We start from the raw sequence: 144,179 nt of genomic DNA, 5'->3' as shown, positions 1-144,179 counted from the left end.
CCGATAGCCGCATCAAGAGGCCAGTCAACATAGGCATTTAGCACCGGGCATCTGTCTAACAGGCCGTATGTGTGTGTGTGCCCACGGCAGTGTGTAATATAAGTGCCACAGTCCCATGAATGGGCATATGAATGGCAGATAGGCCAGGCCTCTATAATCACATTCGACATGTCTGCCCTTGAGAGCCACTGTTCGTCTGGCAGCAACCCTATAACCCCTAGCCTATACCCGTTTGTTTTTTTGTAACCAGATTAGTACAATGATAGCTCCACCTCACCTTCTATTGCTGTTAGGGGAGGCCTGTGCTATTTTTCCTACGCCTATGAGGTTCCTTCAGATCTGCAAATAGAAGGAGTAGGGGATAAGGCTATAGGATTTGAATAGGCTTTATACACTGTTGAATATTGACATACTGACTGCTGTGTAGTCTAGCTATAGCCCAAACCCCAGAAATGTCATTAAGCATAATGCTTAGAAGTTTGGAAATCAATGTGTTATTCATAATATCTATTAATGTTTAGTATTTAAGGTCACACTTCCCCCAAAACGGATGCAAATGGAATACAATTTGATCATTCAATGCAGCTTTAATATTTCAGCTATTTTTGCTGGCTTACTTTCCACACACAATGAAAACATCCCACTGGGCATAGATGTCAAGTCAACTTCTATTCCACGTTGGTTCAACGTAATTCCATTGAAAGTAAGTGGAAACAATGTTGATTCAACCAGTGTGGGTCCAGTGGGATAGCCTAGATAACAAAAATCATAACCATGTCAGGCTGTAAAAACAGGTAAAATATAGGCTAATCATTTCATAGGAACAACGAATATTTTCATAATAGTCGATAATGTATTTATTGCATTGGATTATTCTAGCCTCCAGCCTATGTTTGGCCCATGTATAGATCCCTGAATTCACTTCTCTCATGACTTTTAGAAATAGGCCAACAAAAGTTCAAAGACCTGAGTAGATATTTCTTCTGATGACGAAATCAAGACCTACGTGAAAATATGAGTGTTTCTCAATTTCTTAGAGGGTATCAAATGCATCCACACGGATGTGGGTGCAATGATGGAGTATGGAAAGGTCAAGCGAGCAGGCGAGGGGGGAACCCTGAAAAGATCCAACAATGCCCGTGTAATCAAATCTCACGCGCGAGGAAGCCGTGAGTAAATTACAAAATAAAACTGTCACCAAATAAAGTGACTTGTGTAACAAAGTCATTATTCTGAACTACTCATTGTTACACTTTGATTGCAGACATCCTAAACCTTGTCAATCAATCTTGACCATGATGGCGTTATCTACATGTTAAATCATTTTCAGGAAAACATGTGATACATGCTACAGCAGTATTGTCACGTGCAGAAGAAATCTGTGATGGACAGAAATCTGTGAGAGAAAGCGATCAGCCTCTGAAATGTCACTCGCTTGGGTCCAGTAAATTGCCCGAGGGCGTCAAGGATTGGACATGAAACAACTGACTGTTGGAGGCTGAAAATATATAATCTGTTCTCATCATATTGTTGGATATCTCCACAAATGACTCACACAGTGTGCTTCATCGCACGAATTATAGCCTAATTTCACTGCTTGTTTTTATCACGCATGGGATAATTTATTAATAGACTACTGTCTTGGCTGTGGCGTTTAATCACCTTAAAAAACAAGTCCCGCTGCGTTAATTGTGATAGGTGGAGGTGCATGACGTATAGTTACAGTAGAGACATATTTATTAATGCATCCATGGAAGGCGGAGTGTACTATTGGAACGCAACCTATGCGTCACTGCATGAGCGTTCAACGCCAGCTACCACATAGGCCCTGCGCTTAACGTGTACGCTATAATTTTCTTTCCAAATATGATTTGTACACTAATAGGATTTTTTATGAATTTAAAAAAAAAAATGTAGTTGCAATGTTAATCACGATTTAATAGCTAGATTGATTGTTTTAATGCCGCGTTATGTTCTGCTGCATTATTAGCAAGGCTATTTCAGAATTGACAAATAGGAAAAATTATATAATAATTATAGCAAATTGTCTATATTATTATTATTATTAGTGGTATTATTATGGTTGTTGTTATTATTGCTATTATTATTAATAATATTATTATTAGTAGGAGGCCTAGTAGTAAGCCTAGTAGTTGTATTTACATATGGACCTATAGCCTATAATAACAGGCTAGACCTTTTCCAAAAGCATCTTAATGCTAAGTTCATCATTAAAACCGTCGTAGGAGCATCGTTAAATCTCCGAGCTGTTTCCCAAAACCATTCTTATTAACGTTGCACTTGAAAACACTCGTAATCTAACGCCTGCCTCAGACGGCTCGCAGAACAGCTAAATGCGTCGTTAGATTATTTTTTTGCCCTACCGTGTCACTTTATACACAGAAGATCTCCGATAAACATAGAATTACATGGTTTCCCTGTGATCGCCGATAACTTCAGAACAAATTTGACTACAAAAACAAAGTTGCCAATTTCTTTGAAAATGATAGAAACAAGCGACCTATACAAATGCTTCAAATGAAAACCGTGATAACTGCATTAAAATATTAACAGTATTGAAATAGGGTACATTTAATGTTCAATCAATTGAGTTCTATTTTGCTACTTGTAAGCTACTGTCTGTTATTTGTCTCAATATAATTCATGATGTGTAGCCTAACATGTGCGCAATGATGTGCCAAATCAATGATTTAATGCATTTTTATTGGGTAAGCATTAGAATAAGCAGCCTCAATATTTGCAGCAGTATGTGGTATATCTCTCCAGGAGCCGATCTTTCGTCAGCATTGTGAAGTAATTATAATGTTTGGGGGAAATATTTTAATGGAGAAAGCTGATCTGAGAGCAGCGCTCCCTTTCTTTTGATCATATGATGCACTCCCCTTTCACAAAAGTGGTGACCCTTGTGACCTACATTTTTATCGCCCTATTACTCAACTTTCTTGCCTAGCTAAAATATTAGAATCCTTGACAATATCTTATCTAAGATCTTTCTTATCTATGAAACGTATTCTAAATGTACTTCAGTCGGGTTTTAGACCAGGTCATAGCACTATCTCTGCCGCATCCTTAGTTATAAATGAAGGGGTTAACTGTATGGATTAAAGGCAACATTGTGCTGCCCTCTTCATTGATCTGTGAAAGGCTTTTGATACTGTTGATCACTCACTGCTATTTCAGAGGCTTTCCTCAATTGGCCTAGACCAGGCTGCATGTAACTGGTTTAAAAATGACTTGACAGATAGAACTTAATGTGTATTTACTGATGGTGTTTAATAAGGTTTTCTGGACATAATGAAAGGTGCCCCACAAGGATCAATTTTGGGTCCTATACTCTTTACTGTTTACATTAACAATATTGACTTGTTAAAAATTGTAACCTGCACTTATATGCCGATGATACTGTTGTGTATGGTATTGCAGACTATTGTTGACCAGGCTCTTCCTGAACTACAGTCTGCCTTCGTTGCATTACAGAAAAACTTTATTGACCTGAAATTAGTGTTGAATGCAGGTAAAACTAAGTATATGTTGTTCTCTAGAGTGCATACAAAGAACTCTGATGATTTAAACATACAGTGCCTTCAGAAAGTATTCACACCTCTTGACTTTTTCCATATTTTGTTGTGTTACAAAGTGGGATTGAAATGGATTTCATTGTATGTTTTTGTAAACGATCTACACAAAATGCACTTGAATGTAAAAGTGGAAGAAACATTTGTAACACATAAAATAAAATAAAAAATCACTAATATATCTTGATTATATAAGTATTCAACGCCCTGAGTCAATACAGAATCACTGTTGGCAGCGATTACAGCTGTGTCTTTCTGGGTAATTCTCCTAGAGCTTCGCACACCTGTATTGTACAATATTTGCTCATTATTCTTTTGAAAATTATTTAATTAAGCTCTGTCAAGTCGGTTGTTGATCATTTTCAAGTCTTGCCATAGATTTTCAAGTCGATTTAAGTCAAAGCTGTAACTAGGACACTCAGGAACATTCAATATCGTATTGATAAGCCACCCCAGTGTATATTTGGCCATGTGTTTTAGGTTATGGTCTTGCTGAAAGGATAGGTTTGTGTCCCAGTGTCTGTTGGAAAGCAGACTGAACCAGGTTTTCTTCTAGGACAGAGTATTCAACTCTTACCCTACCATTTTCGGAGACTGCTGGTTTTCTGTTTGACCTGATAAATAATTGCACCCACCTGGTGTCATAAACAACTCCCTAGTCCTTGCCAATGACAAGCATACTCATAACATGATTTAGCCACCACCATACTTGAAAATATGAAAATAAGAGTGGTACTCAGTGATGTGTTGTGTTGGATTTGCCCCCAAAAATACTTTGTATTCAGGACATAAAGTTAATTTATTTTCCAAATTTATTGCAGTTTACTTTAGTGCCTTATTGCAAACAGCATGCATTTTTTAGTAATATTTTTATTCTATTCCTTCTTTTCATTCTGTCAATTAGGTTAGTGTTGTGGAGTAACTATGATGTTGTTAATCCATCCTCAGTTTTCTCCTATCACAGCCATTAAACTCTGTAGCTGATTTAAAGTCTTGGCCTCATGGTGAAATCCCTGAGTGGTTTCCTTCCTCTCCAGCAACTGAGTTAGGAAGGACTCCGGACGCCTGTATCTTTGTAGTGACTGGGTCTATTGATACACCAGCCAAAGTTTAATTAATAACTGCACCATGATCAAAGGAATATTCAATGTCTGCTTTATTTTTACCCATCTACCGATAGGTGCCCTTCTTTGCGAGGCATTGTAAAACCTCCCTGGTCTTTGTGGTTGAATCTGTGTTTGAAATTCACTGCTCGACTGAGCGACCTTACAGATAATTGTATGGGTGGGGTACAGAGATAAGGTAGTCATTCAAAAATCATGTTAAACACTGTTATTGCACACAGAGTGAGTCCATGCAACGCATTCTGTGACTTTACATTAAGGGGTATTTTTATTGTGTGTAGGTCAGTGACAAAAAATCTCAATTTGAACCATTTTAAATTCAGGCTGTAACACAACAAAATTTGGAAAAAGTAAATAGTTGTGAATACCTTCTGAAGGCCATGTATGTACTTTGATCGTGTCTCTGCTTAAATCTGTATTTTAAAAGCATAATGATTAGTTGTTTAAGAATTAAGAAACTGAGAATAACAATGGGCTTATTCTATAGAAATATGTCCTGCCTCTCACTAAATAGTAGAAAGCAGATTATTCAGTCGATGTTCCTATCGGTCCTAGACTATGGCGACATCATCTATGTGAACGCAGCTGACACTTCATTAAAGACGTTAGATGGTGTTTATCAGAGCGCACTGCAAGGGAGCGCACTTTTTCTTTCTGTTAGCATTTAGCATTTATATTTTGATGTGTGTATTTTCTGTAATTTCTGTAATTCGGGGCTCATCTGTAAAAGACACCTTGGTCTCAGTATGACTCCCTGACAAAATAAAGGTTAAATAAAATAAAAACGAATGTTTGGGGAAAACTCTTGAAAAGCTCATAAATAACGTTGCACCTGGTATGATCATCATAATGCTTAAGTTACATCACAACTGTGAATCGAGGCCCTGGTCTAGATGCCTGTATCACAGCAGGATACTATTCACAACTTGCTGGAATACGTTATAGATAAGCTTGAATACAGCTGGGCTTCATTGATCTGGCTTAAAACATGTAGCCAACATAAAAGTGTTTAGTAGAGATATAGCCTAGCCATACAATTATTTCAATGAGCCTACATCAACATATGATATAGGCCTACACGCCAAAAAAAAGAGGGTTCCTCAAGGGTTCTTTGGGAAGGATGATGGTTCTATGTGGAACCATACTGACCTAAAGAACCCTTTGAGCCCTTCGATGGTTCTTTGTAGTTCAAACAAGGGTTCTGTTGTGTTATGCTATTACATGTTATATATGACTATGGCTAGTGACGTGTCTTGTGAAAGACTCACGTATGGCCTTGTATCATTTGAGATCGGTTGACTAAGTCAGTAGTTCTCAATTCTCTCCTCAGGGACCCTGATTCAACTTAATAAACACAATAATAAAAACCTATGGAATTTTAACAAAATAATATGTATATTAAACTTCAAAGAAAGGTTGCATATAACACCAAAAAGGGATCCGCTATGGTTACAAGCCAAATAATCCTTACTTAGCACTACCATGTATTTGTTTTTAGTGTGTAGCAGCCCATAGTCTAAATGTGAAATCATGCTGGATGGTTAAACTGACACTTAATTTCTAAACAGTAGGCCTACTGCAAATATACCTCTGCGATAGATCAATATTTGTACACCATATTTGTACACCATTGCAGCAAGGCAGTGAGGAGGTGAAATATCTCCCATTGCGCATGGAGGATGGCCCTTTGTGCGTAAGTTATAGTGCAGAGGATTTGGCAAGGCTAAAGGGGATGATGTTGTCTCTCTGCCCGGAAGTATTATTAACCTGATATACTGCCTGCCTTCACAACAGCACACCGTTATAAAACATAGGGCATATCTACACTAGACTAACTTTTACGCACAGGCATAGCCAGTGCACGTGTCACCTTCCTATATCGAAAATTATGCTACAAGTAAAAAGGTTTAAAAAATAATGTATATATATATATATATATATATATATATATATATATATATATATATATATATAAGATACATTAGCCTATTGTAACTGTAAGCAAATTATCCTGCATTTTAGAAAAGGTAATTCGATCTGAACATTGTTCAACATATTTTGTTCATTCGTAGGCTACATTACGTGGTAACCAAATAGGCTATTCTACAGAAAAGGATAACATGTAATTCGATGAAGTGCTGATTAGTCGAAAGTGTGACAGCATTAAGTAATCCAATTCGACTCCTCCCCCGGCCATGCCCTCTAATTACCGCTGCTTCGCTCATGCTAAATCCTACACTGGACCGCATCATAGTCAAGGAGTGACAAAGAGAGAGAAAGTGGGGGGAGAAAGAGTGAGGGAGAGAGAGAGAGTTTGCATGTGTGTCAGTGTCCATAATTGATTACCTTCCAATCTACAATAACTTGTTAGTGGTGGTCAATTGCGGCTGCTTTTTGGGAATCACTGTCCACGGGATGGTTTCATGTTGTGGCTCGTGCGTCACCCCGTAACAGTAGACAGGAGAAGTGGGACTTTAACTGGACTCAAAGTCTCCCTACCCTGCGGCAAAGCGACCAACATGCGGTTGCAGAAGCACCTGTGATCGGATTTCCATTCTCCACATTTCCCACAACTTTTCATTTAGGCATACTTATTTTGAAGTATAACCAGAGCATAAACAAATCTCCGAAGTGTCACCTGATAAACTACTATGACCTCCAAAGATCCCATGGTTATGGAGGACCGAAGACGCAATGCGCTGGACCAGCTTCCGCCGCCGGCCAACTCCAACAAGCCCCTGACGCCATTCAGTATAGAGGACATCCTGAACAAGCCCTCGGTAAAGAGAAGTTATTCCAGCTGCGGGACCGCGCACCTGCTCTCCTCCAGCGAGAAGCTGTCCTCTTCAGGGCATAGCCTGTCCAGCCGGGCCCTTTACACCCAAACCTCCCCGCTCTGCGCTCTGGAGGAGCTCGCCAGTAAAACCTTCAAAGGGCTCGAAGTCAGTGTTCTTCAAGCGGCGGAAGGTAAGTCTGGACAGTCAGATCTTTGTTTGGCCGATTTAGTTATTATGTGCAAACTGTGTAGCCTAGTGTAATTCAGCTACAAATTCAACTAACGAAAAATATATGAATGTCAGGTGTGTGTGTGTGTGTGTGTGTGTGTGCCTGCAGTGGGTCTGGTCACACACATATGTCTTTCAGCATTTGAGTATTGAATAAAAGCACAGTGAAAAGCATGCTTTTAAAAGCATGTTTTTGCACAATGAGCCTTGCCAAAGAGCTTAAAACTGAGAGGGAACTTAGAAAAATATATATCCTGGATTTCTGCAAAATATGTGTATCGAATTGGTTATTCTTATGTGAACAAAATAGATTAAATGTGGCTAGTTCCACCATGAAAAAACGAATAATTAGCCTAAGCGTAAACATGGAGCAAAATAATACTCCACATAATAACGCAAACTAATTTAATATTTCGTTTAAGATTATTATTTTTATTAGGCCTATTGTATCACATGATTATTATCGTCTGTTATTACGATACGTTTAGACTATTGACAGTATTGGTGTTGTTGTTGGTGGTGGTGGTTTTAGAGGAGAAATACATGCATAGTTCTCTTATTATTTTAGCAGTTATTTCTCTAAGGTTTCTTGGAGCGACATTATGCCTGGTGATTCACCAAATGCCTATAGGATAACATCCCTATCCTCTATATATCCTCTCACAGGCCGAGACGGCACGACACTATTCGGTTCGCGGAATAACCCCAAAAAGCGCCGGAAGTCTCGTACGGCCTTCACCAACCACCAGATCTACGAGTTGGAAAAGCGCTTCCTTTACCAGAAGTACCTGAGTCCAGCTGACCGCGACCAGATAGCACAGCAGCTCGGCCTCACCAACGCGCAGGTCATCACCTGGTTCCAAAACCGGCGCGCCAAGCTCAAACGCGACCTGGAGGAGATGAAGGCGGACGTGGAGTCGGCCAAAGCCGTGGGAACCGTGTCGTTTGAGAAGATGGCCAAACTAGCCGAACTGGAGAAATGCGCAGCTAACGGGGCGCTGGGCCCTAACAGATCTGAGTCACCCTCGCTATCGAACCATGAGCGCAACACCTCGAACAAGCTCTTATTGTCCTCCCCTTCGTCGCCATATACAGACCATACTAGCAGCAAGGGCTGCTCCGAGGATGAGGAGATTGACGTGGATGACTGAGGATTTTACCATTGTATCTCCCTCTTACCACGACTAAAGTGCCATTTATGCACCACATCATGAGGCTTTTATGAAGAACACTTAGCATCGCATGGACTGTGTCTTATATGCAACAACAGATGCAGACAGTTATTGTATTCATCCATTCATTTAACCAACGTGGAATAGTTTAAAGAAAAGCAATATGTAATTTATCCACAAATGATCTGCCCCCACACACACACACACACACACAATCTTCCCGGTATGAGCTAATGCCACTAGCTAATAACGCAACCTATGAATCATTTCAATGCATGTTTTATTTTTGTTTAACTTAATTGTAATTTAAACGACTGTTGGTTTGAATATTACACAGAGGCATTCAGATTGAAAAACACACATCATATGCTAGGTGTTATAACTATATCGTAAGCCTACATATTTAAACAGTTTGATAACGATGGGAAGACATTTTCTAAGATAATAATCAAAGATAAATAATATTCCATCTGGTTGCTTGTAATATCAGTCACATTTTAATATATTTATAATGGTTTGCATACCTGTAAGTGCCTTTCAATGCCAGCACACCATTTTAAACATAATGTATAAAGTGTAATGTATTTCAAAATAAAACATTTCGTTTCTCACTATTCCTCATAGACCACTTATTTTAGTAGCATTTATGGAAACATAGCTAGACATAAAATTATTTTGGGACCTTAATTCCATATTTTTTTGCAATCAGCATTCTACAGGCCTATTATAATTATATATTTTATATTTTATTTGTGTTTTTACATAATATCAAATTGCTGCGCCTCAAGCCAAAGTATCGTTTCTCTTTCACATTGAAAGCACATTGAACACATTGAAAACCTGCCTTCTGACCCGGCGACGTGTGTTGTCATTTCCTCAATAGAATTTGTGAGAAACGCCAATCTGGAGGACATAAAAGAAGGCACAAAAACGTCGAGTTCTGGGCCAGCTTCTCCATGCTGTTCGTGCGTTTATCGCTCACTCTCGGCATAGAAGCGTGAAACTGGCGAACAAATGAGCACTGCTCCCCTGTGTGACAGCCACAATGGAGCATGGGCGGACTCCAGCCGCGCGCAATACGGAGACAAGCGTGACCCAACACACAGAAAAAGACACAAACGTTTGGAGGCCATATGGTTTCTGAATTTTCCTCACAATTTCCAGTCAATTTGATGGATTGATTTAACCCTCCGTTAGCTTAATTTTTGTTACAAAGGCAGTAATGCATACATAGCCCCTCTGCAACTGAGGGCATCTGTGCTCATTGCTGTCACTGTCGATGCTTTTTTGACTCGCGCGTTTTAAACAAGTCTATGCATCACAATTGAAGTATCTTATTCTGGAGAGGGGCTGGTCTGTGCTTTGTGTTTGTGTGTGGGGCTAGAAATAATATGTTTGGCTTTTTGGACGATAGATCTGTCAGCATTTTATCTTGTGGCCTGGGTGTTTTTCATGCTAAGTATAGCGGAGTCTCATAATGTTTAAACGGTGACATTTGTGCGATTGGTGGAGTGCTTTGATTTATCGTTTTGTGTTCTTCTGTTAGCTACCTCCTTTTTTTCTTTGTCTATGGCACTTTTAATGAAGCCGAGAGCGCAATAATATGACCCCAAGATGTTAATAATTTATTATGGAGTTCGATACTTTTTACAAAAGCACTAGTGTAAAACTCGACTTGGAAGATTGAGCATTGAAGATAATTCTTCAACAAATTTTACTCTAAAATACTATCTAGGCTACTATAGTATATTACTATAAATGTCTTGTTTTCAATTAGGCCTAGTTTAATTAAAATATATTGTAATTCAAGCCACATTCACATTACCATATTATATTATAGGCATACTAATAATAACCTATAATAATAACAACAGTAAGAATAACAACAATAGTGTTATTATAATTGTTATTATAATTATTATTAACATACAATTAATATATTCTTATCATCATTAGTTTATTATTAGTTTATTGCTACGGTTTATATTGTTGTTAGTATTTTTATTATTTTAATTTAACCTTTATTTAACTAGGCAAACCAGTTAAGAACAAATTCTTATTTAGACTGACGGCCTACCAAAAGGCAAAAGGCCTCCTGCGGGGACGGGGGCTGGGATTAAAAATAAAAATATAGGACAAAACACACATCATGACAAGAGAGACACCACAACACTACATAAAGAGAGACAACAACGTAGCACGATAGTAACACATGACAACACAGTATGGTAGCAACGCCACATGACAACCACATAACCACACTTTTTGATAATATTATAATAATTATAGTATAATTGTTTCTATTATTAAATGACGATTGTTGACATTAATTGGGCTGTGTTAATAAGCTCCCTCATTTGTTCCATTTGCAATAAGTATTGGTTGTAAAGTATGGAAATGAAAGCAGGCCGCCTTCCCTGCAAAACTGTTCTCTGCTCAAGATGATATCCCTCGGCAGAACAGGCTCGAGACTGCAAGCCTATGACTCGCGCACATGGTACTTTGGCCCAACAAGGAGGCTGATTTAAACTGCTAAAGCCCTGTGTTTGTTAATGTAAATGTCAGATTATTTTATTAATACCAAGTTATACAAAAACTATTTACTATCAATACATTCGTCAAAAAAATGTATTGGTGAATATGCTATTTTTGTGAATGAACCATTGCAGGCATACATTGCTGTGTGGACAAAGTTCCTTTCTTTACGTTATTAATATTGTATGCAGCTCTATTCATTTAACAGAGCAACATTTCAATTTTGATTGGCAGAGGTAGGTAAGAGGTCGAGGATTTGTTTTTGGGACTTCTTTTTCTGCATTTTGAGGTGCCATGCATATCCTAGAACAGTGAAGCGTCACCCCTTTTTGTAGAGAAGCCTACACTCTTAGAAAAAAGGGTCTGGATAGAACCAAAAAGGGTTCTATTGCTTGCTTCATATATGGCACCCCTTTCGTAGGGTTCTTTGATCAGAACCCCAGGGGTTCTACTTCACTGAACCAAAATTGGTTTCCTTATAGAACCCTTGGGCTCCATATTTCTATATAGAACCAATTTCGATTCTATATAGAACCTTAAGTGGTGCCATATATGAAGCAAGCACAGAACCCTTTTTGGTTCTATCCCGAACCTTTTTTTCTGAGTGTAGGCCCACTTTAGATATCTTGCTTCCACGTGGTTTCTTATGTGGATGTCTTTAATGCAGGGCCAAATAGTGACCAGTACAAAGTGTGCTATTCCAGTGCTGGTCTCAGTTCCTTATTGTATGAGGTGTTGTGGCGACGTGGCGAAGATAAGCACAATCCCCAATACTTCAATATGGTAATTAATCCACACATTGTAAATGTATTCCAGCTCAGGAGAGAGAAGAAAATCACTAGTTCAATCGGCCGGAAAATTGAAGTTTGATGCACGAGTCTCTGCTGAAACAATAGGGTCTGCGCCCCTCTCCTCCCCTCCACTACATCACCTCCTCACCTTACCCCCCCCCCCCCCTCTCTCTCTCTCTCTCTCTCTCTCTCTCTCTCTCTCTCCCTCTCGATAATTTGTAATTTGATTTGAAATAATCTTTGAAATGTATCCACAGTTATGTAGGGCTAAACAAAGCCCATTTTCCTTTTTCCTTTAGCTTTTTTGCGTGTCTCCTTTTTTAATTCACGTAGCCTATCATGCGGGCAGATGTCACTTTCGCTGATAGCAATGGTCTTTTTATTGTATTTTTCCTTTTTTATTGCGGTACGTAATTGTGAACATATTTCGTTTACATTAAAATCCTAGTTTGGATAATTGTAAGCCTAGTGGATAATGGAAATAATCTAAATTCTTGCTTTTCAATAAATTCTGGACAAAAGTCCTTTCAGTGGTTGAAATAGCTTTTCATCAGTGTAGGATCAAGTGGATAACATTATAAAGAAAGGAATAAGAAAAACATCATCGATTCTTGGCTCAATGGCATGTCACCCTATTATGATTTGATGTGAGAAATTAGCTAGATTAACCCGGGGGGAAGCTTGATTGATCACTAAAGAGGGTACATTTGAAAGTTTTTGTTATAACGTTCCTATAGAGCCCCTTAACACTTCAAACTTCAATTTTACGGGCTATTGAACTAAGCATGTCGCTGACAAAACGGAATATATGTATTAAATTACTTTAACCGGAGATTAATTACTATCCACTGAGAGAGTTATACGAGCCTTTTCGCCATGAATTTGCATATTAATCAAATTCTAGTTGATAATTCAAACGGAGAAATGGATTTAGGGGCATTGGGGCATATATCACAAAAATCGCTCCCTCGGATCTCTCTCTTTCTCTCCCTCCGGCTCGGCTCACTCTCCCTTAGCGCTGCTAAGCCGCTTGTCGAGTGTATTAAAATCAGAGATGCAGAACGAGCTCGCGTGGCTATTTGGTGAAAACAGAAATTGCCTGTCCACTTTTATGATGTGTTCATGCTGAGAAGGCAGATCTTAATGTGTGCTGTCAGAGTGCCCAGGATTTAAGAGGGGAAAGAGACTTTGTGTTTGTGTGTGTGTGTGTGTGTGTGTGTGTGTGTGTGTGTGTGTGTGTGTGTGTGTGTGTGTGTGTGTGTGTGTGTGTGTGTGTGTGTTACCACTAACGTAAGTAGCCTCTATAGCTTGAAATAACTAGCTATAGGCCAAACTTCTGTTTTCAACTTTGGAATGGAATGAAAGAAATGTCTACATTTAAGATATCTACTGTATTTAGTGTACGCGTTAGGGAAATACAATTGAAATGAAAGATTACAAAGAAAACAAAAAAATGTTAGAAATATAGGCTCCAGGAAAATTGGTAAAATAGCCTCCAGTGCAGCAAACTGGGTTGAAAATGGGAACAAAAACGGCCACATAGAGCTACATCACTTATCAAAGAGCCTCAACTACAGGCAAATCAACAGTATACCTACTCCCCAGCTTGCTTGCATTGTCCACATGGAACATAATCGAAAGAAAGCACTCTTATCTTATGGACAAAACCTAGCATGTCATGAATAATATGAACAATATTCATTAAACCTATTCAGATACATCTATTATTTTTAGTAGACGCTTATAAACAAAACTCAGCTCACCGGCAAATGTCCCTACCCCACATGCATTGGAATGGCTCCTACAGCACAGCTGCTGTCGGAGTTTACTCTAGGATTTTGGATTCAGAAGACATGAGGCAAATCTGTCTAAATCAATTTAGCATTGTCAGACAGTTCACATGCAGACAGGCGATCCAAAAGCTGGCTTTAGATCACGTCTCCTCGTGTGCAGACTACAGATCAACCAAACTCCTTACTGTAAGGAGATGGGTTATTAGAGTCAGAACAGCATTGGTTTGTTATTGACTTCAGTTCCACAGAAACAGCAGAGATGTGGGAAAAGCTCTGTTCATCAAGACACAAAGTCATTAGCTATGTTAGGAGGCCAAATTGCAGCTATATCACTGCATTAATTATAGAACCAACGGTGATGTCGATTTAATACACTCCCCTGCTCATCTTCACAAACAAGAGTATAAGTTATTGAATCAGGATAGATCATTATGTATGAACGCACATGACATTATATTTCCAATATTGAGTTCTTTGTTTTGACTCAGACATATGAGAGCTGTGGCCTGCTTGATAACCCAATGTGCACCAAATTTGTGCTGGTAAGTGTATCTGGGTAGCGTGTATGTGTAATAATAATTTGGTGGGTGCTATATTTGTCCTATTTCACATATGTACACGTGTGTATTAAAGGGGCAATATGCAGAAATCGCTCTCCCATTTCCTGGTTGTCCAAATTCAAATTGCTCGCCTAAAGCTGGTGTGCAAAACCGAAAGTAAACGATGCAAAAATGACACTTAAGAACGGGAAGCATAGAAATAGTGTACATAGAACAGATCTATGGCAGACCAAACCTGCCGAAATTAGAATTAAATGAATAAATGCACACATAAATAGATAAATACATAAATGGATGAATGAATGCACACATAGATAGGTAAATAAATATTTTAATATTTAATCCCACTTTCATTCATTTATATTATTTCTTCATTTATTTATTTCTGTATTTCTTCCTCCAATTTGATAATGAGGGGGTGTCAAGCAAATGTCTGTGGGTAGTATCTGGTCTATTGGTTGATCAATGCCACGACGCATTGCTCGATTGCATTTGCCTGGGCTGCGTTCAGTATAACAGAAAGGTGTTCAAAGTTTAAAGGCCATATTTCACATTAGCACCCCCCAAATAATAATGTGTAGCGCATATAGCTATGTTTCAATTTGAGATGTCACATTGTTTTGGAAATAGGAGATCAAATCTATCATATGCTGCTGTGCCACACGCACACCATAAAAACACACAAAAACAACAAATGGAACATTGTTCTTGCTTGATGTAGAAATAGGTGAACAGTTTTGGAACACTGAGCCATTGACTGCCTGCCTGCACCAGGTGGCTGTGTTGAGAGTGGGTTGCTTTCGACAATAAGGCACCGGACTACAGCCATATAGTTTTGAACCTAGAAGAAGACCAAGAGACGGGAGTAGGCAAAAATATTGACTGTGATGGGCAAGGCGAATGTCCAGTTGGCTAGAAAAACATAGTAAGCTAATGTTACTGAGTATCAAGCTAGCTAGCTGATCTACAACTGCTAAAATTGATGTGGCTAGCTGTGTTTTACAGGCAGACTCTCAGTTTTACACTTAGCTAGCTAGCTAGATAATGAACAAAACGGCAGTTATCATAAACCATTATTATCTAGCTAGCTATGGTAACTAAATATCTGTCAGATGTAAAGCAAGCAGGTTCCTGGCAGGTGTCAGAAGCAATGCATGTTATCTAGCACACGCTAGCTTGATCATTTATTAAGCAATCGAGTGGATACCTAATTAATAGGGTTGTCATTAAGTTAGGTACCTTGGCTAATTCTTGACATCATCCATCTTTGAAGCAGATTGGCTGCAAAATTAGGTCTCAACAATCACAGGCATCTAAGCTAGCAGCTAGCTAACTACCGTAAAATAAGGAGGCGCATGTTGTCATGATGGAATAAGTCACCTATGTGAAGCTAGCCACAATAAGGATTAGCCACAATAGTGGAATTCGCTGTTCACCTTAGCAATTGTTTGTGAGATGAGACGTGGTGCCATAATATAAATAGTATCTTAGCTAGCTATAAATGAACATGTTTTAATTATTTATTATTTTTAATTTAACTAGTCAAGTCAGTTAAGAACAATTTCTTATTTACAATTCCATGGCCCGGCCAAACCCCAACCCGGACGACGCTGAGCCAATTGTGCACCGCCCTATGGGACTCCCAATCATGGCTGGTTGTGATACATAGCTGTTATCACAAAATGGCATGTATACTTTCAGATCTATTGTTGCCATTTAAAGACATGAATGTAAAGTAGGCAAACTGATACATGAATCCTACAGTAAATACAGGTACCATTTTCTTTTGTTAATCTCTGAAGGTTTGTCATTTGATTTCTTGGAGCCTGGGGGAGATACCATACTACAAGGCAGGATATTTCTCTGCTTCCAGGTTGAAGCTTGCTACCAGCAAGAACATGGAGCACTCTGTGTCGGTAAGTCATATTATTATTTTCCTTTACATTGCATGATACTAGGGAGGAGGCCCTGGGCCAGTAGGAGGTCAAGGGTTGAGGGCTCTCTCTCTTTCTAGCACTCACTAATGCTATCTGTCTCTCTCCAGGTGCTAGAGACAGAATGGTCCTGGGACCTCCAGAGCCTTCTGTCCAACTACATGCGATCTCTCCAGAGCACAGGCAAGTAAGCTATAATCATAATAGTATACTTGATTCACAATGTAAACCTGCTTCACTATGGCAGTCTGCCTGTGTGACAACATATTGTAGCATATTATCCAGGGCCACTAGCTGGATTGGATTTACTGTACTCATGCTCTCTCCTCCCTGTAAAAGTCTTCCAGACATTTATCAAAGCTAACATGTGTCCATCCCCAGGTGAGTCTGCTGGGCCATGGAACACATAAAACACCTGCCACCCTGTTGTCAGCTATATGCTGACTGTTCCCTGAGGAAGGAGACAACTATCAAGGCTTTCAAAGACCACATATTTTGGGGATGGCTAAATGCAATAACGTTTTTTATAAACTCATTTAAATTGTATTGTTCGATTACAAAACAATAACTTTCATAGAATGTTTGTCATGTAGGTCTTCACACTAACTTTGACTAACTTCTGTGGTAACTTAAACACAAAGACAACACTTGGAGCATGTGTTTCAAAAGGTCTAAATTAAATGCATGTCCAGGGTGAATTAATGTTTATTAATGTATATCAGATACATCACACAGGTGTGTCAACTAAAATATATATATCCCAGACACGATTGAAGAATTGGACAAGTAGAAAAAGTTAAAATAAGTCAATGATTCTGTCCAGACCAGTTTGTATGAATTTGAGTGGTTATATACAGTGCCAGTCAAAAGTTGGGCCACACCTACTCATTCAAGAGTTTTTCTTTATTTTTACTATTTAGAATAATAGTGAAGACATCAAAACTATGAAATAACACATATGGAATCATGTAGTAACCAAAAAAGTATTAAGGGAAAGGGAAAGGGGGATACCTAGTCAGTTGTACAACTGAATACCTTCATCTGAAATAACTCTTCCACATTTAAATTAAACAAATCAAAATCTATTTTATATTTGAGATTCTTCAAAGTAGCCACCCTTTGCCTTGATGAAAGCTTTGCACACTCTTGGCATTCTCTCAACCAGCTTCAACTGGAATGCTTTTCCAACGGTCTCAAAGGAGTTCCCACATATGCTGAGCACTTGTTGGCTGCTTATCCTGCGGTCCAACTCATCCCAAACCATCTCTATTGGGTTGAGGTCAGTTGATTGTGGAGGCTAGGTCATCTGATGCAGCACTCCATCACTCTCCTTCTTGGTCAAATAGCCCTTACACAGCCTGAAGGTCTGTTGGGTCATTGTTCTGTTGAAAAACAAATGATAGTCCCACTAAGCGCAAACCAGATGGGATGGCGTGTTGCTGCAGAATGCTGTGGTAGTCATGCTGGTTAAGTGTGCCTTGAATTCTAAATAAATCACCAACAGTGTCACCAGCAAAGCACCCCCACACGATTACACCTCCTCCTCCATGCTTCACGGTGGGAACCACACATGCGGAAATCATCCATTCACCTACTCTGTGTCTCAAAAAGACACAGCAGTTGGAACCAAATATCTCAAATTTCAGACCAAAGGACAGATTTCCACCTGTCTAATGTCCATTGCTTGTGTTTCTTGGCCCAAGCAAGTCTCTTCGTATTATTGGTTTCCTTTAGTAGTGGTTTCTTTGCAGCAATTTGACCATGAAGGCCTGATTCACGCAGTCTCCTCTGAACAGTTGAGATGGAGATGTGACTGTTACTTGAACTCTGTGAAGCATTTATTTGGGCTGCAATTTCTGAGGCTGGTAACTCTAATTAACTTATCCTCTGCAGCAGAGGTACCTCTGGGTCTTCCTTTCCTGTGGCAGTCCTCATGAGAGCCAGTTTCATCGTAGCGCTTGATGGTTTTTGCGACTGCACTTGAAGAAACTTTAAAAGTTCTTGAATTTTTCTGAATTGACTGACCTTCATGTCTTAAAGTCATGATGGACTGTCATTTCTCTTTGCTTATTTGAGCTGTTCTTGTCATAATATGGACTTGGTCTACCTTGCCACAACACAACTGATTGGCTCAAATGCATTAAAAAGGAAATAAATTCCAAAAAGTTACTTTTAATAAGGCACCGCTTAATTGAAATGCATTCCAGGTGACTACATCATGAAGCTGATTGAGAGAATGCCAAGAGTGTGCAAAGCTGTCATCAAGGCAAAGGGTGGGTAATTTGAAGAATCTCAAATATAAAATATATTTTGATTTGTTTAACACTTTTTTGGTTACTACATGATTCTATATGTGTTATTTCATAGTTTTGATGTCTTCACTATTATTCTACAATGTAAAAATAAAGAAAAACTCTGCAATGAGTAGGTGTGTCCAAACTTTTGACTGGTACTGTACATGTCGACAGAATGGCTGTGAGACAGAGACTGTTGCTGTACTCCCAGGTTAGGCCCTTGCTTCCGGTACCACTGAAGAACACAGTCTTCAGTCAGGCAGCTTGAAGATGTGTCACTATTTAGGCCCATGTCATAGCATGCAGTGGCCTGATGGGGAGATGGCAATAAATGTATTATGTACCTTTCACCACCAAAGTCATGTTAGCATTTACTGCACATGTTGCTGAACAATTCAACCCTTTTGTTAGTGTCATTGATATATGGAAGTTCACATTCAATATTCAGTTCATAAGCATTGACTAATACCTCTAGGGCAGGGGTAGGCGACCCTGGTCTTTGTGTGCCGCAGGCACTTCATGTTTTTGATTTAATCAACCTGGAAGACCATGTGTGTTGAATTTAGCCAATCACTGAACTGATCAATTAGCTCAGTTGGTCACGGCTGCGTTCAGCACATAAAAACAATAGAACGTTCAATTGAACGGAAACAGTGCTTTACTGAACAACCAGTTGAAAAACATGGATGGGTTGGGTTGTGGGTTGAAAATGCAACTCTGCCCTTTAAATACGTCACTCATTGCTTCAAGCCACATTCCGGCACACCCTCCGAACGGAGCAAACATATCTCAAAGCCTGTTGAACATTTTGGGAAAACGTGGCGTTCAGTACAAACCGCTCCGTAATGTAGCAAACGTTAAAGCGAACTGAACACACCCCTGGTGTGGTGCAGTACCTGCGGCACTCCAGGAACAGGGTTGCCTACCCCTGCTCTAGGGTCCTGTGGTGAAGAGACTACTGTGCAAGGTATTGGGCAACAGCTTTCTTCCAGGGCCATATTCACAAAATGTCTCAGAGTAGTCATTTTGATCTAGGGTAACCTCCCCCTTGTCAATGTAATTGTACTCAGTGTGAAGTCAAAATTGATCCTAAAATCAATACTTCAAATCTGAGATTCTTTGTGAATATGGGCCCTGGCCTGTCAGCATGCTGGCCTGTTAGCAATGCCACTCCACCTGAAATGCAACAAAAACATGAATAATAATTTGCTTAGTCAGTCAGTAACTTAGCTAACTAGCTAATGAAACACTCATGTAAATGTGCACAAACCCCCTACTTAGCCATATTATATGAAAACAACACAGCCTATTTGCAGTAAAATTTGGAGGGGCATTTTTCTTGCTAACTTTAGCTCACAAATGCATACATCAATAAACAGGCAGGGGAACAATGCAATTTGACAATAAAAAAATAAAAAAAGTCAGTAACTAGGTAGTGTTTCAAATACAGCTACCAATTACAGTGCATTGGGAAAGTATTCAGACCCCTTGACTTTTTCCAATTTTTTTAATGTTACAACCTTTTCTAAAATTGATTAAATAAATAAAAAATCTTATCAATCTACACACTATACCCCATAATGATAAAGTGAAACCAGGATTTTAGAATTTTTGCAAGTGTATTAAAAAACAAAAAACAGAAATACCTTATTTACATAAGTATTCAGACCCTTTGCTATGAGACTCAAAATTGAGCTTAGGTGCATCCTGTTTCCATTGATCATCCTTGAGATGTTTCTACAACTTGATTGGAGTCCACCTGTAGTAAATTCAATCGTTTAGACATGATTTGGAAAGGCACACACCTGTCTATATAAAGAAAAGTATTTAACCTTTATTTAACTAGGCAAGTCAGTTAAGAACAAATTCTTATTTGTTCTTAACCTAATAATCCCCAGTTTACAATTGGCTCATTCATCCCCCTCCTCTCCCCTGTAACTATTCCCCAGGTCGTTGCTGTAAATGAGAACGTGTTCTCAGTCAACTTACCTGGTAAAATAATGGCTAAATAAATAAAATGACGGTCTACCCCGGCCAAACCTGGACGACGCTGAGCCAATTGTGCGCAATAAGGTCCCACAGTTGACAGTGCATGTCAGAGCAAAAACCAAGCCATGAGGTTGAAGGAATTGTTCGTGGAGCTCCAAGACAGGATTGTGTCGAGGCTGAGATCTGGGGAAGGGTACTAAAACATTTCTCCAGCATTGGAGTATGCCAAAAGGCACCTAAAGACTCTCAGACCATAAGAAACAAGATTCTCTGGTCTGATGAATCCAAGATTGAACTCTTTGGCCTGAATGCTGGCCTGAATGCCAAGCGTCACGTCTGGAGGAATCCTGGCACCATCCCTAAAGTGAAGCATGGTGGCCGCAACATCATGCTGTGGGGAAGTTTTTCAGCAGTAGGGACTGGGAGACCAGTCAGGATCATGGAAAAGATGAACGGAGCAAAGTACAGAGAGATCCTTGATGAAAACCTGCTCCAGAGTGCTCAGGACCTCAAACTGGGGCGAAGGTTCACCTTCCAACAGGACAACGACCCTAAGCACACAGCCAAGACAACGCAGGAGTGGCTTCAGGACAAGTCTCTTAATGTCCTTGAGTGACCCAGCCAGAGCACGGACTTGAACCCGATCTAACATCTCTGGAGAAACCTGAAAATAGCTGTGCGGCGATGCTCCCCATCCAACCTGACAGAGCTTGAGAGGATCTGTACAGTTGTATTCTGTGGGTGTCACTAAGTAGGCTGATACCCCCTTTCATGGACCCAAGATCCATAGGCAAGACTGTACCTTGCAATATGAATGTCCAATACGCTCAATAAACTGGCTGGTGGCGTGATTTCCTATAGTCAAAGTCCTGCAATATGGCTCATTTCACAGTGGTGTCAAAGTCCTGCAATATGGCTCATTTCACAGTGGTGTCAAAGTCCTGCAATAAGAGCTACTATGCTAATATTTGTGTATTTTCTTCCCAGTTATGTTCTGGGCTGATATCCCATTTCCTGGAACGAAGATCCATAGGTAAAGCTGTACATTGCAATATTAATGTTGAACATGCACATGACGCACAATAGGCTGAATAGTGATGTGATTTCCCACAGTAAAAGCCCTGCAATAAGAGCTACGACACTATTATTTGTGTATACTCTTCAGTTGTGAACATTTCATGGACCCAAGATCCAATAGGCAACGCTGTACAGTGCATACAGTACAGTGGTGGTCTGTGCCGTTTACGATGAGGGAGGACGATTTTTTTCTTCTGAGTATGGCCTTATTTCTATTACAGCAGCACATTGGATGATTGTCATTCATATTCCATTCACCCAGCTTAATGTAACAGCGATAGGTTTAGGCTACTACATGATAATCAAACTTTTCCGATAACCATAGCTAGGTTGCTACAACCTACAAATGAAAATTTGCAAGATACATGCACAGGTCAAGAGAAAAAATGTAGTAATCAAGGTGACAGACAAGTGACACATTCAATACCACCTTGCACATTCCTGCCTGCATCCAGCTGATCTAGGGTGTAATCATTAGTCCAACAGTTGCAAACAAGAGTTTCTATTTGACAAATTCAGGTATGTTCCGTTTCGTTTGCTTCCATTTAAGAAATGTTTTTCAACAGAATCAGCTAAATGAATACACCCTTGATCACCGCAAACACAGTTCACTTTCATAGCAGCCACATACAGTGCCTTTGGAAAGTAATCAGACCCCTTGACTTTTTCCACATTTTGTTAGGCTACAGCCTTATTCTAAAATTCATGAAAAAGTTTTTTACCCTCATCAATCTACATATAATAACCCATAATGAAAAGTAAAAAAAATTGCTAACTTATTTAAAATAAAAAACGGAAATATCACATTTACATAAGTATTCAGACCCTTTACTCAGTACTTTGTTGAAGCACCTTTGGCAGCTATTACAGCCTTGAGTCTTCTTGACTATGACACTACAAGCATGACACACCTGCATTTGGTGAGTTTCTCCCATTCTTCTGTGCAGATTCTCTTAAGCTCTGTCAGGTTGGATGGGGAGCGTTGCTGCACAGCTATTTTCAGGTCTCTCCAGAAATGTTCAATCGGGTTCAAGTCCGGGCTCTGGCTGGGCCACTCAAGGACAATCAGAGACTTGTCCTGAACTCCTGCGTTGTCTTGGCTGTGTGCTTAGGGTCATTGTCCTTTTCCCAAGTTTTAGGTCCTGAGCGTTCTGGAGCAGGTTTTCATCAAGGATCTCTCTACATTGCTCTGTTCATCTTTGCCTCGATCCTGAATAGTCTCCTAGTCCCTACCACAGAAAAACATCCCCACAGCATGATGCTGCCACCACCATGTTTCACCATAGGGATGGTGCCAGGATTCCTCCAGACATGATGCTTGGCATTCAGGGCAAAGAGTTCAATCTTGGTTTCATCAGACCAGAGAATCTTCTTTCTCCTAGTCTGAGAATCTTTAGGTGCCTTTTGGCTAACTCCAAGCGGTCTGTCATGTGCCTTTTACTGAGGAGTGGCTTCCGACTGGTCACTCTACCATAAAGGTCTGATCGGTGGAGTGCTGCAGAGATGGTTGTGCTTCTGGAAACTTCTCCCATCTCCACAGAGGAACTCTAAAGCTCTGTCAGAGTGACCATCGGGTTCTTGGTCAGCTCTCTGACCAAGACCCTTCTCCCCCGATTTCTCAGTTTGGCCAGGCGGCCAGCTCTAGGAAGAGACTTGGTGGCTCCAAATTTCTTCAATTTAAGAATGATGGAGGCCACTGTATTCTTTGGGACCTTCAACGCTGCAGAAATGCTTTGGTACCCTTCCCCAGATCTGTGCCTCGACACAATCCTGTCTCGGAGCTCTACGGACAATTCCTTCAACCTCATGGCTTGGTTTTTGCTCTGATATGCACTGTCAACTGTGGGACCTTATATAGACAGGTGTGTGCCTTTCCAAATCATGTCCAATCGATTGCATTTACCACAGGTGGACTCCAATCAAGTTGTAGAAACATCTCAAGGATGATCAATGTAAACAGGATGCACCTGAGCTCAATTTCGAGTGTCACAGCAAAGGGTCTGAATACTTATGTGTAGATTGCTGAGGATAGTTTTTTATTTAATCCATTTTAGGATAAGGCTGTAATGTAACAAATTGTGGTAAAAGTCAAGGGGTGTGAATACTTTCCGAAGGCACTGTACAAACAGCATGATCATTTGCTCGTTGTATAATTCCTTCTCGCATCTACACGCTCTCCTCTTCTCACCTTTTTCTGTCGATTGTGGACTTCAGTGCACAATACAACAGCTGTCTGTGACCAGGTGAAAAATCTTTCCAAGGGCCTCCCGAGTGGCACAGTGGTCAAAGGCACTGCATCGCATGAATAACTGTGCCACTAGAGATCCTGGTTTGTCGCAGCCGGCTGCAACCTGGAGGCCCATGGGGCGGTGCACAATTGGCTCAGCGTTAGGGGAGGGTTTGGCCGGCAGGGATGTTCTTGTCCCATCGCGCTCTAGCGACTCCTGTGGCAGGCCGGCGCAATGCACACTGACACGTTCACCAGGTGTACGGTGTTTCCGCCGATACATTGGTGTGGCTGGCTTCCGGGTTAAGCGGGCATTGTGTCAAGAAGCAGTGCGCCTTGGTTGGGTTGTGTTTCGGAGGACGCACAGCTCTCAACCTTCGCCTCTCCCGAGTCCGTACGGGAATTGCAGCGATGGGACAAGACTGTAACTACCAATTGGATACCACGAAAAAGGGGTACAAAAAAAAACATTCCAAGCCAATACCTTCATATCTTAACTGCTAACCGCTACGCACAGCCTACATCATTGTCACCATATTAGCTAACACGTCATAGTCAACATAGCTAGCTACTAGAAGTAACTCATTAATAAACCCGCTATAATCATGCAGTGCAGCGTACAGCAAGCAGTTTAGCAGTTACACAGGTGGCAATAAATTCATAAAACGAAAAGCTTACCTTGACTTGGAAAAGTTCCAGTGTTGGATAGCCATAGCCAGCCAGCTGACATTGTGACAAACGTACATTTTAGAGACACACTTTCATACACCCATACACGCACTTATGAAGTTTCACTTTCACTCACACATGGAGCACAAAGAAGAATGAACATTGAGAGAGAATTGACATTTATGAAAGAAAAGAAGAAAAAGAAGAAGAAATGAATGGAATTTATTAAGATAATAATTGAAGGTTAAATCTGTTAAATGTCAAATGTTGAAAGAATGGGGCAACATACAGTGGGAGATATTGAAGGGTGATTAAACTAATGCAGTGAAAGCATTAAGAATGTTATAATGTTGGTTGCTTTAAATTACGATGCATGTAGACTATGTTTGTTTGATTTAAAGGACAGGGCTTTATGGCCTGTAGGAGGTTGATAACATGTTATAATGATGAAATGGTATAATGTTGAAGTGTTTAAAATGTTGGATGTTTAGGATGTAAGGGGAGTAATAAATTAGGTTAGAGTGGGATTATAATTGAGTGGAGTAGGGAATGTTAATGTTTAAAAATGAAAGTTTAAGAATTAATGGATTAAAAGTAAATGATAATGGAGTGTACTAAGGGTGCTAGCTTGCATTGGAAATCCCCTGATCAGAGCGGCCAGGAGGAGGCATACTGTCAAGGCGGGCATCCCGTGAAAGCGAACATCTTGCCTAGGCGAGGAAAGGTGGGAGTTAGGGGGGCTGATAAAGCACCTTTTGAGTGATGTCCGAATTAGATGTTAACCACTGAATGCATCATGGGGGGTTAGCAGAAAGGAAGATGGAGGGTATAAAGGAGGCATGATTTTGGATAGTGTACTCTCTTTGAGCTTGCTAGAAGAACCTGTTGACTGCTGGAAGAATATTTTTGCTAAAATGCATTTAGATTTTTTCTATACTTTTTTTAATCCTAAAAGTGTTAAAGTAAAGTTCTAGGAGGAACCCTTAAGGTTACCACATTGATAGAATTGTGTTAAAGTAGTTGTTAGAGTTTTTAGACACCATCTGAGGGACTGATCATCCTAAAGGGAGAGCCAAAAAGCTGTTTCTAAAGTTGTAGAAGGTAAGAGCCTGTTTTTCTTGTTGTTAAATATTGTGCTTCTCATAAAATTGTAACAGACAAAAATATTTCACTGGCATACCCAATAAGGGTTTAGTTAAGGGCGATGAAGGGGTCTATCAATATAATGTACTGTCGATGTTGGCTTATCATTGACTGGTGACATTGATTTGTGATTGATTGGTTGATCTGTGATTTTATTATGCCTGTTTCTGGAATTTTGAATAAACTTGCTTTATTGTTCTGAAACCCTGTGTCATCAAAGAGTCATACAACCGCATGTCGTTTTACTCTGGGATTCCAAATTAGACTTGATTAATTGAGGAGGAGGACAACCTGCTCATAGTCTGCGGAAGCTATGGCCCAGACAAACCTGAGAAGGCGCCAGGTTTATAGGTTCAGGGTCGACTCCGGGGATAGCCTACTTTACTGTAAGGCCCTTGCTGTTGAGTTTGAGGAACAGTCCCTAGCTGTATACTAGCTCAGTGGTATGGCAGAGCGGCATCTATCAGATCTGTAGGGCTTTAATGAAGATTGAAACTGACCTGCCATTGGGTAAGCAGGGGCGAGTTGAATTATTCATTTTTAAAGAAATTAATTTGTTCAAAACTGCATTTTATTGATGGCAATTTAAACGCACAGAGATACGGTGACGAGATCCTGAGGCCCATTGTCGTGCCATTCATCCACCGGCCATCACCTTATGTTTCAGCATGATAATGCACGGCCCCATGCTGCAAGGATTTGTACACAATTTATGGAAGCTGAAAATGTCCCAGTTCTTCCATGGCCTGCATACTTACCAGACATGTCACCCATTGAGCATGTTTGGGATGCTCTGGATCGACGTGTATGACAGCAGGTTCCAGTTCTTGCCAACATCCAGCAACTTCGCACAGCCATTGAAGAGGAGTGGGACAACATTCCACAGGCCACAATCAACAGCCTGATCAACTCTATACGAAGGAGATGTGTCGCGCTGCATGAGGCAAATGGTGGTCACCAGATACTGACTGGTTTTCTGATCCAAGCCCCTACCTTTTTTTTAAGGTAACTGTGACCAACAGATTAATATCTGTATTATTATGAATATCTGTGTGTGTGTGAGAGAGTGAGGGTGCGAGTGTGTTTGTGGGTATGTCGAAGCCTCAGAGGTGTCATCAGTGTACTTTTCTTAAGCATCTAAATGACTGATTTGCCACCGCAGTTAACTGATGACATAGCTGTCATTCGGTGAGTGTTTATGGTTACTCAATTATTGTTCATTGGTCTTCAGTGACATCCCCTGTCTTCAGACTAAAATGTTTGACCCTGGTGTTTCACCTAAAGTTACTGGCGCCCCCATGTGACAAGAGATGGTAATGTTCACGTTATATGGGCTCTCAGATACTGCAATCAATTGATGGGTCTCTACTGCCACCTTGTTGTGAATTATGTTCATCACCATCCTTCATAAAGGAATGCTCAAGGGTTCTGCTTTCAGGGGAATGGGTTCTTTAAAGCCAATTTATGCTTGATCTGGAAATGTGGTCGGAGGCTCCTTATTGAGGGTGTGAAGCAATCGCGGAGCCTTTAGAGTCATGGAGAGGCCAAATTGAGCTTTGTACCACATTGCTGTTCGCCTCCCAAATGTTCTAACAATGCTGAGGGCTCAGTATAGCTCCACATTGACATGATTGGTTGACGGTAGGTGAGGGCGTGAGGTCCTGTATAAACACAAATTCACTTCCTTGACAACTTCCTTCACACCAGCTCTGTGCTGCTCCATAAACTCAACAAGTATGAATGCCCTGACTTCTTCTGAGGCCATATCATCGTCCGTGCTGCAAGGCCAATACAGATGCCGGATTGACCATGCAGCGCCTTTTACTCTCATACCAAATGCATAGAACTATATCTTGAAATAAACTAAAACATCATCTAAATTGATATGACCGCATCCTCCGGAGTTGGAAAATAACATTTTCATTTAGATTTTCTAATTATAATTGTAAAAAAAAAAAAAAAATCACAAAGACAACAACAGTAGAGTGACAGCAAACATGATACCAACACAATATAGAGGAGGCGGGGTGTGGTCTGGGTCCTATCAGGACACACAGGGCACTCAGCGAGACCTGACAAAGCACACTGGCAGGGCGAAGCCCGTGGCCCAAAGGGATTTCCAAGGTCGGGGAGTACCGGGCCGCCGGACGGCTAGGCGGGCTTGGAAATGGGTGCACAGACTGATTAGAAAATTCGCAAGATGCGGTTGTAATAACAGAGCGGTTTCTGTTTTCTTCGTACAAATGATGACCCCATCACTGAAAGACAAGACGCTCAGGAACACTTATTTGCTTTCTGTTTCTCTCTACAATGCCTACAAGCTTCATTAGAACAGTATGGACAAGACCAGTCACTAAATCAATGATTATGTTGTTTTCTACACAGAAGATAAAAATAATTATTCCCTGATGATCTTCTGAACTTCCCAATACCTTTCTGATGCATTTTAGTCACTTCAAACCATACTTAATTCAGCTTGAAATACTGTCAAAAGTACTGTCGGACTGATTTGTAATAGACTGTCATAGCCCCAATTAAAAAAGTTAACATTGACAGTTGATTACATCACTTTTTTACATGGTAGTATGGCAGCTTTTTTTAAATATAAAAATGGGGTCGCTGACCAAAAAAGTTTGGGAACCACTCATGTGCAGCATTATGAATCTGCGACTCTTTTTATTTATTTTTTACATACAGTATGCTTTTTATCTTGAAAACCTTTCATCTTAACATAATCTTCCTGTGTCATAAAAAAAGTTGTCGTTAATAAATAATGAATTCGGTTCATGGAGCATTCACACGCAGCAAGATAGAAGAAAGATAAATAGGAAAAAATGCATTTCACCCTTCAGGACGTGTGTTTGTGTGTTGTGTGCCCTAGGGGAGGGCTGTGGTGTGCCCTAGGGGAGGGCTGTGGTGTGCCCTAGGGGAGGGCTGTTGTGTGCTCTGGGGGAGGGCTGTTGTGTGCTCTGGGGGAGGGCTGTGGTGTGCTCTGGGGGAGGGCTGTTGTGTGCTCTAGGGGAGGGCTGTGGTGTGCCCTAGGGGAGGGCTGTTGTGTGCTCTAGGGGATGTCTGTGGTGTGCCCTAGGGGAGGGCTGTGATGTGCTCTAGGGGAGGGCTGTGGTGTGCTCTAGGGGAGGGCTGTTGTGTGCCCTAGGGGAGGGCTGTTGTTTGCTATAGGGGAGGGCTGTTGTGTGCTCTAGGGGAGGTCTGTTGTGTGCTCTAGGGGAGGGCTGTGGTGTGCTCTAGGGGAGGGCTGTTGTGTGCCCTAGGGGAGGGCTGTTGTGTGCTCTAGGGGAGGTATGTTGTGTGCTCTAGGGGAGGTCTGTTGTGTGCCCTAGGGGAGGGCTGTTGTGTGCTCTAGGGGAGGGCTGTTGTGTGCTCTAGGGGAGGGCTGTGGTGTGCTCTAGGGGAGGTCTGTTGTGTGCTCTAGGGGAGGGCTGTGGTGTGCTCTAGGGGAGGTCTGTTGTGTGCCCTAGGGGAGGGCTGTTGTGTGCTCTAGGGGAGGGCTGTTGTGTGCTCTAGGGGAGGGCTGTTGTGTGCCCTAGGGGAGGGCTGTTGTGTGCCTTAGGGGAGGGCTGTTGTGTGCCCTAGGGGAGGGCTGTTGTGTGCCCTAGGGGAGGGCTGTTGTGTGCCCTAGGGGAGGGCTGTGGTATGGCCAGGCCTGCTGACTGTTGGAGTGTCTGGAGAACAGCTCAGAGATAACCACTCTGTGGACAGACGATGCTCTGGATAGAGTACACAAACACAGAGAACATCTCAGAGAGATGCAGGCAAACGCAGAGACATACGCTTTCTATACAGACGCATGAAGACTGACATACAAAGACAGTCTCTGTTGGAAACATGGAGATACGTTTATCCACAAACACACTCAGACAAAGAATCAGAGACATAGAGACTCACTTGGGACATACAGTGGCGGCAGGTAGCCTAGTGGTTAGAGCGTTGGACCAGTAACTGAAAGGTTTCTAGATCAAATCCCCGAGCTGACAAGGTAAAAAATCAGTCATTCTGCCCCTGAACAAGTCAGTTAACCCACTGTTCCTAGGCTGTCATTGCAAATAAGAATTTGTTCTTAACTGACTTGCCTGGTTAAATAAATAAAATAGAGGTGATACCTGCTAAATGCCTGTCAGGCCCCTGCTTCACTGCCGGACAGTGACCTCACACACACACAGTCAGTGGCAGCTGACACAAGCCATTTCAGCAGCAGCTCTTACTTATCTCACTGAGTTATGGACCTGTCTGCAGTAATGGCCTGTCAGACTCTCTCTCCCTCTTTCTCTCACACATGCCCGCGCACACACACTCAGTAGTGCATGCTTGTCTGTGACACTGTGCGTATCTATTTTATATTACTCTTTATTTGACTTTATAGGTACCAGAAAGCACACACAAACTTTACTTTTCATGTAAATGACAGGTTTTCATAATACTTCATAAGGCTAAATAAAGACATGTGACCTACAGTATATCTCTGCATGTGTTTGGGTATCCTGCTCAAGATGCGCTCGTGTAAAACCCTGTCTGTTTGTTTTCAGCTCTTTTTCTCCACCAGAGGGAAGTAGAGGGCATATTTTCATCAGTTACAGATACAAATACATATTATTCATAACGTGATATAAAGATCCAACAAAACACATGCATTAGGAGCTCTATTATAACGTCTCATTTTTATTCACATGAATAAACGGAAATGTGATCGAGAGTAATATCTTCTCATAAGGCACGCATTAATCACATTTCCGTTCCATTTCCGTTTTGCTGCATATTTAATAATTGATATGGATATTTACAAGAAAAACAATACATATCTTTCATTATGTCAATATGACAAATAAAGATGACTTTTTTTACTGTAATGTTTTTATTTTGAGCAAGGAATCTCAAGCGAAATAGCAGAAAGCAACATAAAACAAAAATATTATCTACCCGAATTCAACGCAAAATGGTAGACAATAATGAATTGCTGTGTGGTATTGTTTATTGGGCTGGTGTGTGTAATTATTGTCTGGATGTGAGTGTGTAGGTTTGAATATATGATTATGCGGTTGTGGGTTAGGGGGTTTGGTTACAGTTGTGGGATTTAAAGCTGAGTTGGTGTGTATTTATGTGTACAGTATCAGTTCATGTAACTGTGTGAGGTTCTGTATTTGTTATGCTGTCCATTGATGCACCACTGTATACTACACTTCAAATGGACCTATGGTGAGATGTATGTTAGCCTCTTACAGGCCAAGTGCTGTTTACAATGAGCTCTTCTCCTGTGTGCACTTTCTTATCTAAACTTTACTCAACATTGACTTTGATTTATATCTCAGTCCTCAACATTCACTCTGTCTTGGAACAACACTCAGACTGTTTCCCCATGTAACAATGGAATCAGAGGAGGGGGGGGCAGGAAGTGTGTGTGTGTGTGTGTACGCATGCATATCTATGGGGTACCTGTGCTCTGTCTTCATCTGTCAAGGCCTCTGACACTGAGCTCTATCTTGCAGTGGGCAGGAGAGGGGGAGGAGGGGGACTGAAAGAGAGAAAGGGAGAAAGAGAGGAAGAGGAGACAGTAATTAAACCTCTTGGTGGACACTTTCACTCAAATGCTGCCAGCAGCGGGCAAAGGGATGGAGATGGGAGGAAGGGATGGATGGAGGAGGGAGATGTAAGGAAGAGTGGGTGTGTGACACTTTTATTACCAGCAGAGCGATGCAATATCCTGTCTAAGGGGCTGGGCCACAGTAACAATGGAGTCCTAATTTACCGTGAGGAGAAGCCCAACCACAAACACAGTCACAAGCACAATCGCACAATCAGACAACACATCGGACAGACCCTGTCTCAGCATACATTATGTCCTCATCTTGATTTGGATCCGACGAACGTTTCACAGTAGGCCCATGCATTATTGCATCCAGTCCATTTAGTCTCATATGACTACAATTAAGTTGCACCTTTGATATATCAAAACAATTATACATGTTCATGTTCCCCCTCTTACACATGTGGTCAGTTAGTTTATCTTTTTTTGTATGAGAAGTACTGCTGAATTCCTGTTAAATCATCTATATACTGTAAGCCAGAAACTCTGCTTCTACAGTTTTGCACTGATTTTCTTCACCTAGGTTAAAAATAAGCGCCCTCTGCGTGCTGTGTGATTGGACAGCTCTTTCAGGTCCATGTTGCTTTAAGATTGGCTGGGCAGGGAGAGAGAGTGGTCGGGGATGCAGAGAGGAGAGGAGGGTGAGGAGTAGTGGTGGTGGAGGGGGGGGGGGGTGAGTTGGTGGAGGAGGAAGGGGGATGGATGGTATTGGGTCCAGGGCCAGCTTTGAGAGGGTAATCCATCTCCATCACTTAAATGATTAGCCCCATTAATCTGCTGTAAACTAATAAAGTAAAAACCATACCCCCCCCCCCCCCCCCCCCCCACTCCTGTAGCCTCTCTTCTCTCTGAGTACTGGACTGAGCTTCATTAAGTCTTTAGTACATTAATATGTCTTCATGTCCTCCTGCCGTTCCCATCACCTGGTGCTGTGCTCCCCTGGGACAATGGTGGGGATCTTTCCCATTCTCTGAGTGAGAGGACAAGAGGATGTTGTCTGCCTTGCTTGTGTGTGTGTGTGTGTGTGTGTGTGTGTGTGTGTGTGTGTGTGTGTGTGTGTGTGTGTGTGTGTGTGTGTGTGTGTGTGTGTGTGTGTGTGTGTGTGTGTGTGTGTGTGTGTGTGTGTGTGTGTGTGTATGCATGTGATGTGATGAGCGTTGTGGATTTAATTTGTGGCGCAAGGCTCAGTGGCTCAGATGGCCCCCGCGGTCGCCACGGTAATTTGGCTGATCAGGTTAGAGAGCCGTTGCTGCGGCACGGTGATCAATCATCCGGGTGTCACGGCGACAGAGGCCCGATAGACGTTGACTCCACCTGCCTGGCTTGAGCTTGCTGTAATTGGCTCTAAATTGATGCTGGGATGTTTTCCAGTGATGTCAAACTAAAAGTTTGGTCAATTAAAGGCAGTTACAATCGCATCCTCCAGGAGGCCCCTGGCGGCCCCCCCACTGGGGCTGTTTGAGGTGTTTACATTGTCTTGTTGTCACTGGGTGGCAGGATGACAACATCAAACACTTGGCTGGTGGCTCTTCCTGCCTGCACTTGGTGGGGAAAGAGAGGAGAGAGGATGAATTGGGGAGAGAGATAGGTGTGTGTAAAGATAAAGAAGAGGTGGTCTGAGCAACAGGGAGTGTGTGTGTGTGTGTGTGTGTGTGTGTGTGTGTGTGTGTGTGTGTGTGTGTGTGTGTGTGTGTGTGTGTGTGTGTGTGTGTGTGTGTGTGTGTGTGTGTGTGTGTGTGTGTGTGTGTGTGTGTGTGTGTGTGTGTGTGTGGACAGAGGGGTCTGGGCTGTTTAAACTCTGACACTGTTTATCTTGCTGAGTGATGCCGCGCTGCCTCTCCTCATTACTGACCCAAACAGATCGTAACTCTTTCACAACACACTCACACACACAGCCCTTCCGTTGTACGACAGACACACACACTCCAGGCTTCCGTTAGCTCACACAGACACACACTCGGACATATTAAGTGCCAAATCGTGTAAACAGAATGTGTATGAGAGAGATGGATGCACGTGCTTAACAGCTGGACAGACATTTACGGAGACCATTAGCTTTGGTTCTGTTGCTTGATATGAGTGATTACTTTCTATAGTTCTTGAGAAACGTCCTGTGAGGACAGCAACGTTTGGATATCACTTACAATCACATACCATCAGATATTATATCAGACACAGTAGACATCATTGCAGGCCTTGGTAGGCCAATCATAACTGTTGTTCTCAGGTTTAGGGTGTTAATGTAGGGTTAGAGTTCGGATCACGACTCTTCATGACTCCTTAGTAAGTGTGTTCCTCCTGCTTCCTGTTGCGGATCGGAAGCTGCTGTCTCCACGTCTGTCACCCCCCTCCATCAGTGATATTTATGGCCTCGCTAGCCCAGGGTTCACACAATTATCAGGGATATTTATTGGCCAAGTCATGGGCTTTGGTATTACAGGCTCAAGTTCACATTATGAGGAGTCTTTTACAGTAAGTGAGCGTTCACATGCAACACTAAGCCAATGGGATGGGAATCCCAGGATTGGGTTGACATTTCTGGAATCTTAGATGTTATGATGTGGTGTGAGTGATTGCCTAAGTGTAAAATGTGAAGGATTCATGCTCATTGTACTGCTGCAATGTAACTAGTCAGACTTCATGTTACCCTTGTAGTGTATTGTTTGAGAGGATTTGTATTTCTTGGTGTAAATAGCAATAACTAATTTTAGACTCATTATAATCTTGCCAGTGAGGAGTATAAATATTTTAGTGACCAAAGTAGTATCAAAGTAACTACATGACATAAGAGCAACTACATAGACTGCATTAAGTGTTGCCGTGTAACACTATCCTGTTGTTGTGTGCCGGTGTTGTGTCTAGGTGCTTCTGTTTGCTCGTTTGTTGCTCCTCTCTGATTCTGGGCGACGCTGCTTGGACTCTAATCTGGGCTGACCTGAGATCTGTTTGTTTTGGTTCTCCAGGTCCATTAACCCAATTAGAGCTGACCTCTGACCCCACAGAGAGAGCTGTCTGTCATGTCATCTCCAGCACAGCCAGAGGGACCGCAGCAAAGCACAGACCGGCTCTCTGTCTGCACGCATTTTCTATTGTCTCTTTCTCTTTGTCATTCTGCTCCTCTTTCACTCTCTCACTTACAAACACATGCATATCGACAGACAGACAGACAGACAGACAGACAGACAGACAGACAGACAGACAGACAGACAGACAGACAGACAGGAATGCAGACAGCAGTGGTTTAATGAAGTGAGGGAGTGGATCTGAACTGGACTCAGACATGTCTGTTGTAGTGTTTAGGATAAGGGAGGCTGAGGGCTGAGGTATGGATCAATTGTTGCAGCTCCTCCTCCCACTAAGTGTGACTAGAGAGACACAACAGCCCTATCAGTGCAGATCATTACGCTAGCCATGGGCCCCTGGGGCAGCATAGGCACCAGGCAGTCTGTGTGTGTGTGTGTTGTGACTGGAGGCCTGTTTGTTTTGGGGTAAGTTGCTGCGTAACTAGGAGGGCCGGGCAACGACGACAAACCAGTGAACAGTTCGACATCCTACCTGTCCAAATCACTGTGATGACAGTTTTTTGTGTGTGCCTCTGCTTATGTGTGTGATGGCTGGCTGAAAGTCTGGTTGTTTGTGTGTTCTCTCAAAGCTTCTGCAGTAAAGATTCATGTACACCACAAAACAATGTTTACAGTGAGAAACAAAAAGAAAACCTGAATCTGAATTGTTCTACAGTTTTGATTGAATAGTCCTAGGTTTCCATTAAAGGGTCGGTCTAGTTTGTTATATGTCCCTCTCTGCTCTCTGCTGCGCTAAAGACCAGGCCCATGTCACGATCGTCAAAGGGACTGAGAGAGGACCAAGGCGCAGCGCGTGGAAAGTACATCTTCTCTTTATTAGAAGAAGGAAAAAACCGAAACAAAAACAACAAACAGACGAACGTGAAGCTAAGCAAGAACTAAGTGCATACATGCAACATAGAACATCGACATAGACAATTCCCCACAAACAGCTAAAGCCTATGGTTGCCTTAAATATGGCTCCCAATCAGAGACAACAATAACCAGCTGTCTCTAATTGAGACCCAATTCAGGCAACCATAGACTTTCCTAGATACCTACACTCAACCATAGACACAGCTAGACTTCTATACTAAACATGAACCCAACTACTCTAATAAACCCCCTAAACTTTACAACCACCCTAGACACTACAAAAAACACATACATTCCCCATGTCACACCCTGACCTAACTAAAATAATAAAGAAAACAAAGAATACTAAGGCCAGGGCGTGACAGCCCACTAGTCAGGGCTTAATGAAGGGTTATTGCCTCCTCTTATAACACTAGGGGTCATAAATATACAGTATGTCTGAAATTCTGCTTAAACATCCTGCGCAGGGTTACAATGCAGCTTATTAACAAGAAGAATCAGGTCCTTTAACATGGTTTCATCCATGTTACGAAGGTGGATATTGATCGTGCACCCGGCGCTTACTCGAACCTGATCGAGCTGGGCTTTTAACTGCGTGTTCAAGTTGCACATGGCTAGTTGAAATTCTAACTCTTTGCTGAGACAATACTGGGCTACTAACAGTGTACTACACAACATACACTTTGTATTCCTTTCTTAGCTACAGTAAACATGTCTCCCTGGCATATTACATAATGCAGCAGCATACAAGACATTTTTAGACTCGCCTTGTTGTGCTGGGCTCACTTGGACAGGAAGGTGGCAAAGCTGTCCTTTATCATCAAGCTTGGTCATCAAAGTCTGGCATTCTCTGGATTTATGGTGCTTTCAAGGCAACTGGGAACTGAAAAAAACAACGTTGAATAATGATGACGTCTGTGATCTTCAGGTTGTAGCTCTAGAAAGAGGCCTGAGTTCCCGATTTACAATTCCGATTTGGATGACCTTTCAAAATGTATTTTCCCAGTCGGGAGCTTGTTTTTTCCCGAGTTCCCAGTTGTCTTGAACACACTGAAGTCAGATGTCACAGTTCCGAGTTAACAGTTGTTTTGAGCGCGGCACAAATCATGTTTCATTGACATCATGGCCAATGTTGAATGTTTATCATTTTAAGCTTGGAAAAGAGACCCTTAATCCCAGACTTGGGACCACACAGCCTCTCCACTGAATAGCAGGCTAGTGATTGCTTTGCAATGCTTGCAGTTAGCCACTGATTCCTTCCAAACCACTCATTGTTGAATTTGCAATTTCCAACTTGTTGTGTAATGTTTATGTCCAATGGCCGATGAGCACCGATACGTTTTATCTATAATTTCTCTTCATTATTTCTCTTCATATGAAAAGGATTAAAAATGATTTGCCAGTAGATTGTCGATTTGATACACGATGATGACTGCTAGCTAAGATTTTGAAAGTATGATGTTGACATGATCAGTCCAATCAAAGCTACTGTAGATATAACGTGATTTGACGTCATTTTATCTTTAGCCAATGAACTTGAGCCTTCTTGGATGAGCACTTCTAATGTAACTCTATGGCAGCTCCCAGGGGGCTTTAATTTTTTTGTTCTACCCTTAGACTTGGCGGTGATGTAGTGTCCCCATGAGTGACAGAACACTGAGCCAGTCATGGCGCAACTAGAGAACATTACCAACCCCTACGCTCCGTATTTTCCACTGGCAGCCCCACCACCACAGAAAGCACTGAGCTAGGCTGAAACACCTGCATTTTGGAGCTGGCTTACTCACGAAAGCAAAAAAAGAGACCATGTGGGTATGCGGCTTTATTAACTCAATGATTTGTTGTTGTTTTTTAAACTTTGTTTGCAAACTGATATGTGACACGTATTATTGCCAAAATAACATTCAAAACAGGCAAGCCCCCAAAATAATCTGGTTAATTTTTTTGTTATTTTTATTTTATTGTTAAAAATGTGGGGCTCAAAACAGGTGGGACTCTGCCCCACCTGCCCTGAATGACGGATTGTCACTGGTCCTGAGTTAACCTGCCCCAGAGCAGGTTAGTTGTGAAGGATTCTTTGCCAAATTTACCTGTCTAAAAGGTGAGCCACTTTTGTGTCACTGGTTATTCCGAGTTGAACTCAGTTGACCAAAGTTACCTCGCTCGTGTCACTGGTTATTCCGAGTTGAACTGAGTTGACCAAAGTTACCTTGCTAACCCCTCAAACCAGATTCATAGTATAGTACTCAGTAGCCAGTGAGACGATCCCATCTGTCTGTGAGGAGTCAACGTCTACCAGCTGGCCATGTGGGATGGGAAAGGGAAGCGGGAATGGCCCACTCGTCCCACTTCCCAATTCAAACACAGGCGACAGGAAGCTCACACTCAACCCACCGGGCAATGGGACGAGAGGAGAGGCACCCACGATGCAATGGGGCTGACAGGGGCTAGCGTTTGGCCGGACGGAGACCACCTGCTGGCCTGGAACAGGACGTGTGTGCGTGTGTTCAGTGCATGAAGTGCATGCGGTATGGGGGAGGGGGGGCTATAAATCTACAGCCTAAACCCCTTGAGTGATCACAGCAGCTACTACAGGCATCCAGACACCTCCAAACTATCTCCAAGCCCCATGCGCCATTAACAAGCACAGAGGCTGTGTACGTCCTCAAGCAGTATGCTCTGCCAAACCACACCTCAGCATTACACTTGGGCAGCTGATAGCATTCACACAGCCTACTAACAGGCTGTGCAGTACATTAACGATGATATCCGCACTGAGCTCAATGATTGCGCTTGGTGTTAAATGGTAGTATTCACACGGGGTGTAGTGACAGATTGTGTCCCAGGTTATATGATGTGGCTCTGCTGTTGTGTCTATTTCTGAATGCACTCATGGCACATGTTGCCCTCATTCGTTACCACTTAGAAAAGTGTGATATCATCAGTGCTATGTCTCATCGGTGCCACTGGTGTCTGAAATGCTCTCTGGAATGTCAGCAGAATGAAGAAATTATGACCATACATCATTTTGTTCAATTTGGACAGATCCTTCATAGGAGTTGAATCGAGCAATTAGCCAGGAAGACACAGCACCATGTAGCATGTTCCCATAGTTCCCTGCTCTCTAAGCCACTACCCACCGGTGAAGTCCACTATCACAGGGTGGCCTGTTTAGAACCATGGGTGCCTCAAGTAGCTCCTGCACAATGTTTTAGAAATCAAAGGCAGAGGTTATACAAAATGAAATAGGGTTCAACTGAGGCCCACAGCCTTTGTGTTGCCTGTACCATGTCTCAACAAACCGAGGCATTGGGGCAGCCATACACTTTCAACCAGGAGAATATGAATTCAAAACATGTATCGATAAAGTTCAGGTTTAATTTTTAAATGTTTGAATGACTCCTCTTGACTGCAGATTATTTGACAGATGGGTCATGGGATTGATTGATGGATCCATGCCTTTGTCTTCCCCTCAGTATAAATTCACACGGTGCAGTGAATAGCTAACATCCGCCATACAACGTCAAGGTTCAGAATAAGCCCTTTTTCATATTTGATAGTGTCCCCATCAAATCGTGAAGTCCCTGCTTCCGTTCCAAGCATTCAGGCCAAACATTCCGTGTCCTTTTCCCCAATCTTTGCCTTCTATTCCTGAGTCACTGCTCTCACCCTGACCATCAATCCCCTTCGAGGGGTTAAACACACTGAACCTGAGTGACAGGAGGCCTTACATGGGAAAGGCAGGGGGTCAGTGGATCCAACCTTAAGTTAGCATGAATGGCTGTCATTAAAATAAGGTGCAACTAGATGAAGGCAACTCACTCCTGTGTCCATGGTTACTTTCCATCCGTCTGGCTGTTTTTCTTGCTCTCCCTCTTTATTTCTCTCTCTCTCTCTCTCTCTCTCTCTCTCTCTCTCTCTCTCTCTCTCTCTCTCTCTCTCTCTCTCTCTCTCTCTCTCTCTCTCTCTCTGACTGGGTCCCATCCATCAACTGAAATGGTATTTTCTGGAAGTCGCTGATGTTCAGAGGATAAGCATGCTGATAGGGACCTCTCACTCACACAAGGCTGAGGAAACAGTCAACCTTGTGTCCTGCAAGACACGGAACACGTAACTCTGTTGTCCAGCCCTGAAACTCTGGTCCGGAATCTGTTTGTTCCATCGCTATGAGATTATGATCTGTGTGTATGTGTGTGTGTGTGTGTGTGTGTGTGTGTGTGTGTGTGTGTGTGTGTGTGTGTGTGTGTGTGTGTGTGTGTGTGTGTGTGTGTGTGTGTGTGTGTGTGTGTGTGTGTGTGTGTGTGTGTGTGTTGACAGACTGTATGAGGTCATTGTGTCTGTCAACACTTTGGTGGCTACACCTATGAGGTCATGTGAGGTCATGTGGCTACACCTATGGCCTGGACTGTAGTAACTCTACATACATAACAACACATCTTGTAGCCACGGGCTATGTGCTCTTGGCTCGGGCGCTTTTCTCCTTGTGTTTATAAACTCAAAGTTCAGCTACATTTCATTATGTGCGCTATGAGAATGATTACACCCTGAAAGAGTTCCTTGTCAAATAGACCATTAGACAGTATTCAAGACAACATGTTCTGTGTTTACTGCCTCACATTACGAGATGTGTCACTAAAGTGTGTCAAACTCTGATGGATCAGTCTGCCAGCGCCGGAGTGAACTCAAACATGTTTTCCCTCACATTTTTCCTGTGTGTGAATCCCATCTGTTTCGTATGTTTTTTGTTCAGAGACTGTGTGTGTGTACTCGGTAGGAAGTTGAGGGGTTGTGGGGCTAGCGGTGTTTGTGCCGCGTTAGATCCCTGTGGTGGCAGCCATTTCCCTGTGTTACTAAACAAACAGGATGATCGCTCACGTCTCAGTGATAACTGTTATTTCAGACCTGAGATGGCTTCAGCTCCCTCATGGGTAGAGCAGAGTAGCCTACATCAGCCGAAGTCATTCACTGTATGAAATAGTGCACATCTGACCTGCTTCGATGACATGGACACTCAACTCATATCAGTTTACAAATGTAGACCTAGACCAAGGAATCTGTTAGGTCTAATTCACCCAAGTGAAGACGGTAAATCAATTATGAATCCCATTAGGCCTACACATAATTTTTTACTCCACAAACCAATTAAATGCAGTGAAAGTATGATAAATATGTATTGCATTTTCTGAGCTTGGTCACGTGATCTGTGTATAAAATAATTGTCCTTCTGTTTGTAGTTCAATACAGAAGTCTATTTGGGCTCCAGTGGATTTCCGGGTGCACAAGCACGTCGGCGCTGACATAAGTTTGGCTCCAGGAGTTGGTTGTATTTGACGGATGTTCTGTGTGTCAATACAACATGCCCAAAGTTTTATCTGGCTCCTTTGAGAATGGGGCTGCTGTGCTCTGTTATTCATATTGATACAATCAATGTATGTCCACATTTACTCCACAGCTGGCGGTGCTGGACAGAAGAGATTGGGGAGAGAGTGATGGTTTAATTTTAATGGACGCAGGAAGAGAGGACCTATCCAAACTGTCATCGTTCATGGCCACGCGCGCTTGGCTCGGGCGGTCCTTCTTGTTAAGTGCGTGCGCGAGGAGACGAGATGATGGAATTGGCGCCAGATAGGTCGGGGTCAGGGGTCAAGGACTGAGCAGGTAGACCCAGAAAGATGATACACTCTGATACAACCACAGGGGAAAAGAAACACAACAAATGGATAGAGGACCACATAACACCATGAGACTGTCCTCACACAATAAAGCAGCACCATTTAGAACGACAAAATATAGAAAATAGGCCTCAATACCCCATATGGCCTAGTTTATTACGATGGGCTAATGTAGCATACAACACAGGGATGAGCTATGCATATACATAGGTCTACAGGCAGACTTAAAGGGGTAAGAAATCAATAGGCTAAATTCCTCTGAAAATAACTTTTTCCTAACCACACCAAAACCCGAGCTGCTATTGGAGGTGGTGGCTCAATAATCGAGTTTGATAAGAAGCTGCTGACAGTTTTACTCCGTGTTACCACGGCGGGTTGGATTTGAGTATCTAGGACGGACACACACACACACAGGCACACACGACCCATGCCCCACTGCATGAGAACAGCCAATCACTTACTCCACCATTTAAATGAATTGAAATAAGTCTAATCACAGATACCTTTTCCAAAGAGAAACTTGCGTGCATGTAGACTATAGATAGGCTCGTGCTCCATCTCCGTTTCTCAGAAGAAAAAAATAAAGAATTGCAGTCCTCCAAATGATATGCTGACAGCTGCAAACTAACCTCTATCCTCATCTCTTTAATGATATGGTTATATATAGCATATATATATATATATTCGTGTTCATTATTTACTATTTCTTTATTTTATATTTTCATTTTATGCACTTTGAGATTATTATTGTATAATGAAAAGCCCTTTACAAATGTAATACATTATTATTATCCCTTAAAGGCCCAGTGCAGTCAAAAAAAATATTTTTAAATGTTTTTTCTATATTTCCACACTATGAAGTTTATATAATACTGTGAAATTGTGAAATTATGATAATACCATTTTGGTGTAAGAGCTGTTTGAAAAGACCACCAGAAATGTCAGCCTGTTGTGGTGGGATGGAGTTTTGGCCTTCCATGGTGACATCACCATGTGGTAAATTGATTAATAGACCAATAAGAAAGAGAGTTCCAAACCTCTCTGCCAATAACAGCTAGTTTTCTCTTTCCCCTCCCCACTCAGACCACTCCCAGACAATCCTAGCAAAATTCTTGCTCGAGAAATTGCTCTTTGCTTAAGAAGCTACTTTAGTTTATTTTTGAACATTTTAATTGAAAACAATCTCAATCATCAAATGACCCATTTCAATGTCATACATCGGCTATACTCTAGACCCTCTAAAATATTTCAATTGAAAAGAATTCCCAGTCCAAATTGTTTGCTCTGCTTCCATGGTGCCCAAGGCCCTTTTTTGCATATGGTTTGGGAATGCCCAGAGGTCTCCTCATTCTGGAATCAGGATTCTATGTCTTTATCGACATAGAATCCTTTTGACCAACTACACTTCTCAATGAACTTACTGTTCGTGAAAAATATATATCGTGTGTGGGTGGAGGATGGGGATGGCTGGGGGTTTTATAGTGTGTATTTTGTCCATGTTCTCTCTTGTCTGTGTTACCGGAAATTAAATACATATATATATTTATAAATATAACAAAAAAGGCTTGCAGTCCTCCGTGACTGCATTAGTAGCCTGCAAAGGTCGTTATTAATCCAGATTTTAACGAGTTGGTTAGTAGCCTATACCACACAAGTGGGAGCACCGCGAGCTATTAAACTTTAATTTCGGTCAATTGGCCGGTGAGAATCTGGAAACCCATATCAAATATTAATACTTTAATGTACTCTGTTAAATAATCACATCCCTGAAGATTTCAAGAGGAGAGAAAAATCAATGACCCATATGGTTTCATTTTCATTTCATTGTTTTGAAGTTAGCATTTTTGTCTGTTGAAATTATGAAATGAATTGGGTATATAAATTAATAACGCATAAAAAAACGGGCTTTGATAATTTATTTAGCTTTTATTTAGATATGCTACAGGTAGCCAATATTCATTCATTTTAACTTGAATATTATAGTATAGCCTACATAATACCAAGCCATTGATCATTAATGACGTCCATTAGGCTGGACTGAATAAGACAATGGATAAATAGGTTGCATTAAAAATAACGAGTTTGTAGTCCAATGGTTTATACTCTTTCGTTTAACTTAATTTCACGAAATATTTGATAGGCATATGCCTACATGCGAGGCGTGTGTCCATAGCATGAATATTTCTGAAAATAAAGTCTTGACACATGCACAGCCAGTCAATGGCTAATTTAAAAAAACGTTTTGTAGTGATGCCACTATACGAACATAGGCCTAAATAAATAATGTCGTGGGACATTAAATATCAAGCCTATTTCGATGAAGGACCTCATTATAGGAGATGTGCAGCTGATATGCTTATTATTAATTGGTCTATTTGAGCTCACTTTTTAAAAGCCTAATAAACTCCCTCTCACAGGACCGGCTGTATAGGGCATGGATCTGCTTGGAACTATTTGGTTTTAATTAAATAATAGGCTAGGCTACTAAGAAATGTACAATCGAGAGATGAGTCCATAATTCAATTGGAATTACGCATGGACCTATAGGCCTATCAGTAATATGCTTATATATTAAAAGATGAGCACATTGCAGGTCGATTAATCATTCATTATGATATGCAGTTATCCAAAGGCTTAGTATTAATCGATTTACCTTCTTCGTGTCGACAAAGTTAACATTTTGTTGTTGTTTTAAATCAACTATAACCAATGGAGTTTTATTGGGCATAAAATCGAAGTTTGGGGTGTTTCGTATACAGTGTCTTCAGGAAGTGTTCACACCCTTTGACTTTTTCCACATTTTGTTGTGTTACAGCCTGAATTTAAAATGGATTAAATTGAGATGTTGTGTCACTGATCTAAACACAATACCCCATAATGTCAAGGTGGAATTATGTTTTTAGAAATGTTTACAAAATGAATTTAAAATGAAAAGCTGAAATGTCTTGAGTCAATAACTATTCAACCCCTTTGTTATGGCAACGCCTAAATAAGTTCAAGAGTAAACATTTGCATAACAAATCTAATAATACGTTGCATTTTTGAATGACCACATCATCTCTGTACCCAATACAATTAACTGTAAGGTCCCTCAGTCGAGCAGTACATTTCAAACACAGATTCAACCACAAAGACCAGGGAGGTTTTCCAATGCCTCGCAAAGAAGGGCACCTATAGATGGGTAAAAAAAACAGACATTGAATATCCCTTTGAGCATGGTGAAGTAATTAATTACACTTTGGATGGTGTATCGATACACCCAGTCATTACAAAGACACAGGCGTCCTTCCTAACTCAGTTTCTGGAGGGGAAGGAAACGGCTCGGGGATTTCACCATGAAGCCAATTGTGACTTTAAAACAGTTACAGAGTTTAATGGCTGTGATAGAGGAAAACTAAGGATGGATCAAAAACATTGTAGTTACTGCACAATACTAACCTAATGTCACGCCCTGACCTTAGAGATCCTTTTTATGTCTCTATTTGGTTTGGTCAGGGTGTGATTTGGGGTGGGTATTCTATGTTCTATTATTTGTATTTCTATGTTTTGGCCGGGTAGGGTTCTCAATCAGGGACAGCTGTCTATCGTTGTCTCTGATTGAGAACCATATTTAGGTAGCCCTTTTTCCCACCTGTCTTGGTGGGAAGTTGACTTTGTTTATGGCACTTAGCCTTTAGCTTCACGGTTTGTTTTGTAGTGTTTATTGTTTTGTCGGCGTATTCACCTAATAAAAGGGAATATGTACGCCCACCACGCTGCACCTTGGTCCACTTCATTCACCAGTCGTGACACCTAAATGACAGAGTGAAATGAAGGAAACCTGTACAGAATAAAAAATAATCCAAAACATGCATCCTGTTTGCAACAAGGCACTAAAGTAAAACTGCAAAAAATGTGGCAAAGAAATGTACTTTATGTCCTGAATACAAAACCTCATGTTTGGGGCAACTCACCACTGAGTACCACTCTTCATATTTTTAAGCATGGTGGTGGCTGCATCACGTCATGGGTATGCTTGTCATTGGTGTAACCGATGTGAAATGGCTAGCTAGTTAGCAGTGGTGCGCGCTAATAGCGTTTCAATCGGTGACGTCACTCGCTCTGAGACCTTGAAGTAGTTGTTCCCCTTGCTCTGCAAGGTCCGCGGCTTTTGTGGCGCGATGGGTAACGATGCTTCGAGGGTGGCTGGTTCGAGCCCAGGTAGGGGCGAGGAGAGAGACAGAAACTATACTGTTACATTGGCAAGGACTGGTGAGTTTTTTAGGATAAAAAAAGAATAATAGAGCTAAGCACAGGCAGAGGAAAACCTGGTTCAGTCTGCATTCCAACAGACACTGGGAGACAAATTCACCTTTCAGCAGGACAATAACGCAAAACACAAGGCCAAATATACACTGGAGTTGCTTACGAAGACAACATTGAATGCTCCTAAGTGGCCTAGTTACAGTTTTGACTTAAATCGTCTGGAAAATCTATGGCAAGACTTGAAAATGGCTGCCTAGCAATGATTAACAACCAACTTGACAGAGCTTGAAGAATTTTAAAAACAATCATGTGCAAATGTTTTACTATCCAGGTGTGCAAAGCTCTTAGAGACTTATCCAGAAAGACTCACAGTTTAATCGCTGCTAATGGTGATTTTAACATGCATTGACTCAGATGGTTGAATACTTAGGCAATCTAAACAAGATACATACATTTTTTTTTTTTACAAATGTTTCTTCCACTTTGACTTTCTGAAGGCACTGTGAATCCACTTTGATTAAGATCATTTGCTTGAGCATGGATGTAGATTTTTCTCCAGTTCAATTGTGTCTCCAAGAAACACTGTCAAATGGAGACATTTGATTAGGCCTACCTGAAATAAGTTGAACACAGAGGCCTATGATGGATGGAACGGAACGGAGCTTGCTCGGAGCTGACCACGCACCTATTGACGTTAGGTTATTGTGTGTTACGTAAAACAGTTTTTGTAATTGCTGTTCTAAAAATGTGCCATGAGGTGAAATTAATCAAATACAGAATATAAACATTGCCTACTTTCACAAGACTCCGCCTGGTGTTTATGATGTTTGCCACAAGTCCAGAGGATCATGCGACCCTGCGCTCAGCTTTCACTGAATGAGCTTGTGGCCTCGCGGTGGTGTCTTCAGCCAATTGAGTCCCGAGGCCTAAAAATGGGGCTTAATCTCGTGCTGCCTATTTGGCACTTTGATTGATGCTGCACTCCAGTCGGCAAGGCTGCCTGAGCCAAAAGGGAAGAAGAAAAAACCAGACAATCGCTTTTAGTATAGCCTCACACTCACACACGTACACTCTCACAAACACGCACACACACGCACACACACCCACACACGCGTACTAGATAACGACAGGAGCGAGAGCTGAAGACGTTTTAAAGGTCCAAGATAAGGCGCGCTGCGTGGAGCACCTCTGTACCTCGCGGGGGGCTCGCGGGGGCCATGGATCATATTGGAGCGCATCTCCAGCACATTCACGCGGAGCCCATCAGCTTTGGGATCGACCAAATCCTTAACAATGTGGACCAAAGCTGCATGCTCGGCGGTCGGATGCCCGAGCCGGACTATGGCCTCGGCTGCGTCGTCAGCACTGCCTACAACACCATGACTAGTAACTTCCCCGGCAACAACTCTGGATATAACGGCAACGCATGTGGGGTCGCCAATCTGAGCGGCACCTATAACATGAACATGGGGATGAACGTCAGTGGGAATAACGTTAACGCAGCTGGAGTCATCCGTGTGCCCGCGCACCGACCTCTGAACAGTGGACACTCGTCCATCCCCTGCGGCATGTCCACGATGCCAGGCTCGATTAACAGCCTGACGGGATTTACATTCCCCTGGATGGAGAGCAACAGAAGATACACCAAAGACAGGTTCACAGGTAGACCATCTCTATAATGCACATACAATGTTGTGTGTGTGTGTGTGTGTGTGTGTGTGTGTGTGTGTGTGTGTGTGTGTGTGTGTGTGTGTGTGTGTGTGTGTGTGTGTGTGTGTGTGTTGCCATGCTTGTCATGAGAAAATCACGATCATGCAATTTGTTTCTGATGGAAAGGGTCATTGAATGCATTTAGGCTTAGTTATTGTCTTCTGATGCACTCAGTTTAGAAAATAATCGATAATAAATCAGTCTACTGCTGTCTACTGCGGCTTCTTCGTAACACGCTGTGTAATTTCATTATACCATTTTAGTTGATAAACACCAATGCATTTGACTTATTTTACTAGTCTATATATATATCTCACAAGAAGCACCTACAATCAACGTTGACTTAAAGATAATCAAAATATAGCCCAACACATCTGCATGTTATCGAAATAGTCCAAATGTAGCCCCCCCATTATTACAAAAATGGCTACAACAAATATAACATCTTATGCATCCTTGTTTCTCATCTCTCGGGGATTTAAAAGGAAAATGTATCCTTCAAGCTGACATTTTAAAAGTTAATTTAACGATAACTAGGCTATAGTATTTGGGGCTATTTAATTGTATGTTGTTGTTTTTTTACACTAAATGTTTCTGTAGCCTAATAGTTGGATAATGCTTCTGTCAGAATCTGTGTGGTATAAACGTAACATCAAGTGTTTTCCTCTCACCTGCATCATCTTGTTTTTGGACAGGACAGCGGGTGCCTAATCAATAGGCTATATCATCCAGGGCTGTATCAGAGTGCATTATTAACAATGGGATGTTTGGTCTAGCCTAGCATTTGAATTGCAGTTCTTTATTTTAAACCTGCAATCTCCCTCTCTCTGTCTGACGTTGCATGAACTTGCTTCGCTGCTCTGTTGTTGCTATTTTGCTGATTTTGCTGCATGCTTTCGCCCCTATCTATCCGTCTCCCAATCCAGTGGCGCTCTCACCCCTCACTGTAACACGTCGTGTAGGTCACCCGTACCAGAACCGGACGCCCCCCAAGAAGAAAAAGCCCCGGACGTCTTTTACTCGCCTGCAGATCTGCGAGCTGGAGAAACGCTTTCACCGACAGAAGTACCTGGCTTCAGCAGAGCGAGCGGCTTTGGCCAAGGCCCTCAAGATGACTGACGCACAAGTCAAAACATGGTTCCAGAACAGAAGAACAAAATGGAGGTGAGATTACTGATGATAATTTGTAGATTACATTTAAGGTATAAAGTGTTCTCTCCGTGATTTTTTTGTGTGTGTGTTTTAGCTAAGTTGATGCTTTTATGTATAACATGGGCTATTTATTTACACTCCAAGAAGGCTATATAAACCCACCAAAAAGAGATTGGGAGACGGATAGATTTGATAAATATTAACTATATCTAGGCCTATTATATGCCACAAATTCATTTGAACGTAAAAAAAATGTAATAAAATGTATGCACTCTACTGTAAGTCGCTCTGGATAAGAGCGTCTGCTAAATGACTAAAAAATGTTTAAAAAAAAATGTAAATGTAAAACGTACTCGGTCTTGAATATGGGATAAATAATTGTGTGCATTTGTTAAAACTATATACAAAAATCCAATCTCCCTGCTTCAAATGAACATTTTACAGTCTACCCCAGGTGGTCAATTGTATTTTTTATTGAAGTTTTCGATTGCAAATCTTTGCAATTCATTGAATTAATATTGTCTTGCAACAGTCAAGGAAACTATAGTGATTCTTATAACGAGTGGTTTAAAATTAAAGTAAAATTCAGTGGCAACTTAACTATATCCTATAGCCTATCCTACAGGATAATGATTTCCCTCATATGTCTACTCTTTTAAAGTGAAACGTTTCTTTAATCTTTCGAAATAATGTAATTTCAGTCATTTTTTAAAATGGTCTTTAAAGCTATTTTCAGATTAAACATATCGTGCATAAAAGTAGAAGGCCTGTTTGGCCACAACATGTACGCATTGAGATAGAGAATATTTTCCTTGGCCTATCTACTGAAGAAGTTAAATACATCTCTGAAGATTGGATTTTAGAAAATAAAAAAACAACAAAACAATCAAGGAATACAAATATTATGTATATAGGCCTAAGAGTAAGTATGAAGTCAATGAGAGAACATAACAGAAAAAATTGAAGAAACATTTATGCCACATCAGACGAAGACTAAATTAATTGACAAAACGTTATTTATTTTCACATAGGCTATTGTTGGCTGTGAAAATGGCATACTATTTGTGGGAAATTTGCATTTGAATATCAGCTTTTAGCCTATCGGTTAATAATGCTTAGCCAAGCAATTTAGCCTACATTAGGCAAATGTTGTCTAGCAATTTGTTATAGTCTATAATCATACTTAATAAACGTGTTTAAATTAATCCAGAAGACATTCACTTTGTGTCAAAATGTAATGTGCATAGGCTTGTTATGATCTATAATGACGCAGCCTATTTTGGATAGAATTTCCCACTGATGCCTCGGTGTCTCTCTTGTGTCTCCGGTGTTCCAGGCGGCAGACAGCTGAGGAGAGAGAAGCAGAGCGACAGCAGGCCAACCGGATCCTCATGCAACTCCAACAGGAGGCTTTTCAGAAAACGATAAACCAACCGGCAAACCCGGACCCGCTCTGCCTGCATAACAGCTCCCTGTTCGCGCTTCAGAACCTCCAGCCATGGACTGAGAACACCGCCAAAATCAGCAGCGTGTCCGCCTGCGAATAACAAACTCTGACCGCTTTTCTTTTCTCTTCTTTTTGAAAGTGAGTGGAGTCATAGCGAACAACTTTTTAAGAAAAATATGACTCAAGAGGACCTGGATTTATCTGACTGCCTCAAAAAAGGTTTAGGTTGAAAGCATGGAGTGAACAAGGAGCTCATAGCCACCGGAAGTAGGGGGCTGAGGGTGCTACAGCACCCCGTGATAAATCAAAATTAAATACACATATATACATACACATACATATATATATATATATAAAATCACCAATATATATAAAATCACCAAATTAGTGCACTGGTCCTTAATGACTCCTGTATGAGTGGAGAAAAATAGTCGTTAGTGCGGGGATATATTTTCTTTCTCAGCACCCCCACCGGAAAAATCTTCCTGCAGCCATGCACGAGTCCATTAGCAACATGCTTTTTGAGGACTGTGCAATAGTTCACCTTATCTTCCTGTTTTTAGGTGATCACATTTTTAGCAGTTGTATTTATTTTCATTTTTCAATAAAATATAATCCAGTTCTAACTATGAACTAAGACTATAGCTAGATTGATTCAAATAAGTGAGCACTTCTTTTAGCACTTTTCTCCTAGAGGAAAACTTTTACATATTCATTCATACCTGATCATTTGAGGAATAGGCCTAATTCAAGAAAAATGTATTGGTTTCAAAAATATGAATTTGGTGGTATAGATTCACTAGCCTGCCTGTGTCTCATAACAGTGATGTTTATATCAACTGTTTATATTGCTAGCGATGGTTATGAATTGCTTTTAGCAGTTATGCAACCCCTTTATCTCTTTGCAGGGAAGAATCAGTGACAAGAGATTCAAATGTACCACCTCATCAAGTTTCTGTTATAAATTATTCATTATCGTTTACCTCTTACCACATTACACAAGCACTTAATCATTTGGATTATACTTTATTGCACTCTACTATTTACCTGGTATTTGCAGAAATTAGGTTATATAGTTGCCTGATCATTATCCAATATTATTTGTTGTTTTTGTCTTTCAAACAAGCACAATGTTAGCAATATTAATATGGCCTTGAATATGTTGAAGTGTAAATGTATTGTTTTTTCGTTTAGTAGCCTATCCATTGTTACTACATAATGTAATTTCTTAATAAATACCAGGTAAACAGCTGAATTATGACTGTAAAATAAGGTATTATTTGTTCAACTTTCTTGTACTCTATAATCCTATAATCATTTCAGGTATGTTGATCCATTTATACGTATAATGACAGGCTAGAATTATAAGGCCATATGAAATATTTTCTAAAGAATTAATACAGCAGTGTTGTACTTTGTGTATTTGTCATATTTTGTTTTAAACCAATGATCATGCATCATGGAGTGCATGGAGTGAACTACATTGCTGTGTATGGGACAACTGATGGCCAAAGCCCTCTTTGACTATAGGATCCATCCCTGATATACCTGCCCTCTATTAGTCAATACCAGACCTTTATAATGGGTGTTTCCAGCAAGTGATTGATACTGGTTGCATGATCATGATGAATGTCTATATTTTGGAGTATGCAGCTGTGTATTTTGTGTGTTAGTTAACATTCATTGCAACTGTAAAGTGTGTGTATGTGTGTATGTGTGTGTGTTGATCGTATCCAGCTGTAGGACAGTGTGTTTGTGAGTTAGTCCAGGGCCTCTCCCCATGGTCAAAAAGGAATGTAGAGTAGAATTGCCTCATCTACTCGGAAATATCAGCACTGCAGCGTCAGTTAAGTGGCTTTCCCAAAACTCCTGAGATTCTTAAACCGAGCAGGCATGAGGGCTTTCAGTTTTTTCAAAGCCCTCAATGGAAAAAGGTGGTAAAAATGGCTGAAAATGTAAAAGAAGTGGACAAGTGCAGTGAGCGGCAGATTGAGAGCTTAATATGTAAGCAAGTATAACACCTTCCATTTTTTTCGTTGTCCTCAGTCTTTTCAGTTTTAGTTTGATCAGTATTCTTTATTTATTGTTTCATTAAATTACAATTATTTAGGCTTGTTTTATGTCATCAAATACAGTTCCTGCATGCATTTCATTACTGAAGTAATATGTTATTGTATTTCTACCAAGTGAGCGTTTACTGTTTGTTTTGTATGCCACAATTCAGTTGCAAATCCACAATCTAACAACATTCGTATATCTTGACACAGCCACAAATAATGTTCAGTTCTTGTGTTACTGTTATTATTCTGCAATCTCTTTTGTACCGTATGAAATATGTACATTTCCACAAACATGTTCTACGTTTGACCTCACTGCGCTTTGCTTAGTTATGATCTGTAATGCTGCAATGCATTCATCACTACACAAACTCCAAATTAGCACTAACCAGGACTTACAGCTTAGTATCCTGTTTATAGCACAGTAATGTATGATTCTGCCACAGTAAGTCACAGAAGCCCATGCATTTTTCATTCACCACCAGGGAAATAAAGCAGTATATTTTTAACATCATCAATAAGAAGTTGAAACATAATTATCAATAAACCGATCTCTGTCATGTCCTTCATTGCTACAATTAATTTGCAATGAATCCTATTGCTCTATGAAAACGATTGTATGAGTCAAATTAGCTACAGTATAATCTATTATTGGCTTTACACACATGCAAATCACTGTACCATTCAAAGCCATTGTGTAGCCTATGTCTCTGAATTTGAAATGTATGAATGGAGCGAGTTTTTTTTTCTCATTTTGAACTGCATGCTAAATCAATTGTCTATTGCAGACTTTATCCTGCAATCATTGTTTAATCATATTCTTGAACAGAATATGGCAATTTGTATGTAACATTTTTTTATTAAATGATTCATGATTTTGTATTTGATAAATATTTGGCTCTTCTAATCCATTAGTTCCCTTGTTTAACATATAAGATGAGACAAAACCATGTCCACAAAAGAAAATCAAAGTTGCTGTATCCCAATTTTTAACAAGGTATTTTCTCATCTAAACCTATTTATTTAACTAGGCAAGTCAAGTCAGCTAAGAACAAATTCGTATTTACAATGACGGCCTAGGAACAGTGGGTTAACTTCCTTGTTCAGGGGTAGAACAACAGATTCTTACCTTGTCAGCTCGGCGTATTCGATCTAGCAACCATTTCGGTTACTAGTCCAATGCTCTAACCACTAGGCTACCTGCCGCCCGATCCTATAGGAACACTGATCGGTGGATTGATTAGGTTATACCATACTTCTTTCACACTTGACTTTTTTTTGTGATAAATGATCCAAAGAAAGGGAGAGACTGAGATTAACCCATGATAAAGATTTTTTTGTTGTTGACAAATTGTTCGGTTCTTTCAACCTGTGCATGTCACAAATGGTCATGTCAACCAAAATACACTTTATCACACATGTATATGTAACAGTTTAACTTTAGACCGTCCCCTCGCCCCGACACGGGCGCGGGACCCTCTGCACACATCAACAACGGTCGCCCACGAAGCATCTTTACCCATCGCTCCACAAAGGCCACGGCCCTTACAGAGCAAGGGGCAACACTACTTCTAGGTTTCAGAGCAAGTGACGTAACTGATTGAAACGCTAGTAGCGCGTACCCGCTAACTAGCTAGCCATTTCACATCCGTTACATATACACTTTTTGAGGAGAATGATAGACCCCTGAAGTTTCCCACAGACATTGATAACCATCCCTTCATGATGATATTATCTCACGTTCTGCACCCAGAAGACATGATGATGAAAGCATTTACACAGGGACATACCGGTGGTGGTAGTTTGTGTTGTGTTGGCTACTCGGCTGCATCTGATTGACCCACACCCTGTACTTTAGCTCGCCCTGGTGACCATACGTAGTTACTACAAGGTAGATTTTGTCGCAAGATGATGACTTTTCATACGTCATTAAAGCTTGCCAAAACACCAGAACATTTGGTAAATTACTGTTTGACCATCTTTCTAAACGAGCAATCAACATGTCTCTACTAAGCGCCTGTGCTTCTGCATCGAAACGTCTTGTGACCCAAGGGTTATTCGTGGAATCTGCTTTTACAGGTGCGTGTCTTAACTCGAAGAAGAGTGTTGCTTCTCAAGGCTTAGCGTGCACATGATGGCTATAGTTACTGTTAGCAAGGTAAACAACATAAAATCAACGTTCATTTGTCACGTGCACACTATACAGCAGGTGTAAACAGTACAGTGAAATGCTTACTTGCAAGCTGTTCGTCAACAATGCAGTAAATACTACACACGATAAATAAGAAAAGTACACATGAAAATGAAAGAAATCAACTCAGGGATAACTTACTTGTGACAGTTGAGGTAAAGCTCAAGGATGAGTGGGAGCTAGGTTGATGTGCTTATCCCTAAAAAATGTAAACAATGGAGCAAATGCATTCCGTTGTATTTTCAGGTGGGGCATAAGCTAGCCCAATAATGGACGAAAGGAGCCTAACGTTACTCCCTTATAGCCCAAGGACCATACATTTTCAGTTTAGAAGTGAATTGGCTCTTACAGCCAAATACTCCATCTAAACGTGAATCGATTCTCAATTGCGGTATGGTTCTAGAAACATAAAAGGCCTCTACTTTCATATCACATCAAAATAATTTCACAAATGCTAAATATATACATACTATACACTGTTAACACAGTTGCAGCTTACAGTATTTTTTGTTGTTTCCATCTACTGTTTACACACAGGTGTTTTAGAAATGCAGATAGCTAATTAACATAGGGACACATCTATCTTCCGTCTGTTTTCCTTAAACTAGAGCTGTAACATGGAAATATGGCAGTGTAGGCACCCTAACCCTGTGAATAGGTTAGGCATTCGCTTGCTACTGCAGTGGCATAACTTAAAGATGCACTCCGGAATCTTTAAGGACAACAAATTCGTAACATATTGCACAAATTGGTTTGTAACATATCATACAAATTGGAACATGTGTTGAAACATATCACACGAAATGGATGATGTAGTACCCAAAACACGGGGACTCGTTTTGGCTCGTGAGCATCACTTTCAAAACTACTGCCTGAAATTTTACAATAGTTTGAGAGTGCATCTTTAAAAAAATAAATAATAATAATTGTTGTTGAATATTGCCAAACCTAAACACAGAGAGAAACTCAACACATACTTTCTGAACAAATTCAACCACACTGTAAACATTCAGTATGATCCTCAAATGGTTCTCAAACAAGCACAGCTCAGCAAAGATGCCACAGTCTCTACACTCCTTCAGGCTAAGCTCCCACCTGAACAGATCTAAGAAGTACTTTTATACACTTCACGTGTTCCCCACTAATCAGGGTACCCCGGGAGTGGGAAATTCAGAGAGGATTTGAACACAATCATGTCGGATGCACCACTGTTCAGTTTCCCGCTTCCCACAAGCACATTAATCCCCCAATTATGCCTTGTTAAATCAAACTGTGTCTGGTAGTATTATGATGTACCCTGGATTGTCCCTGTGTTTAAATGTGTTATTGTTGTTGTGTTATTATTGCAAATAAATACATCAATTAAAAAGGGTACACTGGGAAACAGACAAACTATGGATCCTACATTGTCACATATACATAATTTGTTTACAAATTACCAAGATATTGATACCCTTCTCAAGCTACCAATCATTTTGTGTTGATATGTCAAAAATGTCAACACAAATTCATCTTCTAGCTTAGGTATGAAGTTGTTAATAGTTTTTCACCAACTCAGATTGTTCTGAGATTGTTTTTGTGAATAGAAACAGATACGATTGGCATTCCTGAAACATTTTTTTGTTGAACTTTAATTTTATCTTGTAGAAATTAAGCTAATTGATTGCACCCAAATTGTCTTTTCATTTTATAGGATTGAGATCATATTCAATAAATATAGTACTCAACATCTTATTTGGACCAAACTTCTTCCTGAGTGAGACATGAAGAATCCAAAATTGTCGAAAGCAACCCACTGACCCCACCACACCACATCCCATACCAATCCCACCCTAACAACTAGTATACAGTAATTCAAGTGACTTCAATTACTATTTTCTCTGAACGGGGGTAAAAAACATCACCAGATTCACTGGGAATACGTTCATTGTATGGAAAAGCAATACTCAAACCACAGCTTCATACTATACTGAACAAAAATATAAACTCAACATGCAACAATTTCAAAGATTTTACTGAGTTACAGTTCATAAAAGGAAATCAGTCAATTGAAATAAATGTATTAGGCCCTAATCTATGGATTTCACATGACTGGGAATACAGATATTGGGCTCCCGAATGGCGCAGCGGTCTAAGGCACTGCATCTCAGTGCTAGAGGTGTGACGCCTCTGGTTCGACCCTGGTTCGATTCCAGGATGTATCACAACCGGCCGTGATTGGGAGTCCCATAGCGCGGCGCACAATTGGCCCAGCGTCGTCCGGGTTTAGCCGAGGTAGGCCGTCATTGTAAATAAGAATTTGTTCTTTAACTGACTTGCCTAGGTAAAGGTTAAATATGCATCCATCGATCACAGATACCTTTTTTTTTTTAAAGGTAGTGGCGTGGATCAGAAAACCAGTCCGTATCTGGTATGACCACCATTTGCCTCATGCAGCATGACACATCTCTATCGCATAGAGTTGATCAGGCTGTTGATTGTGGCCTGTGGAATGTGTCCCACACCTTTTCAATGGCTGTTCGAAGTTGCTGGATATTGGCGGGAACTGGAACACGCTGTGGTACACGTCGATCCAGAGCATCCCAAACAGGCTCAATGGGTGACATGTCTGGTGAGTATACAGGCCATAGAAGAAGATCTGGGATATTTTCAGCTTCCAGGAATTGTGTACAGATTCTTGCGACATGGGGCCGTGCATTATCATGCTGAAACATGAGACAATGGCGGCGGATGAATGGCACAACAATGGGGCTTAGGATCTCGTCACGGTATCTCTGTGCATGCAAATTGCCATCTGTAAAATGCAATTGTGTTCATTGTCCGTAATTATGCCTTCCCATACCATAACCCTGCCGCCACCATGGGGCACTTTGTTCACAACATTGACATCAGCAAACCGCTCGTCCACATGGCGTCATACAAGTACGTGGTCTGCGGTTGTGAGGCCGGTTGGACGTACTGCCAAATTCTCTAGGACGTTGGAGGTGGCTTATGGTAGAGAAATGAACAGTCCGTGGGTGGCTTTTTGACAATTTATTTGGGATCTCATTGGTAGGAAGAAGTTTGGTGGACATCAAATGTTGGGTACTATATTTATTGAATGTCTGAATCCTATAAATTAAAATGGCCAATTTGAGTGTAATCAATTAGTTTATTTTCTCAGAGATCAAATTATATGTCAACAAAATAATGTTTCAGGAATGCTAATCATATCTGTTACTAACTACAGAAACGATTTCAGAACAATCTGACATTGTGGGTGTCATACCTTTTTCTTGTGCTTTTGGAGGTGGAATGTCCTAATGCATCAGATGTGATGTGGCTCTCTTGTGTAAAGGATACTTGCGGACAGCCAGTGGAGCAGTGAAGGACAAGGAGCCACTGCGCAAAGCCAAAACCCCCCAGGGCCGTTTCGACATGAATGATGAGAAGACCAAGGATCCCCTTGAAAGTAGGACAAACTATTTTCACTATGTTGCAGATACAGTTAAAGTTGGAAGTTTACATACACCTTAGCCAAATACATTTAAACTCAGTTTTCACAATTCCTGATATTTAATCCTAGTAAAAATTCCCCGTCTAGTTCAGTTAGGATCACCCTTTTATTTTAAGAATGAAATGTCAGAATAATAGTAGAAAGAATGATTTATTTCAGCTTTTATTTCTTTCATCACATTCCCAGTGGGTCAGAAGTTTATACACTCAATTAGTATTTGGTAGCATTGCCTTGAAATTGTTTAACTTGGGTCAAACGTTTCGGGTAGCCTTCCACAAGCTTCCCACAATAATTTGGGTGAATTTTGGCCCATTCCTCCTGACTGAGCTGGTGTAACTGAGTCAGGTTTGTAGGCCTCCTTGCTCGCACACACTTTTTCAGTTCTGCCCACAAATTGTCTATAGGATTGAGGTCAGAGCTTTGTGATGGTCACTCCAATACCTTGACTTTGTTGTCCTTAAGCCAATTTGCCACAACTTTGGAAGTATGCTTGGGGTCATTGTCCATTTGGAAGACCCATTTGCGACCAAGCTTTAACATCTTGACTGATGTCTTGAGATGTTGCTTCAATATATCCACATCATTTTCCACCCTCATGATGCCATCTACTTTGTGAAGTGCACCAGTCCCTCCTGCAGCAAAGCACCCCCACAACATGATGCTGCCACCCCCGTGCTTCACGGTTGGGATGGTGTTCTTCGGCTTGCAAGCCTCCCCCTTTTTCCTCCAAACATAACGATGGTCATTATGGCCAAACAGTTTCTATTTTTGTTTCATCAGACCAGAGAACATTTCTCCAAAAAGTACGATCTTTGTCCCCATGTGCAGTCGCAAACTGTAATCTGGCTTTATTATGGCGGTTTTGGAGCAGTGGCTTCTTCCTTGCTGAGCGGCCTTTCAGGTTATGTCGATATAGAACTCGTTTTACTGTGGATATAAATACTTTTGTACCTGTTTCCTCCAGCATCTTCACAAGGTCCTTTGCTGTTGTTCTGGGATTGATTTGCACTTTTCGCACCAAAGTACGTTCATCTCTAGGAGACAGAATGCGCCTCCTTCCTGAGCGGTATGACGGCTGCGTGGTCCCATGGTGTTTATACTTGTGTACTATTGTTTGTACAGATGAACGTGGTACCTTCAGGCATTTGGAAATTGCTCCCAATGATGAACCAAACTTGTGGAGGTCTACAATTGTTTTTTGAGGTCTTGGCTGATTTCTTTTGATTTTCCCATGATGTCAAACAAAGAGGCACTGAGTTTGAAGGTAGGCCTTGAAATACATCCACAGGTACACCTCTAATTGACTCAAATTATGTCAATTAGCCTATCAGAAGCTTCTAAAGCCATGACATCACTTTCTGGAATTTTCCAAGCTGTTTAAAGGCACGGTCAACATAGTGTATGTAAACTTCTGACCCACTGGAATTGTGATACAGTGAATTATAAGTGAAATAATCTGTCTGTAAACAATTGTTTGAAAAATGACTTGTGTCATGCACAAAGTAGATGTCCTTAACCAACTTGCCAAAACTATAGTTTGTTAACAAGAAATTTGTGGAGTTTTAATGACTCCAACCTAAGTGTATGTAAACTTCTGACTTCAACTGTACCTTCTAGGATGCTCCATTTCCTTTCACACTGTAATTATTCCCCATTGATTTTCCAGAGTTCCCTGATGATGTGAACCCAGCCACAAAGGAGCAGGGGGGGCCCCGGGGCCCAGAGCCCACACGCTACGGGGACTGGGAGAGGAAGGGCCGCTGTGTCGACTTCTAGTTTCCATACCTGGTATATTACACATGCGATGTGGACATACCTTAACTTATAACTTATGTATCTATATCTAAGGACTGTCGTGCAAGAAACCAGGAACGGTCCACCATACGGAATCAGGCTTAATTATTTCCCCCTGAACGACACAATCTGATGACTGTTCAACAGACTCCATGTGTATGAATTTGAAAAACAGTCTCTCTTATATTGTGTTCCTTTGTTGAAATGTATGATGATGACATAGTGAATGCTTGTTATGGTTATTGCTTCCTGTACAGAAATTTGAATGTTGTGAATAAAATGAAATGTTTCTGGAAAATACCGTGGCATGTTTTCACTTTTTGGTGTACGCTCATGATATTAAAGAGAGTTATCTACAATGCCTGATGCCTCTCTGATCGTCAGTATTCCTACATTAGCCCATGTCTCGTTTCTCCATTACCTTTGTCATACCTGGCTCTTGGTTGTTTCTCGATTTTATTCTATACGTACTGTACAGAACCACTCCTGCTCACCAACACTCAACAGGCAGAAACCTGACATTCTGACCTGACTCTTCTACGTCTTGTTGTCTGGGACGTCCTGTAACATCCACAGAACAAAAATATAAACGCAACATGTAAAGAGTTGGTTTCATGAGCTGAAATAAAAGATCCCAGAAATGTTCCATTTGCACAAAAAGCTTATTTCTCTCATTTTGTGCACTAATTAGTTTACATCCCTGTTAGTGAGCATTTTTCCTTTGCCAGGATAATCCAACCACCTGACAGGTGTGGCATATCAAGAAGCTCATTAAACAGCATGATCATTACACAGCTGCACCTTGTGCTGGGGACAATAAAAGGCCACTCTAAAATGTGCAGTTTTGTCACACAAAACAATGTTGTGCAATTAGTATGCTGACTGCAGGAATGTCCACCAGAGCTGTTGCCAGAGAATTGAATGTTCATTTCTCTACCATGAGCTGCCTCCAACATTGTTTTTGAGAATTTGGCAGTATGTACAACAAGCCTCACAACCGCAGACCACGTGTATGGCGTCATGTGGGCGACCAGTTTGCTGATGTCAACGTTGTGAACAGAGCGCCCCATGGTGGGGTTATGGTATGAGTAGGCAGGCATAAGCTATGGACAACGAACACAATTGCATTTTATCAATGGCAATTTGAATGCACAGTGATGCCGTGACCGAGATCCTGAGGCCCATTGTCATGCCATTCATCTGCCGCCATCATCTCACGTTTCAGTATGGTAATACACGGCCCCATGTCGCATGGATAATTCCTAGAAGCTGAAAATGTCCCAGTTCTTGGCCTGCATACTCACCAGACATGTCACCCATTGAGCATGTTTGGAATGCTCTGGATCGATGTGTACACAGTGTGTTCCAGTTCCCAATATCCAGCAACTTTTCACAGCCATTGAAGAGTGGGACAACATTCCACAGGCCACAATCAACAGCCTGATCAACTCTATGCGAAGGAGCTGTATGAGGCAAATGGTTGCATGAGGCAAATGGTGGTCACACTAGATACTGACTGGTTTTCTGATCCAAGCCCCTACATTTTTTTAGTTATCTGTGACCAACAGATGCATATCTGTATTCCCAGTTTGGGCCAAATGTATTTATTTAAATTGTTGGTATTTTTGATATTTTATTAGGATCCCCATTAGCTGTTGCAAAAGCAGCAGCTACTCTTCCTGTGGTCCACACAAAACATGACATAATACAGAACATTAATAGACAAGAACAGCTCAAGGATAGAACTACTTCACACGTAGCCTACATGTCAATACATACACACAAACTATCTAGGTCAAATTGGGGAGAGGCGTTGTGAGGTGTGCTTTATCTGTTTTAAAAAAAGCAAGTTTACTGTTCATTTGAGCAATATAAGATGGAATGGAGTTCCATGCAATAATGGCTCTATGTAATACTGTACGTTTTCTTGAATTTGTTCTGGATTTGGGGACTGAAAAGACCCCTCGGGGCATGTCTGGTGGGGTAAGTATGTGTGGAATGGGTGGCGAACGCTTCACAAGTCCTCAACTGGCAGCTTCATTAAATAGTACCCGCAAAACACCAGTCTCAACGTCAACAGTGAAGAGGCGACTCCGGGATGCTGGCCTTCTAGGCAGAGTTCCTCTGTCCAGTGTCTGTGTTCTTTTGCCCATCTCAATCTTTTCTTTTTATTTGCCGGTCTGAGATATAGCTTTTTCTTTGCAACTCTGCCTAGAAGGCCAGCATCTTCACTGTTGACGTTGAGACTGGTGTTTTGAGGGTACTATTTAATGAAGCTGCCAGTTGAGGACTTGTGAGGCGTCTGTTTCTCAAACTAGACACTAATTTACTTGTCCTCTTGGCTCATTGCAAACTAATTTGCCAGAATTCTACTTAATTATGACATAACATTGAAGGTTGTGCAATGTAACAGGAATATTTAGACTTATGGATCCCACCCGTTAGATAAAATACGGAACGGTTCCGTATTTCACTGAAAGAATAAACGTTTTGTTTTTGAGATGATAGTTTCCGGATTCGACCATATTAATGACCTAAGGCTCGTATTTCTGTGTGTTATTATGTTATGATTAAGTCTATGATTTGATAGAGCAGTCTGACTGAGCGATGGTAGGCACCAGCAGGCTCGTAAGCATTCATTCAAACAGAACTTTCGTGCGTTTTGCCAGCAGCTCTTCCCTGTGCTTCAAGCATTGCGCTGTTTATGACTTCAAGCCTATCAACTCCCGAGATTAGGCTGGTGTAACCGATGTGAAATGGCTAGCTAGTTAGCGGGGTGCGCGCTAATAGTGTTTCAAACGTCACTCGCTCTGAGACTTGGAGTAGTTGTTCCCCTTGCTCTGCATGGGTAACGCTGCTTCGAGGGTGGCTGTTGTCGATGTGTTCCTCGTTCGAGCCCAGGTAGGAGCGAGGAGAGGGATGGAAGCTATACTGTTACACTGGCAATACTAAAGTGCCTATAAGAACATCCAATAGTCAAAGGTATATGGAATACAAATGGTATAGAGAGAAATAGTCCTATAAATACTATATTAACTACAACCGAAAACCTCTTACCTTGGAATATTGAAGTCTCATGTTAAAAGGAACCACCAGCTTTCATATGTTCTCATGTTCTGAGCAAGGAACTTAAATGTTAGCTTTCTTACATGGCACATATTGCACTTTTACTTTCTTCTCCAACACTTTGTTTTTGCATTATTTAAACCAAATTGAACATGTTTCATTATTTATTTGAGGCTAAATTGATTTTATTGATGTATTATATTAAGTTAAAATAAGTGTTCATTCAGTATTGTTGTAATTGTCATTATTACAAATACATTTTTTTAAATTGTCAGATTAATCGGTATCGGCTTTTTTTGGTCCTCCAATAATCGGTATCGGCGTTGAAAAATCATAATCGGTCGGCCTCTACTCTGTACGCCTACGTAGATATTCCATAAAAAATCGGCCGTTTCCAACTACAATAGTCATTTACAACATTAACAATGTCTACACTCTATTTCTGATCAATTTGATGATATTTTAATGGACAAAAAATTAGCTTTTCTTTCAAAAACAAGGACATTTCTAAGTGACCCCAAACTTTTGAACGGTAGTGTATATGTTTTGACCATGCCAGTTTACAATCTAAGGTAACACCTAGTCTTTTAGTCTCTTGTTCAACAGCCACACCATTCATTACCAGATTCAGCTGAGGTCTCGAACTTAGGCAATGATTTGTACCAAATACAATGCTCTTAGTTTTAGAGATGTTCAGGACCAGTTTATTACTCTCCACCCATTCCAAAACAGACTACAACTAATTGTTAAGGGTTTCAGTGACTTCATTAGCTGTGGTTGCTGATGCGTATATGGTTGAATCATCAGCATACACGGACACACATGCTTTGTTTAATACCAGTGTCATGTCATTGGTAAAAATAGAAAAGGTAAGAGAGCTGCCCTGCGGTACACCACACGTTTGACATTAGAGAAGCTTCTATTAAAGAAACCCTGTTGAGTTCTATTAGATAGCTCTGAATCCACGATATGGCAAAGGTTGAAAAGCCATAGCACAAGTTTTTTCAACAACAGGTTATGGTCAATAATATCAAAGGCTGCACTGAAATCTAACAGCTCCCAGAATCTTCTTATTATCAATTTCTTTCAACCAATCATCAGTCATGTGTGTCAGCGCAGAATATGTTGAGTGCCCTTCTCTATAAACATGCTGAAAGTCTGTTAATTTGTTTACAGAGAAATAGCATTGTATTTGGTCAAACACTATTTTTTCCAACGGTTTGATAAGACCTGGCAGCAAGGTGATAGGTCTGCTGTTAGAACCAGTAAATTCCGCTTTACCACTGGGTAGTGGAATTACTTTGGCTTCCCTCCAGGCCTGAGGACAAAGACTTTCCTCTGGGCTCAGATTAAAGATATGACAGATAGGAGTGGCTATAGAGTCAGCTACCATCCTCAGTAGCTTTCCATCTAAGTTGTCAATTCCAGGAAGTTTGTCATAATTGATTCATAACAATAATGTTTCACCTCTCCCACACTAACTTGACAAAATTCAAACTTGCAATGCTTTTCTTTCATTATTTGTTTTTTTATGCATGAATACGATGGCTCACTGTTCGTTGTTGGCATTTCCTGCATAAGTTTGCCCACTATGCCACTGAAGTAATCATGAAAATTATTGGCAACATCAAATGGTTTTGTGATGAATAAGCCATCTGATTTGATGAAAGATGGAGTTGAATTTGTCCTTCTGCCCATAATTTATTTTAAAGTAGTCACATTTTTTTCCCATCATTCTTTATATCATTGATCTTGGCTTCATAATACAGTTTCTTTTTGTTGAGTTTAGTCACATAATTTCTCAATTTGCAGTAAGTAAGCCAGTCAGATGTGCAGCCGGACTTATTAGCCCACTCTCTTTGCCCCATCTCTTTCAACCATACAGTTTTTCCTCAATCCATGGAGCCTTAACAGTTCTAACAGTCAGTATCTTAACAGGTGCATGTTTATCAATTATTGGAAGAAGCAATGTCATAAATTCATCAAGTGCTGCGTCTGGATGCTCCTCATTAATCACATCAGACCAACAAATATTTTTAACATCACCCACATAAGAGTCACAGCAAAATCTGTATGATCTCTTATACACTATTTTAGGCCCAGCTTCTGGAACTTTGGCTTTCCTGAATATAGCCACATATTGTGATCACTGCATCCAATGGGTACGGATACAGCTTTAGATCAAAGTTCTACAGTATTAGTAAAAATGTGATCCATACATGTGGATAATCTTGTTCCTGTAGTGTTTTTTTAACCTTTATTTAACTAGGCAAGTCAGGTAAGAACACGTTCTTATTTTTAATGACGGCCTAGGAACAGTGGGTTAACTGCCTTGTTCCGGGGCAGAACGGCAGATTTTCACCTTGTCAGCTCGGGGATTCAATCTTGCAAACTTTCGGTTACTAGTCCAACGCTCTAACCACTAGGTTACCTGCTGCCCCTGTAGTGTTTGTAAACACCCTGGTAGGTTGATTAATAACCTGAACCAAATTACAGGCACTGGTTACAGTGAGAAGTTTCCTCTTGAGCAGATAACTTGATGAAAACCAGTCAATATTCAGGTCCCCAAGAAAGTAGACCTCTCTGTTTATATCACATACACTATCAAGCATTTCACACATTATTTAGATACTGACTGTTAGCACTTGGTGGCCTATAGCAACACCCCAAAAGAAAAGGCTTTAGATGTGCCAAGTGAACCTACAACCACAACACTTCAATAACACTTGACATAAGATCTTCTCTAAGCATTACAGGGATATGGCTCTGATAATATACAGCAACACCTCACCCATAAGCATTTCTGTGTCTTCTATAGATGTTATATCCTTGTATTGCTACTTCTGTATAATCAAATGAATGATCTAAGTGAGTCTCAGAAATGGCTAATATATTAATGTTATGTGATGTTAGCAAGTTATTGATTTAATTAACCTTATTTCTAAGGCTACATATATTAATATGGGCTATGTTCAGCCCTTTCCTGTGTAGCTTATCAGAGATAGACATAATGTGGAAAATAGCGAACAAAGACATTGAAAAAAATATACATTCAGCAGTCCATTAATCAATTGGTGTGTGTAAGTGTGTGTGTGTGCTGCAGTGTTGAAGCTATGAACCCATAGGCTTGGCTTGGCTTTCTCATCCCTTCCAGGCTTCTGGTAGGGTGGACAATGAGCCTGTCATAGCGGATGTAAGCAATGTCCTGACTGATTTCCTTATATGAACTGTAACGCAGTGAAATCTTTGAAATTGTTGCATGTTGCGTTTATGTTTTTGTTCAGTATTGATGCATCTGCATCTGTTGCGATGGTCTGATACGTTGTGGCTGTATTGACGATTCTTTAAAACAAACTGAGATTACATGAGTGTTCTAATACCAGCACACCAATATGCCATTATTCAACCCGTATTGAGTCCAGTTGTGATATTAAATTATGAAATATTGTGATCAATGTGAAAACGAATGCATTGAATAATAAAAAATGAAGGAACTACAGTAATTGTTACAGATGTGGCCCCACTAGGGGGTAGTGTTAGCTACGGTCTGAAACTGTGCAGTAGCCTCTTCCGTTTGCCACGCCTGTTTACAATTGAACTATTTCCTTTGCCGATGTATCTTTGTTACAAGAAGGGACGTGGTGAAACAAATGTTACCGTAAGGATGCGTGCATTGCAACACGTTTAGTTGGAATACATTAATCTAACAGACGCGTGCGCTAAAGAAATAAGGTATGTTCTGTTTGAGCCTCTCGTGGAGTGAATGCTTTTCTTAATAAATGGCTAGGGCTGCTAATGTCATTTTAGGACTGGTTGAGGATAGCAGTTAGCTATTTGAAAACCAGTAACCTCTCGGTACACACTGTAGACCTTACATTGATAATTATTTTGAATGTGTTGTCACGGGTTTCTCTGGAGGTATATAGCTAGTGTAGCCTAGCCAGCCTCTAGTGGGCGCTAGATCGCACTAGCGGCTGCCTAGGATAAACTAGTGCCTTTGTCTTACAGAATGTTGCCTTTGTGGATAGTTCATTTCAAATTTTGAACTATACCTATATTTAGTGGCCTAGACTACTAGAGTGATAGTTTGCTAAGCATTATACTTGCCTGATTACTCAAACTGAATTCTTACGCAGTGTTTGTTATGTTCGCTACATCAGTCTGAGACTGCCGTCATTGTACAAAACAAAGTCATCAGCAATTGGATCATCTCTAACCAATCAGCGTTTCAAAGCCGTTAACGAATTTTCAAAACGCTGCTTTGTACCAGCGGTTTCTGGGACTAATCAAACCATCTAGAATGTGTTAACGTTCTAGAAATCATTGGGGAGGGACTCAAATCCAGACTCATTGTGGAGAATAAATGTGGCGTTTGGGTAGCCAGCCAAGCATTCTACCCATCACAAGGACTCATTATCTTGGGCTGGACAAGGCCTACATGTTACCGTATGTTCAAGGGAAGGCCAGGGCAGCTTGGCTCAAAGTTAATGTTTGAAGTCTATGTATAAATACCCTGACTGTTGGAAAATAATTGAGCAACACTTTCAAACACACAGGTGCAGAGAGCTGCTCTAGGCTTTACGAATTCACAGATCTAAAGTGTCCAAGATTATCCAGTAAAATACATCAAATTATATCACCAAATACATCTAGTCTTACTAGGCTGATTCTATAATAAGAAATCTATACAAGGAAATGAGTCTTGTTCCCAGAAAAGTCAGGTAAGCAAGCTACAAGAAGACTCATTGGCTCTTGAACAACAGTATCAGTAATTCAATGAGTGTACCTATGCCATGTGTGAGTAAAGGCAAACATGTTGTTGCTAGGCCAGTATCCACAACTGTTCTTCCTCAAATGAGAGTAACAGAGGCACAGCGGGCTAAACTAATTTGATCAGTGGCAGCTTCAAGAGAGAGGTAAGAAATGAACTTAGATTAAATTGATAAGTGTATTTTTCGTTGTATTCAAACACAGTAAGCTTTTTTCTGCACTTATATCATATCTTGTAGTATAGGTATAAAGGTAACAAAGAAGGAAATGGGGCAAATCAAATTATTGTTAGTAGGCAATTGACACCCTCATGATCAGCGTTCTAGAGTGTTCTGTCAGTCTTTGTTCTGTAGTAAAGCTTTGATTGACACTACCCTCATGATCAGCGTTCTAGAGTGTTCTGTCAGTCTTTGTTCTGTAGTAAAGCTTTGATTGACACTACCCTCATGATCAGCGTTCTAGAGAGCCACTCTAGTCGTTTGCCATGGGTTATTTCCATGAGCAGCACCATGTGACGTTTATAGGAGCATGTCAAATGAAAGCTAAGTCTATATTTTGGGGAAATGAAGGTATAGATACATTTTCCAACCATTTTCCATCTTAATTTTTTTTGCATAAGTAATGGCTTTGATTTCTGGTTAAACAGATGGAATATGTGTCTTAGAAAACATCTAACATAAAAAGTATTAGAAATACATCAAAACACAATGTGAAGTAAAGACTCCTGCCAACTAATATCAACATTTTCATATTTAGTTTTGGGGAAATGTTTTGCCGTATAAGTTAAGAAACATTGCCTTGTGCCTTGTAATTCCGTTACCAAAAACCCACATCTTTAAGATATTATGTAATTTATCACCCTTGTTAGGGAGGATAATGAAAGTTCACAGAAGTAACAAGTAAAGGTAGAACTATCAATTAGTAAGTGTTTTTAGTGGTTTACATTTTTGTATATGAATAATTAAGTGATTAAAACACGTAATTCTGTTACCAAATCGGTAACAGAATTACAAAAACATCCGTAACGGATTTACTGCAATTGAATTGGCTACAATACAAAATCATAGTAGTCACAAACCACAGTTTGGTCACTTGCTACTGTCATCCTTACCAATGGCATACTGTTATGTTCATACAGGTTATGTTCATACAGGTTTTCTTTCTGGTTTTAACTTCTAGTGGTCAAAGCGAGAATGTGAACAGTCTAGACAACCCCTCCCCCTCTCGCTGCCTCTCTCTTCTATGGCCTTTTCTCATTTGGGCAAAAGTCTGTCCTCTCCTCCGTGACCTGGAAACCGATAAGTGGTCGCGGAGTGTGTCAATTTGTTAGGAGGCCAACGGAAGACTGTCCTCCCCTCCTTGATAACCTCCTTTTGGCGAGGAAGAACAAGTGTGTCCTACCGTGGAAGAGTTTGATATCTGCCACACACCCTTTGAATCAGATGTTGTATTGCCGGAGGAGAAAAGCATGCACACATTTAAAAACAATATTCTACTTCTCCTTTTTATCTATACAATTCTTGCATAAATCACTTTACACTTATTTTGGGAACCACCCCTGTAAACGCCATTTGCCACATGGCACGCTAGGGGAGAAGGTGCTTCTCATTTCATAAAAGTACATTTTCGTCTACGTTCACTCTCCGCGCTGCCTCTGCTTGATTACCTTTGACCTTTTTTAAAAGGAGATGAGAGAGGACGCGGGAGTTGAGCAAATCTAATTGAGAAAAGCCCTCTCCATTTATTACCTCTTCTGGCTGTTAATGACACCCATGAGCCCCCTCTTTCCATGTACTGTAACCAGCATCCTCACCCACTGAGCACCGACCGACACTGGACATCCATGGTTGTTGAAATTTGTTCAGTCTGCCCTGGCCTTGATTTCAACGTCCATGGGCGTTGATTTGGCCCAAACATAAACGTCCATTATTGGTGACTGGACCAAATCTGAACCAATCGTAGACATCTGTTTCACAAGTTTGGACAACACAGTACAGTAAATAAAAGTTGAGTAAAGTATATTGTACTGTACTCTACTGCCCTGTACTGTACCGCACTCTACTGTGATGTCCAAACTTGTGAAACATAGATGTCTATGATTGGTTCAGATTAGGTCCGGACCAACCAAATTTTCATTAGAATAATAGCCAGTGTGTAGAATAATACCCATTGCCTATTTCTACCTTTGTGTACCTATTCATAATACATCACCATGAAGAGAATTACATTTATATCCAGAATTATGCATTTTTGTGTAGTACAGATCAGGGACCCATGATGTAATTCCGTTACCGTAATTTTGTTACCGGGTGTGAAGCCACTTCGCTTACTGTAGTTCAATAACCAAAATATATATATATTTTTTTTAAACTCTAGATGTCATGTCATAGCTGACACCCAATAAAAAAATATATATCTTAATTCGGAGCAGATATTTAAGAGTTTTTGGAAAATGTGGTCGCATAAAAAACAGAGGGAGATTTACTGTAATTCTGTTACAATACTTTGCATCTGCACAGTTCTTCCATTAAATGGGTTTTTGTAAAATGTTCCAGTGGAAATTGTTTAAAAGTAGTTATTGTGCATAGACTTCTCTACGGTTTGTTAAACTTTGAAAACAATGGTTTTTGTTTGGTATAGATTTTAAAGTGAAAAATCGGAGTTGGCGTAATTCCGTTACTGTGGAATTGCCCCATGGCAACAAGACATACTCAAACCGGCAGGGAGGACGCTAGAGGGAGCGCCACACCCCAGACACACAGAGCATTAGCTGTCTGTTTTTACAATTATATTTACAATCATTTTGGTTCCTAATGAGTCCAGGATGGAATCTCACTATCATTAAATATAATCGAGCTTATGAGAGCTATTCAACTTCGTGACGAATACAGCTAATATGATGGTTTTATATTTGCAAGTTCAGCATGACTTGACTGGCGGCTGTGGCTGGATGGATGCTAAATGTTTGTTTATATGGCTGGTCTGTCTGGTTGTAGCTATGCTACTATAAGGTACACTGCGGAAGTGGACAAAGGGCAGTGTTCTTCCTCTTATCTGTGCTACCATCCCTGACCACACAACAGATCACGGTACCAGTAGTACAGCACAAGTGTCTTTGGTTTACATCACAACAACTGTTTAAAGACTGAAATGTATATTTTTTTGCTGTCAATTTCAGAGGTCGCTTGGACACATGACGCATCTCTGGGCCTCTCCCCGTAACCATGGCACTGGGAGTTGACAGGGCCTTCCCAGCATCCATCTCCCCGATGGAGTCCAAGGGCTGCAATGGGCGATGGAAGACCCGGATTCCAGAGTTTATCCGGACGGGGACAACCACAACGCAGCATGACAAAGATGGGGAGAAGGGGACAGGTGGCAGGGACCGGGGTGGTCCCCGAAAGAGTGTTACCATGGCACCCACCTCCAGGTATATGAGTGACAGGAGGCAGTACTCTATGAGGAAACCGCTGGTCACCACCACAGAGCAGCAGACCTCCATCCTAAAGAAATCCTACCTACAGGAGCACCCAGAAAAGGTGAGATAGGACTGCTACTATTGTATGACTTATGACAAGTATTGAAACATGTTTGATTTAGATGACCTTTGACTGCACATAAAAAAAATTCTACTACTACTGTACAAATAACAACAATGAACACCACATTGTATGTTAGCTCTACCAAATGTCCTATTCCTTCCCTATTCTTTCACCACAGGAGCGACAGGGGGAAGGTAGCAGTAATGAAGCACACCATCATAGCGAGTTTGACTTCCAGACCCGATGGGCTGAACAGAAGTTCCCAGACAACTTCAACCCCTCTCAGGCCAACATCTCAACCTGCTCAGCCTCCAGAGAGGACCTTAGCACCTCCCTAGGGGTGTCAGACCTCAGGACCTGTCTGTCACATGAAGAACCCACCTTCAGCTCATCGTACCTTGGCAGCAGGCCTGGCCGACGCAGCCTCTCCAGCCCACCCCTGGAGTTCCGTACTTTCTCTACTCCACTCAACTCCAAGTGGACCTCCACTCTGCTATCCCCCCTCTCGCCCTCCTACACCCCCCCTTCGCGCCCGTCCAGACAGAGATGGACAGAGCTGAGATTGGATGCAGGTGAAGTTTGTCAATCACGTGGAGGAGGAAGGGAAATGTATCTAAATGTAGGCCCTTCAGTGGGCTACTCCAACCCTGTGCTCCACACCATGTCCCCCCACCAGGCCAACTACTGGGCCTGTGCCATTCCCAGCTCCCTGCCCCCCTCCCCAGACCGACGCTCTTCGAGCTGGGACCCTGATAAGGAGTACCAAGCCCTCCTGGACTACACCTACCCTCTGAGGCCAGGTAGGGTGGTAGGTGGGTGGGATACCTCTGATGCAGGGGGTGGACCTCTAATCCAGACAGACCCAAACCTCCAGGACTCAGGAATAGACCTGGACCGCATCTGCAGCTCCACCAGCCTGTCAGCTTTGGACTTTTCCCTGACTGGCACGGCAGGGGTGGGGACGGCTAGGGAGAGGCGGATGCCGGGTATAGGTCAGAGGTCATCTGAGCTGCGTGGGCTCTCACACCCCAAGTCTTCGGATGGTCTCCTTTCCAGTAGCCCCTTAACTTCTGCGGACCCTATTGGTCTATCCGTGGAGAGTCTGGACTGTAGTGGAGGTGGTGGTCTGGATCCTTTGCATCATATCGGGGAAGGTCGCTACTGCCATCACGGCATCTCCTCTTCCACCACGTTCATCCGCACAACCAGTATCCTTCCCCAGCCAGGGTGCCTCAGAGGGGGGGCTTGGGATGAGGAGTTCTGGTCTCTTCCGGAGCAGTTGGAGGAGCTCCGGGGTTTGTCCCGGCAGGTCAGGGAGGTGACGGCCCAACTCAGTCAGCCTGTCACAGCCAGCTGGGAGTCCCTGGAGAGGGGGACCACCTCCGTCCAGTCCTCCATGACCCTGGCTGAGAAACAGGAGGCAGAGGAGGAGAGAAAAGAACAGGAGCAGAATGAAAAGGAAGAAAGAGAGGGTGATGAGAAGCAGAAAGAGGTGTCCATTTCTGAAGCGCTTCAATACTTTAATAAAGGTATGTGTTGGTGGCAGCATTTCAGTAGGCTTTAAAAGAATATAGTATTTTATTGTATTTGTAATATTTCTTAACTTAACATGTTTGACTTCAAACACTTTTAGTCTCTAAAGTGGTACATAGTGGGGAATCCTCCCAAGCAGCCAGAAACTCTGGTTCTAGGATGGAGGCTGGGGTAGCAGGCAGGGGAGTGAGCAGGGCCAGTCTGAGAGAGGTGGAGGCCATGGTGGACCAGCTGAGTGGACTAACCCTGCCTGAGTTCCAGAGGGGGAGCCAGGGGGAGCAGGGGCACAGGGAGTCCCTCATGCAGCACATCCAGGTAAGGACAGAGAGCTAAAATAATCGCTTTATTATGTGCAATATAATGACAAGGGTGTGCCTCTGCCACCAATATGTAAAAAAAAAATGCAATATGATACAGTACCTCCCAACACAATGGAATACAATACACGTTATACAATCAATGCAATGTGTTGATAATGGTATATTTAAACAATAACGCCGAGGGGGTGTGGTATATGGCCAATATACCATGGCTAAGGGATGTTCTTAAGCACGACGCAACGTGGAGTGCCTGGATACAGCCCTTAGCTGTGGTATATTGGCCATATACCACAAACCCCAGAGGTGCCATATTGATATTATAAACTGGTTACCAAAGTAATTTAGAGCAGTAAAAATAAATGTTTTTATACCTGTGGTATACGGTCTGATATACCACAGCTGTCAGCCAATCAGCATTCAGGGCTTGAACCACCCAGTTTATAATGCATAATACATGTACAGTACACAGGTCTCACCTCTATTCAATCCAAATCCACGAACAAACGGTTGTGGTGCAGTTTGATATTAATTCTGGGACTGACAACCTGTTTACCCATCAGACCTTCTGTTCTAACCTGGAGGAGCTCATCCAATGGCTGTACACTGTGGTGGAGAGGATGGAGGTGCTGGCTCCGCCCTCTGTGGACATCGAGAGTGTCAAGTCTTCCCTGGCGGATTATAAGGTCCGTAGTTTACACCCAAAGATCCTATAAATCAATTCTATATGTTATTCTGTGGGTGTACAATGCACGTCCTTGTTCAAAAGTGATAACTCTTGGCGTAGTATCTTGGGAGAAGGGAAGTGGCTTATAATTATTCATCCCCCTCTGCCCCCTTTTCTCTTTTTTGTTTCTGTCTTTTGCCATCTTTCTATCTCTATATGCCTCTGTCTCCCCACTCCCTCTGTTTTCCCCTTTGTCTTTTTCACCCTCATCACTCTCTCTCGTTCCCCTGCCTCTCCCTCCATAGAGGTTTCAGAGAGAAGTAAATGCCCACCAGCCTCTGACCACCTCTGTTCTGCAGACTGGAGAGCTTCTCCTGGGTTGTATGACCTCCACTTCTCCCGGTGAGCTTTCCATCACTGACTAGTTTCTCTTTGCCTGCAGCTATTTCATTGTTACCTACTGGATCTCAGGTGTCACCCACCCTGACTATTAGGACCGATAAATGAGGCTTCCTTCACACAGCAATGACCCCGATCTCAACTCAAGCGGATCAGCCTGTCAGACCAGACTCCTTCATAGTAAAGGTTGTGGAAGTGTTATGTTTTTTTACTGAAAGAAGACGATGAGGCCAACACGCCACCCTACTCTATTTCCCTTTGTGAATTCTGAAATATGCTTGTGCTCCTTTACTAAAGGGAGAGTCAAATGAGTTGCGTGACACAGCAACATCTGAGACTCTTGAAGTGGGCGTTGCCTATTTTTTTTAAAGGGCTCCAAATTCAAATTACATTACATGATTAGCTTACATGTTTGTGTGAAGGCTACCTTGATCAAAGGGTAACATTTCCTGTCTGCTAACAGTGGCGAGCTTGTCTTGGTTTCAGGTCTCATACGTGTCAGTTTAACAGCTAACACTGGTATACTGTAGATGTCTGGCAGTCACTAAAGCTTTCCATTTCTTTTTTCTCTTCCTCTTTTCATTTTTCTTCCCTATACTACTCTCTTCCTCTTATGTCCCCCAGTTCTGAAAGAGACCCTTGGTCTTATTGAGAGGCAGTCCAGGGCGTTGGAGACTCACTCAGAGCACCTCTTCTCCTCTATCCTCTCGGCCATGGACAGCCTGACCCAGCCCAGGGAGCCCTGCGGGGCAGAGGAGACCGGCGCTGGGGACACCGATAGCGTGGAGGTCCAGGGGACAGCTTAGTGAAGGCTCCATGCAAGATATGGACAGTATGTTTCTGTGGTTACATAGAGATCGGGCTATGATTACTATACATCACCGTCTAGTTTCGGGCTATCAGTTGTATTATTTATCATAAGTAATTATCCTTTTCCGTGAAGAAGAATGAGAGCAGATCGGTGGAGGAGGCTTGATGAGGTGCAGGAGCGTCTTCACTAACATTCCTTAAAGGAAATGACCTCGTTGTGTTGAAAAGAGAACCACTTGACTGTTGTCATGCTTTTGTTTCATTGTTTTCTTAAGTGCTTTTTAAATGTATGCATAATGTGTGCTGAAGAAGCAAAGTATTATTTGCCTTGTGATATATGCTCAAGCAGATGTTTAATCATTTGAGTTACACAGTTATTAATAATGACCTATTGCACTCCTCTTGCAACTCACTCTGTTACATGCATGACATAATGTTTTTTAACCTATTTTGATATCCCTCTGTGGCATCTAAGTGTCTTCACTAAAGGTGCTGTGAATTTAGTACACTGGGTAGAGCACTGCAATATTTTCCAGCAAGTCTTTTTTCAGGGTGAACTCAACCAGTTGATTATGGCCTCAGATTGTGTCACCTGTCTCTGGTACATAATGTTGAGCCTTCTTCCTGGATTGACAGAAGTGAAGGTCTGCATTTGTGTTGATGTTGTATATGTAGATTGGTAATATAGGATGGTGAACCATTGTGCCCTTACAGTTGTATTTGAAATCATATCATTGATCAGATGGCAGCTATATGCAAGATATGGCCTCTGTGATAATCACCAGCCAGAGACAACAGCACAGTTTGGAGGTCCCATGTTTTTATGAGTTTGATACTTTTTGTATGCATGGAAAACCTGGATGAAAAGTGCCTAAATTCAATCATAACGGGCAATAGTCGGCACCCCCATGCATACCTGATGTTTTGGCGGCGTCGGAGGTGTAACCGCGTTGGCGCTGTCAAATTGGTGAGCAGCTGCTCTTGATTTGTCACAAAGCCACACCCCTCGCGTTAAGATGTTCAGAATGAGAAAGTAGGTTATATGGAAATAATTATGCTCAATTTGAAAATCATTCAACTAAATAATGAGGATTTCTTTTCAAATTCCAGTGTTCTAAAATGTAAACAAGGCTGCATGGGATTTCTCTTAATGAGACTCGGTGCAGCCAAGGGCAATGTCCGCTTTAGGTATAATGCCAGGAGCCGCTTGTGGATTTGACAGCTCTAACGCAGTTCCACCTTCACTGCCAAAACGACCACTTTGCAGATGTTGGCTAAAGCGGATCTGATTGAATAGAGCGCTCAGACATAACTAGCCTTTTTTAACGTGCAGGATGTTTTTAACTGTCTTTGTTACTGTAGTAATCAATTGGGAATGTTAACTTTTAAACACCATGGAAAACTTTGTTCATCAAACTGTTATCCTCATTCACAGAATGAGCCTGGTGAAAACTACACATTGTTCCTTCTGATTAAACAAACCTTTTATCTGGCTGCTTCATTTAATGTATAATCAGTTTGGGTAGAGCTCGGGTATAATAATTATCAGATTTGTGCTGCCTACTGAGTTTTCGCTCTTAAACCTGAGTAATCGGAAATGGGCTGTCTACAGGTCACAGATTCATGGAACAGTATTTCCTCAACTATGGAATTCTGCTGAGTCGGGTCTACTGGAAATCAGGTCACACTTCAGCTGCTTATGGAGCAGATCAATGGAGGCCAGGTCAGTGAAAATACTGTAGTTACAAACAAATGTGGCTTGGCATATTGTAAGATCCAAGGAACTGTGAATCTCTGACCTTTTCCTTAAGTCTGAAATGAGCAGTTGGTGTACTGAGGGGACTCATGAGAATGTGACACACAGGCATTCTACTCTGACCTGTAGAATGACCAGACCACAGAATGATATCTGGACAGACCACTACCACTGTACAAAGACATCCATACAGCAACAACACGGAACTAGTAAACGATGCTAGAGAAATGGGAACAGATTTATTTTAAAACTGTATTTAGTTGCCTTTATTATGAAAAAAACAGTTTTATATATGCAATTCTGAATGAAGATATTCCACAGGTAATGGCCCATTTGCAAACCAATCCTAAATTACTGGTGCAACTTATTTGCCATAAATGTAGGATAAATAATTAAAACAAAATGTTTCTACATATTCCACCAAGAATCGCAGACAGATCTTTCTGTATCATACAGTCGAAGTACAATATTTATTGTTTAAATCTGACATGTTGAGCAACAAAATTACAATTGCCTACAACCACAAATTTAATTCAGAAATTAAGTCAAGACTACTCAGATAATGTAATGAAGTCTACAGAACTAGCAAATCAGATCATACATATATACATAAGCATATATACAGTACCAGTCAAAAGTTTGGACACCTACTCATTCAAGGGTTTTTATTTTTAGTATTGTCTACATTATAGAATTAACACATTCAATCATGTAGTAACCGTGATTTAGACTCTTCAAAGTAGCCACCCTTTGCCTTGACATCTTTGCACACTTTTGGCATTCTCTCAACCAGCTTAATGAGGAATGATTTTCCAAACAGTCTTGAAGGAGTTCCCGTATGCTGAGCACTTGTTGGCTGCTTTTCCTTCACTCTGCAGTTCAACTCATCACAAACCATCTCAATTGGGTTGAGGTCGGGTGATTGTGGAGGCTGGGTTATCTGATGCAGCACGCCATCACTCTCCTTGGTCTGCCTGGAGGTGTGTTTTGGGTCATTGTCCTGTTGAAAAACAAATGATAGTCCCACTAAGCACAACCCAGATGGGATGGCGTATCGCTCCGGAATGCTATCGTAGCCATGCCTGTTAAATGTGCCTTGAATTCTAAATAAATCACAGACAGTGTCACCATCACACCTTCATGCTTCACGGTGGGAACCACACATGCGGAGATCATCCGTTCACCTACTCTGCAGCTCACAAAGACACGGCGGTTGGAACCAAAAATCTCAAATTTGGACTCATCAGACCAAAGGACAGATTTCTACCGGTCTAATGTCCATTGCTCCTGTTTCTTGGCCCAAGCAAGTCTCATCTTATTGGTGTCCTTAAGTAGTGGTTTCTTTGCAGCAATTCGATCATGAAGGCCTGATTCATGCAGTCTCCTCTGAACAGTTGATGTTGAGATGTTTCCCTTACTTGAACTCTGAAGCATGTCTGAGGTGCAGTTAACGCTAATTAACTTATCCTCTGCAGCAGAGGTAACTCTGGGTCAGTCCTCATGAGAGCCAGTTTCACCGTAGCGCTTCATGGTTTTTGCGACTGCACTTGAAGAAACTTTCAAAGTCCTTGAAATTTTCCACATTGACTGATCTTAAAGTAATGATGGACTGTCATTTCTCTTTGCTTATTTGAGCTGTTCTTGCCATATGGACTTAGTATTTTACCAAATAGGGCTATCTTCTGTATACCACCCCTACTTTGTCACAACTGATTAGATCAAACGCGTTAAGTTAAGAAATTCCACAAACTTTTAATAACGCACATCTGTTAATTGAAATGCATTCCAGGTGACTACCTCATGAATCTGGTTGAGAGAATACCAACATTGTGCAAAGCTGTCACCAAGGCAACGGGTGGCTATTTTGAAGAATCAAATATATTTTGATTTGTTTAACACTTTTTTGGTTACTACATGATTTCATAGTTGATGTCCTCTACAATGTAGAAAAGAGTAAAAATGAAAACCCTTGAATGAGTAGGTGTCCAGACGTTTGACTGGTATTGTATATTTTTCTGTACTTTTTCACGAGACAGTGAGAGACTTGTGCAGTTGGCTGACACTCATATTCGCGAATAAACACCTTAGAGAGACATGCCGACAAACAGTAAAATAACCAACAGGAAAGGAAAGCCAAGAAGAAAAAGACGGGGACAGAAGAATAGAAAACATAATTGAATTTGACCACAGACCAATCCCGAAATAGGAATGCAGTGAGATACACACACATTATTCTCATAACCCTGCACACAGAGGGGGGCGTTAACTGCGAGGGTGAGGGGGCAAACGAAATCAGTTGTCTCTGAGGTGGTCCGGGGGAGGGTGGGGGGGTAAAGCCTCTCCAGGAGGGGGCCAGTGAGGGACCTGTCCATCTGACTGCTAACAGATTGCCTAGACAGTACTACTAATCATCAATTACCAGGGCAATAAGGGAGGGGGGGAAATTATTTATTTTCTTGGTAGTGCAGCTACAGTACAAATTCAGGCAACTTCATTTTGTTTTCCCTCTCGCACACACAACTTCTTTCTATCAGACTTTCCCTCTCTCGGTTACAGTTAGGCTAGGAAGGTGGGACATGGTGGAAAATGGGGCCAGGTGGAGGGGGCTGACAGGCCAGAGGGGGGTGCTTGAGGTGGGGGTAGAGGTGTTGGTGGGGTTCTCTCTCAGCAGCAGCCCCCCGAGGCAGGTTTGACAGGCGTACTCTGGATCTTGACATTGGACTTCTCGTTGCCTCCGGTCGTGGCCCCAGGCCCCATCCTCTTCTTGATCTCAGCAGCCATGGTCATGAAGGCCTGCTCCACATTGGTGGTGCTCTTGGCACTCGTTTCCAAGAAGGGGATGCCCAGGGAGTCTGCAAACTCCTGCAGAGAAAGGAATGGCGAGAGAGGGTTAGGGGAGCTGCGGCATTCATGACAGGACTGTAGACCATTACTGCTACTAATTTACTACTGGGTTGTAGAGACCTGACTGTGTCCAAAACCATTTGGAATGTTTGGGGGCCTCAACAAAATCTCAATTCAAAAGTTGGTAACCACAGCTCTACACCATTTTTTCTAAAAGTTCATTGGAAACATGCATTACTTCTGCTCCATCTGATAACCCATTGTCTTGGTTAAAAGCCCTTACCTTTGCTGTTGTGTAATCCACCACTTTCTTTGTGGTCAGGTCACACTTGTTCCCCACCAATAGCTTGTTGACATTTTCACTGGCATAGCGGTCGATTTCCTGTAGCCACTGCTTGACATTGTTGAAGGACTCCTAGAAGAAGAAAGAGAATGAAAACCAACATATCAGGGTAGGCAATATATTTGTGAAGTAAGTCTTTCAAAATACTAATTCACCTGCACTCCTGAATTTAAATTCTGAAAAAGAAGCCAGAAAGCCCAAACACAGTAGTTAAAGACTGACTGACCTGGTCTGTGACGTCGTAGACTACGATAATGCCGTGGGCTCCTCTGTAGTAGCTGGATGTGATCGTACGAAACCTCTCCTGCCCCGCCGTGTCCCACTGTCAGCGTCAATACACAGCAGAGATAGTCAGTCACTGTCATAAATACGGGACTGCCAAATAGATGCTGCCACACACACACTGCCAAATACAAGGTATCTGCAGGTTTCATCAAGTTGAATTTAAGACATTTTAAAGACCTTTTTAATGCAACTTGAAATGCAATTTAATAACAATTTGAGGTCTTCGTGCGCCACAAACCTGCTAATTTACCCATATTTTTAATGGCATTAACAGTGCTTTAATAAAGTAGTGCAATAGACTACTGAGATGGTATTCAAATATCTTGTTTAATCTAAGCAGGAATGCATGATTCAAGATATTTTGATGTGCACTGCAACCTAATCCAGCTATTGTCATGAATTTGACAATTAGGCCATTGTTGTTATAGTTTACTATTAAAATAGGACTCAATATTTGACTATTTTTTACAGACCACATTTTTTGTTGATGCCATAATTATACAAACACACACAAAAAACAGATGGTCATGCTTAGTTATGTTTCTAAAACAATAAATGTATTATTAGTAAAAAGTAATGTGGACTACGGTTCAATTTAATTTAATGACCTGTGAGTATTCTAACCAAAATATCAGACAAAAATATTTAGCTGCCACTTTAAGGTTACTTGGTAACAGGGCCACTTAAGTCACATGTGCCTGTTAGAATGTCACTAGTTGAGGCCAACAAGGTCTATTTCTGCTAGCCGTGGGAGCAAACTCAAACATTGAAAAGCAACCTAGCTTGTGAACAAAACAAATGTAAATAGCCAAGAAACATTACCAAAAAGTCTCACTTTAGTAGACTTGAGTAAATTAGAACAACTTTTATGCCTGTGCCCATTGCTTCTAAAAACTATTCTTTCAGCACTCAGTGCTCACACCCCCCCAGACAGATTGTGTTCCTGTGCAAGGTGGAATAGCTATAACGTTAGGATTCAGATTTCTTTGTGCATTACCAGATATGAAACGAAAACAGCTACTGCAGCATTTATTTTGCTATAAAATCACAACTAGCACTTCTGCCCATACTTCACTATTTTTATTAAATGCTCGCACTGTAGACTTTTTTCCCCTTACAGCTAGAATCAGATAAAAAATATATATATTCTACAGGAGTGCAGTGGGAAAGGCAGTAAAAAAGTGTCTCTCTCATTATCACTGCAGCAGGCCCCAGAGAAACAGGCTAATGGACAGGGCAGACACTTTCATTAAAGGATTTATGAAGATAATTCACTTTACTGTTTGACCAAATCATATAATAGCTGAATAGTTAACTAGCTAGCTAACGAGTGAGCTAACTAGCCAAGCTACAAGCATTGGCCATCTATTTTGTAGCCTACCTTATTCGCTGTGCTCTCTCATCTGGCCACTGCCGACTTGCAGTGGCACACGCACGTTCAGAGTTGTAGGCTACATTTGGAGCTCTCTAGCATTTCAAAAATGCACCTCGGTAGGACTAGGCTATAATTTGATGTACATTTTTTTCATCACATTAAGCAGCTGCACTAGCGGAAACACTAGTCATCTCCGGACCATTGAACACTGAATTTAAAAAACAATGTAAGACATTTTACAGCCTTTAATTTAGATAAGTCTTAAAGTATTAAATTAATTTAAGTACCTGCGGACAACCTGCAAATAGATGCTGCTTCCTCGCACATTCACCAAATGTGACAAATAAGAACACACGCAAGCACCTCAAACAGATGAGAGAAGGACATCTCTAAATCGATAAAATCACAATTTTATAGTCAACCATGTGTCTTAATAATGTAGGAGGCCTCTGCCTTGCGATATTTGATGAACAATCTAGAGTTAGGTTCTGTTTAGGAATGCCTACAATGGCATTTTTTCAGAAATTCCATGGTACAAATGTGGCCAGATGCAGAAAGGCATACTTGTTAGGTCCTTGTCAGTATAGCTTGGAGTTTCCCTTTCCATATTAGAAAAACAAAGATGTGGCGGGGAAACACTTACGATTTGAAGTTTAATGGTCTTTCCGTCTAATTCTATAGTTCGTATTTTGAAGTCTACTCCGATTGTGCTTATGTAGCTTTCTGTGTATGTGTCATCCTGTGGAGAGAGAGGAGAGGAGTCTGAAAAAGTACAAATCCTTAACCCTTTCATACATTTTCAGTCAAGAGAAAAAAGGAATCAAAAGTATGACCATTCACCGCAAAAGGAGAGTAAACAAGATAAGTAAAATGAACATACATGAGTATTAATATAGAAGTTCAATACTATTTACTCCAGTCAGTGCACTAATATGACATCATTATTAATATGACTGGTTCAACCTATGAACAGCTAATGAGTGATTAGTGCGAGCAATTTATGACTGGCTATAGACACTTATAGGACATGGATGAATCAATAGGACACTTACTGCAAATCGGAGTAGAAGACATGACTTTCCGACGCCAGAGTCACCGATCAGGAGCAGCTTGAATAAATAGTCACTGTGGAGAGAGGAGTAAAGTTATTTTTTTACAGGTTTCCAGATTTTCCACAGTTTCAACGAAAGTATAGCCTTGTCAAGCTTGGGACTCTAAACTCAGAAGACAGCATTAGCTTTAGGGCTGACCCCCATTTACTCGACTGGTCGCAAATATATATTTTTATTTCATGGCACGCCAGTCTGAGTCCCGCCCGTCTCAGTGGACTAATCCATTGAAGAGGCAGCGGGGATGGCTCAGGCCATCACTCTTAACCTGTTGAGGACAGAGGGCGCTGTTTTCACTTTGGGGGAAAATCGTGCCCAATTTAAACGGCCTCGTACTCAATTCTTGCTCGTACAATATGCATATTATTATTACTATTGGATAGAAAACACTCTCTAGTTTCTAAAACCGTTTGAATTATATCTGTGAGTAAAACAGAACTAATTTTGCAGCAAACTTCCTGACAGGAAGTGGAAAATCTGAAATCGATGCTCTGTTCTAGGGCCTGCCTATAAATGTCCTTGATATTTATTAGTATACATGCACTTCATACGTCTTCCACTAGATGTCGACAGGCAGTGAGAGAAGAAATGGAGTGTATAACTTGATCTGGGGTCGAATAAAATCTCTTGGCATGACGTGTCACCAGTTTCCTGTTTTCTGGAGCGCGCGAGAAGGGACCTGGTATTGCCTTCTGAAAAGCTGTCGTTATAGACGACTAATATCTCCGGCTTTGATTTTATTTGATAAATGTGACAATATCATCGTAAAGTATGTTTTTTCAATATAGTTTTATTAGATTATTGAAATTTATTCGGGACGTTAGGCGTGTTGCGTTGTGTGCCTTTGTTCAGGAAGGAGAGCTTCGCGCTACTTTGCTAGCTTTCCGTGCTAATTGACTGGAGAAGAGGACATTCTAAAACCAAACAACGATTGTTCTGGACAAAGGACCCCTTGTACAACTTTCTGATGGAAGATCATCAAAAGTAGGACCCATTTTATGATGCTATTTCATATATCTGTCGAACATGTGAAATAGTAGTTTGCGCCCAGATTTTGGGTACTCTCTCGCTATAACTAAGCTGGATGTCGTAATGAAGTTATTTTTTAGAATTCTAACACGGCGATTGCATTAAGAACTAGTGTATCTATCATTTCCTATACAACATGTATTTTCTAGTAACGTTTATGAATAGTTATTTGGTCAGAATAGTTGAGTGTCATAAAAATATCTGCACATTCTGGGAAAAAGATGCTACGTTAGCACAATGTATAACCACTGATTTCTGCTCTAAATATGCACATTTTCGAACAAAACATAAGTGTATGTATAACCTGATGTTATAGGACTGTCATCTGATGAAGGTTTATGAAGGTTAGTGAAAATTAATATATTTTGCTGGTTTATTCGCTATCGCTAACGTGCCTATTGCTATCGCTAACGTGCCTTGATGAATGAATGCGGTAGTGTGGTAGGCTATTGTAGTAAGCTAATATAATGCTATATTGTGTTTTCGCTGTGAAACACTTTTTTTAAAAATCGGAAATATTGGCTGGATTCACAAGATGTTTGTCTTTAATTTGCTGTACACCATCGATTTTTCAGAAATGTTTTATGATGAGTATTTAGGTATTTGACGTTGGTGTCTGTAATTACTCTGGCTGCTTCGGTGCTATTTCTGACGGTAGCTGTGATGGTAGCTGCAATGTAAAACTGATTTATACCTCAAATATGCACATTTTTCGAACAAAACATAGATTTATTGTATAACATGTTATAAGACTGTCATCTGATGAAGTTGTTTCTTGGTTAGTTTGGTTGGTTCTTGGTTAGTTAGGTTGGCTTTGTGCATGCTACCTGTGCTGTGAAAAATGTCTGTCCTTTTTTGTATTTGGTGGTGAGCTAACATAAATATGGTGTTTTCGCTGTAAAACATTTTAAAAATCAGACATGTTGACTGGATTCACAAGATGTGTATCTTTCATTTGCTGTATTGGACTTGTTAATGTGTGAAAGTTAAATATTTCTCAAATATTTTTTGAATTTCGCGCTCTGCCTTTTCAGTGGAATGTGGGAGGAGTTCCGCTAGCGGAACCCCGGTGCCAGACAGGTTAAACAGGAATTGGCAACGTAAGACACGCTTGCCGTGAGGGTATTTGCCTTGGCACATCAAGCAATTTGATACAATTTATCAAATAAGTGAAATTTAATTCATTTCGAAATTGCATTGGTTTTCCATAAATGGCTAATGCTTTGGACCTGACACCATTTCAGGGAATATTCCTTAGGACTACAGTATGTTTGAAGATAATACGTCCTGGGAATAATTTTAAATGTTGAGTCAAGAAGAAGGGAAGTGTGGCTAAGCTGCACAAGGCACATCTCTCGCCAGAATGCGCTCTCTCTCCAATTAGTGTGCATTCATTGTGTGAACTGTTTGTCCTTTGATTGTTAGTGTCTATCAATTGCATATACAGTGCATTCAGAAAATATTCAAACCCCCTGACCTTTTTCCACTGTTACGTTACATTATGTACTGTTACGTTATTCTAAAATGGATTCGTTTTCCCCCCTCAATCTACACACAATACCCCATAATGACAAAGCAAAAACAGTTATTGTAATTTTAGCAAATTTATTAAAAAATAATCACATTTACATAAATATTCAGACCCTAATTCTCAATACTTTGTTGAAGCACCTTTGGCAGCGATTACAGCCGCAAGTCTTCTTGGGTATAACGCTACAAGCTTGGCACACCTGTATTTGGGGAGTTTCTCCAATTCTTCCTGGCAGATCCTCTCAAGCTCTGTCAGGTTGGATGGGGAGCATCGCTGCACAGCTATTTTCAGGTCTCTCCAGAGATGTTCGATTAGGTTCAAGTCCGGGCTCTGGCTGAGCCACTCAACGACATTCAGAGACTTGTCCCGAAGCCACTCCTGCATTGTCTTGGCTGTGTGCTTAGAGTCATTGTCCTGTTGGAAGGTGAACCTTTGCCCCAGTCTGAGGTCCTGAGCACGCTGAAGCAGGTTTTCATCAAGGATCGCTCTGTACTTTGCTCCGTTCATCTTTCCCTTGATCCTGACTAGTCTCCCAGTCCCTGCAGCTGAAAAACATCTCCACAGCATGATGCTGCCACCACCATGCTTCACCGTAGGGATGGTGCCAGGTTTCCTCCAGACGTGACGCTTGGCATTCATGCCAAAGAGTTCAATCTTGGTTTCATGGTCTGAGAGTCCTTTAGGTGCCTTTTGGCAAACTCCAAGCGGGCTGTCATGTGCCTTTTACTGAAGAGTGGCTTTCGTCTGACCACTCTACCGTAAAGGCCTGATTGGTGGAGTGCTGCAGAAATGGGAGAACCTTCCAGAAGGACAACCATCTCCACAGAGGAACTCTGGAGCTCTGTCAGAGTGACTTTGGGTTCTTGGTCACCTCCCTGACCAAGCCCCTTCTCCCCAGATTGTCCAGTTTGGCCGGGCGACCAGCTCTAGGAAGAGTCTCGGTGGTTCCAAACTTCTTTCATTTAAAAATGACGGAGGCCAGTATTTTCTTGGGAACCTTCAATGCTGCAGACATTTTTTGGTACCCTTCCCCAGATCTGTGCCTCAACACAATCCTGTCTCGGAGCTCTACGGACAATTCCTTCGACCACATGGCTTGGTTTTTGCTCTGACATACACTGTCAACTGTGGGACCTTATATAGACAGGTGTGTGCGCCTTTCCAAATCAATGTCCAATCAATTAAATGTGCTACAGGTGGACTCCAATCATCTCAAGGATGATCAATGGAAACAGGATGCACCTGAGCACAATTTCAAGTCTCATAGCAAAAATGTTTATGTAAATAAGGTGTTATTTAATACATTTGCACACAAAAAAAGCTTTTCACTTTGTCATTATGGGGTATTGTGTGTAGATTGATTAATATTTTTATTGAATCCATTTTAAAATAAGGCTGTAATGTAACAATGTGGAAAAAGACGAGGGGTCTTTTATACTTACTGGATGCACTGGATCACCAGTAGTGATTGGGGTGGGGGGATCAAGTTACATGCCAGGATGTCATTTTTTACAATATTTTTGCCCTAGTTGGCTGTACCTGAACCAGAACTCCAGTATTGGTCCTTCATAGTTTGTGCTCCACCCCCCCCCCCCCCCCCCAATAGGGAGCCAATTTGTTTTCAACACTTATTTCCATGACTGATCAAAACTTGTTGTTTTCTCATTGCTCTCTCTTGTCCCTCTGCAGCAGACATATGATGAGCAATATGTTTGGAACATTGAATCACAAAAAAATAAATCACAGTATCAAATCGCAAGGAAAGCAATACAAATCGTATCGGCACCAAAGTATTGTGATATCGTATTGTGAGGTCCCTGGCAATTCCCTGCCCTAATCACCAGTAGTAGTACATTTACCATCATTTCTAATCTGAAATGTTTGATAACAGTAATTTCTGCTAATGCATTCTAGATATTATTATTACTGTCATTTACCATTCTCATGGTCGGAGTATACACGTTGTTTGCAGAGATCACAACCTATGCGACACTTGAGAAACAAGTTTTGGTTCATTTCTTTCCATTTACAAGTTGTCAATTTATGCATCGTCTTTTGTTTGGAGCGCTTCTGTCATTGTTGAACAAGGACGCTGCGCACCTAATTACGCATAGAAGTAAGCCTAGGCTACCTGGTCAGCGCACAGATGCATAAATGTGCCCATTTGGGGATGTCTGATAGTATTTCTGTCTTAACTACACTAATAAGCTGTGGAGCTTCTCAAAGTAAATGTTTTCCTCACCTCAAATAGCAAGTAAACAGTCTGTTTTTACATCCATTGAGCGACAATAGTTCCTCAATGTATTTAAAATCTTTCCAGCTCTCTTCCTTTCGATAACCAACAAGCCTCGGCGTGAAAGGGAATAATGTTCTAATTAGTGTTGCGCGGTACACAGAAACGTCTGTACTTTTCCCATACTAGAACATGAAAAACGGTTCGATACTCTAATCTTTTTTTGTTACTTTTGGTACTTCTGTCAATGTGTCTCACGGATCAACTCTTTTTTTAAATAAAACATTTTTTTTAACCCTTTTCCTCCCCAATTGGTAGTTAAAGTCTAGTCCCATCGCTGAAACCCCTGTACGGAAGTTTGAGAGCCATGCGTCCCCCCCGAAACACGATCCTGCCAAGCCGCACTGCTTCTTTACGCACTACTCGCTTAACCCGGAAGCCAGCCGCAACAATGTGTCGGAGGAAACACAGTCCAACTGGCGACAGTGTCAGCGTGCATGCGCCCGGCCCGCCACCGGAGTCGCTAGAGCGCGATGGGACAAGGACATCCCGGCCAGCCAAACCCTCCCCTAAGCCGGACGACGCTGGGCCAATGTGTGCGCCGCCTCATGGGTCTCCTGGACGTGGCCAGGGACCGAACCCAGATCTACAGTAATGTCTCTAGCGATGTAGTGCCTTTCTTCACACTTCACCAGAAGAGATCTAATTGTGGTCATGCTTCAGACAATTCCAAGAGGCCTATTGATTTCAATGCATTAGGCAAGATGCTGCATTGGGCAAACTCTTAGAATAACTACTTTTGTCTCACCACCACACAATCAGCAGCAAGGATGTGTGATCTCTTATGACGCTTACATAATGCCTAAAAAGCTCTTTCACGCCAACCCATTTATAGACAAATCACACACAGGTTGAAACCAGGCCAATTCAAGTCCACACAGCAACACAAACTTCCATAGTTGTCGGTACAGAAAATAACGTTTTCTACAGGCAAATAAAATTAAACCTCACAATACTGAGCTGTGCAAGGTCAGCAAAACCACATAAGGAAATAATAGTCAGTGGGGGGGGGGGGGGGGGGGGGGGGGGTCAATGTTTCAGTGCTCATGTGATACACACTCAGACAAGAGAATTTTAAAAGAGGTAGACTGCACTGTGACTGACAACAGCATAGCATGTTCAACAGAATACACTACCAACTTAGTAGGCCTGTGCCTGACTTAACCAAGAAGCCTACTTTAATTGAACGCAGACAATTCATGTTTAACTTTTTAGGGATAGGGGGCAGCATTTTCACTTTGGATGAATTGCGTGCCCATAGTGAACTGCCTCCTACTCTGTCCCAGATGCTAATATATGCATTATTATTACTATTGGATAGAAAACACTCTGAAGTTTCTAAAACTGTTTGAATTATGTCTGTGAGTATAACAGAACTCATATGGCAGGCAAACTTCCAAACAGGAAGTGGAAATTCTGAGGCTGCTGTTTTTTCTACTCATCGCCTATTCAAATCCCAGGAAGATATGGATTTGTTTGCACTTCCTACGCCTTCCACTAGATGTCAATAGTCAGTAGAACGTTGAATGAAGTGTATACTGTGATGTGGGACCGGATGAGAGGTGTTTCAGTCAGTGGTCTGGCAGATTGCCAGTTCCTGGTCACGCGCATTCCTCATGATATCGCCTTGCGTTCCATAACTTTTACAGACACGAAGGAATTCTCCGGTTGGAACGTTATTGGATATATATGATAACAACATCCTGAAGATTGATTCTCTACTAAGTTTGACCAGTTTATTCGACTTGTAATAACTTTTTGAAGTTTTTGTCCGACGTTATGCGTCACTTGCACGAGCGTTTGGATATGTGTACTAAACGCGCTAGCAAAAACAGCTATTTGGACATAAATAAATTGACATTATCGAACAAAACAACAATTTATTGTCAAACTAGGATTCCTGGGAATGCATTCTGATGAAGATATTCAAAGGGAATATTTATGATGTCATTTCGTATTTCTGTTGACTCCAACATGGCGGAGAAATGTTATTTATATTTGAGCACCGTCTCAGATTATTGCATGGTGTGCTTTTTCCGTAAAGTTTTTTTGAAATCTGACACAGAAATCTGACACTTTGGCTAGGAAAATGTCTGTGTTTTTTGAACTTGGTGGTGATCTAACATAATCATATGTTGTGTTTTCGCTGTAAAGCATTTTAAAAATCGGACACGATGGGTAGATTAACAAGATGTTTATCTTTCATTAGCTGTATTGGACTTGTTAACGTGTGAAAGTTAAATATATTTCAAAAAAATATTTTTGAATTTCCCGCGCTGCCTTTTCAGCGGAATGTTGTGGGGGGGTTCCGCTAGCGGAACGTGTGTCCTAGAAAGGTTAACGAGCGGTTACAACAGAGCCATTGTTCAGAGTTTGCCAAAGCTCCCAGTAGTTCAACAGATCAGATTTCAGAGTGCTGCTAACCTTGGTCAGTTATGAGATACAAAACACAGACACGACTAATTGGACCTCATGTCAAATATGCTTTTTTAGTTATTGGTACAAGCCTAACAGCATAGCAACCGCAGCTTACCAAACACTAATCGTGCAACAAAAAAATGAAAAAATAAATCAGCCTAACTTCTAAAACACCATTCCTTGCTCCATTTCTACTTGCTCAAATACACCAATTCCTGCTATGCTCATTTATATTAGCAGAAACACCAGTAGGATAGATACGAGGACAACAAAAAGCTGAGCATCAACAGTCCATACATCCTGTCCAACTCCCGACCGTGTGAATTAGGCTACACTAATGCTTCCCTATCAAAATAGGTCAGACCAATAAATGAAAAAAAATCTCTCGCTAACTATAGGCTACAGCTATTGTTCACTCATGTTCACCTCTAACCAAGCCATTAACACAGAGAGCTCTCGCCCTTTCAACCCCCTCCACTCTGTACGCTGTTTTTTATTTAACATGGGCTGTGCCATACAACCAGGCTACACAGAAAAAGGTACGGAAACTCCTGTAAGCCGATTAAGCATTCCACAGCAAAGGGGAATGCAGCTGGACTTCAGATCCCCCTCCAGTCTCTCCAGTAGTACAGTCGAAGGAAGGAAGGTTCGGAAGAACTTAGGCAACGCTCTAGTCTGGTGTGCTCTGACCCAGCCCCAAGGCTAAGAAGCTCTGATGCAGCCCTGTTTCCTGCCTCCCTGTTCCTTTCCTCTCCCATTGGAATGAATTCCAGTCATGCCCTCTTTGTTAAGCAGATGGTTGAGGATAATGACAGCTTCTATGAAAGGCTAGTAGTACCGCTGACTGGTCATGCAAGACAGAGAGGGAAAAGCCTACAGCAAAAACCTGTCCATCCCTCTCCTCTATCACAGTCAGTGTTTATGTTTTAAATCAGATTGAATGATACTTTGTATGCTGCAAACACATGACACCACCCACCATTATTTGACTTTCACATGACATTTGACTTTATAACTCCTTTGAAAACACCCACACCTATAACACATGCAAACACACTACGTGGCATTCAATCACAAAATTCTACAAACGCCACAGAATCAAACACTGCAATTTTAGCATTCCTATCTCAGTCTCTCCTCGGGGAGGTCAGTCTAATAAGACTTGTCGAGGAAAAGCAGGGTTTAGATCAGACCAGAGGTTCCCTTCCTCACTACTACAGAGGTCAATGAGAGTCACAGTGTCAGCCAGGCCCTAACAGTCTGTGGATCAGAAGCTCAGCTCCAGCAGATGAGATAGGCTAGAGCTTCTGTTAGGGAAAGGATAGGCCTAATGAAAGCAAGTGATCTGCAAAAACACAAATGTACCCTGTTTTCTGCAGGCTAGAAACTGGGAACCCAAAGAAATATTTAGGCTAGTAACTGGGAACTCAGAGAAGCCCAAAAGACAGTTTTGTCTTGTTGACCAGGTGCATTTGAGTCCATGGAAGCAGTGTGGAAGGACTTCACACTGCAACAAAAGATGCTAAAGGAGGTGTAAGGGCTGGGGACAATAGTGCGAGAGTGGAAATTACCTCTGCTAGGCAATGATCTCTCTCTGGTAGTTAGTTATTGTCATACCAAAGCAAAAGTGCTTGGCAGTAAAAGGACAATTAGGCTAAACTGTAATGATTTACACAATGGTGTAGGCTGGGGTAATTGTTGATGGATTAGCCAAGACAATACATAAGATAGGCCTATGGGATGTCCATTGTCCAGGTGTAAGTTCATGAGTAGAACTCCAAAAATAGTAAGCCAACAAGGTGAAGGTGGCGACGACAGACACGGCAGCTCGGCATCTAGGTCCTAAGCAACTTTGCAGTATTTTGTACGTTATTTCTTACATTAGTAGCTTCCGAGTATTTTACTCGCTAATGTTCAGTCCCTGGACAATAAAGTAGACGAGCTCAGGGCGAGGATCTCCTTCCAGAGAGACAAGGACTGTAACAAACTATGTTTCAAGGAATCATGGCTCTCTCCGGATATAATGTCCCTGTCCCTAGAGCCAGCTGGGTTCTCAGTACATCGCACAAACAGGAATAAAAAACACTCCAGAAAGAAGAAAGGCGGTGGTGTATGTGTCATGATTAACTACTCAGGATGTGATTGTGATAATGTTCAGGAACTCAAGTCCTTTTGTTCACCCGACCTAGAATATCTCAAATGTTGACCGTATTACCTCCCAAGAGAATTCTCTTCGGTTATAGTCACAGCCATGTATATTCCCCCTCAAGCCGATACCACAATGACCCATAATGGAACTACACTGAACTTTGTGCAAAATGGAAACCACATATCCTGAGGCTGCAATTATTGTGGCTGGGGATTTTAACAAAGCAAATTTGAGGAAAACGCTAACGAAGTTCTACCAACAAATTGCCTGTAGTACTCGCGCTACAAAAACATGAGCATTATTACTCTCCCTTCCGGGATGGCTACAAGGCCCTCCCCCGCCCTGCCGGGAAATCAGATCACTCCATCCAACTCCATTCTGCTCCTCCCTTCCTATAGGCATAAACTCAAACAGGAAGTACCCGTGCTAAGGTCTATTCAACACTGGTCTGACCAATCAGAATCCATGCTTCAAGATTGTTTTGATCACGCGGACTGGGATATGTTCCGGGTTGTCTGAGAATAACACTGACGTATACACGGAAACAGTGACTGAGTTCATAAGGAAGTGTATAGGGGATGTTGTTTCCACTGTGACTATTAAATCCTACCCTTACCTGACACCCTAGACCCACTTCAATTTGTATACTGGCCCAATAGATCCACAGATTATGCAATCGCCATTACACTGCCCTATCCCATATGGACAAGAAGAATACCTATGTAAGAATGCTGTTCATTGACTACAGCTCAACCTCCAACACCACAGTACCCTCAAGCTCATCATTAAGCTCGAGCCGTGGGTCTGAACCCCGCCCTGTGCAACTGGGTCCTGGACTTCATGATGGGACGCCCCCAGGTGGTGAAGGTAGGAAACAACACCTCCACTACACTGATCCTCAACACAGGGGCCCAACAAGGGTGTGTGATTAGCCCCCTCCTGTACTCCCCGTTCACCCATGACTACGTGGACATGCACGCCTCCAACTCAATCAAGTTTGCAGACGACACAACAGTACTAGGTCTGATTACCAACAATAACGAAACAGCCTACACGGAGGAGGTGAGGGCCCTGGTGGAGTGGTGCCAGGAAAATAACCTCTCCCTCAACGTCAACAAAATAAATAAACTGATCGTGGACTTCAGGAGACAATGGAGAGAGCACGCCCCTATTCACATTGACGGGACTGCAGCGGAGAAGGTGAAAAGCTTCAAGTTCCTCAGTGTACACATCGGGTACACCGAGGCACAACAGCCTTCTTCACCACACTGAGGCGCAATAGTGCCTCTTCTACCTCAAGATGCTGAAGATATTTGTCATGGCCCCAAATTTTTACAGATGGACAACTGAGAGCATCCTGTCAGGCTGTATCACCGCCTGGCACTGCCCGCAAACTGCAGGGCTCTCCAGAGGGTGGTGCGGTCTGCCCAACGCCTCACCGTGGGCACACTGCCTGCCCTCCAGGACACCTACAGCACCCAATGTCACAGGAAGGCCAAAAAGATCATCAAGGACATCAACCCCCCCAAGCCACGGCCTGTTCACCCCGCTATCATCCAGAAGGTGCATCAAAGCTGGGACCAAGAGACTAAAAAACAGCTTCTATCTCAAGGCCATCAGACTGTTATATAGCCCTCACTAGCCGGCTACCACCCGGTTACTCAACCCTGCACCTTAGAGGCTGCTGCCCTATGTACATAGACATGGAATCACTGGTCACTTTAATAATGTTTACATACTGTTTAACTCATTTCATATGTATATACCGTATTCTGTTTTTTATTCAATGCCACTCAAGACATTGTTTGTCCTAATATTTATATATTTCTTAATTCCATTCTTTTACATGTGTGTATTGTTGTGAATTGTTACGATACTACTGCACTATTGGAGCTAGGAACACAAGCATTGCTACACCCGCTAAATATGTGTATGTGACCCCAAAAAATGTATGCTACACACAGTTTAAGAGTTAAATAACAACTGAGTTACAATTAATAACATACCCCTTGAGGTTTCAAATAAATAACTGAAATGGCTATAAATGGAGGCAATAGTATAGTGTGCCTGTCAAAAAAAAGGAAGGGCTACCCTTCAATGCAAAGTCATATGCACTAGATTGTGTCATCAGAACTTAATATTGTAAACACCATTTCAAATCAGATGTTCAGCCATGCCAGTGGGACTATTGAATATGAGAAATCGATCATTTAAACTGAGCTGAAATACAAAAGCTGTATCACAAAAGGGAAACCTATAGGCCTAAACTACAGTAATCAGGTACTTGCCAACCTGCATGGAGAGATGGTAGTAGTAGACAAACCATTACTTGCCAAATAACCCAATGAGTGTGTTGAAAGAGGCATGGCATATGGCAGGCATGCTCGTGACCTACACATGACTCTCAGGATGTAGAGAGGGGGTGGCACTGACTGTCCTCTTGCTTGTTTTCCGCTTGAGGGCCAAATTCACTGAATGTCATGGAAAAGGCAAGCTAGTTACATGAATTATTGACCACAAGTGCACAAAGGCTGCCGTAACGTTACACACTCGCATAATGACTTGCATGGCTAACGATAACCATAACATGTAACTTTAGCAGACGTGCGTTGTATTGTCAGACTACTAGTTACAATATGTTAAGTAAAAAGGAAGTAGTAACGTTAGTTACCAACCAAAGTAATGTTCCTTTTGACAACAGCACTTATCGTTAACTAACTGATGAACGTTAGGTAACGTTACGTAGGCTAGCTTGCTAGGTAACGTTAACTATCTAGCTAAGGTAGATGCTACTTAGCAACTAGCTAGCAAACTCACAACAACTGTCTGCAAACATAATTCACCTGTGCGAAACCTTATCCGCTAAATAAACAACACAGTGACAATAGTAGTTAACTAGCTTGCACTTCTTAGACAGTTGATCAGCTAACGATAGCTGGCTAGCTACTTACTATTCGGGATTCATCCTGGACTCGTCACAGTAAATCCCCTCTTCTTATAAAACGACACCCCCTTCCGCTCTGAAAAATCGAAATAAATACTTAGCTAGCTAATTCCTTCGATAAAAAAATAGCTAGATAATTTAACTAGGTGACAAGGTACTCCTCCAAAAACAGGCTAGTTGTCTGAAACCCAAAATGGCTGCTAGTTACCAACCAGGAAATAGCAACTCCACAAACAGAGAAGCCTTACAGAGAGTTGAGCGATTTTCGGAAATCGTAGTTTGTCCCTAAAGGGTCGTCAAATATTGAGTACGTTCTGCCGTGAAGAATATGACTACAGTGCCCTACTGACAATGTAGGCAACTAGGCTGGTCGATGTTTCAACCGCTCGTTTGCCCCTTCTGCTTGTTGTCAAAGCTAAAAAGAGGTTACGTCATTAGTGAAACGTGGCAAAATGTTGGCATGAAATCCAGTCTGGACTGGATAAATAAATTGCTCTCCATATGGCTTAATCAGACTTAATCAAATCTAAATCAAGCCTGTCATTGTTTTATTAAAATAATTCTGAGATGAGCTCTAAAAAAAACAACGGACAAATTGTTCCTCTTTGTCATTGCTTTCTCAAAATGTAAGACCATGATAGTGTTTTGAATGAGTAAATTAATAAAGACGACAACAACCACCACTGGGAGGGGTACAATGTAATGGATGGCAAAATTAACTGAAGGCACAGTCCAGTTCCCTCATTAAATTGATCAGCCACATCAGATATCAACAAAGGTTAGCTCCTCGCCTCCTTCACTAAAGCTATTGGAGAAGAAGGTCAGAAGGGCGTGACATCTGGCTTTCTCATCCAATGGTTTTTGAGATGAGCGAGGACGCAAGTAAGTTATTATGATTATGCCAGTCACGGTTAGTCCATAACATGAACCGTGCATGTGAAAATAGTTCAACATTTCAGAGGCTAAAGCTAGAAACGTCCATACCACAGATTGGGGAGAAAAAAAGTGTCTGCTACATACCATTCTAACGTCATACCTGTGTGTAGGCCTACTTCAAAATATATTTTCAGACAGCACTATTAGACCCTTATATATAGTAAACATACAATAGTTGTATTATCTATTACTGATTATATCGATACAATTCAAGAAATCACTGATAATAATGACACTCTTTCTTTCACTGTGCATGTCTGTCACATTGTTCTGTGCCCTCTGTTACTTTGGAATGTGGAAGCTGATTACTTGTTTCCAAAGAATAATTCCCCTGGTTCAAGAATGTGTAGGGAAACTCCATTGAAAGGACAGAGGACAGGTTTCAATCTAGCGTTAGGGAGTCAAGGATACAGAAAGACCCAAGCTGGTTTATTTGCAATTTAATGTATCTACAGTGCATTCGGAAAGTATTCAGACCCCTTGACTTTTCCACATTTTGTTACGTTACAGCCTTATCATAAAATGTATTAAATAAAAAATGTTCCTCATCACTCTACACACAATACCCCATAATGACAAAGCGAAAACAGGTTTTTAAAATGTTTAGCAAATTTATTGCAAAATTAAAAACAGAAATACTTCTTTACATAAGTATTCAGACCATTTGCAATGAGACTCGAAATTGAGCTCAGGTGCATCCTGTTTCCATTGATCATCCTTGAGATGTTTCTACAACTTGATAGGAGTCCACCTGTGTTAAAATTGATTGGACATGATTTGGAAAGGCATACACCTGTCTATATAATGTCCCACAGTTGACAATGCATGTCAGGACATGACCAGGAAGGGAAATGGCGGCGAGTAGTGCGGATGAAATGGAGGAAATGGAGAAAAAGTTGGTGAAGCAACAGCTGTGCTGGAATGAGAACAATATGGGTGCTACTTCGAGAACACAAACTCCTGCATCTTTCACAGCAAAGAGCGAGGGAGTCCCAGGGGATGACTGGAGGAGCAATGGTGGACCGGAAGCATTGTGTGATTCTCTTGGCACGAGTACAGTTGGTGAGAATGAGTGGACGATGGTGAAGAAGAGTGGAGTGAAAAGGGCTTAAGTTGGAAATGAACTGCAGTTTATGGTTAGAGTGCGATTCGCGAGCAAGGATATTTTTGGGTGACCCGTTTGCAGTCTCAAAGATGGTGAAGGACGAATTGGGTGAAGTGGAATCAGTTTGAATAACCAGGAGCAGTATGATGCTGATTTCATGTGTGTCGACAGCACAAAAGGAGAAAGCTCTGTGGCTCAATAAGATGTCGACGCATGATGTGGAAAGCTATGACTTTTAGAGTAGGGCACCGGTTAAAGGTGTCATCTCTGGTGTTTTGTTGGACATAGAGGCTGTGTGGTTTAGGGATAACATTCAAGGAGTGGTAGACGCACGTCGATTGAATCGAATGATAGAGAGAAGGAAGTCGTTCTCCCAACTTATGTAAAACTTGAGTACGTGAGATATGCGGATGATGGAGGTCGCAGTAGCTAGGATCAGGGCAATCCAGACGGTCTCCTATGTGGAGGCAGTGAAAATAGCTGAAGGACTGAGTAGAGAGGAGATGGAAGTGGATGTCCCATAGTCTGCAGAAGAAGGATCTCAACATACTAATAGTAAAGAAGGTGGACTTTGTTGCTTTTATAGCGCAAGTAGCCTCTATAATTCTTAAATGGAAGAAGTTTGGAAGCACCAAGCCTCTTCCTAGAGCTGTCCGCCCAACCAAAACTGGGCAATCGGGTGAGAAGGGCCTTGGTCAGGGAGGTGACCAAGAACCCAATGGTCACTCTGACAGAGCTCCAGAGTTCCTCTGTGGAGATGGGAGAACCTTCCAGAAGGACAACCATCTCTGCAGCACTCCACCAATCAGGCCTTTATGGTAGAGTGGCCAGACGGAAGCCACTCCTCAGTAAAAGACACATGGCAGCCCGCTTGGAGTTTGCCAAAAGGCACCTAAAGGACTCTCAGACCATGAGAAACAAGATTATCTGGTCTGATGAAACCAAGATTGAACTCTTTGGCCTGAATGCTAAGCATCACGTCTGGAGGAAACCTGACACCATCCCCACGGTGAAGCATGGTGGTGGCAGCATCATGCTGTGGGGATGTTTTTCAGTGGCAAGGACTGGGAGACTAGTCAGGATCGAGGGAAAGATGAATGGAGCAAAGTACAGAGAGATCCTTGATCAAAACCTGCTCCAGAGCGCTCAGGACCTCAGACCGGGGTGAAGGTTCACCTTCCAACAGGACAACGACCCTAAGCACACAGCCAAGACAATGCAGGAGTGGCTTCGGGACAAGTCTCTGAATGTCGTTGAGTGGCCCAGCCAGAGTCCGGACTTGAACCCGATCGAACATCTTTGGAGAGACCTGAAAATAGCTGTGCAGCAACGTTCCCCATCCAACCTGACAAAGCTTGAGAGGATCTGCAAAGAAGAATGGGAGAAACTCCCCAAATACAGGTGTGCCAAGCTTGTAGCATTATACCCAAGAAGACTCGAGGCTGTAATGGCTGCCAAAGTTGCTTCAACAAAGTACTGAGTAAAGGGTCTGAATACTTATGTAAATGTGATATTTCTGTTTTATTTTATTTTTAATGCATTTGCAAAAATGTATAAAACCTTTTTGCTTTGTCATTATGGGGTATTGTGTGTGTAGATTGATGAGGGGGAAAAAAACAATTGAAAACATTGTAGAATAAGGCTGTAATGTAACAAAATGTGAAAAAAATCAAGGGGTCTGAATACTTCCCGAATGCACTGTATATACAAATGACTACTCAATTTCTATAATATAGGTCTAAGAGTAGAAAAGACACCTTCGCGTTCAGGGTGATGAGTCCAACCTCAAAACACCTGTCTGGGGCAGTCCTCCTGAGGATGTCATCCAGGACAGCGTGACAGGCCTCATTGGATGATGACTCCTGAGGGAGAGACAGAGAGACAGAGAGTCAGTTGAGGTAAGGGGGTGGACAAGTTCCAGGCAGGCTAATGCTGTGTGAATTATAGATGGATAGATTTCATGGGGCAGTGGTGCTGCTCAAGCATCTTAACCACAGGGCACATCAAACCTACACCTGACTCAGTATAAGGCTGACAAAGTAAAATGATTTATGGCTTGATCATTTGATAACACTGCCTGTTTCATCAGTTGAACAGCATGAAAGCTTGGGCAATGACACAGTCTTTTGTCACCATCACCTCTGGCTGACAAGAGAAGAACCCGTATGAATGTATAATCTAAAGCATATTTGAGCATGCAAAGAAAAAATAAATATATATATATATATAAATACCGGTCAAAGTTTTAGAACACCTACTCATTCAAGGGTTTTTCTTTATTTGTACTATTTTCTACATTGTAGAATAATAGTGAAGACATCAAAAATAAAGAAAAACCCTTGAATGAGTAGGTGTTCTAAAACTTTTGACAGGTAGGGTAGTTCACATACTGTACCTGCAGTGGCCCCCACGTGAAAAACAACAAGTCTGTTTTAATATTCACATCTCTTTCAATTCAACATGCGCTTCCTTTGCTCTTGTGTTTTCTTATTGATCATAAGATGCTAAACTGTGGAGTGTGGTGAATTGTCTATGAATAAGTTTCCCTCAAGCGTACTGAAACAGAGACATGGTTGTGTGTAAAGCCGATAGTAGCCTGGTCAAAGAGAGATTGTTTCTAGGTTGTTGGAATAAGGCCAAAATTATTTGCCCCCTCCCCCCAACAATTCTACATTCACTTTTCTTGCCCCACTTGTCCATTGAATATTGTACTGGTTTGAAATAGACTGTTACATTAACATTACAATAATGTATTCAAACTTTACATACACCTTCAGTCTTTGTAGGATTAACAAACATACAGTAACATGAATGAATTATGTAGTATGTCACATAACACAACTTTCCAGAAAAGGCTACTAAAACATTGAGGGGAAAAAGTGTATCAGTGTGTACAGTTCTTTGATTGAGTTAATTTTGGTAGCTGTAAACTTGCCATGTGTTCAGTGTATAGGCGACAGCCCGATAGGGGAGTCTTCCACCCTCCATGGTGATTTGAAGGGGGCACCTGAAGTAAAAACAACTGAAAAATAGGACAAGAGCAAATCCGCTGAATGATAATATTACAACCTGACCTCATACTGTAGCTACTATGGAAGTATCTCTAAATTCGGAAAATAAATAGTCAATGAATGTCTTTTAGGGTGTTTTCACCACAGGAGGTTCGTGGCACCTTAATTGGTGAGAACAGGCTTGTGGTAATGGCTGGAGCGGAATGCTATCAAATGCATCAAACACATGGTTTCCTTTTTTAGGACAATGTGAACGCAAAGCTCCTCAGGTTCGCTTGTCATTATTCCCAAACCACACACTAGACTACTGCAACACCGTTCCCCCTGCCATAAACCCTCACATTGGTGCCACAAAAAAAGAGAAGATGACGATGTGCCGGTTTGCGAAAAAAAATTGTGTGCTGCTTTGGATATTGATTAGCGATTGTCAAGGACGCACAGCAATTCCAAAATGTATGGAGTTTTTAGTTCAGATTATTTATTTGTAATATGTGATATATAGGCTAAGAGAGCTTCAAGGGGCACTAGCCCCAATTACAGCATTATTTATTCTGCAGTTATTCTAATGCTATTTATTGTTACCAATCAAATTTACATGTTAATAGTATCTTCTGGTTACAATTATTATGTGTCATATTTTAACTCAATGCAATCTATTGGCTTCCAACATGTAAGTAGATGTATCTAGCTGTCTGATAACGCATTCTAATTGAATGGCTTGTCCTGCACTTTGTAAAAACCCAGAGTGCATGTTGGAAAAATATATTGGTTCCTTTCTAAACATAGCAATGTGAATGCAAAGAGAACGCTGTCCACAAAGTAGTTGAAGTGAACTGGCAAAATAGTTGAGGCCTCATTCAAAGGCAAAGGCAGTGTGACTACAAAGAGAACTGGGTTCATGAAAAAAAAGTACCCCTTTTTTTACCCCAGAGTTCACTTTAAAGAGAACTGATATTGGTTCCTTTAAAGAGGACTATATGTGAAAAGAGCCTTACATAATAAGGAAGAAAGAGCAAAACAGAAGACACCAATTTCCTCACCAACAGTTATGTTCCCCATGTTGTCTAACTGCCACTATAAGTCCTGTTGAGAAAGGGAAGATGAGAAGGTGTTAGACGTGAACTAATAAATACTTAAACTGCACTTTTAGACCTGGGTCCACAGATATATTGTACTGTACCAACATGCCTTGCAGGATTGTCAGTAATCAAAATTATGGGAAAAAAAGGGAAATTGGGGTTATTTAACCGAGATGAGAAACATTCATATTGGAGATGGGGGAAATCAAGACTATTATAAGGTGATTCCAGATCAAAACAGTCGGTGTCAGGTCAGGGACTCATACATTATATAATAGACAACCCAGACTAATGTGATTGTATGGATTAGGTCTCCCCTTAGAGGACCAAACAATTTACTGCACAAGTATCAGTCATACATTACCAGTCGTTTTCAGTTATGTTACAATAAAGGGAAGGAAAAGGGGGGTACTTAGTCAGTTGTACAACTGAATGCATTCAACTAAAATGTGTCTTCCGCATTTAACCCAACCCTTCTGCTACGTGTTCTACTGTCACTCAATGTTCTACAATGAGCAGGAAGATCATGATAAATAATACATTTAAAAAGCAAGTTTCAGTTCTCACCAAGTGTGTCATGTCCACTGACACTTTGCTTCTGTTCCAGCAAGTCCTGCAACTATGAGTTATAATTTTAGTTTATCAATATCTGTCATTTATATTTAAAATGGTTAGCCATGACATTTTCCCCTATGGAGTATCGGTACCTAGTAATCCTTGGCTGACTGCACAAGCATCACAGCATGTTGTAATTGGACTCTATAGTAAAGCCTTGCTCCCTGGCGAAAGCTGCTGCTCCATCCCCAACCAGCAGACTATGGGGGCTCCTGTCCATCACCCTACAAGCCACCCGCACCGGAGCCCCAACACTGGAAATCATAGTTTCATACCGTACAGACAGTACATTTATCAATAGGTTATTTATTTTCAAAGATATCTCTTTCCCATGGCAGTGGTTTCAGCAGGTGGTTCTCTCACCATCGTAGTGCTGTGACTGCCCCAAACCTGCCGTTGATGCCCTCCATGATGGCAGCATCACACTCCCCCACTGTTAGGGAATCCTCCCCTCCCCACAATGTGATGCCCAGTCTCTGGGTCATCTTCAACCTCTGGAAGAAACACAAGAGTATCATAATGCTTCATTCTATAGCTAGAGGACTCCTCATTTTTTTTGCCTTAATCTGTTGTTGTCTAGTACTGTCTTTCTGCTAGCTAAGACCATCTACTTTAAATGCTGCCTGTCTTCCCAGTAGCCTACTTGGTGTGTGAACTGCTGACTGCTCATAACTTGCAGATGATTGTTGACACATCAACCAGGATTAAGGGGCAGGGCAATTTGTGACTGTTGTGGTTTTGGTAATCAGTGTCAGCGGCGGTCTCGTCGTCAAAACTAAGACCGCCACCGAAACAAAGATGGTTCTGCTGAGTTATTCAAGGAAGGAAAAAGAGTAAAGCTCCACACCACTCTCTCACTTGAGTATCTTACCTAATTATTTTCAGATGATCTAATTTTGCTTTTTTGTATCTTTGGCAACTATATGTGTGTTTTTAACCCAGTTCGCCCCTCTCCCTGTAGGCTTTACAGACGCTCCCCACCCCTTGGCTGCAACCCTTCTAATTTAGTGTACCCTGCGCACACAACCCATGTGGAATTCCTGGTCTCCAGCAGCGCTTGGAGCTGCCGATCTGCGGTCAAGAACGCTGAGTTCATCTCAGTCTATGCTGCCCTTCAGTCCTTAGACTTTCTGGCCCTGACAGAGACATGTATCAACCCGGGGAACACTGCTACTCCAACTGCTCTCTCTTTATCTGACAACCTTTTTTCTCGTAGTCCGAGAGCACCTGGTCTTCACGGTGGTGGCACAGGGCTGCTCATAGAGATTCTCTCTTTTCTCCCTCACTCACCTGTCCATCTCCTCATTTGAATTCCATGCTGTCACTGTCACTTGTCGACTCAACATTGTTGTCATCTATCGCCCACCATAGAGAGTTCCTCAATGAGCTTGACACCTTGATAAGCTAATTTCCTACGATGGCTCACCGCTCTTCGTACTGGGCGACTTCAACCTCCCGTCATCTGCCTTTGATTAATTTCTTTCCAACTCTTTTTTCCCCTCCTTGCCTCTTTTGACCTTTCCCAGTCCCCTCACACTCACAAGGCAGGCAAAATGCTTGACCACATCTTTATTAAAGGCTGTTCGCCCCTACCCAGATGGTTATGCGCAGTCGCAATCTTCACTCTCTTTCTCACACTACTCTCTCCTCTTCTATACTATCATCTCTCCCTTCTGCTGAATCGTTCTCTCTCCTGTCTCCTGATTCTGCCTCTTCGACCCTACTATCCCTTCTTTCCGCATCCTATGACTCTCACTGTCCCTTTTCCTCCTGGCTGGCTCCACCCTCCCCCTCCTGCATCCTTTCTCCCCCTCCTCTCTACCTTATCTTCCTCTGTATCTGCTGCTGAAGCTACTTTCTATCACTCTACATTTCAAGCTTCTGCCTCTAACCCTAGGAAACTCTTTTCCACCTTCTCCTCCCTCCTTAATCCTCCACCCCCCCTCCCTTCTCCCTCTCTGCAGACAACTTTGTCAACCACTTTGAAATGAAGTTTGACGACATCCGCTCCTCATTCACTCAGCCTATTGAATCAACTGGCCCCACTCACACAGATCTACCTTACGCCTTAACCTCTTTCTCCCCTCTTTCTCCAGATGAAATCCTGCGAATAGTGAGGTCCGGTCGCTCAACAACCTGCCCGCTCGACCCCATCCCCTCCTCCCTTTCCAGACCATCTCTCGAGACCTTCTCCCATTCCTCACTTCCCTCATCAACTCATCCCTGACCACTGGTGGCGTCGCCTCTGACTTCAAAATGGCCCGAGTCGCTCCCCTCCTCAAGAAACCTGCTGATGTCAAAAACGACAAAAACTCCCTTCTTTCTTTTCTTTCCAAAGCACTTGAGCGTGCTGTCTCTGACCAACTCTCTCGCTATCTCTCTCAGAACGATCTTCTTGGCTCTAACCAGTCCTCCTAGATCTATCCTCTGCCTTCAACACCATGAACCACCAGATCCTTCTCTCCACCCGCTCAGGGCTGGGTGTCTCAGGCTCTGCACACTTTAGGATTGCATCCTACCTGGCAGGCCCATCCTACCAGGTGACGTGGAGAGGATTTGTGTCTGCACCAAATATTCTCACATCTGGTGTCTCACAGGGCTCAGTTCTAGGCCCTCTCCTCTTCTCTCTATACACCAAGTCACTCGCCTCTGTCATATCCTCACACTGTCGCTCCTGTCATTGCTATGCGGATGACAACTCAACTACTTTGATCCTTACCCCCTTCTGACACCCAGGTGGGGACACGCATCTCTCTGTGTGCCTAGTAGATATCTGGGGCTTAGATGTTGGCCCTCAAGCTCAACCTTTACAAGACGGAGCTGCTTTTCCTCCCGAAGAAGGCTCGCCTGCTCCAAGACCTCTCCGTCGCAGTTGATAACTCCATGGTGTTCCCCTCCCAGAGTGCAAAGAACCTTGGCGTGACCCTGGGCAACACTCTGTCGCTCTTTGCAAACATCAAAGAAGTGACATGCTCCTGCAGGTTTATGTTCTACAACACCTGTAGAGTACGACACTACCTCACTGGAAGTGACGCAGGTCCAAATCCAGGCACTTGTCAACTTCCGTCTGGACTCCTGCAACTTGCTGTTGGCTGGGCTCCTGCAACTTGCTGTTGGCTGGACTCCTGCAACTTGCTGTTGGCTGGGCTCCTGCAACTTGCTGTTGGCTGGACTCCTGCAACTTGCTGTTGGCTGGGCTCCTGCAACTTGCTGTTGGCTGGACTCCTGCAACTTGCTGTTGGCTGGACTCCTGCAACTTGCTGTTGGCTGGACTCCTGCAACTTGCTGTTGGCTGGGCTCCTGCAACTTGCTGTTGGCTGGACTCCTGCAACTTGCTGTTGGCTGGGCTCCTGCAACTTGCTGTTGGCTGGACTCCTGCAACTTGCTGTTGGCTGGACTCCTGCAACTTGCTGTTGGCTGGGCTCCTGCAACTTGCTGTTGGCTGGACTCCTGCAACTTGCTGTTGGCTGGACTCCTGCAACTTGCTGTTGGCTGGACTCCTGCAACTTGCTGTTGGCTGGACTCCTGCAACTTGCTGTTGGCTGGGCTCCTGCAACTTGCTGTTGGCTGGGCTCCTGCAACTTGCTGTTGGCTGGACTCCTGCAACTTGCTGTTGGCTGGGCTCCTGCAACTTGCTGTTGGCTGGGCTCCTGCAACTTGCTGTTGGCTGGGCTCCTGCAACTTGCTGTTGGCTGGGCTCCTCGCGTGTGCCCACTCGCACTTGACTCTTTTCCCTCTTCCTACCTCTGACTTTAATGATAGCTACTTTATAGAGGAAACATTTACTTACTATGACTGAGATATGTGGTTGTCTCCCCTAGCTATCTTAAGATTAAGTCGCTCTAAATAAGTGGCTGATAAATTACTAAAAATTATTATATATATTTTTTAAATAGACATGCTGCTTTGCTTAACTGCAGTCGGTGGGTCACCCACTCCAACTCATGCCAACCTGCCATGGCATCCTCTACATTGTCCGTAGCATCTCATCCAGCGGTAATCAGGCTGAGAGAATCCCCATGTCCATGTCCCTACAGCTGCCATGGATCCACTGTCTGAAGAACTACTGGCTATAGGAGGACAAAACACATGGTAGCTATATACCCAATCCACGTGCAAATTAAAGTCCCCACATCCAAGGTCTGGGTTAAACAAACTAGGAAATAAACAAACTAGTAGATGAACAATGCACTAGAACTTTCCTTTCATGAGTCATCCCCATTGGAAAAGCTTGACTGGTGAATGCAAGAGATCCCTATCTATGCATCTAGTGGGCAGAAATGAGAAAGGAAAAGCAGTGTTTGCAGAATACGGACATGACCCAGGATTAACCCCCCTTAACTTCACCACAACCAGTATATATATCAGACAAGGCTGGTGGGAGGAGCTTTAGGAGGACAGGCTCATTGTAATGGCTGGAATGGCATCAATGGAAGGGTATCAAACACCGCAAACTCTGTCCGTTCTTCCTATAGCTCACCCCACCAGCCTCCTCTGCTATCACTCTACATGGACACTATTTGCTGGAACCACGACTTGCAGCACTAGCCAATGAAAGTGATCCTCGTCCTCATCTTCTTCCTTTCAGTTTCTGGCAGACTACACAAATACATGGTGTATTACTGCCACCCACAGGCTCAGCATATCCCTACACAGTACACAGCAAACCCACAGTGCCCCAATCTCATCCTGGTCCACAGGATGAAATCCTTCCTCTGCTACCCTACATACTCCCTCACACCCATCGCAGATCCCTGAATAGAAAAATATTGTTGTCCCATTTTCACCTGCTCTCACTCTATCTGCCACTTCCATCAGACGCACCAACTGCATATAGACCAATCTGTAAAAAAATTCAAGATGAAAATCATAACAGCCATACTTCTTCTAATAGGAAGCATATGGAGCGGGGAGGACATTAGGAAACAGGGAGCATACTACATGAGACTGTAATCCCAACCCCAATCAGCAGAGGGAGTGATATGCACAATAACATTCCATAATGCCTGCCCTCTGCCAGGCTCCAGTCAGTGATCCGAGAAATGGGGACAGCTGCTGAACACAACACCCAAAGGAGAAGCTATCATTGGTAACACAAACATAGCACTGTTGATAAAAACAGCATTGCATGGATAGGGGCTACTGTGGGGGATAAAGATAATTCCATCCCCATCAAAAGGACTTAAAGGCTTTTCATTGCCACAGAGATCTACTTTACACTAGACCAGGCATTAGGTAAAGGCCTCTGCCTTTGTACTATATGGACATGCACAGCATTCACACCCTTGACCATAACACATACATTGTTCTGGTTCATGTACTATGGTCAAGGGTGTGAATGGCGTATGTGTGAAGCATAAAGCTTATCATCCAGGTGTGTGATCATGACACAAAATAATATAGCTATGGTCCACTAGCTATAATCCTGCACACTGTGTGTCTGGAGAAACTGTTTTACTTTGTCTGCTCTTAGTTTGGTTCAGTTCCCCTTTGGGACAGAGTATCTTAGATGTCTGTGAGGGCTTGTGGGCTGAGAGCCAGGATCCTGTCCAGGCTGGTCCTACCATCCCAGTTCCCCTGCTAAGAGTGCAGTTATATGTAAGAATGCAGTGTCAGATTCTAAGCCGTGCCAGAACATTAAGGTAAAATATTAAGGATTAAATCCAAAGTGGCTCCTTCATCATGTACAATGTAATATACACTACCGTTCAAAAGTTTGGGGTCACTTAGAAATGTCCTTGTTTTTGATAGAAAAGCACATATTTTCTCCATTAAAACATAAAATTGATCAGAAATACAGAGTAGACATTGTTAATGTTGTAAATGACTATTGTAGATGGAAACGGCAGATTTTGTTATGGAATATCTACATAGGCGTACAGAGGCCCATTATCAGCAACCATCACTCCTGTGTTTCAATGGCACGTTGTGTTAGCTAATCCAAGTTTATCATTTTAAAGGCTAATTGATCATTAGAAAACCCTTTTGCAATTATGTTAGCACAGCTGAAAACTGTTGTTCTGATTAAAGAAGCAATAAAACTGGCCTTCTTTAGACTAGTTGAGTATCTGGAGCATCAGCATTTGTGGGTTCAATTACAGGCTCAAAATGGCCAGAAACAAAGACCTTTCTTCTGAAACTCAGCAGTCTATTCTTGTTCTGAGAAATGAAGGCTATTCCATGCGAGAAATTGCCAAGAAACTGAAGATCTCATACAACGCTGTGTACTACTCCCTTCACAGAACAGCGCAAACTGGCTCTAACCAGAATAGAAAGAGGAGTGGGAGGCCCCGGTGCACAACTGAGCAAGAGGACAAGTACATTAGAGTGTCTAGTTTGAGAAACAGATGCCTCACAAGTCCTCAACTGGCAGCTTCATTAAATAGTACCCGCAAAACACCAGTCTCAACATCAACAGTGAAGTGGCGACTCCGGGATGCTGGCATTTTAAAATGATAAACTTGGATTAGCTAACACAACGTGACATTGGAACACAGGAGTGATGGTTGCTGATAATGGGCCTCTGTACGCCTATGTAGATATTCCATTAAAAATCTGCCGTTTCCATCTACAATAGTCATTTACAACATTAACAATGTCTACTCTGTATTTCTGATCAATTTGATGTTATTTTAATGGACAAAAAAAGTGCTTTCCTTTCAAAAACAAGGACATTTCTAAGTGACCCCAAACTTTTGAACAGTAGTGTATGTCCACCTGTTGCTATGATACACGAGGGAAGTTATCTACCCCCCAGGGAAAGTGTCACAAACAAAGTAGTGTATTATCAGTGGTTGAGTTTTTGTGATCCAAAAAGTCAACCAGATGTACAACTCCTGCTGAAACTGAGGCTGTCATAATATGGACCCTGAACGGATGACAGTTTCTATCCAGGACCTAACCACAAATATCTTGCGACTAATGATTTTGCAAAAAGTGTTATAATCAAATGTGATTGACTGATTAATGATGTCACGACCTCAAAGGAATCAGCCATGATCCACCACAAAAGTGGATCCCCACCCACCATTTGGGAACATAGATATAAATGATTTAGATTCTTCAGATTCTAGTCTTACACAGGTTTAGAGGTGCATCGACAACACACTGGAGGTAGGGGCTTATTTTTGGAGTGGCTATCAACAACCCCTTGACAACTCCGCTGTCTGAGTGACAGGACAAGTGTGCAATTAGACCCTCTCAATCACTCAGGCCAGCATTCCACTGTGTAAGCAGACACAGGTCTCTAACCACCTCCTCTTCTTTTCCACCTACCCCCCTCTCTCTCTTGCTTGCTCTCTCTCCCCCCTTTATTTCTCTCTCTCTCTATCCCCCCTCTCTTTCTCTCTCTCTCTCTCACTCCCCCCCTTTCTTTCTCTCTCTCTCTCTCTCTCTCTCTCTCTCTCTCTCTCTCTCTCTCTCTCTCTCTCTCTCTCTCTCTCTCTCCCTTTCTCTCCCTCTCCCCCTCTTTCTGTCTCTCCCCCCTCTCTCCTCTCTCTCCCTTTCTCTTTCCCCCCCCCCCCCCTCTCTCTATTTCAGCTCCCCCAGCCTACAACCCTATCAGCAGTGCCCATACTTAGGGTGTGGGTGGGCATGTGTGTGTGTCATTGAAAGAGTGTGTGTATGTGTGCGTGCCCAGGTGCCAGAGTAGTGGGCTGAGAGAAGTCAACTCCATGACATTATAGCTGAAGGAGAGCGGACAGAGCTCTCTGAGGGGGCCCTGACAACTATGGAGTAAACGCACTGAGGGCCCCCCAGAAAGATAAAAAGACAGACAAACGGACAGAAACGCAAAAAAAGGAGAACGTATCACACAATAATGGTGGCAGAAGAGGTTATAATCACCTTGTCTGGTGGAGCACCATGGGGCTTTCGTCTCCAGGGGGGCGCGGAGCACCAGAAACCACTTCAGGTGGCCAAGGTATGGCTTCAGTGAAAGGTAGGATGGTAAAACTGTTTCAAGGGACAGGGGATATGGTAAGAGGGACATTCTGAATGATACGTGTCTATGTCTATGACATTCTATAATATATTGGTTCTGGAATTAATGGGTTATAAAGGGTTGTGAACGTGGTTCAGATGGAATATCGGCTGCAATCATGGGCAGGGGCCGAGAGGCCTGAGCATGAGTCATGTGTCTATTCTAGAATGGGTCTCATGTGGAGACATTGGAGACATTGATAGAGCTATAGAACTTTCAACTTCTCCTGTTTGAAACACATGTAGCAAGGCAGACATCATTTCATGCTATGTGGAATGACATGAGAAAAAACATACACATGAGGTACTGTTTTCTTAAAGCATTTGGTACGTGATTGCACAGATGTCGGACAGATCGGATAATCATCTGCAGAGTTTCCTCATTGGATCGCTCTCGTTTCTGAATGGCTGGTTCTCAGTCAGGGTTCTCAGTCAGTCGCCACACCTCTTCATAAGAGGATATCCAGTTCAGCAAAGCTGTCATAGATACATACAGGATATCAGTTTCACACCTTAGAAATCCAACTACCTTATCACTTCTCTGCCTATGCATTCCCCCATTGCATTTCCCCATTACCAAAGTATTTCTCTTGTCCTTTTCTGTATAGGGGATTTTAGTACACTGAAACCACATTTACTGAGTGTTGACTGAGCAAAACCGCTTTTCAAACAGACTATTCCGGGTTAAGAGGTGGCTCACCAAAGTGTGTGTTTCAGCCCAGTGAAGAAATTGTCTGGGTTATATTCTTCCCCAATGCTAGTTGAGATCCAAAGGGTTAAAGAACCCCTTCAAAACAAATATAAATTCCTCTATCCTCACACACCTCAATGTAACCCTTGATGTGTAAAGTTTCTACCAGAGTAAGAGATCCTTACAGATCATGTAGCTTCAACATGTACACTCTCTTAAAATCTCATAGGTTGCATCAGCACAACTATGGGTTGACCCTGGGCACAAATAGTGGGAGAGTGCATGGGGGAGGAGAGGTGCTGGCTGGCATTTCACTGCTGAAGTGGGTAAGAGGGCTTCACTTCAGCCACAGCTTGTGGGAAATGTCTGCAGCACGTCCAGGCTGTCAGGGCAAGTCATCAAGACAAGACATCAAGAGCTGCTTTGTCATGTTCTTCATCCAATATCACTTTTCAGAATGAAGGAGACAGAGATGACAGATGACAGAGAGATAATAGATAGAGAGAGAGCTCGTTAGATAGAGTGAGAGAGAGAGAGATAGAGTATGGCATTGGGTGCTGTTGGCAAACCTATCTTATATTGTTTACTGTGGGTGATATTTTGTCTCTCTCTGCTGGTGTAGGTGCGTAAGCGCAGTAAGGCGTGCAGGGCAGGACTGCGGGAGGGCGATGAGCTGGTGTCCATCAACGAGCAGCCATGTGGAAGTCTGTCCCACTCCCAGGCCATGACCATAATCGACAGCTCCCCAGGAATATTACACATCCGGGTCAAGAGGTCAGAGAGCAATTACAATCTCCATTGATGTGTACCCCTTTATGCATAAAAACCCTGATGTTAACATATTGTTTTACCTGTTATATTAGCATTAAGTGCTACTCCATCATTATTTTATTAATTTAACCTTTATTAAACTAGTCAGTTAAGAACATATTCTTATTTACAATGACAGCCTGCCAGGGAACTGTGGGTAAACTGCCTTGTTCAGCTGCAGAACAACAGATTTCTACCTTGTCAGCTCGGGGATTCGATCCAGCAACCTTTCAGTTACTGGCCCAACGCTCTAACCACCAGGCTACCTGCCACCCCATCTTATGCAAATAGCATAAGCCAGAGCAGTATGCCCAACAATTGTTAATTTGCTCCCACAGGGCACCAGCAGGCTTCCAGTCTGTGGTGCTGTTGACCCGCGCCCCGTCCCCCCGCATTGACAAAGAGTACCGAGCCGCCCTGCGTGCCATGTCTCCCTCCTCCAGACCCCACCACATAGCAGCTGTCAGGGAGGTCCCCCATGGCAGGTCCTCTGTCCTGTCCCCCATGGGGCGCAGCGGCCTCACCTCGCCCCCAGGCAGTGAGGCCTACTACGGGGAGACAGACAGCGACGCAGATGTGGCAGCCCACGAGAGGCAGAGGAGGCAGAAGCGCAGAAGTCCCAGCAACTTACCCGGCAAAGCCTCTGGCAGAGCCTCCCAGGAGGGAGGGGAAACCTCAGAGTTTAGCGGCTATGACAGCGCCCCAGATGGCCGGCTCTACCCAGGGCTCCAGGACCACGGGCTAATGGATGGCCGAGGAGCGGGGGAAGGCTTGCCGGGGGTGGCCCGCAAGGAGGTGATTTACCAGCCCCCTCCAGGGATGTGGTCCTCCCAGACTTCCACAGAGACCTCCTCCATCATCTCCTCTGTTGAGGACCAGGGCCCAGGACGGGACGGAGTGGCGGAGGAGGACAGTGGCTTCCAGGAGCCCTCCAACGTGGTCCCACTGGTTTCCCCCGAGAGGGCCAAGGGGGCCATGCAGCTGAGCTCCCGCAGGCAGCTGGTGCCAATGGTGGGGCCCATAGACACCCCTCTGGATGAGGAGCTCAGTGTCACCTACATGGACAAGGCCAAGCAAGCCAGTGAGTATCCTAATCATGCTCTACACGGTGATGTGAGATGTGTTACTGTACAAATAACTAGCCATGTAATGGCTAGTTGAGGCTGGCATTGCATGTTGTGAGTTATTTATACTGAACAAAAATATAAACGAAACATGTAAATTGTCGGTCCCATGTTTCATTAGCTGAAATAAAAGATCCCAGAAATGTTCAATACACACAAAAAGCTTATTTTTCTCAAATGTTGTGCACAAATTTGTTTACATCCCTGTTAGTGAGTAATTATCCTTCGCAAAGATAAACCATCCACCTGACAGGTGTGGCATATCAGGAAGCTCATTAAACAGCATGATCATTACAGAGCTGCACCTTGTGCTGGGACAATAAAAGGCCACTCTAAAATGTGCAGTTTTGTCACACAACACAATGCCACAGATGTCTCAAGTTTTGAGGGAGAGTGCAATTGGTATGCTGAATGTAGGAATGTCCACCACAGCTGTTGCCAAACAATTGAATGTTCATTTCTCTACCATAAGCCCACTCCAACATCGTTTTAGAGAATTTGGCAGTACATCACAACCACAGACCATGTTTTAACCATGCCAGTCCAGGACCTCCACATCCATCTTCTTCACCTGCAGGATCATCTGAGACCAGCCACCCGGAGAGCTGATGAAACTGTGGGTTTGAACAGCTGAAGAATTTCTACACAAACTGTCAGAAACCGTCTCAGGGAAGCTCATCTGGGTGCTCTTGGTCCTCACCAGGGTCTTGACCTGTCTGCAGTTCGGTGTCGTAACCGACTTCAGTGGACAAATGCTCACCTTCGCTGGACACTGGCACGCTGGAGAAGTGTGCTTTTCACGGATGAATCCCGGTTTCAACTGTACCGGGCAGATGGCAGACCATGGGGACGTATGGTGTCGTGTGGGGGCGAGCGGTTTGCTGATGTCAATGTTGTGAACAGAGTGCCCCATGGTGGCCGTGGGGTTATGGTATGGTCAGGCACAAGCTAGGGACAATGAACACAATTGCATTTTATCAATGGCAATTTGAAAGCACAGAGATACCGTGACGAGATCCTGAAGACCATTGTCGTGACATTCATCCGCAACCATCACCTCATGTTTCAGCATGATAATACACAGCCCCATGTCGCAAGGATCTGTACACAATTCCTGGAAGCTGAAAATGTCCCAGTTCTTCCATGGCCTGCATACTCACCAGACATGTCACCCATTGAGCCTGTTTGGGATGCTCTGGATCGACGTGTACCACAGCATGTTCCAGTTCCTGCCAATATCCAGCAACTTCGAACAGCCATTGAAGAGGAGTGAGATAACATTCCACAGGCCACAATCAACAGCTTGATCAACTCTATGCGAAGGAGATGTGTCGCGCTGCATGAGGCAAATGTTGGTCACAGCAGATACGGACTGGTTTTCTGATCCACGCCCCTACCTTTTTTGAGGTATCTGTGAACAACAGATGCATTTCTGTATTCCCAGTCATGTGAAATCCATATATTAGGGCCCAATGAATTGATTTCCTTATATGAACTGTAACTCAGTAAAATCTTAGAAATTGTTGCATGTTGCGTTTACATTTTTGTTCAGTGTAAATCACATTTAAATAATGACATTAAGATAATGAGATGGTTTAAGTAGCTTCTCAAATCAAATCAAAGTTTATTCTCATAGGTGTCCTCTCAGGTAAAGAGAGTATTCCTCATGAGACAGCATTAGTCTGAAAAGGGCCACTTTAAGAGGACAGAGGCAGTCCCTTCTACGTAGAACAGGGGCTATATTTGTCCCCTAGTTCAGTGGTCCGCTAACCCGAGCACTGCATGTATGAACTGGGAAAGGCATCTCCAAGCAGCTGCTATCTGATATCAAGTAGCAGTCCTTCTCCCCCCTCTCACTTTCCCTCTTTGACCACCTTTATATATCACCCTGTCCTTCTCTTCCACTATATTCCCCTCTCATGTCCATGTCTTGCTACATCTCGCTAAGACTGCAACAAAAACAAGGACACACTGAAGAAAAACGTACAATAACTATTTGCAGGTATAAATAAGACACATTTAAAACTGTATCTAGAGTAAACAAAATATGATACCATTCCATTCATACACATATCAATAGACAAAATACACACGTGCTGTCTTTGGTCGGATGGTTGAGACACCAATACACCAATAGTTAATTATAGTAAGGCGGAGTGCCCTCTGCTGTGATCAGTCTGTCAGAGCTAACAGGCAGCTGATGATTGGACCAGTGACCTGGGCTAACAGCCAAAATATATACAGTACCAGTCAAAAGTTTGGACATACCTACTCATTCAAGGGTTTTTCTTTATTTTTACTATTTTCTACATTGTAGAATAACAGTGAAGACATCAAAACTATAAAATAACACATATGGAATCATGTAGTAACCAAAAAAGTGTTATCAAATCAAAATATATTTTATATTTGAGATTCTTCAAAATAGCCACCCTTGCCTTGATGACAGCTTTGCACACTCTTGGCATTCTCTCAACCAGCTTCACCTGGAATGCTTTTCCAACAGTCTTGAAGGAGTTCCCATATATGCTGAGCACTTGTTGGCTGCTTTTCCTTCACTCTGCGGTCCAACTTATCCCAAACCATCTCAATTGGGTTGAGGTCGGGTGATTGTCGAGGCCAGGTCATCTGATGCAGCACTCCATCACTCTCCTTCTTGGCCAAATAGCCCTTACACAGCTTGGAGGTGTGTTGGGTCATTGTCCTATTGAAAAACAAATGATAGTCCCACTAAGCGCAAACCAGATGGGATGGCGTATCGTTGCATAATACTGTGTTAGCCATGCTGGTTAAGTGTGCCTTGAATTCTAAATAAATCACAGACAGTGTCAGCAGCAAAGCACCCCCACACCACCACACCTCCTCCTCCATGCTTCACGGTAGGAAACCCCACACGCGGAGATCATCCTTTCACCTACTCTGCGTCTCACAAAGACACAGCGTTGGAACCAAAAAATCTTAAATTTGGAATCATTAAACCAAAGGACAGATTTCCACCGGTCTAATGTCCATTGCTTTATGTTTCTTTACCCAAGTAAGTCTCTTCTTCCTATTGGTGTCCTTTAGTAGTGACTTGTTTGTAGCAATTTGACAATGAAGGCCTGATTCACACAGTCTCCTCTGAACAGTTGATGTTGAGATGTGTCTGTTACTTGAACTCTGTGAAGCATTTATTTGGGCTGCAATTTCTGAGGCTGGTAACTCTAATTAACTTATCCTCTGCAGCAGAGGTAACTCTGGGTCTTCCTTTCCTGTGGCGGTTCTCATGAGAGACAGTTTCATCATAGCGCTTGATGGTTTTGCGACTGCACTTGAAGTAGCTTTCAAAGTTCTTGACATTTTTTCGATTGACTGACCTTCATGTCTTAAGGTAATGATGGACTGCCATTTCTCTTTGCTTACTTGAGCTGTTTTTGCCATAATATGGACTTGGTATTTTACCAAATAGAGCTATCTTCTGTATACCAACCTTACCTTGTCACAACACAACTGATTGGCTCAAACGCATTCAGAAGGAAAGAAATTCCACAAATTAACGTTTAACATGGCACACCTGTTAATTGAAATGCATTCCAGGTGACTCCCTCATGAAGCTGGTTGAGAGAATGCCAAGATTGTGCAAAGCTGTCATTTTTATTTTATTTTATTTCACCTTTATTTAACCAGGTAGGCTAGTTGAGAACAAGTTCTCGTTTGCAACTGCGACCTGGCCAAGATAAAGCAAAGCAGGTCGACACATACACAAACACAGAATTACACATGGAATAAACAAACATACAATCAATAATACAGCAGAAAAATCTATATTCAGCATGTGCAAATGAGGTAGGATAAGAGAGGTAAGGCAATAAATAGGCCATGGTGGCAAAGTAATTACAATATAGCAATTAAACACTGGAATGGTAGGATGTGCAGAAGATGAATGTGCAAGTTGAGATACTGGGATGCAAAGGAGCAAGATAAATAAATAAATACAGTATGGGGATGAGGTAGATTGGATGGGCTATTTACAGATGAGCTATGTACAGGTGCAGTGATCTGTGAGCTGCTCTGACAGCTGGTGCTTAAAGCTAGTGAGGGAGGTAAGAGTCTCCAGCTTCAGAGATTTTTGCAGTTCGTTCCAGTCATTGGCAGCAGAGAACTAAAAGGAGAGGCGGCCAAAGGAAGAATTGGCTTTGGGGGTGACCAGTGAGATATACCTGCGCGTGCTACGTGTGGGTGCTGCTATGGTGACCAGTGAGCTGAGATAAGGCGGGGCTTGACTTAGCAGAGACTTGTAGATGACCTGGAACCAGTGGGTTTGGCGACGAGTATGAAGCGAGGGCCAGCCAACGAGAGTGTACAGGTCGCAGTGGTGGGTAGTATATGGGGCTTTGGTGACAAAACGGATGGCACTGTGATAGACTGCATCCAATTTGTTGAGTAGAGTGTTGGAGGCTATTTTGTAAATGACATCGCCAAAGTCGAGGATCGGTAGGATGGTCAGTTTTACGAGGGTATGTTTGGCAGCATGAGTGAAGGATGCTTTGTTGCGAAATAGGAAGCAGATTCTAGATTTAATTTTTGATTGGAGATGTTTAATGTAAGTCTGGAAGGAGAGTTTACAGTCTAACCAGAAACCTAGGTATTTGTAGTTGTCCACATATTCTAAGTCAGAACCATCCAGAGTAGTGATGCTGGACGGGCGGGCAGGAGCGGGCAGCCATCGGTTGAAGAGCATGCATTTAGTTTTACTAGCGTTTAAGAGCAGTTGGAGGCCACGGAAGGAGAGTTGTATGGCATTGAAGCTCATCTGGAGGTTAGTTAACACAGTGTCCAACGAAGGGCCAGAGGTATACAGAATGGTGTTGTCTGCGTAGAGGTGGATCAAAGAATCACCAGCAGCGAGAGCGACATCATTGATGTATACAGAGAAGAGAGTCTGCCCGAGAATTGAACCCTGTGGCACCCCCATAGAGACTGCCAGAGGTCCGGACAACAGGCCCTCCGATTTGACACACTGAACTCTATCGGAGAAGTAGTTGGTGAACCAAGCAAGGCAATCATTTGAGAAACCAAGGCTGTTGAGTCTGCCAATAAGAATGTTGTGATTGACAGAGTCGAAAGCCTTAGCCAGGTCGATGAATACGGCTGCACAGTAATGTCTCTTATCGATGGCGGTTATGATATCGTTTAGGACCTTGAGCCTGGCTGAGGTGCACCCATGACCAGCTCTGAAACCAGATTGCATAGCGGAGAAGGTACGGTGAGATTCGAAATGGTCGGTAATCTGTTTGTTAACTTGGCTTTCAAAGACCTTTCAAAGCAGGGTAGAATAGATATAGGTCTGTAGCAGTTTGGGTCGAGAGTGTCTCCCCCTTTGAAGAGGGGGATGACCGCGGCAGCTTTCCAATCTATGGGAATCTTAGACGATACGAAGGAGAGGTTGAACAGGCTAGTAATAGGGGTTGGCAATCATTTTTGGCAGATAATTTTAGAAAGAGAGGGTCCAGATTGTCTAGTCCAGCTGATTTGTAGGGGTCCAGATTTTGCAGCTCTTTCAGAACATCAGCTATCTGGATTTGGGTGAAGGAGAAGTGGGGGAGGTTTGGGCGAGTTGCTATGGGGAGCGCAAGGCTGTTGACCGGGGTAGGGGTAGCCAGGTGGAAAGCATGGCCAGCCGTAGAAAAATGCTTATTGAAATTCTCAATTATTGTGGATTTATCAGTAGTGACAGTGTTTCCTAGCCTCAGTGCAGTGGGCAGCTTGGAGGAGGTGCTCTTATTCTCCATGGACTTTACAGTGTCCCAGAATGTTTTTGAGTTTGTACTACAGGTTACAAATTTCTGTTTGAAAAAGCTAGCCTTAGCTTTCCTAACTGCTTGTGTATATTGGTTCCTAACTTCCCTAAAAAGTTGCATATCACGAGGGCTATTCGATGCTAATGCAGAACGCCATAGGATGTTTTTGTGCTGGTCAAGGGCAGACAGGTCTGGAGTGAACCAAGGGCTATATCTATTCCTAGTTCTCCATTTTTTGAATGGAGCATGCTTATTTAAGATGGTGAGGAAGGCACTTTTAAAGAATAACCAGGCATCCTCTACTGACGGGATGAGGTCAATGTCATTCCAGGATACCCCGGCCAGGTCAATTAGAAAGGCCTGTATTCGCAGAAGTGTTTTAGGGAGCGTTTGACAGTGATGAGGGGTGGTAGTTTGACCGCAGACCCATTACGGATGCAGGCAATGAGGCAGTGATCGCTGAGATCTTGGTTGAAAACAGCAGAGGTGTATTTGGAGGGCGAGTTAGTTAGGATGATATCTATTAGGGTGCAAAGGGTGGCTACTTTGAAGAATCTAGGCAGAGTTGCAAAGTGAAAGCCATATCTCAGACTGGCCAATAAAAAGAAAAGATTAAGATAGGCAAAAGAACACAGACACGGCCTAGAAGGCCAGCATCCCGGAGTCGCCTCTTCACTGTTGACGTTGAGACCGGTGTTTTGCGGGTACTATTTAATGAAGCTGCCAGTTGAGGACTTGTGAGGCATCTGTTTCTCAAACTAGACACTCTAATGTACTTGTCCTCTTGCTCAGTTGTGCACCGGGGCCTCCCACTCCTCTTTCTATTCTGGTTAGAGCCAGTTTGCGCTGTTCTGTGAAGGGAGTACTACACAGCGTTGTATGAGATCTTCAGTTTCTTGGCAATTTCTCACATGGGATAGCCTTCATTTCTCAGAACAAGAATAGACTGATGAGTTTCAGAAGAAAGTTATTTGTTTCTGGCCATTTTGAGCCTGTAATCGAACCCACAAATGCTGATACTCCAGATACTCAACTAGTCTAAAGAATGGCCGTTTTATTGCTTCTTTAATCAGCACAAAAGTTTTCAGCTGTACGAACATAATTGCAAAAGGGTTTTCTAATGCTCAATTAGCCTTTTAAAATGATAAACTTGAATTAGCTAACACAACGTGCCATTGGAACACAGGAGTGATGTTTGCTGATAATGGGCCTCTGTACGCCTATGTAGATATTCCATAATAAAATCTGCCGTTTCCAGCTACAATAGTCATTTACAACATTAACAATGTCTACACTGTATTTCTGATCAATTTGATGTTATTTTAATGGACAAAAAATGTGTTTTCCTTTCAAAAACAAGGACATTTCTAAGTGACCCCAAACTTTTGAACTGTAGTGTATATACCAAAGACTTACAACCTGTCCACCTGTTACAGTCATAAACTCCCAGAGAGGGAGGGCTGAGGCTATTTGAGGACGTTGCTGTTTTAAGAAGTTTAAATAAATAAAATGCCATAAATCCCTGAGTGTCCCTAATTAGAGGTTCACATGTCCTCTTCAGGGACACTGCCAATGACAATTTAAATAACAACTCCTTACACAGTTGGGCATATTGGTATCATATCTGTCTAAAACTATAACAAGTTTGTGCAAATGTACAATGTCTGCTTGAAGTTTGCCTACAAAATGGGACTTTTCTTCAAACCTATGCTATTAAGTTAATAGCTGGGAACTTCACCTTGGTAGCCCCCCCAGATAGCATATGAGCACGTCATAATCTTTTGCAAAATGTGTAGAATAGCATGAGATTAGCTATAAAACTGCACATTTTTCTCTCTGCCCCATGGCAAAATGTGTAGAATTGTAGGAAGTTATGTCACGTTCCTGACCTGTTTTCTGTTGTTTGGTATGTGTTTATTGGTCAGGGCATGAGTTTTGGGTGGGCAGTCTATGTTTTCTGTTTCTATGTTGGTTTTGGGTTGCCTGGTATGGCTCTCAATTAGAGGCAGGTGTTTGACGTTTCCTCTGATTGAGAGTCATATTAAGGTAGGTTGTTCTCACTGTTTGTTTGTGGGTGATTGTCGTCCGTGTCAGTGTTTGTCGCGCCACACGGGACTGTCTCGGTTTATGTAGTCTGTTCCTGTTCGTGAGTTCTGCGTGTATTTTATGTAAGTTCCATGTCCAGGTCTGTCTACTCCGTTTTGTTATTTTGTAAAATCCTTCCAAGTGTTTGTTTTCGTGTTTCATCGTTTGATTTAATAAATCATTATGTATTCACAACCCGCTGCACTTTGGTCAAATCACTACTCCTCCTCCTCGTATGAAGAGGAGGAGGAATGCCGTTACAAGTTAGCTGTTGGCGGTTTTTAGAACCTGATGTTCTCAATTTAAAGGTTATATCTGGTCGTTCAACACTGGTAAAAAAAAATCCCCCTTTACTTTTGGCAATGCATTAACAGTCATGATTTGTTCATCATATTTTAAATAGCTTGTAGACATTATGACTACCCTGTGTCACTTTACGTGAACTAATATCTCACTACATGTAAAATACTATCCTGTGATCTTTTTGTGTATATCATGTTAGGTGCAGTTGTTCAGATGAATTGTAACTCCTATTCAAGAATTGAAAATAAGTTTCATTGAGCTTTAAAAAAAGGTCAATGATCTAATTAAAATGGAAATGGCCACAAGCGAGATGTTATGGAAACAGTAAAGGTGTTTCTACAGACGTACCCACACTAAAACATGCTCTTTGACTCCTACAGAACTGAACCGGGGTGACACGGTTCAAGACAAACAGGTGAAGGAGGCCAGAACCAAGTGCCGCTCTATCGCCTCCCTTCTGACAGACGCCCCCAACCCCCACTCCAAGGGCGTGCTGATGTTCAAGAAGCGGCGGCAGCGCTCCAAGAAGTACACGCTGACCAGCTTCGGCAGCGTGGACGAAGACATGCAGCAAGATTCCCAGGAGGAAGATGGTCTTTTCCCAGGAAGCGAGTCAGAGTTTGATGAGGATGGCTTCTCAGCCGCCCCCGACACCACCTGGGACAGTGACTACTTGGATGCACTGGAGAAGAGGGCGACCGCAGGGGGAGAGCGAGGGGATGGGACAGAAGATGCCCCCAGTCCCGGCCTGAGTGACATCTCTGGGAAGGGCGCCCAACTGTTTGAGCAGCAAAGGAAGAGGGCGGCCGAGCATGCCAAGAAGGTGGCTGCCACCCAGCCTCAGGTGCCGCTCCAGCCTCAGATAAAGACCCAACCATCGAACCAACCACAGATCCAGGAGCAGCCTCAGCCATACGCACAGAGCCAGCCCCAGCCAGAGACACAACCACAGATGTACCAACCTCAGCAACCTGTGGCACCACCGCCCCCTGTAGCCTTCCAGGAGGAGACTCCGTCTGTGGCAGAGAGGGCTATGGCACCGGCCCCAGCTGCTCCTACTGCCTACAGTATGGCTAACGGAGACGTAGCCTACTCTGCAGTGAGCACAGCTAGTGTGGTAATGTCACCCCCGACTGTGGCATCCAAACCAATCACCGGCCAAGTGTCCATCTCAACCATACCTCCGCCCCAAACACCACTGCCAGAACTCTCCTCCAGCTCTGTGGTCAACAGAACCGCCCGCCCCTTCAACCCAGGGTTTGTGACTAACCGAGCCGCCACCGCTCCTGTTGTGTTCCGCCCTGTCGTCACCAAAAGGGCCCAGCGCCCAGCAACCTCTGTGTCTATTGTAGGACCTCCCTTCTCCACCACATCAGAGCTACCTGCAAGTGGTTGTCCTTCCTTCTTCTCTCCCCCGTCCTCTGTGTCCGGAGGACCGTTCTCCACCCCCTCCTCAGCACCGGCCACTCATCCCCGCCCTGCCTTCTCTGTGGAGAGCCTGGCAGAACCACCCATGCTCTCTGTTCCACAGGCTTCCTTCACAGCCATACCTCCACCCCCAGCACAATTCTCAGGTGGCCCCATACCCCCACCTCCAGTCTCGTTTGCCTCCGTACCACCACCCCCAGTATCATTTGCCAACGTACCCTCAATTCCACCCCCATCGCCATTCTCAGGTGCTCCCATACCCCAAGCCCCAGTCTCAGTGGCCCAATCATCCCCAGCTCCAGTGTCATTTGACCCCATACCTCAACCTCAAGTTTCTTTTGCCCACATGCCCCAAGCTTCAGTCTCAGTTGTCCCACTCCCACCCTCCACAGCTCCTGCAGCTGTACCCAGATCCCCCATGTCCAAGGTCCCACCTCTCCCTGGTGGTCGTACCGGTTACCTCCAGGAGGCTCGTCGGCGCAGCGGCAGGAGGCCCATGTTCCGAGTCCCTGATGAGAAGAAGAACTCTCCCAACCCTGACCTGCTGAACATGGTGCAGAACCTGGATGACAGGCCCCACTATGGAAGCAACTCAGGGAGTATGATGGGCTTTGAGTCGGGCACAGAGGAAGACCAGGGTGCTGAAGCCGGCCGGGGCAGGATGCCTCCACCGGTGGCCCCCAAACCCAGGGTCATCCACGAGGCCCCTCAGATTCCCCAGGCGGAGGGGAAGGGGGCTCAGCTGTTTGCCCGCAGGCAGAGCCGCATGGACCGGTTTGTGGTAGACACCCCACTAGAGACCGCCTACCAGCAGGAGGTCACCTACCCAGGGGCCGAGTCCCAGTATGCCCCCAACCCCAATATCAACTCACAGTGGAAGTTATCCCCCAACATCCGTGCCCCCCCGCCCATTGGTTACAACCCGTTGCTAGCCCCCTCCTGCCCTGTGGGGCCACAGAGAGATACAGGCAGGTCTGACAGGGGGAGCTGGGGAAGCAGAGGGGGGATAGCCTCTCATAGGGAGGGAATCAAAGCTTTGGATTTCATGAGAAGGCAGCCTTACCAGCTCAACTCAGCTATGTTCGGGGGTAGTGTTGCCAACCTGTCGGCGATGCCCTCATACCAGGACCAGAGGCAGCAGCAGGGAGGGTATACTACCATGGTGGGCAGCACCATGACTCCTCCAAGACAGATCCCAGTCAAGGCGGCCCGTGTGTACGAGATCAAACGCTTCTCAACACCCACGCCCATGTCAGCCCGGTGTTTGGCCCCCACCGTGATCGCTCCTCGTTCAGCCACAACGCTGGGAGAGCGCCTGACCCGCTCCGACATGATCTCCCCAACCCCTGCTCCTCTCTCCCCACCCCCTGCCCCTGTCTTTTCCCCAGCCCCGGTCTCTGCCCCACATCCCGCCCTTGCTCCTACCTATTCAGGGGGCCTGCCCGGGCTGCCCAGAATCAATGCCACCCCAGTCCCCAACCCCATCCCCCACCCATCACCCTATCCTGGGGTGTCTTACAGTGGGCTCCAAGGTGCTAAGCAGTTTCAGAGTGCCCCTGATCTGAGTTTCCTTGCTAACCTCCCCCCTCCTTTCAGGGCAAATGCCATGCAGGCGCCCAAACCCCGCTTCATCGCCACCAAGGTGGGCGTCCAGCCGCGTGTGTGGAGACCAAGTGCCATGTGAACGGGAGTGGGAGTGGGAGTGGGAGTGGGAGTGGGAGACCCTGTCTGAGAACTGGACACATCCCAGCCCTTATATATATATATATCTACAAAACAACAGAGTATTAAAGTGGTCAAAAACTGATCAATGAGTTTGTTCAGAGCCCAACAAATACGTTTTCACAAATGTATGAATTCTCTCATTGTAAGGATTTGAAACCCTCACTAAACGAATATTTGATTGGTGAAACTCAGAAATGTGTTTCCATTCATTTGATTATTATTATTACTATTAATTTCCACCTTTTTGTTTGTGCAATAGAGGTCCTTTGCTGTCAACGTCACAAAGTGCTATGATCAACTTCAAATCATGGCCCTCCATGTGATTGCAGTCGTAGATTAGCTTGCTTGTCACACATACTGTTGCTGACCTGCGTTTGTCTGGTTTGTCTTTCAACTCATTTGGCCCAGTCATATCACAAAATACACAGTAGTATATCCACTGTACGCCTGTCCTGGAGGAGGTTTTTGTAGGGCTTATCTTTCTACACAGTCAGCTAAATACTGTTTAAATCGCCATGGGAGTGAGAGAGCCTGTACCGAATTATTCTTTGAAACTTGAAATGTTGACATGTAGGATTTCTGAAATGAAATGAAGTGGTGGATATCATTTTGCATAGCAACCGACCGTTCACTAAAATTTACCACAGGAGGATCGCTGAGGCCCTGAGTCTTCCCTGTCTCTGATGAGAGGACAGAGGAGGGAGAGGTGAGGCTACCACAGAGAGTGGTGAACAAAGGGGGGGTCCAAGCTGATTCAATGTGAGCACCATCAGACGAGTGTCAAGCGGGATGATGCTTCCCTCAGAAGAAACCCCTGACATACTTCTCTCATGAAATCTGGGCTCTCCAGCAGAGGTCATTGCTCCTTTTTCATTGGGCAAAGGCTATGTCAAATTTTTAATGGATCTAGGGCTGGGGCTCCCTTCCAGTCTGCTGAAGCCCACCTCGGAAGGTCAGAGGAGGTGGATGATACTGTAAGTTAGACCTCGCTCCATCCTGAGTGTTTGTGTTGGTGGCACCAGATCCCTGGCTCCCAGTGGTCAGTGACAAATGCTATCTGATTTGGCGGGGCGTGTAGTTAACAGGTGTTTTTCTAGCCAGTCACTGCCTATTTGCGGAGCTGATTAGACAGCCAACCGAATTGGATGAGCACAGCAACCCAGCCCTTCCCAGACTAGTGTGCCCTTTCTGAATGTCTGGTGTCCATGTCACCACTCACGTTGTATTAAAACAAATCACACTGATGACAGATGTTCATTTTTTGTGACTGAATCGGATTTGTCATATAGAGAAACAGGGAGGCACCGGCAACAGAAATGTTAAAGACATGAGATGGGCTGTGGATATTGAAGAAGCAGGGACATACGGTCCCTGCCAAATGATTTAGAGGGGCGTCGGTTATGAACCAAGTCAAGGTCCTCACTGGCATGTTAGCCTCTAATTTAGAGGAGGGGAGATATGTCACAGTGTACCATGAGAGAGAAACTTCAGTTTGGATATTTGTCAAGGATTTCCCACAGCCTTTAGAAAGTAGACGAGAGTGACCAGGAAAGCCTGGTTCTGAGGCCTAGTAAGGGAGGAGGGTGGAGAGAGAAAAGAACAGACTCCACCGGTGCCTCTCGGAGACATGGAGGTGATCAGGTAGTGTATAAAATGGCAGAGATGACACATAATGAACCCGATCATGAATGAAACCATAACCGTTCATGTTCTTCTAAAAATGAAAACAGCTGATGGTAATTAACTGTAAATATATACAGGCTTTTGGATATGGATACGACCCCCATTCACTGACAGGGTTCATGACTTACCTTTCTGACACTGGTAAATCGTTGTTATTTTTTGTTGTTTTTCTAATTTATTAATCTAATTGAACCTCATTTAGGCTATCTGTATTTATGTCATTATGGGTTTTAAAGTATGTGATATGTTGTGCATAGTGGTCTCGGTGTGTAAAAATACAAAAAAACTAAAATACATTTATCCTGGATACATCTATATAAAAGAGTGAGTGTGAAAATGTCTGTTAATAAAGCTGCAATAAAGGAGGGCAGTATGAGCTTTTTACTGACTAAGAGATGTGTTCATTTTAGAGGAATAAAAATACTTAAACATTTATCCAATTGTCTGAATCCTCTGATTCCACACTGCCCCCTGTCATTAAAAAGCACTGAGTGACATTGGAATTCTCAGATACACAATATTTTTGTACTACAGAAAACCAGTCTATGAACAGGGATAATAGGCTACACGCAAAGACAGTGCCATTGTTTCCCTAAAATAACTAATATTTCTCTAATTCAATTAGGGGAGAGGGGTAAGTTGAGCCATGTTTTACATTCAGCATCACTTCATAAAGGAAATACAGTATTCTTTCTAACAAAGATATATACATATATTTCAGGATGTTGTACATCCCTGGAAATAATCAGAATTCATGTAAACATTACAGTTTTGAAAACATAGTTTGTCCAAAATATGTGGTCTCTTGGCACAACTTACCCCGGATATGGGGTAAGTTGAGCCGCCTACAAATTTCTGTACGGAATTAAATATTACCACTACCTTTTTAAAACCATGTCTATCTTTATTTCCCAAACACAATTTAACACAATCACAATCGCTTTTTTTGTCTTTTAATAATTGTATGCATATTTTAACATAGGCACACACACCTAACAAACTTACTTTTTAAAACACTTTTAACATAGGCCAGGCCCTGTTGTTACCTCATAGAAAACACTTAAATTTGCTCAACTTGCCATTGGCTCAACCATTGGCTCATGTTATCCCAAGGCAAACATGTGGACTATATTAGCCCACACAGCTACAAGGACACACTTTTATGTCATGTTTAAGACCTCCTATTGAAGCTTACTGAGAACCCAGCTGATGTATAGAACAATCTTAAAATGATTTCCTTTGTTTTAGATACAAACGTCATGAAACCTACAACACAAAACATTATTTTGACTTGGTTTTCAGTTGATTACCACTTTTTCCATGTGGTTTCTTCATTCACAGACTCCATTTAAATGACCTCTTCCTAAATATTTGGTCAAATTAATTATGTCTGTCTGTTTCAATAGCGAAAGGTAACGAACATGCAGCTACTTACCAACTGAATACAATGAAGACATGTTACAGTTTCTCAATCGCTTTGGTTCATTTTTTGAAACAGTCTTAACATTCTCTAAACTGTAAGTGCAACTGTCACAACTATTTTATGGGACATCACAACTCTATTCCATGTCTGCAAAATGTAGTAACTGACTCAAAAGATTTAATTCATGCTTCAAAACCTAGTTATTGTGTCAGTGAATTGGCCAGCGCCACCAAAATGAAAGGTTTTGTCATCCTGTGAGCCGTACTGGTCAAAATGTTGAGATGTTTTTTCACCATGTCAGTCAACCCAGGAAGTGTTTGTTATATACACATTTCAGCTTTGTTCTTTGTAAACAGATAATTCACATTTGCATGTCCATTTTTACATATTTCTTACATGTAAAGTCATATACAGTACAGTGAACAGAAGATTTGCCAGAAAATGACATCCATGCAACAACAAAAAAATGAAAAAACCTGCGGTAGTTCTGTAAAAAACAATAAATTGTACCTCCTCACAGTACGTAACACTACAAGTTCCCATCTTCTTGCTGGACATCCTGTCGCTCTTGTTGGTCTGGCCAGAGATTTTCGTCAACTTCACATGTGATGTTTTCCCTTGCGATGCACCGGGGGAATAAAATCTCCTTGTGTGGCGCAACCATCCCCTGCAATGATCGCCTGTGATGTCCTCACAAGCAGCATTCATGGCATCTAACAGAGACATCTGATCTTGTGCCCGATAGTCATATACTTTCCACCTCCATGCTGAAACAAACTCTTCTATCAGATTCAGGATTGGGGAGGATGGTGGAAGGAACTCCATTGTTATCCTTTCATGCACAGCAAACCATTCCCTAACAATGTTGGTTCGGTGGAAGCTGACATTATCCCACACAATTACATCATTTGACAAATCTGGTCTAACTAAACCTCTTTGGTGTTCTGGTATTATGTGTCTGTAAAGTGTATTTAGGAAGGCAAGGAGAAGTTGGGTGTTATAGGGCCCAATGTGTGGAATATGTGTTCTCACACCATTCTCAGAAATGGCAGCACACATTGTAATATTGCCCCCACGTTGGCCTGGTGTGCCAATTGTGGCTCGGTGTCCAATGAGATTGCGGCCACGTCTCCTGCTTTTGGCCAGATTGAACGCAGCCTCGTCCACAAAAACAAGAATGTGTGTCATTTCATGTCCTTCCAGCTCCATTATTCTCTATATAGTAACACAGAAACAAAATATAAAGTTAGTTTTATATAAACTATTCTAGAATCAGACAGTTTAGTAAAGTAGAAATGTTTTATGTTCTTATGGGTATCTACAACTTCAAGAAGTATATACAGGCATCATTGAAGTACAGTAAAACTCCCTGTACAATGCACCATGTGCACACCAATGGTTTACCTGGACATACTGGTACCACAGCTCCTTCACTCTGTCACTATTCCTCTCAAATGGAACCTTGTAGAGTTGTTTCATAGTCATTTGATTTTTTCCCCCAAAACTCTGTCTATAGTGGAAATGCTGACAGAATTGATATTTGCGAAGATATTGTTGTCATTTATGATTGCACTTTGGATCTCTCTTAGCCTGATGGATTTGTTGGCAATGACCATGTTGCAAATTTCTTGTTCTTGCTGATGGCTGAATACTGCTGCTCTGCCACCAGCATGAGGTCGTTGTGCAGTCCTATATATGACATGTAGAATTCACAAATCATTCGAGAATTGAGCCAAAGCGATTGAGAAGAACTGTCATATCAGTTCCAAGAAGCCAGTACAGAATCTGACTTGCTTTTCCATGAAAGTCACAGTGCACATGCCTCATTAGTGGAAACCAAGACTGTTCTCAGGGCAGGTCTGCCGGTTTGATAAGCAGAAGTGACTTTCGTAGCAGGTTAGTAGAACATACACAGCAGGTTAGGAGAATTAACGTGGCAGGTTAGAATAATTAATGTGGCAGTTTAGGAGAATTAGGCTAAGGTTAGGAAAAGGGTTAGGGTCAGCTAAATTGCTAAAATTGTCCCTGATGCAACTCAAGCATATCTAGCTACAACCAGGCCTGCCCTGAGAATAGTCTTGGTTTCCACTAATTCAGTGCTGCATAGGCTAGATCTATTGTAGGCCTACTGAAGTGTAAAATAGTGGATCATTGGCGGTTGAGTCCCTATGGTCTTGACATAACGTACGCAAGCATCAGTCCTCTAACAATCTGCGGTGGTAGGCTACAGGTCTGCGATACAATGTAACTGAACTGAATAAACAATGTTACAATTTATTCTCACGATTGCTCTTTATATAACAAATGCAATGGATGCTCGGTACATTTTAGCAACAAGAATATGTGTGTAGCCAGGCATGCATGCTGGCAACGGACACAAATATATACACTATATATACAAAAGTATGTGGACACCCCTTCAAATTAGTGGATTCGGCTATTTCAGCCACACCCGTTGATGACAGGTGTATAAAATCGAGCACACGTCATAGGACGCCACCTTTCCAACAAATCAGTTTGTCAAATATTTGTCCTGCTAGAGCTGCCCCGGTCAACTGTAAGTGCTGTTATTGTGAAGTGGAAACGTCTAGCAGCTACAACGGTTCAGCTGCGAAGTGGTAGGCCACACAAGCTCACAGAACGGGACTGCTGAGTGCTGAAGCATGTAGCACCTAAAAATTGTCTGTCCTCGGTTGCAACACTCACTACCACTCACTACCAACACTCACTACTACTTCCAAACTACCTCTGGAAACAACGTCAGCACAATAACTGTTCGCTGGGAGCTTCATGAAATGGGTTTCCATGGCCGAGCAGCCGCACACAAGCCTAAGGTCACCTTGCGTAATGCCGAGCGTCGAATGGAGTGGTGTAAAGCTCGCCATCATTGGACTCTGGAGCAGTGAAAACAAGTTCTCTGGAGTGATGAATCACGCTTCAGAATCTGGCAGTCCGACGTACAAATTTGGGTTTGGCGGATGCCAGGAGAATGCTACCTGCCCCAAAGCATAGTGCCAACTGTAATGTTTGGTGGATGAGGAGTAATGGTCTGCGGATGTTTGTCATGGCTCGGGCTAGGCCCCTTAGTACCAGTGAAGGAAAATCTTAACGCTACAAGATACAATGACATTATAGACAATTCTGTGATTCCAACTTTGTGGCAACAGTTTGGGGAAGGCCCTTTCCTGTTTCAGCATGACAATGCTCCCGTGCACAAAGCGAAGTCCATACAGAAATGGTTTGTTGAGATCGGTGTGGAAGAACTTGATTGGCCTGCACAGAGCCCTGACCTCAACCACATCAAACACCTTTGGGATGAATAGGAATGCCGACTGCGAGCCAGGCCTAATCGCCCAACATCAGTGACCGACCTCACGAATGCTCTTGTGGCTGAATGGAAGCAAGTCCCCACAGCAATGTTGCAACATCTAGTGGAAAGCCTTCCCAGAAGAGTGGGGGCTGTTATAGCAGCAAAGGGGGGACCAACTCCATATCAATGCCCATGACTTTAGAATGAGATGTTCGACGAGCAGGCCGTACGTATTGGCCTAGTTGATGTCCTAGTTCTACCCTATCACAGTGGCGTTAGGAAACTCCTGGTTTACAGGCCACATCAGGCCGCAAGTCACAATGTGCTTGCTTGCAAAGTGATGTGTAATTCCTATTGGAATCCAGCCAGAGTTAGGGTATCCAACAATTGGAATTTTTATTCACTTGCAACCTGCATTCAGAATGACTGTCATGGTTCGGAAACGTGATTTTAAAAAACACTACCTAAACCATTTAAACTGGAACAACCATTTCAGTAACAGGTGCAATAAATCTAACTAGCTGATTGGATTCGTTTAGAAAAATGTGTGTTATTTATGTTTCTGTAGCATAGTATTAATCAATCAATCAATGTACATTCAAAAACACAGATATTAAAAACAAAAAATCTACCTGAAGAAAAGCATAAATGGGAAATATGTGTATGATTTTGATGGGACTGTTTTACTCTCCACATGTGTAAAACAATCATTTACTTATTAACACCAACACTGGGGATTATTTTACACCGCTGAGCGTTGAATTTAACTCATGAATCACTAGAAATGTTGCAATGATAAATCAACACTGGCCAATTTGCTGTGGAACTATCTCACAAAAACCACCTGTAGGTTATACAGTGCCTTCGGAAAGTATTCAGACCCCTTGACTTGTTCCACATTTTGATACGTTACAGCCTTATTCTAAAATGGATGAAGTATTATTTTTTCTCAGCAATCTACACACAATATCCCATAATGACAAAGTGAAAACAGGTTTTTATTGAAAATAAAAAAACAGAAACATCTTATTTACATACATTTTCAGACCCTTTGCTATGAGACTCGAAATTGAGCTCAGGTGCCTCCTGTTTCCATTGATAATCCTTGAGATGTTTCTACAACTTGATTGGAGTCCACCTGTGGTAAATTCAATTGATTGGGCATGATTTGGAAAGGCACACACCTGTCTATATAAGTCCCACAGTTGACAGTGCATGTCAGAGCAAAAACCAAGTCATGGAGTTGAAGGAATTGTCCGTAGAGCGCTGAGACAGGATTGTGTCGAGGCACAGATCTGGGGAAGGGTACAACCATCTCTGAAGCACTCCACCAATTAGGCCTTTATGGTAGAGTGGCCAGACTGAAGCCACTCCGCAGTAAAAGGCACATGACAGCCGGCTTGGAGTTTGCCAAAAGGCAACTAAAGACTCTCAGACCATGAGAAACAAGATTCTCTGGTCTGATGAAACCAAGATTGAACAATTTGGCCTGAATCCGAAGCCTCGCGTCTGGAGTAAACCTGGCACCATCCCTACGGTGAAGCATGGTGGTGGCACCATTATGCTGTGGGGATGTTTTTCAGCTGCAGCGACTGGGAGACTAGTCAGGATCGAGGCAAAGATGAAAGGAGCAAAGTACGAAAAGATCCTTGATGAAAACCTGCTCAGGACCTCAGACTGGGGCGAAGGTTCACCTTCCAATAGGACAACGACCCTAAGCACACAGCCAAGAGTGGCTTCGGGACAAGTCTCTGAATGTCCTTGAGTGGCCCAGCCAGAGCCCGGACTTGAACCCGATCGAACATCTCTGTAGCGACCTGAATTTTTTTTGCAGCAACGCTCCCCAGCCAACCTGACAGAGCTTGAGAGGATCTGCAGAGAAGAATGGGAGAAACTCCCCAAATACAGGTATGCCAAGCTTGTAGCGTCATACCCAAGAAGACTAGCTGCTGTAATCGCTGACAAACGTGCTTCAACAAAGTACTGAGTAAAGGGTCTGAATATTTATGTAAATGTGATATTTCAATTTATTTTAAATACATTTTCCTAAATTTCAAAACCTGTTTTTGCTCTGTCATTATGGGGTATTGTGTGTAGATTGCTGAGGGGGGAAACAATTTAATACATTTTAGAAGAAGGTAACAAAATGTGGGAAAAGTCAAGGGGTCTGAATACTTTCCGAATGCATTGTATACAGGCCAACTAGGCCTACACATTTGATATAACTGTTTGATGTAAACAGCTAAACAGGACTACAAGGAAATAGAATATTCTTAAACCGATGCCTTTTTTACAAATTCAAAATGAAATAGTTCTATGGAATAGCAACCCGCCAACTGGGCACATCACGTGATTTCAACGTGGATAATTGCGTAGTATTTGTTTGAGCCATTGATATATGAGATTCCAACCTTTATTCGCCCACTCAAAAAGACAGCCAAAAGTTAGATGAATTTCCAATGTGTTATCGCTTTACATTGAACCATCTCAAATCACAACCAAATTCCAATGGAAAAACAACATCTGATTTTTGGTTTAGTTGTCACCTAAATGTCTTAACTGTGCTTTCAACCAATTAAAAGCACAGCCAAGTTCAAATGGTAATACAATGTCAGATGTTTTGTTTATTTATACAACAGATACATGTGTTATCACTGTGCTTCATCTAATAGCAGAACCAAATGACCAGGATTGGAGTTGAGATTACACTAAAAGTACATGGTGCGAGTGATCAATGTCATTTAAGGTTGTCCACAGACCTGCGGTGACCTATGCATGCTATCTTGAACATGCACGCTTTATATGATTACATAAAGAAATGTATAGTTACAGTAACTTCAATGTGTCCATGGATGTTACTCATTTTAATAAGGTTGAACGTTATATTGGTTTGTAAAATAGCCTTAACTTTGGGCTCTTTACTGTATAACAGAAATGATGAATTATGTTTGGTTGACCATGCAACCAAATATCAACATTTAAAGGAGAGAATTCCATCTGAGCCACTGGCTTAATCACATTCTTCGAATTTTATTTTTTGGTTGAGTTGGAGACATGAATCCAACATATCATTTGTTAACTTGTTGATGTTTGATAGACCATTTCTTGCACTTCAAAAGTGATATTGAATTTTGTTTGATTGTCAACGCAACCAAATATCAATAATTTTAAGGTGATTTATCTTCTCTTTAGATATGTGCCACTGATTTAGTCTGCCTTTAAATTCCAGTTTGTCGGGGCCTCCCGGGTGGCGCAGTGGTCTAGAGCACTGCATCGCAGTGCTAGCTGCGCCACCAGAGTCTCTGGGTTCGCGCCCAGGCTCTGTCGCAGCCGGCCGCGACCGGGAGGTCGCAATTGGCCTAGCGTCGTCCGGGTTAGGGAGGGTTTGGCCGGTAGGGATATCCTTGTCTCATCGTGCTTCAGCGACTCCTGTGGCGGGCCAGGCGCAGTGCGCGCTAACCGAGGGGGGCGGGTGCACGGTGTTTCCTCTGACACATTGGTGCGGCTGGCTTCTGGGTTGGAGGTGCGCTGTGTTAAGAAGCAGTGCGGCTTGGTTGGGTTGTGCTTCGGAGGACGCATGGCTTTCGACCTTCGTCTCTCCCGAGCCCGTACGGGAGTTGTAGCGATGAGACAAGATAGTAATTACTAGCGATTGGATACCACGAAAATTGGGGAGAAAAGGGGATTAAAAAAAAATATACCAGTTTGTCTACAAATTAACTGATATGTTGGATTCATGTCTCCATATCAACCAAAAAGGAAAGTTTGACTTAGTCCTATTCTTTAACTTTGATTTTTGGTTGAAGCGGAGACGTGAATCCAATGATTAATTTTTACGAACTGGTGGTCCGATAAAGCAGACGCGAGGCTACAAGACTGTTTTGCCAGTACAGACTGGCATATGTTCCGGGATTCATCCAATAGCATTGAGGCGTTTATCACTTCAGTCACGGGCTTCATCAAAAAGCACATAGACGATGTCTTCCCCACAGTGACGATATGAACGTATCCAAACCAAAAACCATGGATTACAGGCAGTATCCTCGCTGTGCTAAAGACTAGAGCTACCATTTACAAGAAAGGGGACATGGACCGACAAGACATCAAACATGCACAAGGCCAATATAGGAAGAAGGTAGAATCCTAATACACCAGCTCCGTCGTATGTGGCAGGGCTTGCAGACGATAACGGATTACAAAGGGAAACCCAGCCGTGAGATGCCCAGCGATGCAGAACTCCCAAACGAAATTGCTTTTATGCTTGTTTCGAGGATTACAACTTGCGTGAAAGTCCCTGTTTCGGATGTGTGATCTCGCTCTCCATGGCCGATGTGAGTATAACTTTTAAACAGGTTAGCACTCGCAAGGCCACCGGGCCAGATGGAATACTATAGTGCGTTCTTAAAACATGCCCAGACCAGATGGCAAGTGTCTTCACTGACATTTTCAATCTCTCCTTTTCCTAGTCTTGTAATCCCAACATGTTTCAAGCTGACCAGCATTGTCCCTTTTCCCAAGAACTCCAAGGTAACCTGACTAAATTACTATCATTTAGCACTCACATCTGTAATTCTGATGTGCTTAGAAAGGCTGGTTGTGACACATCAACACCATCATCCCAAACACCCTGGACCAACTCCAATTTGCATACCGCTCCAACAGATCCATAGATGACGCAATTTCAATTGCACTTCACACTGTCCTCTCCCACATGGACAAGAGGGGAAATGCTGTTTCAGCTCATTCAACACCATAGTCCCCTCCAAACTCATCACCAAGATAGGGACCCTGGGATTCAACACCTTCCTCTGTAACTGGATCCTGGACTTCCTGACGGGTTGGCCCCAGGTGGTGAGGGTAGGCAACAACACCCCGCTGACCCTCAACACTGGGGCCCCTCAAGGGTGTGTGCTTTGTCCCCTCCTGTACTCCCTGTTCACCCACGACTATGTGGCCACGCATGAATCCAACGCCATAAAGTTTGCTGACAACATGATGGTGGTAGGACTGATCACAGACTGTGACGAGACAGCCTACAGGGGGGAGGTCAGAGACTTAGCAGTGTGGTGCCATGACGACAAACTTAAGACCAATGAGCTGATAGTGGACTACAGGAGAAAGAGGGAAGAACACGCCTCCATCCACATTGACGGGGCTGTAGTGGAGTGGGTTGAGAGCTTCAAGTTCCTTGGCATCCACATCACTAAGAACTTAACATGGTCCACGCACACCCTCAAAGTCGTGAAGAGGGCACGGCAGAGCCTTTTCCCCTCAGGAGGCTGAAAAGATTTGGCATGGGCCCTCGGATCCTCAAAGTTCTACAGTTGCACCATCGAGAGCATCTTTACTGGCTGCATCACCGCTTGGTATGGCAAATACACAACCCTCTACCGCAAAGCGCTATAGATGGTGGTGCGGACAGCCCAGTACATCACTGGGGCCCGAGCTCCCTGCCATCCCTGAACCTTATATCAGGCGGTGTCAGAGGAAGGCCGAAAAAATGCCAAAGACTCCAGACACTCAAGCCATAGACTGTTCACTCTGCTACTGTCTGGCAATCGGTACCGGAGCATCGGCTCTCGGACCAACAGGTTCTGAAACGGCTTCTACTCCCAAGACATAAGACTGCTAAATGGCCATAAGACTGCTAAATAGTTCATGAATGGTTACCCGGACTATCTGCACTGACCCTATCTTGCACTGACTCTATACACACTCATAAGACTATATATATACACATTCACACACACACACACGCACACTACACTGATACTCTCACACAAACACCACACATTCACATACACTACATACGTACAGCCACACAACACACACACACAAACTGACACAACACAAACTATACTCTCATCATATGCTGCTGCTACTCTGTTCTTTATTTTAGTCTTATTGTTATTATCATTATTATCTATCCTGATGCCTTGTCACTATACCCTGCCTTAATGTACATACACATTGATCTGGTACTGGTAATCTCTGTATATAACTCCATTCTTGTGTATTTTATTCCTCCTATGTTACTATTTGTAACGGCAGCCTTCCTCCTCTTCGTCTGAAGAGGAGGTGTAGCAGGGATCGGACCAAGACGCAGCGTATTCCGTGTTCAACATGATTTAATCAACAAGACGAAAACTGTGAACACTTACAACGATACAAAATAACAAATGTGGCAAACCGATACAGCCCTATCTGGTGCAGAGAAAACACAGAGACAGGAAACAACCACCCACAAACCCCAACACAAAACAAGCCACCTATATATGATTCCCAATCAGAGACAACACAAAACACCTGCCTCTGATTGAGAACCATATTAGGCCAAACATAGAAACAGACAAACTAGACACACAACATAGAATGCCCACCCAGCTCACGTCCTGACCAACACTAAAACAAGCAAAACACACAAGAACTATGGTCAGAACGTGACACTATTTTTCTCTGCATCGTTGGGAAGGGCTCGTAAGCAAGCATTTCACGGTTAAGTCTACACCTGTTGTATTCTGCGCATGTGACAAATAAAATTAGATTTGATTTTAAATAGAGCTTTCATTTTCCCAGGTTGTCTGCCAATAACATATGGATTATATTAGAGAGTTAAACATATAAGGACAGTTTCTCTGACACAGATTAAGCCCAGTTGTGGACCAAACATTTGACAGTGATAGAGAATTTCTACTGAGCATGCTTTTTAGTCAAGGACTACACTTAATCTGTGTCCAGGAAACGGTCCCAAATAATGTTATCATGGTCTAATAGTAGGATATCAAAAAGACTCAATTATATCCGCTCAATCTCTATTTCCACAATATGTAAACTAGTGAATGCATATACACGTAACAGTGAAATCCTGACAACCATTCACCACATGATGGTGCTATGGGCTGTATTTTTCAACTCATTCTGAAACCCCTTAGCACTATGGCACAACTTGTTGGTGAAGGGTACTACAAACCCATACATTCTATGCTAAAAAACAGACAGTCTGGTGGAGACATTTAGCTGGCATCTTTTCCATTTGCCACCTATATATAGGGCTGTTAATATCCAGAAAGTATTTATGGCTGCTCAACGCCCCCATTTTTACATTCCAGTCAGAATATGATATGAGGAGGCCTCCCGAGTGGTGTAGCGGTCTAAGGTGCAGTGGAGGCTTCACTACAGACCCGGGTTTGATCCCAGGCTGTGTTACAACTGGCTGTGACCGGAAGTCCCATTGGGCCAGCGCACAATTGGCCCAGCGTCGTCCGGGTTAGGGGAGGTTTTAGCCGTGGGGGCTTTAATTGGCTCATCGCGCTCTAGCGACTCCTTGTGGTGGGCCGGGTGCCTGCAGGATGACCTCGCTCGTCAGTTGAACGGCGTTTCCTCCAACACATTGGTGCAGCTGGCTTCCGGGTTAAGCGGGCGGGTGTTAAGAAGCGCGGTTTGGCGGGTCATATTTCAGAGGATGCATTACTCGACCTTTGCCCGTTGGGGAGTTGCAGCGATGAGACAAGATCGCAATTGGGGAGAAAATATTATGATATGAGGAAATGGTATTACAGTAGTAGCCTATATCTGTGACGGATATTCCAAGGCTGAAATGTTGAGTGCAGAAAAAAACGTTATTGGGTCCAATGCAGAGGGTGAGGTTTTGAGATATAAATGAGAACAGTGGGAAATGAATAACGGATATCCATTATCAGCTGGGAAATACAGTATATTATACAATATTATGCCAGCAGTTTTTATTTGTGATTAATTGATTTGTTTCCTGTAACACAACAATTCACCATAACATAACCCTTCCTTCAATCTTAGTAGATAAGCTCCTGGTGCTAACAGTGAAGCACTGCAAGCCGCAAGGTCAGATGTCAAGGTTAAAAATTCAGGCCTCCTGAGTCACTGTTAACCTCCCTTACTAACGGAAATGTTTCAAATGAAGAGGCAAAGTGCAAATGGTACATTTTACTCACTTCTCTTCTAGTGAGCACACAGGGGAGAGAGAAGCTGCGACAATGACTGTAAAATGAATCATCACAAAGAGCGAATATGAATGTGGGGGTGAGATGTGTGATGGCACTCTTCACTTTGATTTTTGTTCTTCACTCTTCGTTTTGGCCTGACTTTTTTCCTACAGTAGGTTACATTACCCTGGCTTTCACTGTGATACGGAGTACACATTTGTACAGACATGCTTAAATGGGAGAACTTGAAGTGATCTACGAATTGAGTATGTAAAGTAACCAATCTACAAAATATCACACCCTGGTCTAACGTATGGATCGAATAACACTAACAGGCACATATATGAAATAACGTTCAGCCATTAAGCCATGGAGAGAGCTGTGGATTTGTCTGAGCCAACAAATCAGCACCCACTTTGGTTTAGGAGGCTATATGACCATAAATACCATAGAACAGCAAGGACGCCTCTGCCTGACAGAAAACTGATAATCTATTGGAAGGTTGGAGTTAATTAATGAAGGGGAAAATGGGCAAACCAATGACGCCAACCCCAAATCACACCCTCAGACACTCCTCCGTCCTTTGAGGCTCTATTATAACTAAGTTTAGACTCCCCCCTCACTCTGCACCGGTTCTATACATAGGCCCCCCGGACCATCTCTTGATAGCCCCATCAGCACTTTCACCCCCCATCCCCCACTTTTACTTTTACCCCAACCTCAACCCCCTCCCTTCCCTCCAGCCCCCCATCAAAGATCTGCCATCCAAGCTCAGGGTGGATTTCGCACTCCCTGGGATCTGAGTCCAGCCACAGGTCAGAGGCACCCTGGGATTTGTAAACTTCTGATTAAGATTAACCTGAAGCCTTCATCTCCTACTGGTATTACTAGACCTCCTTGAACATAAGGATTTAAACAACTGGGTGAGTGGATCATGCCATCAGCTTGATTGTACTAACCAATTGCATGCATGACTTGGCCGTCAACGGCAAACTGGAAAGTAAATACAGTTGTGCAAAAGCTTCACCTATAGCATTCAAAAATAACTGCACTTGAGAATTGAAATTATGTTTGAAGACCTTGACTCAATAAGGAATGCATTATTTATTCATTTATGGGATATAAAGTGCTTTTGAAGGCATGGTGAAGTGATCTTGATGTTCATTGAACATTTTTAGAATTTGCCCATCACTCAAAGACGCAGGCAGGCTCTGAGATAATGTGCTGACTGCTCCCCTTTGTCCAACAGCACATTTTATATGGTGTGCAAAGCCTGGAATACCCAGCTGGGGAGGGGAAACCTGAGTACTGGGGTCCTCAGCTGGTGATAATTTTACAGGGGATTTACAAAGTCCTCCCCCACAATCCCTTCTCCAATCCACCCACCTCTCACCCCTCAACATCTTCATTTTAATTTTGGGAAGATTAGCTCATTCTCTTCACAATTGTGCCAATGTGTATGTGTTTGTATATGAGTGTCCATTGCGTCTCACACATCTGATAGTACACTGACGCCACTACTCGTCGCTAAAAGGTCTTGGCTGAAAATAGCTCTGGTGGATTAGGTTACAGTCAGTCGATGTGATGCGAAGTTTGCCACAGAGTGGGTCTTAAAGAAGCTGCAGACTCTCAGTAGGTACAGAACAGTATGGCTTAAAGGAGAACTACAGTACATAGAAAAGGGCTCTGTGAGACATAAACATGCTAGGTGGCGTGGTGCTTGTTCTGTATCCCAACTGAGATCTTCAAGCTTCACCTAGCAACCTAGACTACAGAGTTCCTGTGTCAGATTTCTACCTACTTTAAGAATCTATGATTACAGCCATGTTCATCGTATCCATCAAATTGGATCGATGTGTTTACTGCAAATTGGATTGATCTGAAAGGCTTGGTAATTTGTGCTCATCAGCTCATGAAGAGGAATGTGTTTACTGCAACCACTGTAGGCCTACAGTATATTCTGTGTTAAACCTTTCTAATTTCTAGAGTTGTCAGACCAAACAAAACAGAAACTTACAGTGGGCTATATGATTTCTCACGGACGGACATCTGTTGGCTCGGGGAATGTTATGGATCTGAAGCCACTCTGAACTTGGAAAAGGAGCAGAGGGCAGTCTGCACGTGTTCTTCATGGGCTCAGAAGCATGGCCTCATAAGTGTGGGTCCCAACATAGTGCAATGGTTAGAGATTATCACTAGAGGGACTCCAATCCCCGATCTCCTCTCTCTGTGCTGCCTTGAACAGAAACACTTTCTTTTCCACAATTAGTTTTTTCTGCTAATGAGTGGCTACAGAGAGACCATATATACACATATATATACAGTACCAGTCAAACGTTTGGACACACCCACTCATTCAAAGGTTTTTCTTTATTTGTATTATTTTATACATTGTAGAATAATAGTGAAGACATCAAAACTATGAAATAACACATATGGAATCATGTAGTAACCAAAAAAGTGATAAACAAATCAAAATATATGTTATATTTGAGATTCTTCAAAGTAGCCACCCTTTGCCTTGATGAAAGCTTTGCACACTCTTGTTATTCTCTCAACCAGCTTCACCTGGAATGCTTTTCCAACAGTCTTGAAAGAGTTCCCACATATGCTGAGTACTTGTTGGCTGCTTTTCCTTCACTCTATGGTCCTTCACTCGTCGTCCTCCATGCTTCATGGTGGAAACTACACATGCGGAGATCATCTGTTCACCTACTCTGCATCTCACAAAGACACGGCGGTTGGAACCAAAAATCTCAAATTTGGATTCATCAGACCAAAGGACAGATTTCAACCGGTCTAATGTCCATTGCTCGAGTTTCTTGGCCCAAGCAAGTCTCTTCTTATTATTGGTATCGGCAGCGTAGCAGCGTAGCCTAGTGGTTAGAGCGTTGGACTAGTAACCGAAAGGTTGCGAGATCGAATCCCTGAGCTGACAAGGTACAATTCTGTTGTTCTGCCCCTTAACAAGGCAGTTAACCCACTGCTCCTAGGTCATCATTGAAAATAAGAATTTGTTCTGAACTGACTTGCCTAGTAAAATAAAAAATCATTTAGTAGTGGTTTCTTTGCAGCAATTTGACCATGAAGGCCTGATTCATGCAGTATCATCTGAACAGTTGATGTTGAGATGGAGTTGTGTCTGTTACTTGAACTCTGTGAAGAAATTATTTGGGCTGCAATCTGAGGTACAGTTAACTCTAATGAACTTATCCTCTGCAGCAGAGGTAACTCTGGGTCTTCCTTTCATCATAGCGCTTGGTGGTTTTTGCGACTGCACTTGAAGAAACTTTCAAAGTTCTTGAAATGTTCCGGAATGACTGACCTTCATGTCTTAAAGTAATGATGGGCTGTCGTTTCTCTTAGCTTATTTGACTGTTCTTGCCATAATATGAAGTTGGTATTTTACCAAATAGGGCTATCTTCTGTATACCACCCCTCCCTTGTCACAACACAACTGATTGATTTAACAAGGCACACCTGTTAATTGAAATGCATTCCAGGTGACTACCTCATGAAGCTGGTTGAGAGAATATCAAGAGTGTGCAAAGCTGTCATCAAGGCAAAGGGTGGCTACTTTGAAGAATCTCAAATATAACATATATTTTGATTAGTTTAACACTTTTTTGGTTACTACATGATTCCATATGTATTATTTCATAGTTTTGATATCTTCACTATTATTCTAAAATGGAGAATGAGTATGTGTGTCCAGACTTTTGACTGGTACTATATATATATATATATATATATAAGCTAAATCCAGACATATTATACAGTAGCTTGGTATGTTCTGTGACCTTTTCTAACTTCCTGTTTACATGTGTTCTCAGTCTGCAGTCATGCCTCATGGAACACCTGCCCCACCTAACAAGCGGAAAAAGCCCTCTAAGATCATCACTGACCTGTCACATGTCACTCAAGATGGTAAGGCACGAACATGTGAGCTCATAAACACAATACATTGCATGTACAAAGGTACATTGCTCACACATCATTAAAAAAAGATAATAAGGAGATCTCCCAAGTTATGTGAGAGACCGCACAGTACCATACATTAAATTCTAATCAGTAACATTTATCAATATGAGCCTGTGGTATTATCAAGAGTAACATACTGCACTAATTGGTAAACCAAGAGGGCAGGCAGGGTGTCACGATCGTCTTGATGAGGAAGAGTGGACCAAGGCGCAGCGTGATACAAATACATCTTCTTTTATTAGAGAAGACGAAACACGAAACGAACACTTTTACAAATACTAAACAAAACAACAGTGAAGCTACAAACGAAAGTGCATACACAAGCTACTAACGTTAGACATAGACAATTACCCACAATAGCCTAATGCCTATGGCTGCCTTAAATATGGCTCCCAATCAGAGACAACAATAAACAGCTGTCTCTGATTGAGAACCAAACCAGGCAACCATAGACTTTCCTAAACATCTATACTGAACACAACCCCATACACTCAACAAAACCCCCTATACAATACAACCACCCAAGACGAGACAAATACACACAAACATCCCCCCCTGTCACACCCTGACCTAACTAAAATAATACAGAAAACAAAGATAACTAAGGCCAGGGCGTGACAGTACCCCCCCCCCAAAGGTGCGGACTCCGGCCGCAAAACCTGACACAGAAGGGGAGGGTCCGGGTGGGCCTTCCTACGGCGGCGGCTCGGGTGCGGGACGTAGCCCCCACTCCACCATAGTTAATACCCGCTTTGGTGGCTCTGGCAGATCCTGGCTGACTGGCGGCTCTGGCAGATCCTGGCTGACTGGCGGCTCTGGCAGATCCTGGCTGACTGGCGGCTCTGGCAGATCCTGGCTGACTGGCGGCTCTGGCAGATCCTGGCTGGCGGGCGGCTCTGGCTGCTCCTGTCTGGCGGGCGGCTCTGGCTGCTCCTGTCTGGCGGACGGCTCTGGCTGCTCCTGTCTGGCGGACGGCTCTGGCTGCTCCTGTCTGGCGGACGGCTCTGGCTGCTCCTGACTGGTGGACGGCTCTAGCGGCTCGGGACAGACGGGCGGCTCTGACGGCTCGGGACAGACGGGCAGCTCTGACGGCTCGGGACAGACGGGCAGCTCTGACGGCTCGGGACAGACGGGCAGCTCTGACGGCTCGGGACAGACGGGCAGCTCTGACGGCTCGGGACAGACGGGCAGCTCTGACGGCTCGGGACAGACGGGCAGCTCTGACGGCTCTGGGCAGACGGGCAGCTCTGGGCAGATTGGCTCTGGCGCCTCTGGACTGAGGGGCTGAATCTCTGGCAGCGCCGGACAGGCGGGAGACTCCGACGCGATGAGATGGAGAGACAGCCTGGTGCGGGGGGCTGCCACCGGAGGGCTGGTGCGTGGAGGTGGCACTGGGTAGACCGGACCGTGAAAGCGCACTGGAGATCTTGAGAGCAGGGCTGGCACCATCCGCCCTGGCTGGATCTTCACCCTAGCCCGACAGATGTGGGGAGCTGGGATGTTACGCACCGGGCTAAGCACACGTACCGGGAACACCGTGCGCTCCACCGCATAACATGGTGCCTGCCCGGTACGACGCCCCCTCTCTCCACTGGAAGCACGGCTGGGAGAGCTGTAGCGCCGAGCTGGCAGAGGACGTGCAGGGCTAGGAAGGCGCACAGGAGGCCTGGTGCGTGAGGCTGGCACAGTCTTAACCAGACGGCTAGCACGCACCTCAGGACGAGTATGGAGAGCTGTCCCCGGTGACATCAACTCCCCGACACGTTCAGTCGGGCGGATGTCGTGCCTCATGCACCAAACCAGCACCTCCCTCATAACTCTTTCCTCCAATTTCCCCATTAACTCCTTCACTGTCTCTGCGTCGCTCGCCTCCAATTCCGCCCTGACCGGCTCCTTACGGTAAGCAGGAGGAGTTGGCTCAGGTCTGACTCCTGACTGCCACACTCCCCGTGTACCCCCCCCCAAGAAATTTTTGGGGCTGCCTCTCGGGCCTCCAGCCGCTCTGCCGTGCTACCGCCTCATAATAGCGCCTCTCCGCCTTCGCTGCCTCCAGCTCTTCTTTGGGGCGGCGATATTCCCCTGGCTCTGCCCAGGGTCCTTTGCCGTCTAATTCGTCCTCCCATGTCCATTCCTCCAAATAGTGCAGCCTCTCCTGCTGCTGCTGCTGCTGCTGCAGCCTCTCCTGCTGCTGCTTCTCCTGCCGTTTACCACGCTGCTTGGTCCTGGTATGGTGGGTAATTCTGTCACGATCGTCTTGATGAGGAAGAGTGGACCAAGGCGCAGCGTGATACAAATACATCTTCTTTTATTAGAGAAGACGAAACACGAAACAAACACTTTTACAAATACTAAACAAAACAACAAACGACCGTGAAGCTACAAACGAAAGTGCATACACAAGCTACTAACGTTAGACATAGACAATTACCCACAATAGCCTAATGCCTATGGCTGCCTTAAATATGGCTCCCAATCAGAGACAACAATAAACAGCTGTCTCTGATTGAGAACCAAACCAGGCAACCATAGACTTTCCTAAACATCTATACTGAACACAACCCCATACACTCAACAAAACCCCCTATACAATACAACCACCCAAGACGAGACAAATACACACAAACATCCCCCCCTGTCACACCCTGACCTAACTAAAATAATACAGAAAACAAAGATAACTAAGGCCAGGGCGTGACACAGGGGGACACTTGTCAAAGAGGCTCCTCCACATGGATACACTTAACATGTCCTAATGACTA

At 42.7% G+C, this 144,179-nt stretch overlaps 7 protein-coding genes and 1 pseudogene across 11 annotated transcripts in view; 6 read left to right on the top strand and 2 right to left on the bottom strand.

The window, feature by feature from the left end:
- Positions 1-7,395: 7,395 nt before the first annotated feature.
- On the top strand, positions 7,396-8,876 carry lbx1a (ladybird homeobox 1a). The gene is made up of 2 exons (XM_038960755.1): positions 7,396-7,687; positions 8,392-8,876. Exons 1-2 carry the CDS (start codon positions 7,396-7,398, stop codon positions 8,874-8,876), a joined length of 777 nt encoding a protein of 258 aa, XP_038816683.1.
- A 37,704-nt stretch (positions 8,877-46,580) lies between these two features.
- On the top strand, positions 46,581-49,772 carry tlx1 (T cell leukemia homeobox 1). Its single transcript, XM_039018303.1, has 3 exons — positions 46,581-47,025; positions 48,000-48,237; positions 49,562-49,772. The coding sequence occupies exons 1-3, from the start codon at positions 46,581-46,583 to the stop codon at positions 49,770-49,772; spliced, it is 894 nt and encodes a 297-aa protein (XP_038874231.1).
- A 3,897-nt stretch (positions 49,773-53,669) lies between these two features.
- sdhaf4 (succinate dehydrogenase complex assembly factor 4) lies at positions 53,670-59,508 on the top strand. Its single transcript, XM_038960870.1, has 3 exons — positions 53,670-53,808; positions 57,258-57,371; positions 59,083-59,508. The coding sequence occupies exons 1-3, from the start codon at positions 53,730-53,732 to the stop codon at positions 59,190-59,192; spliced, it is 303 nt and encodes a 100-aa protein (XP_038816798.1). The 5' UTR covers positions 53,670-53,729; the 3' UTR covers positions 59,193-59,508.
- Positions 59,509-65,882: 6,374 nt separating this feature from the next.
- On the top strand, positions 65,883-75,815 carry LOC120017602 (centrosomal protein of 68 kDa-like). Of its 4 annotated transcripts, none has more exons than XM_038960464.1 (7): positions 65,883-66,008; positions 70,225-70,585; positions 70,767-72,117; positions 72,222-72,436; positions 73,002-73,124; positions 73,411-73,507; positions 74,129-75,815. In XM_038960464.1, the coding sequence occupies exons 2-7, from the start codon at positions 70,271-70,273 to the stop codon at positions 74,308-74,310; spliced, it is 2,283 nt and encodes a 760-aa protein (XP_038816392.1). In that variant the 5' UTR covers positions 65,883-66,008; positions 70,225-70,270; the 3' UTR covers positions 74,311-75,815. The 4 variants fall into 4 exon arrangements, with proteins under 4 accessions (XP_038816392.1, XP_038816395.1, XP_038816394.1 ...); XM_038960465.1 differs by lacking the exon at positions 65,883-66,008 and adding an exon at positions 66,857-66,997; XM_038960467.1 differs by lacking the exon at positions 73,411-73,507 and having other exon boundaries at positions 74,129-74,208.
- Positions 75,816-78,044: 2,229 nt separating this feature from the next.
- On the bottom strand, positions 78,045-94,824 carry LOC120017603 (ras-related protein ORAB-1-like). 2 transcript variants are annotated; one of them, XM_038960469.1, is made up of 7 exons: positions 94,603-94,824; positions 94,398-94,466; positions 81,970-82,042; positions 81,561-81,656; positions 79,484-79,579; positions 79,198-79,329; positions 78,045-78,932 (listed from the first exon to the last, which is right to left on the bottom strand). In XM_038960469.1, exons 2-7 carry the CDS (start codon positions 94,409-94,411, stop codon positions 78,735-78,737), a joined length of 609 nt encoding a protein of 202 aa, XP_038816397.1. In that variant the 5' UTR covers positions 94,412-94,466; positions 94,603-94,824; the 3' UTR covers positions 78,045-78,734. The 2 variants fall into 2 exon arrangements, with proteins under 2 accessions (XP_038816397.1, XP_038816396.1); XM_038960468.1 differs by having other exon boundaries at positions 94,639-94,824.
- Positions 94,825-101,257: 6,433 nt separating this feature from the next.
- On the bottom strand, positions 101,258-105,180 carry LOC120017409 (annotated as a pseudogene).
- A 3,775-nt stretch (positions 105,181-108,955) lies between these two features.
- LOC120017407 (synaptopodin 2-like protein) lies at positions 108,956-123,021 on the top strand. Its single transcript, XM_038960156.1, has 5 exons — positions 108,956-109,048; positions 110,430-110,581; positions 110,956-111,316; positions 111,497-111,698; positions 120,290-123,021. Exons 1-5 carry the CDS (start codon positions 108,956-108,958, stop codon positions 123,019-123,021), a joined length of 3,540 nt encoding a protein of 1,179 aa, XP_038816084.1.
- An 18,260-nt stretch (positions 123,022-141,281) lies between these two features.
- Positions 141,282-144,179, top strand: part of LOC120066958 (myozenin-1-like) — a 6,633-nt gene continuing 3,735 nt past the window's right edge. The window contains exon 1 of the mRNA XM_039018296.1: positions 141,282-141,366. Within this exon, the coding sequence (XP_038874224.1) occupies positions 141,282-141,366 (85 nt within the window). The remainder of the gene's footprint in view (positions 141,367-144,179) is intronic.

The sequence above is a fragment of the Salvelinus namaycush genome, chromosome 22 (assembly GCF_016432855.1).
Source record: "Salvelinus namaycush isolate Seneca chromosome 22, SaNama_1.0, whole genome shotgun sequence".
In the NCBI taxonomy this organism is placed as follows: Eukaryota; Metazoa; Chordata; class Actinopteri; order Salmoniformes; family Salmonidae; genus Salvelinus; species Salvelinus namaycush.
This window is presented reverse-complemented; position numbering and strand designations above follow the sequence as displayed.

Coding starts and splice junctions, on each gene's coding strand:
- lbx1a (XM_038960755.1), top strand. CDS start 7,396: ATGGAGGACCGAAGACGCAATGCGCTGGACCAGCTTCCGCCGCCGGCC. Junction 7,688..8,391: donor TGTTCTTCAAGCGGCGGAAG/GTAAGTCTGGAC, acceptor ATCCTCTCACAG/GCCGAGACGGCACGACACTA.
- tlx1 (XM_039018303.1), top strand. CDS start 46,581: ATGGATCATATTGGAGCGCATCTCCAGCACATTCACGCGGAGCCCATC. Junction 47,026..47,999: donor CACCAAAGACAGGTTCACAG/GTAGACCATCTC, acceptor CTCCCAATCCAG/TGGCGCTCTCACCCCTCACT. Junction 48,238..49,561: donor AACAGAAGAACAAAATGGAG/GTGAGATTACTG, acceptor CCGGTGTTCCAG/GCGGCAGACAGCTGAGGAGA.
- sdhaf4 (XM_038960870.1), top strand. CDS start 53,730: ATGTCTCTACTAAGCGCCTGTGCTTCTGCATCGAAACGTCTTGTGACC. Junction 53,809..57,257: donor CGTGGAATCTGCTTTTACAG/GTGCGTGTCTTA, acceptor TCTTGTGTAAAG/GATACTTGCGGACAGCCAGT. Junction 57,372..59,082: donor GACCAAGGATCCCCTTGAAA/GTAGGACAAACT, acceptor TTGATTTTCCAG/AGTTCCCTGATGATGTGAAC.
- LOC120017602 (XM_038960464.1), top strand. CDS start 70,271: ATGGCACTGGGAGTTGACAGGGCCTTCCCAGCATCCATCTCCCCGATG. Junction 72,118..72,221: donor GCTTCAATACTTTAATAAAG/GTATGTGTTGGT, acceptor AAACACTTTTAG/TCTCTAAAGTGGTACATAGT. Junction 72,437..73,001: donor CCCTCATGCAGCACATCCAG/GTAAGGACAGAG, acceptor TTTACCCATCAG/ACCTTCTGTTCTAACCTGGA.
- LOC120017603 (XM_038960469.1), bottom strand. Junction 81,657..81,969: donor GTCTTCTACTCCGATTTGCA/GTAAGTGTCCTA, acceptor CTCTCTCCACAG/GATGACACATACACAGAAAG. Junction 79,580..81,560: donor AGACCATTAAACTTCAAATC/GTAAGTGTTTCC, acceptor TGACGCTGACAG/TGGGACACGGCGGGGCAGGA.
- LOC120017407 (XM_038960156.1), top strand. CDS start 108,956: ATGGTGGCAGAAGAGGTTATAATCACCTTGTCTGGTGGAGCACCATGG. Junction 109,049..110,429: donor AGCACCAGAAACCACTTCAG/GTGGCCAAGGTA, acceptor CTGCTGGTGTAG/GTGCGTAAGCGCAGTAAGGC. Junction 111,699..120,289: donor GGACAAGGCCAAGCAAGCCA/GTGAGTATCCTA, acceptor TGACTCCTACAG/AACTGAACCGGGGTGACACG.